This window comes from Lepisma saccharinum, chromosome 1 (assembly GCF_977018435.1).
Source record: "Lepisma saccharinum chromosome 1, izLepSacc3.1, whole genome shotgun sequence".
Lineage (NCBI taxonomy): Eukaryota > Metazoa > Arthropoda > Insecta > Zygentoma > Lepismatidae > Lepisma > Lepisma saccharinum.
In genome coordinates, this window is record NC_139229.1 from 180,467,579 (window position 1) to 180,611,757 (window position 144,179).

General features: G+C 37.9%; 2 protein-coding genes across 2 annotated transcripts in view; both read right to left on the minus strand.

Moving 5' to 3' along the window:
• Window positions 1-8,906: 8,906 nt before the first annotated feature.
• On the minus strand, window positions 8,907-85,901 carry LOC145990439 (vascular endothelial growth factor receptor 1-like). The gene is made up of 25 exons (XM_083126133.1): window positions 85,849-85,901; window positions 74,180-74,355; window positions 73,244-73,409; window positions 72,552-72,682; window positions 65,482-65,635; window positions 64,569-64,714; window positions 55,513-55,702; window positions 53,274-53,576; window positions 47,987-48,147; window positions 46,835-46,964; window positions 43,990-44,154; window positions 41,000-41,161; window positions 40,434-40,561; window positions 38,736-38,907; window positions 31,665-31,777; window positions 30,334-30,484; window positions 27,069-27,293; window positions 26,695-26,845; window positions 26,102-26,217; window positions 21,059-21,219; window positions 19,609-19,731; window positions 18,092-18,221; window positions 14,306-14,387; window positions 12,553-12,658; window positions 8,907-9,404 (listed from the first exon to the last, which is right to left on the minus strand). Exons 1-25 carry the CDS (start codon window positions 85,883-85,885, stop codon window positions 9,147-9,149), a joined length of 3,837 nt encoding a protein of 1,278 aa, XP_082982259.1. The 5' UTR covers window positions 85,886-85,901; the 3' UTR covers window positions 8,907-9,146.
• A 25,299-nt stretch (window positions 85,902-111,200) lies between these two features.
• The window catches only part of fid (class I SAM-dependent methyltransferase fire dancer), a 102,466-nt gene continuing 69,487 nt past the window's right edge, over window positions 111,201-144,179 (minus strand). The window contains exons 4-8 of the mRNA XM_083143687.1: window positions 130,634-130,825; window positions 126,802-126,974; window positions 125,284-125,422; window positions 121,476-123,420; window positions 111,201-117,842 (exon numbers count right to left, since the gene is read on the minus strand). Coding sequence (XP_082999813.1) covers window positions 113,659-117,842; window positions 121,476-123,420; window positions 125,284-125,422; window positions 126,802-126,974; window positions 130,634-130,825 — 6,633 coding nt within the window. The 3' untranslated portion in view covers window positions 111,201-113,658. The remainder of the gene's footprint in view (window positions 117,843-121,475; window positions 123,421-125,283; window positions 125,423-126,801; window positions 126,975-130,633; window positions 130,826-144,179) is intronic.

Below are 144,179 nucleotides of genomic sequence, written 5' to 3' on the forward strand. Positions count from 1 at the left end.
TAGTATAGGAAGTTCTGTGATTATTTACATTTTTGCTTATATTTCGTATATTTCATAATTCGAAGAAGAGAGTGAATGAACATGATTCTGGACAATTTGCTGCATTGCCTTCAGCTGTATTTCATTTAAACTAATTTTACAGGCACACTACGTAAGAGGTAGTATAAAAATACGGGAATGTGCGCGTATCTAAGACTTGAATGAAAACAAGAAGAAAAAAGGGTACTAATTTACTATTCCACAAACAGATTTCTTCATTTTTGCACAAGAAACTACGGTAACAGTTTCATACATCGGAGACACATTTCTTCAATTTTACACAAGAAACTATGGTACTACTTTCGTATAGGTGAAACACCTAGAAATCATTTATTTCGCACTTTTTATATTGCTAACGTACTATTCTACATTGTGGAACATTTCTTTAGGTGTAATAATAAATTTATAACGAAAATAATGTATTTTTCTTACATTTCGGAGTACTTACGATAGCGTACTGGTTCATCGCGTGTTGTGCCAGTGTTTTGACAATTTGGAGTCTGCATGCAGTGTTGCAACCTTGTTCACCGAAAAATACCTACTTTCGTGCCTGGATTTGAAATTATGCTAATACCTCGCAAACCATTGACGTTAGCCCCACAAACCATTTCCCGTGTTAGGTTAGGTTAGGCAAGCATAGTTTGAAAAAAAAATATACTCGACACATCATGTTATAGTGAAAACACGACGAAGTTTGAAACACTTACTGAGGGTTACGTCATGTAACACACGGAACATTGTGCTCATGTGCAGAAAGCAAATGGCGGCAGCAGCAATAACGTGTTGGAGAGATAATTTTGCAGATAAACACATGATTTCGCATTAAAATTGATCAAAACTACATTCCCGAACTTGAACAACGCTAAAGAAAATGATTTGCTTAAGTACTTTCTTATGTAAAATGTAAGAAATCCGTTTCCGCCATACAAAAGTGTTATCTTTGACCGGCAAATCATGTATTTTTCAAGAGAATTATCTCACCGACGCACAATTGCCATTGCTTTCATTTGCGTGCCCTACGACAACCGGATGCTGCGTATGTTTGATGATGTAAGCCCCTGTCAGTGTTTCAAACCCCTTTGTTTTTTTTACTATGCTTGCGTAACGTATATGGAAGCGAAAGAAGGAGTCAAAGAAATTACTCTCTCTGTGAATTTTTTTTTTTTTTTTTTTTTGTGTGTAAAAAGCATAATGGCATCTTGAACTATGTTCCGCAATACACATTTGGTAAGTACGAACCATGCAAAACACAAAATATCCGATTTTAATGTGTCTCCGATCTATGAAACTGGTACTGAAACTACTTACGGGAATAAGTTCCTGTAGCATTGTCTAACATCTGGAAGGTTTTTTTCTGTCATGTGGGAATGTATCATAGCGGAAATTCATGTTTTTTGTTGAAAATTAATTCTCCAACGGACAATAGCCTTAGGCACGTATACCTTCCTAGATCATCACGAATTGTGCTTGTGTTTTGTTGATGTTCATTGGGATGCAGTGTTTCCAACATTCTGTGTTTCCAACAAAAAATACGAACATGACGTGTTGTGGATGCGTAGTGAAATTCATACCAGGAGCTCTACAAACCATTGATGGTTAGCCCTAAAAAACATTCACAGGTAGCCCGACCAACCATTTCTGGCAAGGTTAGGTTAGGTAAGCATAGTTAAAATTTTGTTCGTAAAACAATGGGAAGAAGGAAAAAAAAATACATCTTTCTTCGCGAGTGTTTTGTGGGTTACAAAGGTTGGAAACACTGGATAACGAATGAAAATCGACAAAACACAAGCACGACACGTGATTATCTACGAAGGTGTACACGCCCACCATACTGTGTCATACGCAAGCGAGAAGCAGATAGGTAAGTACGAATGTTAAAAGTGATGAAACAAAGAAGTTACAGGTGTTTGTGAAATAGTAAATTTTTACCCTCCCTTAACTACAGTTCTTACCAACAAGATATTGTGCCTTGTAATTACAACAACCCACATTTTAACATATATTTCTAGGAAACCTCCAGTTTTGCCAAATCAGATCCGCATAAAAGAGCCAAGTTGAACCGCACCCTAAGTGGAGCTAAAAATTTATTTGAAGTAGGTAGATTTTCGATGGCATGATAAACTGCCTCCTAGGGAAATTTTAGGTATCAAATGAGGAGGCTGCTATTACCAATAACTTTAAAGTGATGATAATTTATTTTTAGTTTTCGCCACCTAGATATTATTGTTTATTTTGACAATTGAGAAAAACAACAAGTCAATGTCGAGTAATCCCACTACAAGAATTCAAGTAACACTGCTGAACTGAGCAATGAACAGCTTATATTTCCCAACCAGACTGTCTGTACTTTACACTAAAGAAATGGATGCAGGTTAATGGTCCAATGATAGAAATGCTCATAATAAACAATGCCAGAACTGTAGTTCACACGCTTCACTCATTAGTGCCAGAATTTGCTTCTTTATGCATTTTCACCAAAGGTACAGTTCAACAGACATTATTTCATTATTTTTAAGTAAAATTTCTCTTACTTGGTGTAATTAGTTTTTCATTCTTGCAAGTGATTCTTTATCTAATTTACAGAACATGAGGGCAACAAACTTGTGCTGCTTTAAATACACTTCATTTCTCGTGAAATTCTAGCCTGATTTGATATATCACATCACCCTCTTTCCTTTGAAATCTTTGCGTTGAATTCAAAATGGCGGTCAACAATATGCCGGACCTGTGATTGACACATACGGCTAGGGATCTCCCTGTGCCTAACCTATTTCTTTCATGACCAATTATACCCAGGATAACTTCTTTACATTTTGTAGGGGGTGTTAAGGGACATTTGACTCGTCATAATTCATATAATGGGGCTTTTATCAGTCACATAGTTACACATATTATTTTGTATCTTCTGATCCCATGGCAGTCCCAGAATGATTTTTTGATATGTTTTAGAGTATGGCATGAGGCACCAAATATATTTTTTTCACGATTTTTGGTGATGACTAGTTTTGAGATATTGAAGGTCCAAGATCAAGGTCACGTGACAAAATTATATTTTTATCCAAAGGTAGGCTTGTTATATATCACTGGAAAGCTCGTTCAATTCCCTGTACAATAAGCTTTATTTGAGCTTCCTAGGTAAAATAGGGGCGGAGTTACAACAGATTTAGTATAGCTAAGCGGGCTCAAAAAGGGCAATTTATGCTAACTTTGACCTTGAATAATTTAGCAATTACAAGGCGCACGAAACTAAAAATTTTCATAGTTACTAAGTTCCATTCATAGTTTCAACTCCCCAAATTTCATGAAAATCGGAGATGGTCAGGTTGGAAATTGCACATATCTGTGTTGATTTGGCATGGAATGACTCAGATGTCCCATGACATTCAGAGTATCATTACGAGCTAAGGTTCCGTCCCAGGGCTGGTTCCTGGAGCCACAATAGGAGGTGTTAAAACCTTAGCTGTACCGGATTTCACCCTCTGTATTGGAGGGTAGGACCCATTGATCAATGGGCGACGAGTAAGGTAGAGTAGTTAAAATTAAGAAACACAACTAAATGGCTAACTGACAGGTTTTATTGTTTCAATAACAGCACTCCAGTTGACTAAAAGGGAGAAGTTAGGGGCGGAAGGAATAGCACCATAAAAGGGCAGGTACTTATCTCGATCCTGGAGCCAGCCCCCATGACAGAGTGGTTACCACATCATGCTAGGATGCCAGAGGTCCCGGGTTCGAATCCCAGCTTGGGCATGGATGTTTCTGAGTGTCCGTTCATCAATTTCATCATATCATCACTCATTCACCTGAAGATTAGTCAAAAGTGGCACAAAAGAGATGTAAAATGAAACAAATTATTCGGTCCTGGATGCTGGAATGGTTGGCTGCTTGGCGTTGATCCCACTGGGTGGCCTGAAGGGTCTCGCCTCTCTGCGGCCGGCAGCAGTCACTCCTCTTGCGACTCGACTTTGATCCCTGACCTGCTTGGCAGCCTCCTAGTGGTCTCCTTGGCTTCTCCCGAAGCAAGTTGTGTACCCTTTTATAGTGTTGTTGGTTAGGTAATACTTGAGAAAGGTTTTCCAGGTATGGCAGGTAACTGTATGCTTTTTGTGCATCAAACTCTGAAATTTGGGCATAAATTATGCACAAACTCACATTAGTGTAAGCCTTGATATGTGTAGGAGACAGTTTGGATAACAGTAATATTAGTTGAAAATGCAATTTGGTTCAGATTATGTAATAAATTTTTAGAAGTTATGAATGCATTTAGAATACTGGAATTAAGACTTATAGTTTTTCTTGTATGTACGCATTGCTTGCATTATATAATTATTTTCCTGTAGTTTACGGTTATTACAAGCATTTTCTGAAACGTCACAAAGAAAAACTGTTTTCTTATGCTTGTAATAACCGTAAACTACAGGAAAATAATGGAATTAAGACTTGTCCAAAAAGCAGGCTTGAAATATGGTCTTGTTGAAAGTGACATTACCTAGTGCAGCTCGAAAGTGCCAATTGAACAAACAATAGAGCTTGCAGCATACAGTAAGCTTCAGTGCACAATTGTTTACTATACTTGTTCGAAATTGTGGAAGTTGAAAGTCAGTTCTTGGTTGTAATTCTTCTATTGTGTTGAAATGTAAGTATAAGAACTTTTTAAAATGCTGTGTGATTTGTATGCTGATAAATAAGTGTTTATAACACAGGGAAAACAATGTGTTCTTAGTTTTATCAACTGATCATATTAGGTGTCCCAGCCGAAATGTAATTCGAAAGATTTTCGCTTCCAGTCCAAAGCTTCAAGACTGAACTGCGAGACCATTCTCGAAGTATGGTCGCTTCTTCAAGTACGGTCTTGCACTTTTCGGGCACAGCCTAAGTTTGAAGTTGAGAGATACTAAGGAGTGAATGCAGAATATAGAGAATGTCTCCAATATCGTTAAAATTTGGCTTTCTAATCACAAATCCGTTGTTAAAATGCAGGGGTCATGTGTGAAAATAAGGTAAAAAGGCGATAAAAGTTGATTATTTTTTTTAGAGCTGTATCGCATTGTTTTATGAACAAAATTTCAACTAAACTTGCCTAACCTTACCAGAAATGGTTTGTGGGGCTATCTGTGAAGGGTTTGTGGGGCTAACCATGCATGGTTTGTGAGGCTACTTCTGCATAATGTTAAAATTTCTATACGTGACCCCCGCATTTTAACAACAGATTTGTGATTAGAAGGCCAAATTTAGTTAGTATACCAAATATTAACGGAATTGGAGACATTCTCTATATTGTGCAATCATACCGATACTACTTTTTTCATTTCAGTCACAGAAAGTATTTGTGGTGTTATAAAAAGTAGATTGTTCAAGTGACAATTCTCATAAGTCACTGCCGTCTGATGTGTTCTTTTGCTTTAAAAATGTGTACATGTGCAAGAGATGATGTAAAGTGCTGATATATTAAGGCAATCAAACTTAGTATCACAACCTGCTAAAAGAGTGAAAATAGTAATACTGAAGCACATGAGGGTTTATTTGTAATGATAAGAACACCAGAAATAACCTGCATAATCAGTTGTGTAGTGAAGTTTTCTGTGCACCCTGTCCCCCTTCAAGTAAAATATTTGGGGCTCCTTAGTGAAAAATATTATTGAGAATATTATAACGTATATACCATTGATGATGCCAGATGGGTATGAACGTACAATAGTTAGCTAGCCTCCCCATCCCCCCTCCTCCAGTTGTACAAAAATTTAACTTTTACCCAAAACTCTGCCTTCTCACAATTTGTGTTATTGACTTACATATCAGTGTAGTAGCTTGTGGAAAATAAATCAGAATGGTCTGAATCTCTGATAATTAACTGGAAGAAGAAATTGGAAATATTTTCTTTTACTTCAACATAGTGGCACAGGTAGAATTCTTTGATGGAGGATGGGGGAGACTAAATATTTTGTTCATGATCCTTTGTATTTTTCACTTGATACATTTTTTTTGTTAAAGATGGTTACATATAATACGCATATATTACAGAGATATTGATGGAATTGGTTAGAGGATAGTAAACACTCCTCTTTTGGAATTGAAAGTGAGTGAAAGTGAATTTATCTCAGTCCCAAATTTGAACCCCTGGCTCAGCCAGGCCAAGAATCAATGCAAGACTTGCACACATTTGCCTTCTAATACTACTAGTGAGTAATATATATTCAAGCAAACTTACCATTCCACGTTTGGGCATTGAACTTGACTTCTAGATTGTCAGTGATGGGACTCTATTCACTGAAAAAGGGTCACTCAATAAAAATCCAATCGGAAGGACTTGACACCCAAATGTTGTTGCCATACAGACACGATGTTTAATATTATTGTTAGTGGACCTCGATATTATTAATTATAATTTTAATAGTGCCATTTCTTTTCGATAAGCCATTTCTTTGACTTTTACTTGAAGACCCATTTTATAAATTGATTATCAGTTTGGGGGGACACAGGGGAATGCTAACCTCCAGTTAAGAAAATATTCACGAAGCATCCCCTCCAACTAGAATAATTTGCATAAGCATTGCACCACTCACTTTATTGCATCCATGCTGAAAAGAATTGATTAGACAGAAATGTCCACAAATTTCAATGTGGGAGAAAAGTGAACTTCACAAAATCACCCAAAACAGTGATGACTGTGCACCCTGTGTGACAGAAGAGGAGGTACACATTGTCACTCGAAATGATTGGTGAGTTGTTTATCACACAAGTTATTAATCTCTATATATGAGGATCCTTGATTCAAATTCCCATCATTCCCTTCATTGATGTAGTTCTCGTATAAGGAGTACACTTTGAAATAAGGTTGTTTCATTTGTCCAGTAGCAAGGAAATGCATCATGAAGTTACTTGAAATATTGAATTCTGTTAAAATTGAGTTAAAATGCACCTTATCATTTTCAGGTGGAATTTAAATTGTATTTGATTAATTTCTAAAAGGGCATGTGGAGATTTTCTTAAACCCGATGTTCTGCATAGTATGCAGTATTTATATCTAAAAGGTGCTTGGAGAGAATGATACTTTGTTCTGGGTATTGATGGTGTGATGCTTGTCTGCTTGAGTTGGGTATTCTCATGATTTTGTTGGAGATTTGGCTTTATCAGTGTGAAAAGCAAATAGAATGAAATTATTTAATTTCATTTTCATCGTTGCACCTTGGTCTTGTTTGGAGGGCATATTCCAGCTTGTGGAAGTGGGTTCACATGCATCGCAGTGCAATGAACAGTGAATGTATGAAGGAATCTTTTTTTTTATGCTACATCATTGATTCAGCTTCCCATCATTCCTTTCATTGATATAGTTCTGCATGCAGTGCATGGTGAAATAAGGCAGTTAGGAATTAATAATGTACCCACTAAAGGGTAAATTGTTTCATTTAATTATTTAAAAATTAAATTCTAGCTTTAGCCATACTTCCATAACATTGGCAATATATGTTATGGAATGTGGATCCCAATTTTGTGATACTCTGTGTAGTGCTGGGCCTGTTGTATATACATATTACTAAGAGTGCTTAAAGCATTATTTTGTATCATGTATCAATGCTGTAGTCCTCTGGGTGTGGAGAATTCCCTTGATTGTGCTGGAAATTTCATTCTGCTGAAAATGTGAATTAGGGTGAAATTCCTTCGTTCCATCTTTCACTAGAGGATCTCTTTAAAATATGCTTGGTTCAACTTCTCATCAGATTGTGTCATTCAATTTTATTCATGTGAAAAACTGCACGAAATCAAAGAATTTTCCTGGCATCAATGCAGTGATATCGTATTCTTGGGTTACAAATTCTGTGCTTGTGCACTGTCAGTGCCTTATTGCGGTCGCCTGTAAAATCATTGAGGTTATCGCATGTCACAGGAGAATCTTGTAAATGCTATTGCATTATTTTATTGAAGCAAGGAATTGTATTATGAAGTTACTTAAAATATTGATTTCTGCCTTGTCCTAGTTTGGAGATAAAAATTTAATAAAAATTTACCATGTTATTTCAATGAGGAATTTATTGAAAGTATAATTTATTTTAAACATGTCTAGGAGGGTAGGTGGAGATTATATAAATTCTCTTTGTATTGCATGGTGTGTAGTATATATTACAAAGCAAATTTGATTGTTCTATTTTGTATCAGGCATTTTGTGACTTGTCTGTTTGGAGGGGAAAAAATCATCATTGTGCTGAAACTTGCACTTTGTCAATGTCCAGTAAGAGTTGAAATTGTTTTGTTCTGCCTCCACTACAGGATCTGGGGCTAATCCCTGATTCAACTTCTTATCATTCCATTCTCATTCGCCTGCTCAAGTACATGGTAAAATAGGATGCTTTTTTAAATTTCTAAGGTGTATTGACTTAACCAACTCAATAATTTTTTGAATGTGTTTAATAATCAAATTGTTTACATTTCTTTCAACAGCACACACTTTAGTCACGCTGTTAAAAAATTACATGTGCATTGCTATGTAGTAGCCTTGGCAATCCTACAGTGTGCAAGTGGTTCAGTGGTTTGTACACACACCATATTGAAGAAATGGAAACTTAAATGAATTTTATGGAGTTTGTAGTTTTTCTTTGGACATGTGAATATAGTGGAACCTTGATATTTTTTTGGGGACCAAGTTGAAAACTTAAAATGTGGGAAAATGTAAAATTGGGGTTCCACTGTACATAATTATAGATACATTAAATATTAGGAATATTAAATTTTATTTCCATTTCTTCACATGAATCACCAAATCACCATCTTGTATAAAAGCTAACACAAGTATGATTATCACAGATTTTGGCCTTTAATATTTACGTATTATGGTTCATGGTATCGACATGTAATGAATTAGCTAAGAACACTTCACTGTACAATTTTTATTTCATTATATACAAAATTAAGGTAATATATAACACATAGGTTCAAATGTCACATGCATTGCTATTTTGCTCTCTTGCCAAATCCCTTTGGTTTTTTAAACTTTGAAAAAATTACAACGTTCTGTATTTAGCAGCAAGTTAGAATTCTCTGATACTTCAGATAAGGAAAACTTTTGTTTCTTGTTCTCTATCATATGTGCTTGATGGGTGATCTAGTTTGTGTTACAAGAACATGCTTCGAGAGTGAGTTTGCCGTGGTGATGAAGAGGGCTTCATCATCAAATATCCAGAGTTATTTTCTATTGCATCATCAAGTTCCAAGTTCTTCCTAGCTTCTGTGGTCCCTTTCATTTTTATGTACCCATTAAATGGTGATGCCTTCTTTTCTGCCGATTCTTGAGGAAAGTTCATGTAATGTAACTGCGTCTCATAAAACTTGTTGTTCATAATAACGTAGGGACTGTTGAGCTCCAAATACAACTGTAAAAAAGAAAATTAAATAATATAGTTATGAATTAGGATATATTAACCAAAAGGTAAAGCCATCTCCCATTTATTGCACATGGAGGTATGTGGATATCGGTCCCCAAAGCATTATCGATCTGGTCTGGAGTGGAGGTGGTGTGATTAGCACCATCTTCCATCTGCCTTTACCCTCTCCCTTAGATTTGCTCCCGGTTACCACTGATTATAGGCTGGGTGAGCATTACAGCTGTTACAAAAATTTTTGCTTGGCAATCAATCCCAGATCTCCTACGTGGTAGTCAGGTGATCCTACTGGCTGGACCACCATGATATACTATTATGTGGGGGAAGGGGGATAGTAACTTTAAGGAATTACTACTTTAATATGAATGCAGAAACTGCTATGATGTTAAAAGACTAATTAAAAATAAAAGTAAAGTGCTCCCCTGTGCTTTGCACCACGCCATTAAGGTGTATAGGGGGGTGTGGAGTTAGGGCCCCACATTCCTTGATCACAGCCGAAGGTTGGGGTGATGTGATCAGCAGCATGCCCCTGGTCGCCTTTACCCCCCAGAGTTTCTTCCAGGTACCCACTTTATACGACACTGGATGGGCACCAGAGCTGCTTGAAAAGGTGGAAAGAATCCTGGTTCTCCCCTGATGGGGATCGAACCTGGGTCTCTCGCATGGTAGTCATATGCCCTAATGACTGAGTTACCACGGCTACACGTTAAAAGACTAATTACAATTAACTACAGAGGTTAGTTACACTCAAACATATGCAGTCATGAATATTTTAATAATACTGACTCTCTGCTATCAACATACAACTAGAAAGGTGCCAAAGTATGAAATATTCTTTGATGAGTACAGTTGAAACCTGATTTTAGTTTCTCACATTATACATTCAATATTGATGGTCCCAAGATAGCAACATTTTACAAAATTTTCCTCGATTTTATATTTTCTCTCATTTTAATTTTTTTTCAGCTTGTTGCCCTGAAAAACGTAACATCAAGGTTCCACTGTATACTCATAAATTTTATGCTCGACATTTAATTTTGTTATCGTTGAGCTGATACCGATACCAATGCAGTGGCATCAGCCTCAAAGTATTTGTTCAAATATTAATCACTGATACTAGCCGATATTCTTCTGGAGCCTGAGTGTATTTCAAAGTCTGTAAAATACTATATGACACAATCCCACACAGGTAAAATAGCAACATCGAAAAATCAGGTGACACTAGGGCTGGCTTATAGCTCAGTTGGTAGAGCAATGGCACAATATGCCAAAGACCCGGTTTGCCAAGCCAGCATTTTTAAGTTAAAATTTCTACATGCTTTCATTGAGCCTAATAATCCTGGAAATTGTGCAAAATTCATAATTTACATTTAAATTGCAACAGTATTTGTAACAGTGAACAAATTGATTTTGTTATTAAATTGCAGCTATTTTAACATTGTGATATCTTATAGTGAACTAATGTGTATATTGAAGTAAAACTCTTGTTATGTTACAGATCAAGTATAATATTTATGTATTGGCATTTATAAATATTCTGGAAAAATCTAAATTGTTGCAATGCTCTAGTATTAACATCAGTATCATTGGAACGAGTATCAGCTTTAGTACGCGTATGGTATTGGCTCAGCCCTATGTTTAATAGTTTGAAATTTCTGTGCTTGAATATATTTGTGGTCAATAAATCTTAACATTCAGTATCCACGTGGCTACATACCTGCATCAGGGTAATCTAAAAGATGTTTGGCATGGGTTCTCAATCTGAAAGCACATATCTTTGAGGTACGGTAACTACTAACAGTTGGGCTGAAAAGTTCGTAGGCTAACATAGTAAAAAATATTTTTTTGACAAAATTCGATTTTATTATTCAATATAGTTGCCTTTGAGGGTGATACAACGATTATAGCGATCATACAATTTTTCGATGCCATTTTTATAGTACGATTTCTCTTTAGCCTCAAAATAGGCCTCAGTTTCGGCGATTACCTCTTCATCAGTGCTAAATTTCTTTCCAGCGAGCATTCTTTTAAGGTCTGCAAACAGGAAAAAGTCACTGGGGGCCAGATCTGGAGAATATGGTGGATGGGGAAGCAATTCGTAGTCTAATTCATATAATTTTGCCATCGTTTTCATTGATTTGTGACACGGTGCATTGTCTTGATGAAACAGCACTTTTTTCTTCTTCAAATGGGGCCGTTTTTTTCGTGATTTCATCCTTTAAACGCTCCAACAACGCTATGTAATAATCTCAGCTATCTCGATCAACTTCACTTTACGATCATTTAAAATTATTTTGTGGACTTTTTTGATGTTTTCGTCGGTAACAGCCTCTTTGGGGCGTCCACTGCGTGCATCGTCTTCGATGCTCATTTCGCCTCGTTTAAATTTAGCAAACCACTTCTCAACGGTTGATTTTCCTGGTGCAGAGTCCGAATAATGTTTATCAAGCCAAGCCTTGGCTTCAACAGTATTTTTTTTCGCCAAAAAGCAATGCTTTATTAACACACGAAATTCTTTTTTATCCATTTTTCACAATAACAAAAGCTGCTTCACTCACAATGCTATATCTCACGAACTAATTATCCGGCAGCTGTGAAATTTATACACGTATCTTTTGAAGGTTAGTACTAAGTAAAAATCACATGGATTTAATTCTAGTAACGCCATCTATGAGTCAGCCTACGAACTTTTCAGCCCAACTGTTATATTGAAAACACACATACACAAACCGAAAATTTGTAGCAATTAGAAACAATTGTTTTCTTCAGCCTCCTCTTTTTTCCTTTTATTCTGCCCTTAATATGACACTGCTTATGAATCTCCATGTAAGAAATTTTCTAAGGTTTTGTGAACTTCAAAAAGTTTTAACAATTATACTCAGTGCTCGAAGTAATGGAGGATGGCATCCCCCCTCCACAGCTAGTAAATGTTTGCAAAGCTTTCTCATTGTCACCATGTTAAACCATCGGAGCATCTCCCAGCTAACCTTAAGCCTCAATCAAACATCACCTCAGCTAACAATTTCCACTTCAAGCACCAATGATACTGTTTTACTTTTTTTTATCATTGGGTCTAATGAATATACTGCCATATATATATATATATCTGCACATTATATTTTAACATTGAATAGCTTACATTCTTCACATTTTCATCCAACACTTCACCAATCAATTGCACAAGCTCGGAAAATATTGGTCTGTCTTCTGGTTTAGCTTTCCAGCAATTAAGCATCATGTTGTACCTGTGGAATAAAGAAGTTTACGTGAACATATTTATTATATTAGTAACTTGATGGTTTTGCCCTCTTCGAAATCCTGAAGACCACACAACCTCTCATTGCATAGAGAGATGTAAAGGTTGTCCAACAATGCACACATACCTGTACCTACTACAGTGCCAAGGGAAGTCTTGATCAAGGCGTATTATTCTTTGCTGTAGAATTAAGATCAAGAACATCTGTTTTAACATGCTATGTTCATTGTGGTTCTGATGATTATAGAAAAGAACCTATCTTCTTTTCCTGGTTACTCTTTTTTACAGAAATGATGGTTTGCAGAACATGCTATTCTGCTTAACGCCTAACCTATAGGGAAAGCTTTGATGTCAAATTCCTCCTCTTCCTTAATTAAACACACTCACATGTCATTGTTCCAATGCAAAAACCAGGGCAGCCGATTCGCTGTTTCTTTTTCTCAGCAAGAGAGTTCGCTGTGTTACGGACACAAATACATGACTTATTGTGTAGAAATTTTAGCGAAATAATGTGAAAATGTAAAGATATTGTTTATTGTTCATTCTCGAGGTGATTATTGTATATTACTGGGGGTTCACTAATCCTGTGCGCTATAGGGCCAACCGCGCCTGAGGCTGGGTAAACTCCAGAGGTGCTCCATGCAGGGAAACAGCTTCAAAAATTTCCACATGAAATCATCTAGCCCAAGAACAACCGAATCTCCTGCATGGCAATCAGATTCCCTACTGAGTGGACCACTGCTGCTCTATATGTTAACCTCTTGTTTATCACCTATGTTCTAAAAGATACCTTCCTGTAACCCCCAGGGGACAACCTATCTTTTAAAAGATACCTTGTCATGTTTGTAGTTTTTATGTCATAATGTTGCTATTTTTTGCTGGAATTGCGATTTTCTTCTTTTATACTATTATTAACACATATATTGCACCGTAAGGACTCTTGCACGTCTTCTTCCATAAAAAGGTGGGAAAATGGTGGCTTCCTGTAAAGAAAAAAACCATTGTGCCCAACAAAGACTTTCCGGTTCCACTACAATAGTGCAGTTGAACCTCAATTTGGAAATAGTTTGCTGTGATCATTTCCATGTGTATGTTGTGTATTTTGACAATGTCCTGTACTTTGTTTTTCAGGGGCAGAGGGGGGAAGGGGCATATTTCTTCAGGAATTTTGGAATTTTCCAGTTCCTCCCCTACCTGCATCCATATTATACACTCAGTTCCTCCCCTCCATATTATGCACTCAATGTGCATACATTTCATATAGTCTGATTCTATGGTTCATTCCGCGTATAACGGTACTTCATTTGTCTGTCTAGGGCAATTAGCCTCCGATCTACAGTCATCTAAATGAAACTCTGCATTTTGCTTAAAAATTGGTCCGGTCACGGTGGGGGGGGGGTGCTTACTTGGCAAAATGGGCTCGGTAGTCAAAAGGTTACTAATATCTTCAATAAAAAAATGGTACTAAAACATTTAAAAAATCTGATCTGATATTACACAAATATCACATTTATATCTCCAGGAATTAGAAGATATAATAAAATATTTATTTATCCTAAAATCTAATATTTAGTTCAAGGTGCCATTCTTGATATTAATAACAGTACTCTTCAAGATTAAAATATATCAAACTTACAGATTTTCAGTAGAGAACTGTGGCTTTTCCATTCTGTACCCTCCAAGAATTTTTTGCAGAAACACCTCGTCCAAATCCAAACCTAAACAAAATACAGTGATGGTTAATAATGTATCTGATCATTCTGACACAAGATCAAAATTTTATGCAACCAACAAGTTGTATACACATGAAGGTAGAAACTAGGATGAGGGGTGGAGGAGTAATTAACCCAAGAATTGACTGTTACGATGTGATGAAATATGGTCTTCTTTGAGAGCATTGAAACTGTTGCATTTTGTTGTACTCAGATGTGCTATTGTAGATAAGCAGTAAAGAACTCAAACCTGAGTCTTTGACACATATTTAAGGCGTGCGACTTACTCATGATGATATAATAAAAGTACTTAAAAAATACTATAAAATGAACTACTTACAATTTGTAAGTATACGTTTTTTTTTGTTTTTTTTTAAAAAAAAAAGTTTCAAGATACAACCTTCATCAGGTTGAGTCTTTGATTCACCATATCATTACTATACTACTGACAAGACAAGTGCTCATAATTCCTGCTTAATATCATGATGAAAATTGCACAAAGGAAAAAGACCTAGTCAAGAGTAGCACAGGCTTTCAAACCTCTTAACATGTAGGAACTTTTTGCTATGATGCTCGAAATATAGGCCACATGTTGGTGATGTTGCATTCTGAATACGTAACTGGACATTTGTGTAATCAGTATGTGGTATATAGGGTATCCGTGATTTTACCTTTTTTTAGATATGGATCTTGAGTTCATCCATAGAAACTGATGGTTGTGTCACCACCATGCTCTGACTGCCTTGTCTCCAGGGTCTGTTTCCTCTTGATTCAACCCTAAGACCTCTTTCACATTGAAGTGACATGTTGCTTTAGAATGAACCAATCAATTGCAAAATTTTACATGGTAGTGGCTAAGAATGGGAATAAGCCTGCATTTGATTGGTTTGTGTTGAAGCAAGATGTGTTTTGTGTGAAAGTGGCCTGAAAAGCCAACATTTCTTACTATCTGCATCTTATACAGTCAATAGAGAATTGTCGTTGTTATGGGATCATTAAAACACATCCTAACAACTTTGTAACTTACATTCTAAAAGACATGTAATGGTGAAATGTAAGAGGCAAAACAGGATGCAACAGGCGCGGAGCGTCCATGTAAGCCGGGCTTACACTTTATTAGTTCTAGTAAAATGTATGTAATTATATGGTAAAATTCGTAAAAACTTCGATACCAGTCTTCGAGATCCTGTTTGTTAGATTGCAACACTTCAGCACCAGGCGGCACATGGGATCTCCCACCTTCTGCTTGTGGAAAGCTGTAAGCCGTCTGAACATTGCCTTACAAATTTCTGACCGCGAAGGAGCAGTGCCTACCGTATCTGGATGGAGAAGAGCAAGGAATATAAGGAGAAGAGCGGGCCAAATCCTACGTTTGTAAACCTACGGCCACAGGCTTACAGCAGCATTGCAAACCTCATGTTTAGAAAAAGTGTTGTTCATGGACGTCCGCAGTATTTCCACCAGGGAGGATTAAGCAGTTTTTTTTTGTTTTTTTTAGGGGTTGGGGTAAACTAGGTATATTTCCCTTCTTAAAATATACTAATTCAATTTGAAGTTAACATTTTTCTGCAACGCCCTTACAATAATTAACAATTTGATGTGACTGAAATGAAATTGTATGTGTGAAAATGGTTGACATTCATTTTTCAGGAAGTCTCCTTGCCTTGTGCCTTCTGAACATTGATGGTGTCTTTTAAACTCCGAAATTATGCTACATACTACTAAATTGTTCTGTGATTTTCATATTATTAATATTAATTTATAACAAAAACATAAATACAAATTCGAATGGTTCAACCAACGGCATGGGTTCGACCAGGTTCGAAGTTATGCGTGAAAAGTTTGAGAAAATTCAACCACAACGAAAATTGGCCCTCTTGTTTTATTTATATCCCCAACTTACAAACGACTTTTTAAACTTGTGCGAGATTTAGCACCATTATACTTAGGTTGGCTTCACTGAATACGTGCCAGCGAGACACAGGTCCTGCAAGAGGAGGGCTCCAGCGTTGTCGGGTATGAATGGTTGACGGCAAAGGAAATTTGAGCCGGTGGTGCTTCAAGGAGGTTTTTTCCAGGAACAGGGAATTCTGAAGCAAAAATCTAACAGGAAGGGAAAAAAGGAGAAACCTAAAAATGAGCGGGATACGGGAAAACTAGATACACATTGATGTGCTAAATTCTTGTTTCTGTTTTTAGCTTGTAGGAGAGCATAAACATCAGAAATATTAAGATCTCTGTTTTCCGTTTATGTATGAACTCAGCTGGTAATAATTGAGCTAAAAAGTGCAAAAATTAATAAATAAATAAATGTTAATGAAAGCTGAAGATTGAACCAATTTTACAAATCTCATGTCAAATGTGAATCAAATATTATTAATTACGTAGTCCGTGCTTCAAACACTCTTCGAACAGCGTTCGAAAAGCCTGTTTATGTTCTTTTAGGTGCTAGATTTGCTTTTACATTATCCTAAGAAAGCACTTACATGTCCTTTGATAGAAATTTCTGAATATGTCCCTACAATTAGTGAGCATTTCTTTTATAATTAATATTGTATTTTTTAATTTTTTTTACTAAATATAGGGAATTTTAAGGCATGGGAGGGAATTTATTTATATCCGAAAGGGCTATTTCCCTCACAGTCCGAAAGATCACTGCTTTGAGCAATGACCAATTTTGGATCTGGTTTCATTTTGTTTCCCCGTTCTTGTTGTCGAGGTATTGCTTTTGCGAATTCCATCTATTCAAAGTGGACTGTCGGTCCTGTGCTGTTGTGTGTTAGTGAAGTGCATTATGGAATAAAACGAATGTGATTGTGCGGTGGGGTGGAGAACTTGGTGCAGACGCCGTTATCCAGCAAGGATTTACTGCCAAGAAGAAACTTGTGAATGTAGGTAGGCCCACCCCTTCCTTCTCTAGCAGGCATAGTAACAGAAACGAAAAATAAAGTGCGCCGATTTTGTGATTCAGGGTATGAAGCTGATACTTGGTTATGCGGTTGGAAAAAGTATTCTGCACTTTTCTGTTTCCTTCTGTTTTCATTTCTTTATTATTATTATTATTATTATTATTATTATTATTATTCATTTTATGTAACTTTGCATATTTTTTATCGTTACGTTACTCATTGTGATAGGAAAAAGACTGACTTAATTATCAGTTGAAATGTAGGAGATACACAGCCTAGCAAAGAAAACACCAATCCCAGAGATTTATCCAGAATTTTTAGTTTGGTGAAAAATTCTAGGGAAGTGTTCTGAAAAAATGGGTGGGGGGGGGATGTGTGTGTGGATAAATCGTTACGTTACTCATTGTGATAGGAAAAAGACTGACTTAATTATCAGTTGAAATGTAGGAGATACACAGCCTAGCAAAGAAAACACCAATCCCAGAGATTTATCCAGAATTTTTAGTTTGGTGAAAAATTCTAGGGAAGTGTTCTGAAAAAATGGGTGGGGGGGGGATGTGTGTGTGGATAAATCACTAACCATGTCAGCCCAAAAATAAGCACAACGGGAAATAACCTTCATCATGATAGGCTTACACTGTTGGAAACGTCATGCTCCGCCACTGGGATGCAAGGTTGTTTTTCAGGATAGGCTGTAATTTGTAGGATTGCTCTAACAATGACAGTTTACTTCTGATTGTATATAGACGATCACATAAAGTGTGTTATACAAAAACATATATAAAGTACAAGAATGCTTACCTGGATAAGGAACCCTTCCTAAAGAGAAGAATTCCCACAGAACGATACCAAAAGACCAAACATCGGACTGTGTTGAGAAGACACGATCTCTAATAGACTCCACTGACATCCATTTTATAGGTAATGGATCCTAATCAGAAACAAAAAATATGCTTTATTTCACTCTCTCAGAGAGAGAAAGAGAGAGATGCAATAATTTCATGTAACTTTTGTGAAAAAAACTTGAATTTGTTTAGGCTGACAACCTTTCGAAGTTTTATCTATTTGTGTAAAAAGGAAATTTCAACCATATTTGTGCTATGCATTTAAACCGTTTACCTTATATATCAAAATATTGAAGTATTCTTGATTCCTCTTTGATTGTAGGTCCTCTTAATTTATAACAATCATTACATACATGTGTACTGCCCAATGGTAATGCATAACCAAAGCAGTTAAAAAAAGTTAAAGCGCTCCTCTGTGCTTTGCACCACGCCATGAAGTCGTATAGGGGGTGTGGGGTTAGGGCCCCACACTTTCTTGATCTCGGCCAAGCTAGGTGTGATGTGATCAGCACCACACCCCTGGCTGCCTTTACCCCCCAGAGTTTCCTCCAAGTACCCACTTTGTACGACGCTGGGTGTGCACTGGAGCCACTTGAACAGGTTGAAATAGTCCCGTTTCTCCCCCGCCAGGGATCGAACCCCAAACAGTTAGTTAGGCAAAAGAAAATACACTCTCTTCACTTTACCGATACAGTATACTATTTGTCTTACTTCTAGCTGCATGAATGCTGCATAAATTTGTAATTAGGAGGAATTTGAACTACACAATCTCAAGGTAAAAATTCTCAGGTTTGCCAGTACATGTTATGCACATCATCCATATTAATATAGTGAAACCTTAATTTTATATTTTTCACATGATCGAGCTGAAGTGCAGGAAAACATAAAATCCAGGAAACTTTTATAACATTTGGTCTACTGGAAACATGAGGTTAGAATGAATGCAGGAGAATGTAAAATCAGAGTTCCACTGTAGTAGAATATCTTTATTTGAAGGTATATTCCAAAGCGTTTGCAGTGGGTATGAAATTCAAGTATCACCCATAGCACGTGTGAGTTGTACAATCGGTGGCTAAAATATCAGTAGTAAATTTTCCAATGCTTTTTTTGTTCTTTGTATCGAACATCGTATGTCTTAAAGAATGGAATTATGGTGATGCTGCTTATTTGCATTTCTATCTTAATTCATGACCCTCACATTGCAGAAATTGTACTGAATAAATATAAAACATGGCAGTGGATGATTCACCTGCTATTATATTTGCTGTCGGCTGTACTTTTAAAATTAATCAGTACTTCCAGAGTTGTTACATTTGAGCTTTTGATTTATCCAATTAATAGATGAAATATGTGTTAATATGAATGCACTTGCCTTCCTTTAAGACTCTTTTTTACACTCACAATTCCCCAGAGGAAATTAATGTATTGAACCAGTTAGAATTAAATGTTGCTTATCACTACAAATATGCTCACCTCACTTTTCTTCTTGTAGTCCAGATTCTTGTAGAGACTTCTTGCCAATCCAAAGTCACATATTTTAACAACATTTTGATCGGCTAGTAAAATATTCCTTGCAGCCAGATCTCCATGTATAATCTGAAATTTTATGCAATAGGTCTTCAGTATACAAGCTGAAATCTTGACAAGTTACTTTAAAAAATCACCACTTTTCTCAATTTAATATAGCATTTGCTTGAAAAATTTAACAAAAATGTCAGGTTGTCATTATTTTTTTTTTCAAGATGAATAGTATGCATAATAGTTTTGGCTGTATGTATTATTTTCATGTCTTCATTTAAATTTACAATTTTGTAACCCTAATATACATAGCCTAATTGAATTGGACATCTCATGGATTTACTATTTAGCCTACTATGTTTTTTTAACTGTGATACCCAGGTAGCTTAATGATTACACTCTTACTTTCAGTGCAGTCATACCTTAAGCAAATTGCTTGTGAGAGCATTGAAAGCTACTTGAATTTGACGAAGTACAGGCCAAATAAAATCGGCAAGGTGAATATAAAACCTGGTGACATCTTGTTTGTAGGTGGTGGTTTAACATAACTGTTCTTCCTCCTCTGTATGTTAATCATGATAATGGACCTCCCCGATGGCATAGTGGTAACGTCGTCGCCTTGTAATCAAGGGGTCCCAGGTTCAATACCTAGTGGAGGCACATGGCACAGTGATTCATAACCCAGTTTAAACTGTAGGTCCAGTCCTGATTAGCCTTTTTGTGCATAAAGTGGACTTAAAACAACAAATCAAACAAGCACTCATGACGATGATGAATAATAGTGATCAGGTGAAAGGCCAGATACAATGAAACACCCATGCCGTGGCTTTGGATTTGAACCCAGAACCTTGGACAGCTAGTTTCTGGTGATATGTTGAACAACCGGATTGTATGCATTGACCCTTAAAGCATTCTTGGGCCAGAGTTTTCGTAGTACCTGCATGTAATGTTGCACTGAATAGTTTACAAAATTAATCTTAGTAAGTTTCATGCTGCCAGGTTCAAATCCTGGTATGGGTGTTATGTGTGAATGTCCCTTCATCAGTTTTATCATATCACTCATCCTCATCATGACGAATAGCCAGAAGTGGCCGAAACCTTTTGATTCAAATATTTGTTCTTAAGGATGCAACCATTGGAAACATAGTCTTTCAGTGTATGCAGTGTGTACATCATGATTTCAGCACATGGAATTAGAGTGCATTTGAAATTATTGTATTATATATTTTCTGGGTGCTGTTTATAATAGTTATGTCAGTTCAAGATACATTTGTAATCAAGCCCTATCTTTGGACTTCACTGTGTTAGAACCAACCTAATATCAGTGAGTTCATACTTACAACCACAAAAGAAATCAAGTATTAAAATGCAAACTAAATTTATAATATACATAATGAAAACTGACCCTCCTTGATGCTAAGTATTCCATTCCCCTTGCCACCTGATATGACCAACAGATGAGATCTTTTGTGCACAGAGGATTTGTTTTAATTCCCCTATAGTCTCCTTTGTACTTCATATTCCACCTCATCTCGCTGTTGCTATCTGAACTCATGCTGCTTCCACCTGCATGCATAGACACATACAATTAACGATAATCAATTACAAAAATCATTAACAAATTTATTAGGTTGGTGCATATTATAAAACTTTTTAATTAGGAGGTCTTACGTTTATATCATGATGCTAATGTTGTCTATTGCATCATTTTTGGTACATAGGCAAGACTGAGCTGATATATTTTAACTTAAAGCAATACCAATGCTGATAATATCAGAGATTCCTACAGATAACCACATTTAAACATTGTAATTTTTTAACAATAGGTTCAGAGAATTTATAAATATTAATATGTTTAAGTATTTCATTGCAACTATAGCACATTAATTTGTCAGAGTTTTACGGTACTTTAAAATATCCATCTTCATGTGTGAGAAGATCAGAATTTTAAAATAGTTTTACTTAACCATGAATTCCATTTCTGCCAAACATTGTTGGCTAAATTTCATGAAAATTTTGCATTTTTTGCACAATTTCAAGGATATTCAGACTGCAAAAGTGTTGCAATGTTTTGTGTATACCATATACGTATTACTTGAGCTTCGGAAAGTAATAGCAATATAATTCAAAATGATACTTTCTGGTACTAATATGCTAAAATCTGCTGATTCTTTGATATTGGCTCAGCTCAAGTCACATAAAGTCTCATGGGGTCCCGGGTTCGAATCCCAGCCTGGGCATGTGTGTTTGTGAGTGTTCATTCATGAATTTCATCATATCATCACTCATTCCCATCTTCGCAATTAGCCAAAAGTGGCAGAAATGTGAAGTAAAATAAACTAAAATCAATCAATCAATTAACATAAAGTCTCATACACCTTTCCTTTCTTGCACCATTCATCATTAAACCCAACAATTGAATGCTAGGACCAATGAAGGTAGAGACAGGATTGCTAGGTTAAAAAGTAATTTTCCTTATTTGTTTCTTACTTGAGTGTCTGGCATCAATGACTTAAAAGCATGATGTAACACAAAGAACTTTATTATGGACGTGAGCATTTTACTGATCCAGTCAACTTAATGGCACAACCATTGTCAATGTAAATTCCTGGTTCATGTGCTTAACTGTTCCTACAATTCAGCTAGAATTACAATTAAAAATGCAAGGAGATGTTTTTTTAATTTTTTGTCGTGAATGAAGAACAGCAGTTCCGAGCATGGTATCATAGCAGATAATCAGTAACATTGCAATACAAGAATATAATTTTGTTGTTATAGAATAAATAAGAAAAATTTTAACTTATAAGTGATATATACAGGGTGGTGCAAGAGTCACCATACAGCTGATGTTGCCTTTTCTTTTACATTCCTAGGTTTAATTCTGTTTTTTTTTTACTCAATGTGAATAAATGGCATCCCTACAAGATGCAATTGCTCCATCATATGAGTGAAGATGATCCTGATCGCAGACTCCAGTTCTGTGAGTGGGTTGTCGGAATGCAGGCTCTTGACCCGGATTTCACAAGAACCATTCTCTTCTTGGATGAGGCTGTGTTTCATGTTAGCGCAGAGGTCAATAAGCAAGACATGCGATACTGGAGTAAGGATAATCCACATTGGACCATGGACAGCAAGGCAACAGGCGGTGAAAAGGTAATGGTGTGGTGCTGAATTTGGGACATGAGCATCATCGGACCAATATTCATCGACGGAAAACTCAACGCTGAAAGGTACCTGGACATACTGGAAGATTCTGTAACACCCATAATGGCCAACCCTGATGGAACCGCCCCCACCTTCTTCCAGCAGAACGGGACCCCTCCACTCTTTGGGATTGGCGTGCGGCAGTGGCTTGACACAAACTTCCCAGGGCACTGGATCGGGAGACGAGGTCCTATGGAGTGGCCACCGCATTCGCCTTATCTGACACTACTGGATTTTTTCCTGTGGGGTCCCGTGAAAGCCAAGATGTATGAAGAGAAAATCAGGAGCTCGGATCACCTCAAGCAGCACATCGAAGCAGTATGTGATGCTATCAGTTGGAACACCCTTCAAAAAGTGCAGGATGATTGGATGGCCCTTATTCACTTGTGCATGGTGTTTGAAGGGGGACACATCGAGCATGTTCTTTAAAAGCAGACCTATGACCTTTATTATTCATATTCAAGCACTGTAAGTTCTTGTAATACATGTCAGTAAGAAACACATAAATGTATATGTTAGCTGTATGGTGACTTTTGCACCACCCTGTATTAGGCAATACATATTTATAAACTATCTTCAATATAATTAACATAAAAGATATTCGACAAAATGATGATAAAAAACAATAAAATTCATGTGCGAGTGCCACGCTCACCGTACACCAACCGTGCTACACTGGTACATGTACGAGGGCCACTATTTATATTTTGAGCCTTGGCAACACTGATTGAAGTTAGGCGCGATTTGACGTTTGCACGTAATCGTCTGGCATTATTTACCATAACGTACTTCAAATGTTTTGTCAATAGCTTCATTTGTGTTGTTTATGTTGCCTTGGAGATTGCGCGACAACAATAAAATGGAATTAACTCGTGAACATTTTCGTGCGATGATTTTTTACAATTTTCGACGTGGATTATCAAGACAAGAGTGCATCGATCAACTTATTTCCACATTTGGTGATGAAGCCCCATCCTTTGCCACTGTGAAACTCTGGTATAACGAATTTAATCGTGGCCGCCATTCGCTCACCGATGGGATTCGCGAAGGTCATCCAAAATCAGTTGTTGTTCAAGAAAACATTGATGCTGTGCAAAACCTAATACTGCAAGATCGTCATGTGACATACTGTGAGATTGAGGCAACCATAGGCATTAGTTCCACCAGCATATATAAAATATTACATGATCATTTAGCTGTGAGAAAGGTATGTTCTCGTTGGATCCCACACAATTTGACAAAAACTCAAAAAGACGCTCGCGTCAATTGGTGCAAACAAATGCTCAATAAATACAATCGTGGTGCTTCAAAAGACGTATATAAGATTGTAACAGGTGACGAATCATGGATATATGCATATGAGCCGGAACGTAAACAGCAGTCGACTGTATGGGTGTTTCAAGATGAACCCAATCCAACAAAAGTTGTTCGCGCTCGAAGCACATCGAAACAAATGGTTGCCTGTTTTTTTTTCTGGAAAACTGGTCATGTGGCAACTGTGCCTTTAGAGGAACATAGAACGGTCAACTCTGAATGGTACACAACAATTTGTTTGCCAGAGGTCTTCGGTCAAATACGGAAAAGAAACAAACGCCATCGGATCATTCTTCATCAAGACAATGCCAGCTGTCACACATCTCGTCTAACAACCGACTTTATGAACAGTCAAAAAATCGAATTGATGGGTCATCCACCGTACAGTCCTGATTTGGCACCCAGTGACTTCTTCTTGTTCCCGAATGTCAAGAATAAATTGCGTGGACAACGATTTTCGTCGGCGGAAGACGCCGTTGATGCGTTCAAAAACCATATTATGGAGGTGTCTCAAGAAGATTGGAAAAACTGCTTTGACAAATGGTTCGAACGAATGCAAAAGTGTATTGACCATAAAGGAGAATACTTCGAAAAACAATAAAGCAGTTTTCAATGCCAAATTCCTGTTTGTTCATTGTTAGGCTCAAAATATAAATAGTGACCCTCGTATACCAACGGAGGGTTATGGGGAAGGGTCCAGGGAAGAAGATATCAGCTGGTATATGACATTAAATTAAGAAGCTCTTATATTTCTGCGAAGCATGATACAAGACTGGAAACACGGAGGTTGCAGTGAAAAAGCCTGTACGTTGAATGAATGAATAAATGTAGTGTTTCTGCACACAAGTTAACACTGCATTTTTTAGCAGATACTTTAAGGCTACGAGGGACAGTTTCCATGTCCAGCCAGTTGCCATAACCCGGAACTGCTTCTCCCCCACCAACCTTTCTTCGCAGCAAGCTGGAGAAAGAGAGGTTTGTCCGCTGGATGGTTGTAGGAGGGGGAGAAAACTTAGCATTATACTTATGCAGTGGCGGCGATTGGGTTCCAAACCAGGGGGGGAGGGGGGCAAAAACATTATATTTCCCTTTGTAGATAAGGTTTAGCATAGTGTTGAGGCAAAAGTGGGGGGCACTGCCCCCCTGATCGCCACCACTGTGCTTATGGAAGTATTGTTTTACTTCTTCTCTTTGGAATATCAAACTTCCGATCATGCAGAAAAACATGCATGCAAATGGAACATGCTCAATGTTTCATTTGCTGTTGGAAAAGTTAAAATTTAAATCTGATTAGACGTAACTTAAAGTTGAAGTTGCCTCTCCATAAGAAATATATGGGATCCCATAAATGCCTATCCATCATATTTTTCACAGATCGTATCTAGCTTAATAATCAACTTTAAGAAAGCTCTTCCACTTCCAACATTGGGAGAAGTTCATGCTCTCTTTTGCCTTGGTAGTTTTTTTAAATAGAAGTTCACATTTCAACGTTATTGAAATAAATGCTCACCTGGTGCGAAACTCCCTTATAGCCTTAATGTAAATATCTCCTGAAAACTTAAAACCAAAAAAAAGTATTGTTGATAAGTGCATAGAAAACTACATTATTGGAAAATTATTTGACCTATGAAAGCATCCTGGAATAAAAACATTACTTGTTTCACTTATGATTTAGTTTAATTCTAGTGAAGGATATGTAATGTACAATATTAACAAGAGTTCCTGACAAGTTCTGGAATGTAAAATGAAATATAAAATTCACAGCTCATTTCTCCTGATCCTAATCATGCCAACATTTCATCTATCTGATGTTTCATAGTTTTGAATAAGAACACAAAAGAAACCACAATATTATGGAAATGCAGGAAAATCTAAATTCTAGGAATATAAAATTGGAGTTATGCTGTACATAAATTATTATTGAACAAACCTGTGTAGTCTGTAATTTGTACAATGCTGTCATTCTTCATATAGCTAACAGTTGACACATTATTTGATAATGTCACCCTTTTGTCCTCAAATGGTAACTTTGCTTCATTTTCTTCTCTAGAAAATAAATGAATTTTTTGTATCAATTTATGCATTAACAATAGATACTGATGTTCTCTTATTCTTCAACACTTTCTTCATTTAATTAAATTAACAACAGAAACCCATTCACTAGTTATTCTAGGACTCAAGCTATTTTTAATATTAACATGTGTGTACCTTTGACATATAATATATACATTTCACTAGTAACATTAGCTTCAATAGTAGGAAAACTCAAATGTATGTATGTTGCCTCCCCGATGGCATAGTCACCTTGTAATCAAGGGGTCTTGGGTTCGATACCCTGTGGAGGCATATTGCACAGTGGCTCGTATCCCACTTTAAACTGTAGGTCCACTACAAATTAGTCTATCTGTGCATAAAGTGGACTTAAAGTAACAAATCAATTAATCAGATGTATGTTGTAATATAAGTGTGACATCATAAAGATAATTTTGTTTGATTATATAGACGTTACAGAATTATACTTACTCATCAATATATTCGGTATTATCAAAGCCAATGCTGAAATCGATTTCTCCACTAATTGGATGCCTCTGGTCCACAAAGTTCTCTCGATGGCGAAGGAGGTAACTTTGAATATTTCCAAAGCGGCAGTACTCTACTATGACCAGCAGTTCTCCTGAAACAGTACACTGATTAGACATTTTTTACTATTTGTTGTGGACCATCATTATCCACAATGCCACATGCACTTTTAGTAGTAACACTAAAAATAACAATATAAGTTTTTTCTATTATTTCAAAACCTAAGGCTGTGTGGTTTTCAAGGAACAATTAATCTTGCAATAAAAGTTCGTAAAATAAATGTATAGACATTGCCATTTTTTTCTTCCAATACTTACTATTCCTGATATTTGTGGTGCAAGCCCCAAGAAGATTGACTACATTAAGATGCTTTCCGATGTGGATTAGAATCTTAAGCTCTGTCATCAAAGCCTTGAGGTGGGAGATTTCCGCATGAGGTTTCAGCATTTTCACTGCAACTGTGGTTATTCCTTCCCCTAACACAAGTCCTTGCGCTTCACCTTTTACTACTCGGCCATAAGCCCCACTTCCAAGTTGCCTGCCTAGAATTATACAACAACATTATAACTGGGATGTTTGCCCAATTCAGGAAATGTAAAACTGTACTTTCAATCCTTGTCATGTGAATAGAAACAACAGAAGTGAGATTGTGTAGGGATAAATAAAGTAGGGATGTATTGTATAACTGAAAAGAGAAAATGAAATTATATTTTTCTGCATTATCACAGAACTGCTTAATCAATATACTTTCTGTATTAGCTGATGATGGCAAATCATTTTATCAGTAAAATTGCCTATAATTTTACCGATCCTCTATATTTCTACGAGGGGCATACTGAAAGTAATGAGCAACAATTTTTCATGAACTGAGTTTTGGTTTCATTAAAGAAGAACATACTACATCATAATCTACAACTTTTCTTTACTTTTGCACACATTTTCCCCACCTTCCTGGAAGCTTGAAAATACCCTTACGGTAGACCTCCTTTCCATCTGCTCGCAGTCACTGATGCACTGCTTTCTGTATGTCTTCCGTCATCTGGTAGCATTGGCCTTGTAAATGTTCCTTCACAAAACCATACAAATGATAGTCGGAGGGTGCAATATCGGGACTGTAGGGAGGGTGAGGCAGAAGTTTCCTCCCCATTTTCCCAATTTTTTACCTGGTGAACTGAGCAGACTGTGGGCATGCATTATCGTGTTGAAGGATGATTTTCTTTCTAGGGCGTTTATCCTGGAATGCACGATGGAGCTTGTGATGTGTTTGGATACAATGGCGAGAATTTATGGTTATCCCAGGTTCAAGAAATTCAACCAGAATGCACCCCTCTGCGTCCCAGAAGATGGGGCCCATAACTTTGCCAGCAAACGGAATTGTCTTTGCTTTCCTTTCTGCCGGCGACGTGGAATGGTGTCGCTCCATGCTCTGTCGCTTTGTTTCCGGTTAATAATGATCATCACTGGTCACAATACTCAATGAAAAATTCATCGCCTACATTGCGATATCTCTGAAGAAGTTCTCGAGTGGTGTTTTTTTATTTTTTTTTTTTGCTGAACTTTGTGATCTGTCATCAACTGATGTAGGAACCAGCGCAGCGACAACAAATTTTTCGTTAGCCTAACCTTGCAATAATTTCGTGCACTGCTCTGTTTCCTATCTCAAGTATTGCTGCAATTGTCTGTCTTCTTTAATGATGTTGTCAACTTTTTCCATGTTGCATTCCGTGCAGGCAGTGTGTTTTGCGATGATTTACTTCATTTGCGTGTATTGATGGATTCTGATTTTTGAAAAATTGTTGCTCATTACTTTCAATATGTCCTCGTATGAATAACCTGTAACAGTCCAAAATTGTGCCATTATGTTATTATTTTTTTACATTTATTTTTTATATTATCACTCATCCTAATCTTTGCAAATAGCTAAAAGTGGCAGAAAAGCAAAGTGAAATAATCCAAATCAATCAATCATAGTATTCTGTTCAACACATGAAATAATATACTAAAAAAAACACGACAGAACACACAAAAAGTTGTTGCTTTATTCATCTTTGTCATGATGGTAAAATAAAAAGAGAAATAATTGTAAAAAATAAGGTTTGTCCTCAGGACTTATTCCTCTCCTTTTATCTATTTTATTATTGTTATTTTGTCTGGTAGAAAGGTGTTTGATAAAATACAATGACTCCCAGCGCAGCTATGTTTGTTCCAAAATTCTAAACATAGGTTCTGTCTTTTTATAGATATACAGAAATACTCATAATTCAGTAACAATTTAAAAAGTGTACAAATGCAAAAACCAAATCTTAATGTAGTCCTTCAGATATGCGTTCTGAATTTTTTGACATAATATCCAGGATGTAAGGGGTGACCCATTCTCAATACAACCAAATGTGAACCTCACTTCCACATAGTACACCCTGGACTCTGGCATCTCGACTCATGGCCAGTATAATCCTCCATGGGGCTCGTGTTGTGTGCTGTCCTTATGTGTTTGTTGTCCCTTTGTCCATCTCATCTTCTTATCACCATTCATCATCATCTTCCCAATTAGCCAGGAATGGCAGAGGAAGGAAGTAAAATACAAGTTTTGTCTGGTAATAAACCGAACTTTCACATTTGCCCAGCAATGAAACAATGCATTGGTCAACTCATTAGCGCCACATAGAGGGATACTTCAAAAGTACTATGCCGTTGAGTGAACCAGTCTAGATTGTTTGGTTTTCATTCTGTGAGCAGTTAAGTGAAGTCTTGTTGCGTGGCTGCGGCGATTTTCTGATACACAGAAAATGAAGATACTCAAAGAGCAACGTGTGTGCATCAAATTTTGTTTTGAATTGGGCAAGATATTTACAGAAATGCTCAACATCTTGAAAGAAGCATATGGAAAAGCCTGTATGAGACGGACACAATGTTATGAGTGGTTCAATGCAGGGAGAACATCCATTAAAGAAGATTGAAAGCCTGGACGGCCATCAACATCATGTATGTATGTTGTGGTTTGAGGAAATTGTCGGTTGACTGTCCCTGAAATAGCAGAAGAAGTGGGAACAAGCAAAGCATCATGTCATACGATTTTGGTGGAAAAACTCAACATTCATCGGGTTGATACCAAATTTGTTCCACGGTTGCCGACAGATGAACAGAAAGAAGCACGTGTTGACATCAGTAACGATCTTTTGAACCGAGCAAATGAAGACAATAGCTACCTGTAGAATGTCATAACAGCTGGTTTGACACCTTTGAACTTCTTTTTGTTTCTCAGGTTAAAATCAACCCTGAAAGGACACTGCTTCCAGTCCATAGACGATATTAAGGAAAATTCGCTCCTGAACCTGCTGGCTATTTCCAAAAATGCATTCCAGGATGCCTTCCAACAGTGGAAGAAGCGCTGAGAGTGCTGTATTAGCAGCAGAGAACACTGCTTTGAAGATGATAATTCTGAATAAGCTGTGTACAAGGGAAATATATTTATTTTAAAAAATATCTGTTTCTTTTTGGGCAAACCTCTAAACTAAAACAATCAACATAATACCCATTAAAAATTGTTTTTATTAATACTAACTGAAAAGAATATTGCCTTACCCAGCCTAAGTCGTTCTGTAGGAAACTCATATTCTGCATTGTAAGGCAAAAGATCTGCTTGCTCATCAAGGGGTAGCTCAGGGGAAATTGTAGATTTTTCCCCCTCAAGGAAGGCTCTCACATCCTGCTCTGTCAAAGACCTCACCTTTCTCTGCAAAGAGCACAATAGGACTCACATTCAAAAATTGGAGGTTGTTAAAGAAATTCATACTTCTTATGTGGATGTGTGATTTTACATACATATACAGCATGACCCAAAATGATTTTCGAGGTTTCATGTAGTTGGTATATTGCAACAGAAGAAGGTGAATATTTATATTGTACATGTACAATAAAAATTGCTGTGGAAGTTTGCTTTCCTGAGTTTTTATAATTTCTTACCCATCAGTCACAGCGGTGTAGGTGTATTACAAGGCAACTCCCATGCAAAAGTCCTTTTGTGTCATTGAATTTGCAAGGTGTGGTTCTGTTGTTTCAGTTCAGAGAGCTTTTAGACGGCGATTTGGAAGTGATCCTCCATCCAATAACATTCGTCAATGGTTTAATAAGTTTCAAGCAACTGGACGTGTCTGCAAGGAAAGAGTTCTGGACGTCCAACTGTGTCGAACAAAAGAGTCTCGAAGCATTGGACTACCAGATGGATGTGTGCCGTGTCACGAAAGGCTCTCACATTGAACATTTATAAGGTACACTATGTAAACTTGTTGTTGTTGTTTATTCCCATATAAGCTTTGCCTTGTACCCCACGTATAAGGGAAATGAAACGACTATGAAACCCCGATAATCATTTTGGAACATTACTGATAGAGCATATTGATCAGTACTGTATTGGTATACACCAATGTAGACATATTGATGACACATCTATAGTATTTAATTTATTGCAACATTCTGTAATTTTGTTATTTTATTTAATTAACATAGATTTATAATTCATAAGCACATAGTTTTGAAAAGTAAATGTCTAAATATCCATTCTTAAAGCAAACCCATTGCAATTACTTGATTGCATAAGTTAATTACAAGTAGGTTACATATTCATTGAGTTTCCTTATGGAACATTTATAATTTTTGTATCAGATCTATTAGTTATTGATATCAGTAAATTTTTGATACTTTATTGGTATCAACACATATTTCATATCAATCCATCCAATCATGGCTGAGGTGGTTTGATCATGTGAATAGGATAGGTGAAGAATGGATTCCCAAAATATTTGGCAGGCCAGAGCGGATGAAAGGAGATGAAGGAAGTGCAAGGCAGATTTGGAATAGCTGAAGCATGCAAAGGAGACCACATGATAATAAGAATAAAAATATAGGACATTTACCTTTTCCTTCACTACTCTTCTGCTTAAGTAGATCACAGCAGCAATGAGAAGTAGGCAGATGATAACAACTGGAGCTACAATCATTGCTACCATTCTGTTGGAGGTCTTCCTTTCTATGATCAAAAAAAGTTAAGTAAACTTCATTAAATTGCTAATAACTCCTTTTATACAGGGTGGCACATATTGTATCTATCAATTTGAGTTAGCAACCCTGCCAGAATGCATGTGTCCATGTGAGGCATACCCACATCCGTGAAGAGTTGGGAGTCTGCAATTAGTATACCATGGAGCGTTGGCAATTACAGACACAGATTGCGATGGTGGAAACCTTTCTCCAAACAGGCACCGAGCACTGCGGCGAAACAATGAAGATCGCAATGGAACTGTTCCAGAGATACCCAGTATTCTGAGGTGGGCTAGACAGTAGAGAGTCACCAATAAAGTTGTGAACCATCAGTCACCATGAAATACATGCTATTCCACAGGAATGTTGAGACATGCTTCATGAAAGCCTTTCCACATCGCCTTGAATGGTGCATCCAAGCAGAGGGAGGATATTTAGAAAATGTTATTTTCAAGGTTCACTGATGTCTGTATTGTTCATATTATACACTGTATTAAATGCCTAAGTGTATATTTTTATTTCATGACCATATAAAGTTACTACAAGAATCACCGTCTTTCTGTTTCCATTTGAAGTTGGTAGATACAATATGCACAACCCTGTATGTATTTTTATTTAAGATAAAAGAAGAAATTTCAAACTGATTTTGCCAAATGTAATGTTAACTTCAGAAGAGTCTTTGCCATGCATGGGCGGAAGCAGGTAGAAGTGAGCAACTACTGCAAAGTGTGTGCATGTTGTTATAGTTCGAAACATCATAGTGAATGGAAGATAAAGGGTTCCTATTACTGAATTTTCTTGAGATGGAATGGTGAATGTTGACATGCAATATGATAGAGTGACACCGTTGAAAGGGGCCAGAACTTCTGAATTCAAATGTTCTGCTTCTTGATGAAAGAGTGATACTCCACATAGTGGTTCCAACAGCAGTTCTTCGGGTGAAGTTCGGTTGGGCATGACTCAACTCCTATGCCCTCCCCCTCCCTACTCCTTTTAATTTTTAACCTGGTGCTTCATCGACTACACATCTCGGATTTGAAAAAGGTGCTATGTAAACACCACTATAACAGATGGTATGTTAAAACGTGTGCTCACATATTCATTCCTATGTAGAGCATGGACTTCAACAAGAGAGTATTCCCAATATGGTGCACCAGCAGGACAAATGCTTTAGTGTCACCGGGGATTGCATTGAAAAATGAGTCCTATATATAATTCGATTTGTCACTACAAACCTTATTTTTAACCCCCCATATATATGAAATTCTGGAAAAAAATACACATGTACATATGTATACACATACATACATACATACTGTACATAGTTATATATATGAGGGAGAGTCAAATGAAAACCTTAAAAGTCTCACAAAAATTACAGAACAGACTGTAAACAGCTCAAATTTACAGAGTTATCGACTGTTATTTACAAAATGACCTCAAGGCTGCAACATTGATCAAGTGAGCTTCACAACACCATTTTTGTCATACATACACATGCACCAGTGAAGAGCAGTGGTTTCGTGCCCTCTGGAAGTCTAAAACTTGTAGACATTCTACGGCAAATGAAAATTCTATGTCTCTATACATGCTTACCATGCCAGCAAGTTTACAAATAGTTCCACAATGGCCTCAGTCTGCATGCAGAGGGGTGCACCTTTGCAGTGGCTCATAAGTGACTGCGCATAAATACCAAATATTCTTCTTCTTGAGGTATACAGGCAATAAGTCAGACTTGAAAATATATGTGGATGAGCAATGGGCCTATGGTAAAATGGAGTAAACTTGTGCAACTTTACATGCATAAATCTACTAGATAAAAATAAAAAAAAACTGATTAAAGTTTTCATTTGACTGTCCTCCGTGCCAGGGTGCGAAACACTGGGGGTGACAGGGGGGATTTCCCCCCACCACCAACAATCTTGGCCTAAAAAATCCTCCCCACCAAAAATTTCCGGGGGGACAGTTTTTGTTCCAACAAACAAAAGATAAGCAATTACTTTTAATTTCAAGTATACTTTACTAAGAATATTATCGAAAACATACACAAATTATAACACCATTAAGCCTTGTTTCCATGATATGAAAAACTCAAAATGCTGACCAAGGCAGAAATTTATTTTATTTTAAAAAATAAACTAAACATAACGTCTAAAGTACAGACTCTGTACCAAGTACAGTCTGAAGAAGACCTTGACCTTGCTAGAAGGTTGAAACGTTATGTTTAGTTTATTTTTAAATAAAATAAATTTCTCCCTTGGGCAGCATTTTGAGTTTTTCATACACAAATTAGTGCAGTTGTGAGTGTTAAATGCCTTTTCTCCCTCAAGAGATCATTAACAAATCTACATCAATATGCACAATAAAAGTAAAACAAGAATGCAAAGCAACAATAACTATGAAATCTAATTGATTTATATTGGTATAAAGCAAAAATTAAAAGAACTTAACATAATAAAACCATCTTTAACCATAACATCTTTAACCAGTTAGTAAGGGAATTAGTTTGCTACGTTATAATATATCAAAGTAACAAATTATTTTCTTTATGTGTAATTAATAATAATAATAATACTTGTATTTTTAATTTAGTAATTAATTTTTTTTAATAACATTATAAATATGTATATCGTCTAATTTATATATATATGTTTGTGGGGGGAGGGGGTTTGTAGATCAGCCATTCTTTTATAACATACACCTCATAGCGAAAATTGAAAACTGTTTAAAATATCATATAAACTGCATAGCTAAGCAGCAAATAATTTAGAATAACTATTTCAAGCATTTATTTCATATTTAATTTTATTTTTCATCACATTTCCTTACAGTCAAGTTGGAACACTGAGATGTGATCAGTTGTTAGTTAAAATCAGCTGCTTTGTAAACAGCTGAACATAATCAAATCATCCAGTTAGCTGTTCTTCTCAGTTATATGAAGAAATATTGATGTCTGGAGTATTGTTTACACTCAAGGGTTATTGATTTATGTATGTATTAAGCTGTTTATTTGTTTATTAAGAAGGGGAAGAACAAATGCCACGTCCGTTACAAAAAACATGAATAAGTTTATATCACACCAAACCTAATAATGTGATGTAAGTGACTCTTGGTAGAAGTGGGGTTATGTGCATTGTTTATTGATTTCTAGTGTTTTCTGTTTTGTGTAAAATAGCATTTCCTGTGAAAATCCTGTAAGGGACGTGACAAACTTTAGTGTAACGGACGTGACAAAAAAAACAATATTTCTTGCTTGTTTTTCATATTTCCTCTTATTTAATTACTTTTAGAGCAGGGTCCATATTTCTAGCCTGATTTTCATATATCTGTAAGAGTCCAACTAAATTTTCTTTATTTATGTAATTCAAAATTTATTTGTTGTTGGGATATAAGATTCAATTCAGTTTTCAGACCATACAAGATAGGACTAAAATGTCTCATAAAATAGGTAGGCCTACCTAACCTAAAAAATATTTATATATATTAAAATGCAATTATATACTCAAAACTATAAGTTGCTTAATAAATGCATGTATACAAGAACTAATGAGGCTGAATTAACAACACTCAAATATAAACACCATGTGCAACTAATAGCAGAGCTTCAGATTCCATTATGCTACAAAGAAATAAAACTTCCCACATACTTCAAAATTGTATTAAACTGTTAATGAAAAGCGATAGTACCTATTTTTAACATGTTTTGATAATAAAACAACCTTTTATTAGGTTTAAAATCTATTTGAAACAAAACCAGCTGGAGCTGATCAATTTCAACATGTGTTTTTTTCACAATTCTAACAGAAACTTATTAGCAAAGGTCTGACAATAATATAAATGTTCAACATTGCAACAAATGTTTATGTTAAATGTTGCTTTTAGGTTACTTGGCCCTAAATTTACTGTTTTGTTTCAGATTATGGCTCCCACTCCCAACAAGACAAGAATGGCTAAATGTAGAGACGAGAGAAAAAAGAATCAAAGAGCAATGGAAGGCTTATCTGGAGAAAGATAAATTGAAGAAGAGGAAAGTAAGAGAGAAGGAAAAAATGAATTGACCAAAGATAAAAAAATTGTTAGCTGAAAAAAGGCAGAAAGATAAAGAACGACAGCGGTTGCATAGAGCAAAAAAGAAGGTGATTCAAAATGGTGGCCAGAGTGAGCTTGGTTCATACAAAAGTCCAAGAACACTTGGCAAAGCAGTAAAGAGAATAAAAAACGCATTACCGAACAGTCCTACTAAGAAGGTAGCAATAATTAGAAAACTGGTAAGAGAAGACTTAGGTTCAGAATTAAAAAATGATATTGTGAATGCTAAGAAAACTGGACGAAGAAAGATTCAATCAGATTGCCTTAAAAGGGTGAATGAGTTTCTCCAGTCCAATGAAATAAGTCGTCAAGCACCTGGGAAAAGAGACGTGAAAGAACCTGTCACTGTTAAACGCAGTTTATACCAACTGAGACACATGGTAATGGGTATTGGCGAGGCCTATGAAGAATATAAACTGCTGTATCCACATGACCAAATTTCAAAAAGTAAGTTTTATAGCTTACGTCCAAAACATGTGCTCCCGGTTAGTGATATGCTTCACACAGTGTGTTTGCATTAAGCATGCAAATTTTACATTTATGACTGAAACACTGTCTAAGGTAGCAGCCTGTTTTCCAAAAACTAACAAAGAAGTGTTGAATGAAGTATGTTGTGACACAGACAATAAAAAATGCATGCTTAATGTGTGTAATGAATGTACATATGATATCAGAACCCTCTTGCCTGAAGCAGAGGATTTACAGAAACAAATTAAATGGAAGGAGTGGAAGAATGTAGACAACCGAGCACAACTTAGAAAACCGACCACAACTAGTTGAGAATTGCACATCACTGCACAGGCTAATAATATAATTAAATTCACAGTTGCGTGGCTTCAAAACTCATACTTACATAAAACGGGTTCAATCTGCTTATTTTGAATCCTGAAAAAAGAATGTGAAAAGTGTAAAGAACGAAGAGGTAATGCAAGTTGACTTTGCAGAGAATTATTCTTTAATCCAGCAAGATGAGATTCAAAGCGCTCATTGGAGCCACTCTCAAGTGTCAATATTTACTTGCTGTATATGGCACTCTGACAAACTGTACGGCTTTGGTGTTATAAGTGATGACCTGACCCATTCCAAGAATTCTGTTTGGGTTTTTATGAAGGCAATAAAAAGTGAAATGAAACAGATAGCTCCACCAGAGGATCACATCATTGTTTTTTCCGATAACTGCACAGGGCAATTTAAAAGTCGATACACAGTGTCTAGTGTGTGTTTTTCAGAAGGAGATTTTGGAGTTTTGATGCACTGGAATTTGGACATGGGAAGGGGGGCTGTTGATGGTGTCGGAGGCTCAATAAAGAGAAGTGTATGGAGATACGTTCGAGGAAGAAGCAGCTATGTATATTCATCCTATGATTTTTTCAAGTTAGCGGATGAAAAATGCAAAGGCATACATCTTCTCTATGTTCCTCAGTCAGAAGTGGATTCTTACAAAAATCACTTGGACCAAAGATGGCTGAAATAACTGGTATCAATTCAATGCACCATTTCCAGGCATATGACAACAAAAATATCCTCATTGGTAAAACTAGTGGTAACCTGATGACAAAAATGTATATTTTGAAGCCTGATGAGTGTGAAAAAAGTAGTATAAAACTGCCAAACCGTTTAAGATACAGTGATGTATACAGTGACGAATCTGACAGTGAAGAAAGCTTTGGAAATAATGATTTGGACAATGAAATGGAGTATGACTATGAAACTAATCTGAGTGTTTTACATTACAGTGATTCTTTTTCTCATGATAAAATCTTTCCAGGAGTTTATGTGCTGGTCAAACTCGCTAGTCATAAAAAAATGAATGTTGCTATGTGGCCGTTTGCCACAGCAATGTGAAAGATGGTGATGTTAATGTAACTTTCTTAAAAACATATGACAATCGAGGCAAAGTTTTCAAAATCAGTGATGAATGTGACAAAATTATCCTTTTTAAGGATATAATCAAAATACTGATTGAGCCACAAATAAAGATGGTTGAAGACAGAATTCTGTACCAATTTTCAAGCAGAATTAACATTTTAAAAAGTGATAAGTTACGACCTGTGCTGAGAGAAACATAAATAGTCTATAGACCTAATGTCCACAAAGGTGTAATGTATTTTTTGTTACTTAACCTGCTTATTAAATTAGAATTAGTCCATTACTAGCAGAATGTAGCCTAATCTCTTTCCCAGACCTGTTTCTTTTATGTTAGTTAATGTTAATTCACTAGAATTGTAGTATTAAGCTTTTGCAACTATGTATAACTATATTATTATTACGTACAAGGTTGTATTACATAATATTAAAGTTTTTTTTCAAATAAAAACTGTAATTATAAATGATGCACTTTTTTGTCACGTCCGTTACAAAGTTAAACATTTTTCAATAAGAAATCAAAACTTTTAACAGGTCATACTTTATAGTCTTAAAATAGCATATATTAACATTACTATAACATATATTTACCAGTTAATTTGTCTGTCCAATTAACAGAAACTATGGAAAACCCAACCCTATGTTCATTACAGGGTGTTTTAAACGTCACGTTCGTTACACCTCTTTCATATCAGATAAAATCAAATACAGTTAAGTATTTGGCATGACAATTTTTGTGACTTTACATTTCAGTGAGTACAACTTTTCTAAATAATTAAAATGGATACAAATCTTAATTATTGTATTTTTTAATACTTTTACGTTGTGTATGTGTCACGTCCATTACAAAAGCATGGCTGAGATGAAGATCTTTCCCCCCCCCCACAAGTCTTAAATGATTTCGCACCCTGCTTCATACATACATACATACATACATATACATTCGTGTAGATATAGGCATTAATGAAGAGAGCTTTGACATTTCTTCTCACCTTGCTTGACACGCAGATCAAAATTTCTCCTGATTGTAGCTAAATAATTGCTGACAATACAAGTGTAGACACCTTCATCATTCTCTCTGACATCCTGTATGGCTAACACCTGGTATTGCTCCACAAATCGAATTCTAGTTTCATTTTTATTCTCCTGTATCAGCTTACCATTCTGTAATTTACAAAGAAATGGAAAATTTAAGCATCTCCTTTACTGAGAAAATGTCACCTTGTAAATATTTCTGTGGATTTAAATTGTTCTTTAAAACAACAAATAAAACTGAAGGCTCTGTTTATATCAACAATATGTATGTAATATAAGATGAAGCATGGAAAAAAATCTAAATGCAAAAACATACAATTTCATGCAGTATGGGATAAATAAATAGAAAATTGAGATTGGGTGTACGAGGATCACTATTTATATTTTGAGCCTTGGCAACACTGATTGAAGTTAGGTGCGATTTGACGTTTGCATGGAATCGTCTGGCATTATTGACCATAACATACTTCAAATGTTTTGTCAATAGCTTCATTTGTGTTGTTTATGTTGCCTTGGAGATTGCGTGACAACAATAAAATGGAATTAACTCGTGAACATTTTCGTGCGATGATTTTTTACGATTTTCGATGTGGATTATCAAGACAAGAGTGCATCGATCAACTTACTTCCACATTTGGCGATGAAGCCCATCCTTTGCCACTGTGAAACGCTGGTATAACGAATTTAATCGTGGCCGAGATTCGCGAAGGTCGTCCAAAATCAGTTGTTGTTCAAGAAAACATTGATGCTGTGCAAAACCTAATACTGCAAGATCGTCATGTGACATACTATGAGATTGAGGCAACCATAGGCATTAGTTCCACCAGCATATATAAAATATTACATAATCATTTAGCTGTGAGAAAGGTATGTTCTCGTTGGATCCCACACAATTTGACAAAAACTCAAAAAGACGCTCGCGTCAATTGGTGCAAACAAATGCTCAATAAATACAATCGTGGTGCTTCAAAAGACGTATATAAGATTGTAACAGGTGACGAATCATGGATATATGCATATGAGCCGGAACGTAAACAGCAGTCGACTGTATGGGTGTTTCAAGATGAACCCAATCCAACAAAAGTTGTTCGCGCTCGAAGCACATCGAAACAAATGGTCGCCTGTTTTTTCAGGAAAACTGGTCATGTGGCAACTGTGCCTTTAGAGGAACGTAGAACGGTCAACTCTGAATGGTACACAACAATTTGTTTGCCAGAGGTCTTCGGTCAAATACGGAAAAGAAACAAACGCCGTCGGATCATTCTTCATCAAGATAATGCCAGCTGTCACACATCTCGTCTAACAACTGACTTTATGAACAGTCAAAAAATCGAATTGATGGGTCATCCGCCATACAGTCCTGATTTGGCACCCAATGACTTTTTCTTGTTCCCGAATGTCAAGAATAAATTGCGTGGACAACGATTTTCGTCGGCGGAAGATGCCGTTGATGCCTTCAAAAACCATATTATGGAGGTGTCTCAAGAAGATTGGAAAAACTGCTTTGACAAATGGTTCGAACGAATGCAAAAGTGTATTGACCATAAAGGAGAATACTCCGAAAAACAATAAAGCAGTTTTCAATGCCAAATTCCTGTTTTTTCATTGTTAGGCTCAAAATATAAATAGTGACCCTCGTACTATGTAATTCTTACCTTGTACCAAGTGATATTGGGTGGAGGATTCCCATGGAACACACAACTTAACCGAATAAGATTTCCAGCCACAATGTTTAAATCTTCCTTTCTTGGATCAGAAAAATTGAATCCTGGACTCTGGGGGCCTAAAAAATTTAATATACAGTTATAAAATTAATTTGAAATTTAATGCGTTTCATACTTATTTGCAAGATGGTTACACTAATAAAAGAAAGTTTTAATAAAGGATAACATGTTTCCCCTTTCAACATAATGTAAGTACATACTCATTTTTGGAAAATCTAATCCTTATTGAAACTGAAATATCTATTAAACACATTTGCTAGCAAAGCCTTAACTTACTACCACAAATTATAAAAATATTTTTTTCATCATCATCATTATTATTATTATTATTAGAAGTAGTAGTAGTAGTAGTATCTTATCTGACTGTCAGTACCATACTCAAGTGAAATAGATTTTAGGTAAAGCTAATTTACAATCAAGAATAGAAAAAGAAAATTAACATCATAAATATTACTGCAGATTTAAATTAGAATCTTAATACAAAGAAAATCACGTACTTGTAACTTCTATAGTCACGTGATCATATATGGATGGTTTGGATACTGCCCCAATGCATTCAGCTCTACAATTGTATGTTCCTGTATCTTCTTGAGTAACATTGGTGATAGTAAGTTTGCTTACTGTTGAATATTGTGTATGATCCTTCTTTATGGAGATACCTGTGAAAACAAGGATTAAGTTACATAGTTTCTACGAACATTACAAGCTGCACACAGACTTATTATTAAATTCATTCTAATATTAATTAACAATCTGATATGACGAAACACTTTTGTACCATATGCTGGCAACGTAATTTTGTTTGAACACAACACACTGTAGCCTATGTCATGTATCAGTATTGCATAGGTTTCCTCTTCCCCAGGGTTTGAAATGGAAATTTTCACGAAAGGGAGCACTTACTTTTGTTAACATGGTATTGTCTTTTTTGTCTCTGATTATGTGATTAACGACGATCTGTTTTAAAATATTTACATAAATATCAAATAATATAAATACATTGGACAAGAGGCTTCTGGAATTTTGTTTTTAAAATTTGAACAGATGGAAATCGTGAGTGGTGGTCAGCTTGCCCAAAAAGTAACTTCAGTACTTTGTGTTAATAATACTTATTAAAATCAATTTGTGCAAGTGAATGATATTTCAATATTGTTATTTTGCATGTGATCAAGGAGTGGATTTATTGTTTGACTGACTTGAAATTTTACTGTTTGGTTAATTGGGGCAAAAATGAAAAGACGACAGAAAAGCACTGAGAAAGGGAAATTCGGGGAAAAAAGAAAATAACTGCAGTTGGTGTGCTGGTTGAAGTTCCAGTGCTCTGTATTTGTCTCCAACTTAACTAACCAACTAACTCACTAGCCTTCTTAAACCCGAAGGTTCATGGCTGCAGCAACACACGCCTTCCATCTGCCCCTATCTTGAGCAAGATCTATATACTCTTTTCCATCCCTACCGATTTCCTTTAGGTCCATCTCAACATTGTCTCTCCATCTTCCTCTTGGCCTTCCTACAGGTCTCTTACCATCAGGTTTCCCAACAAGAATCCTGTGAACTCCTCTTTCCTCTCCCATTCGTGCCACATGGCCTGCCCACCTAAGTCTTCTTGATTTAATTATTCTAATAACATCTGGACATGAATACAAATTATGTAGTTCTAAATTATGTAACCTTCTCCACTCACCTGTCTCCTCATCCCTTTTAGGTCCAAAGATTTTCCTAAGGATCTTATTTTCAAATACTCTCAATTTATGTTCCTCTTTCAATGTAAGGGACCAAGTTTCACACCCATAATACTACAGGCAAAATTACTGTTTTGTATATTTTAACTTTTAGTTTCTTAGATATTAAAGAAGAAGTCAAAAGTTTATGAAGAGAGAAGTAACATGCATTTCCTGAATTAAGCCTACTTTTTATTTCTTCTTTAATATAATTTTCATTTGATAATATTACTCCTAAGTATTTGAATTTGGAAACTGGTTCAAACGAGTTGTTATCAATAATTAGATTTTGATTATTACCTAACACTTGGTTTCGGCCTGTAAGCATATATTTAGTTTTCTCTTTGTTAACTTCCAAACCTATCTCTTTAGCAGTTTTGAAATTTTTTTTAGCATTATTCTTAATTGTATTCACATCATCCCCCAGTAAGTCTACATCATCTGCATATGCTAACAACTGAGTCACACCACTTAATTGTAGTCCTTCTTTAGTTTCTTTTACCTTCCTAACAGCATATTCTAAGGCAAAATTAAAGAGCAATGGAGATAATGCATCTCCTTCTTTTAACCCATCATGAATTGTAAATTTGTCAGACACATTAATACCCACATGAATTTTACTTTCTGTTTCAGTGGCGCATACTTTTATCATACAAGCTTCTTAGGTATTCCAAAGTCGACTAATATATTATATAATTTATCTCTTTTGACCGAATCATATGCTTTTTTGAAATCAATGAATAGCTGATGGACATTTTGATTATATTCCCACTTTTTTTCAAGTGTCTGTCTGATGTGAAAAATTGTTGATCTGTTACGTTTAAATCCACATTGATAATCACCTATAATTTCATTAGCTTATGGGGTTAGTCTTGTTAAAAGAATGTTAGATAATATTTTATATGTTGTTGAGAGTAGAGAAATTCCACGATAATTATTGCAGTTCATTTTATCACCTTTTTTAAATACAGGAACAATTATAGATTCTTTCCACTGTTGAGGGATTTCTTCTTTATTCCATATTAAACAAATTAATTTATGAATTTGACATATTAATGAATTTCCACCATATTTAATTAACTCAGCTGGTATTAAATCAATGACAGGTGCTTTGTTTTAATAGCATCTTTAACTTCAGTCATGTTAGGTTCTGGAACTAAAGGTTCTGCTGTGTGTACTTCATTTACTTCTGATTTATCTCCTACATGAACATTTAAAAGGTTTTATCTCCAACTTAGGCAACATAAATGACATCATACTCTGCTAAGCCCCTCATGTCAACAACACATTTCCATGTATAGGGGAAGCTTATATGAATCCTATATGTAATGTTAAAGAGTATTAACAATTTAGTTCACATTGAAAGGAAAATGTAGTGAATAAAAAAAATAAAAAAATAAAAAACGCAAGCCATAACGGTCTGTTGCCATTTCTGACCAGACACAACGGGAAGCTTCCTGATATTCATGAACTGGAAAGCTATTCCAGTTCATTTCAAGCCCTACTCCCTCCACTTTTCCTGATAATTGCTCTGGGAAAGTGTATATCTAATGCCAACATCAAATGAAAAATAAAGGCCATGGAAACAAGAAAAATTGGTCAAAATGGTTAAAAACCCAAATACTTTGACAGTAACATGGAATTAAGAAAAATAATGAAGATATGTTTTGAAATGTTAAAAGTCTTATTTTCTTTTTCATCTTATCCTTTCTTCTGTCAGTTTATGCTTATTACAATTTATTATTGAAATATGTAATTTTCCTTACGTTTGTTATCTGTTACAGGTTTCTCTTCACTGGGGCCATCTGCTTTCCAAGTCCATGTAATGTTGCTGGAAAAATTATACACTGATGCAGAACATGTTATTGTAACAGTTTCCCCCCTCGTTGGCTTTGTGTTACGAGCCACAACTTCAAAACCATTTCGTACATCTGGAACGAAAGATACAGTCTGTAAACTTGCTTCAATCATTTTTTCTTCATAGCATAACAAATTACTGACATGATAAATACCTATCCTCATTCATACCAACAGCTATAACAGAACAAGTAACTACAGCTTCCAGGATGGCATCCACTGATATTATCCATCAAAGAATAATGGGAAAGGGCTCATCTCTAGGGTGCTTGTACAGGTACATTCATACATATATTTTTGAAAATACGCACATCCTAGTTCATCTCAGACTTCCTCTCCTGCTACAAACACGTACACAAGTTCACCTCTCATTCTGCCAAAGGGCTGTCAGATGTTCTATGCATGTATAGATTCTGGTCAACACTATTGATCTGACTGCACTGTCTTCCGAGTGTAATCTTGGTGGTGGTGATTGTATGGGGGGAGGGGGTGACCTTTTCTGAAGATACCCAAATGCCAATTACACTGTCGACTGCATTTTTGCAGAATAACGAGCCTCTGGCATCTGGAATCACAGTCAGTATAATCCTCAGTGGAACTTGTGTTTATGATAGTCCTTCCATCCATTTAATCTCATCGTTATTCATCCTAATCTTTGCAATTAGCCAAAAGTGGCAGAAAAGCAAAGTAGAATAAATCAAGTAACATTTTTTGGCCTTGCCCTGTTTTCTCATCAGGATCAGGTACTTACCAACAACACTAACTAACTTAGCAAATTAATTCATTTAACTACACATACAGGATGTAATATATACATGACTAATAGCTTAATTAACAATTTCTGACATTACAACAATAGATAACATATCTACAGGTGGCTCAGTAAGTCACTTAACACCCCCAGTACAAGGCCACTGCAGCGCGCAACATGGAAATGGTGATGACCAATCGTTATCAGGCCAAGGGGGAACCACATTGACGCCACCCACACGGTCGGTGGCCATCTTGATGTCCGCCATCTTGAATTCAACTTCAGAATTTTAAATGAGAAGGGGGTCGTGCGACATATCAAAATGGGCTAGAATTTCACAAGAAATGCAATGGTGAAGGTCTTTTCGACGTATCTTTTACCAGTAAAAAGTTATGACTGAATTCTTGTACCAATTTGCTCCTTTTCGAGGTGTTAGAAAAATGCCTTAAAATTTGTTTAGCGCTTCGGTAATGCATCGAGACCAAAGTGACGTCTATGGAGAGATGTTCACATGCCATTGCACATTATTTTAATCGGATACATCCATGAAGAGCTGTGCATTATGAATGGTTGTCGCGAACAGTTTACAGTGTGACGCTTCCATTGAATTAAAAGTCCTTCACAGTGACAAGGCTAATGTTTATGTTCATAAGGAAGTTTATAAACAGAATATGTGACCCTTGTCATCTGATAACTAACTTTGGACAAAAACTGGTTCATAACGTTCCCATAAGTGTTCTGGTGTTCTTCCCTATTGAAAAAACTCTGTAAAAAGTACCTTCTTCCATAAGCAAGGATGAAAAAAACTGTTTATTTAACAAATCCAAGTAGCCCTAAGCATTTAAGGTTCCGTTGATGGAAAATTGACTAACCAATCGTGTTCCACACAGCACGCCACACCATTAACTTACCAACACTAACCATTCAGCTTTGATCTGTCGAAAATGGGTTATCAGATAAAAATCATCGAATATTCTGTTTATGAACTTCCTTATGAACATAAACATTAGCCTTGTCACTGTGAAGGACTTTTAATTCAATGGAAGCGTCACACTGTAAATTGTTCGCGACAACCACTCATAATGCACAGCTCTTCATGGATGTATCCGATTAAAATAATGTGCAGTGGCATGCGAACGTCTCTCCATAGACGTCACTTTGATCTCGATGCATTACCGAAGCGCTAAACAAATTTTAAGGCATTTTTCTAACACCTCGAAAAGGAGCAAATTGGTACAAGAATTCAGTCATAACTTTTTACTGGTTAAAGATACGTCGAAAAAACCTTCACCATTGCATTTCTCGTGAAATTCTAGCCCATTTTGATATATATCGCACGACCCCCTTCTCATTTAAAATTCTGAAGTTGAATTCAAGATGGCGGACATCAAGATGGCCGCCGACCGTGTGGGTGACGTCAATGTGGTTCCCCCTTGGCCAGATAACGATTGGTCATCGCCAATTTCAAATTCCATGCCGCAGTGGCCTTGTACTGAGGGTGTTAAGTGACTTATTGAGCCACCCTGTATATATTTAGAATGACATAAAATGCATGCTTGTTGAGTAATAGCATTCTTCCATTCTCTTGGCAAGAAAATACATGTGAATGAAAACTGAAATTAAGAAAGATATGAATTTATATTTATATTTTTTCTATTTTACCCTGTTTTTCATCCATTTTTGGCTGATCTTGACAACAAGAATGATTGATGTTTTGGTTAACCTCTGTTTCCAAAATTTTATTATCAATATCTGTCAATTTCCTTGTAACAAGGTTTCCTAATTTTAGCATCACACCCACTCCCCCCATATTCTTCCATGCTCTTTGTTATCAGCAGTTTCCCCTCCCTGCAGTTGTAACTTGGTAAATAACCTATATCGATGCAACCAACAGTAAGCACACAGTTCCATTTATAGTGATTAGAATAAATTATTAAATTAAAGAAATAAATTTTCTAGAAACCTACATATACTGACTTAAAGACACTAAGACAACACCTTACCAACAACAAAGAATGGAGTGGATTCATTGACACATCCATAATCATTGCAAGCTTTACATGTTATGTATCCAGAAGCAACAGTGTCCATTTCAATAGTGGAAACAAAGTCTCGTGTTAGTTCTTCCCTCACCTGAAATAATGAATGTATGTAAAATACAAATATGATTGTACAAATATTGATCACTGCATGAATTTAGAGAACTAGATTAATTTGAATAGTTGGTTGAGCATCAACTCCACCTAGATTTTAATTGGGTACTGCCTGTTAATGTACAAGCTAATATCAAAAGTCTTGATGAAATTTTCCTAGCTTGTGTGCTATAAATATTATCATTTGTAGACATTTTGAGTATAGAACTACTTAAGTTAATTAATGCATTATTAAAAGAAGTCAACTCCATGCTCAACAGAGGGGCCAAGGCCTGCCAGAGCATCAATTCCCATTTCCTCTTCTCTACTTCTTTTCAAGTAGCTCCCCAATTGTCCTACGATGCTGGGTCAACACCGAAATTTTGGGATGTCCCCAGGAATTGAACCTGGAACCGCTCAAACCAAAAGCGAAAGCACTAAGCATTTGTCTGCGTGGAAGCCCTAATTAATATAACAAAAATTTACACCACATCCAAAGCTAAGAATAATTCTAATTAAATCTGTGCGCTCCCCCCCCCCTTCCCCTTCCACACACACACACAACTAAATCCCATGGTGCAAACAGCCTGTTGAGGACCAAGGCCTTGGAAGCAGCTTTTCATTGGTGATGGATGTTCAGTGCATTGTGTCCCATCGCCTCTGTTTTCTGGCTTTCAAGAGTGGAGTCCATTACTATTGCTCCTCAATTGTCCTCACAATGCTGGGTCTGCACTGAAAACCAGAGACTGCTTGCACTTGCACCATAGATGAGAGTGCTAACCATTAGGCTGTGTGAGAGCTTGTGTACTATATACTTTTGTTAAAAAAAACAAATTTGAAAACCACATATGTAATTAAATAGGAAATGTGAAAACTGTTATCTAGTGAAATATTTTTTTAAAGTTATATTGTGGATTTTAATAGGAGCACTCTGTGAAAATGCTCCACTGTAGTAATATTTGGTTTTAGTGTGACTTGAACTTGAAAAGTCCGTTGTTTCTTATTTCACTTGTAGTTTCTTACCTCAAGTGCATGGGGATCATTGCAATTATTATAGGTAAGGCATCTCATGAATTCCCACTCTATGCTTGGAGATGGGTGTCCCCCAGCTTGGCACTTTATTTCATATTTTTCACCATGCAAATAAGAATCTTGGAGTCCTAGAAGCTTTACAGTCGGCTCTCCTGAAAGGATAACATAAATGTGTTTATAGTACTTTCGTAAATATAGTTGAGAATAAAAGAAATATGCATTAACATGTCTTCTTGTGAGAACCAGAGGGACATAACTCCAATTTATCAAATTTACAAGATAGAGAAATAATGTATTCTCAGGAATATGTCTGACTTAAAAAAAGTCAGTAAATTGGAGATACATGACTCCATCTTACTGCTAAGGATTAGAAGTGGAGATACATCGATCTGACTCCAAATAGGACTCTTCAGAGGAGATTATTTAAATAAACTGAGAATGCATTTTTGGAGTTACGTTTCTCTGGTTCTCATAGGATGATGTGTAAAATATGAACTGTGAAAACTAACAAACATTAATTGCAATCATTTAGATATCAGACATATATTGCATTAAACACATGTAGAAACTATTCTTCTTACTGCATTAGTTCAATATCTTATGACTAGACCCCATATTTTGATGTAGTATCAAAGTACATAAATATGTAACAATAATTGATAATTATCAAAAGGATATGTAGCAAAATATGTAGTAACAAAGAATATGTAATATGAATAATAATTGAGTATCCAAGCAATTTCAAGAATTCTGCTAGATATTTATTTTATTTGAACATATTCAACATAATTTTAAGAACGTAAGTTGTTCAAATTTAAATTTGTATTAAATTTATAAACTCAAGAAAAAACAGAAACTTGTACATATTTAAGTAACCAATTTTGTCAACCATTAATTACTTTTCACATTGCAAATTATTGTAGAATATGTAAATATGTAAGAGTGCTCTTTGTAACTTTCAAAACAAATTGTGAAAAAAAAGTGTCTACAGAAAGAACAATCGAATGAAAATACATAGCCTACTTTTGTACAAGGTACAGGAAAGTAGCTTTTTTGTCCGCCGATGCCAAGTTTCTAGGTGCTTTGCCTAAATCTAAAAACGAAACGAATAACCAGAAAGGAAGGGGGAACTTCAGCATCTTTCTATAAATAACAGTTCTACCTTTTTTTTGTCTTTAGCGTGAATTTCGACTTGGCAGTCAATTTTAGGTGACCATAAGCACTATACATCTTATTGATTAGATAATATGATATCACATGAGCTACAAATTTTCTTCATGTTTCAGAGAAGGAAAATATAGGAAAAAGGATCAAGATCGGAAAAAAATACCAAAATATGTTGTTTTATGTAAAGAAGCAAATATGTAATATCCTGGCAATATGTCAAAATATGTAACATAAAACTTATGCAAAATCATGTAAGTTATATAATTCGTTGACATTTTCCTGTTCAAGGTATGTATCTAGAAAAGTATAGAATATGTAATTACATACATATTCGGGCTCTACTTACAACATCAATGATTTCATGGAGACCTGAAATCAAAATCAAGTTAAGGTATGGATCTTTGTGTTTTCCCCCACTCATCTCTTTTATTAAGTCATAATCCAACTTGAGCGTGAGTTTAGTGTTTCAGGTTTAATAAAGAGAGATAATGAAACTTATGTAAAATAATTATAAATCATTAAATTCAGAATTTCTTATTTTGTGACTCGCAAAAAAACGTAATACAATGTTGAAGCATGATGTCGAACAATACAAGACAGCAAAAAATCAGCTTGTACAATAATGGAAAATCACAAGGAAAAATATATGAGCTAATAAATGAAATTGGAATGTGGTGTTTAAGAACTGACAGAGAAGTTGGTGATTAATGGCTGAAAACAATATTTCAAATGAGATGGCTGGGACATGTGGAAAGATGGAAGGATGGAGAAAATTACTGTCTGAAAGATGAGAGGGAAGAGGATCAGGAAGATAGAGGAAGCCGTCACTGGAGCAGGCCAAGTATGATCTGCGGAAGCTGGAAGTGAGAGGATGAAGAAGGAAAGTAAGGGACAGATTCATCTGGAGGCCCATTGCAGAGAATGGCAAGGTCTAACAAGACCCATACAACCACTGAGTAAGAGTGAATTAAGTTCTGAGTTCCAATTTTTATACAGTATATACATGTATGTATACCAATCACACTGTTCAAATAACTAATTTAAAGACAATGAGCCGGACCCTGTGGTCGAGTGATTAGCACATTTTGCTGTGACGCCAAGGGTCCCGGGTTTGAATCCCCATTTCATCACTCATCCCCATCTTCGCAAATTAGCCAAGAGGCACAAAACGCGAAGTAAAATAAACTAAATCAGTCAGTCAATCAATAAAGACAATGATTTTGAATAAACTTCCACAACACTACCACATAAATGCTATATAAATAAGATAGAAACTTAAACTTAGGTTTAAACGGAGCATGGTGGTCTAGTCAGTGGGGCATCATGCAGGATACCTGGGCTTGAATCCTGGAATGTGTAATCTAAGGTTAGAATTTTTCCAGCCTTGTCCCTGTATAGGGCAGCTCTGGGGTTCACCCAGCCTCAAATAAATAAGTGCCTGGGGGTTAAAGGCAGCTGGAGCATAGTGCTGATCATATGACCTCCAAAAATAGCCAAGAAGCCTGACATATACGTACGTGCCTTTCTACACGATATGATGTGCATGCGAAACTTTACTTTTACTTCAGATTCGGGCATTTCATCTGTGAGATTTTTCACAGGTTCCAGATACCACTCGCAGCGGTCAGTGATGTAGCAGTGAAATGGAAATGCGAGGGTGTGATCAAACCACAACTGCAGCCCAGGAAGCCATAAAAATTGACCGGTAGGGATAGGCGAGTGTTCCAACGTGTGGTGAAGTCAAACCGGAAGGCTTCATTGGACACTATGGGAACAGATTTCAAATGGAATTGGAAATTGATGCTAGTACTTGTACCCTCCGGTGAGAGGTAGTGGCACTGGAATTCCATGGAAAACCTGCAGCACATAAGCCAATGATTACTACCTAGAACACAGTACTTCGATTACAGTGGTGCAAAGAACATCGTCAATGATATCTAGAACAATGGAAAAACATCCTGTATAGTGATGAATAGAGCCCGGAAGTTCAGGCATTTATTTTCGTTAAAATAGGCAGGCAAAAAGGCATTTATAATGTGGAAAATAGGCACTAAAAATGAAAAAAAGGCAAAATAAACCGAAAAAAGGCACATTTGGAAGTCGCTTACTTTTATCTATAATTTCTGGCAACATGTAAAAATCTACATTGAGAAGAGCATTTCAATTTTCTCCATCTTGATTGCACATAACTACAAGGTGTTTTTTTTTAACTACTCAACATTCATTGATAGTAGTCTGTCAGAGAGAATGTTTTTCATAATAGAAAATGATATTTGTACTTCAACAGAAGTTATTGGAGCATACATAAAACAAGCTAATGTAGCTGGATGCATTTCGGTAACAGCACTTTCACCTTTTAGAATATCACAGATTGTTTTCAATTGTTTCAAGTCCTCATTTGCACTCACTACCCGCTTGCACTTTTCCGCAACAGCTGACCCCTTTTCTCCTGGCACTTCCATCATCTGCTGCATAGATTCCTCGTACATTTTCATGGATGTTACAAGGTGTTTTTTTAAGTTCTGTAATTTTAATTGTCTCTGGGAATGCACCATAATGTGCAAAAATAAACTTGAATAGCACAGGAGTTTTTTCACTTCACGAATTGAAGCCGCTTCATTTTCTGGAAGAGCATCTATCACCTCACTGATTTTTTGAAGGTTGTTAGCATAATATATAGCTGCTGATATCCAGGTTCCCCATCTGGTCAAGACTGGTTGCGGAGGTAAACTAAGCTCAGATGCAACTTCCTTATTTCGGGTTCGAGAGGGAGATTTCAGAAATATCTTCTTTGTGTTCGAAATCAACCTGTCCACTTCAGCAGTCAATCATACACAAGGAAATGTTAACCGAAAGGCAATATCCTAACTGAGCATGAAATACATTTTTCTCACACTTTTCTCCTTCAGCAATGTTGAAACATGCATGAGTTCAATATTACTTAAATAAGGCGAAAATTATTCACATAATAAACGAAAGAAAAATAAATGCCAACAACGTTTTTTGGGAGAAAAATAATTTATATACACATTTTTTTTAAAAAAATGGTCAAATTTAATTGAAAAAGGCAAAAAAAGGCATTATAATTAAAAATAGGCAGTGGGGTCCCAAATAGGCAAAATAGGCAAAATGAAAAGGCTTCTAAAACATTTGAAACAACATGAGAAACGTATATCCGGAAAAATTTTATCAATATATGCAGTAGATAAAAAGAGGCATTTTGCCAAACTTCCGGGCTCTAGTGATGAATCACACAACATGCTGGGATGATCTGATGGATGTGTGTCAATGTGGTGAATGCCTGGGAAGAGGTTCTTACCGGAGTGTATTGTTCCATTGTAAAATTCGGCTGGGATGGAATTATGTTTTTCATGGTATGGTGCTGGTCCCCTGGTTTCGGTGCCTGGAACCCTGAATGTTGTTACCTATTGTGCAATATTAGACAACTCAGATCTCCCCATCAACAGTTTGGAAGTGGCCCTTTTCAATACCAGCATGACAATGTGCCCTGCCATAAGTGAATGGTTTGACTATATGGGGATGAATGAGCTCAACTAGCCACCTCAGAGCCCTGTTCTCAACTCCATTGAACATCTGTGGGGTGAGTTAGAACACCAGTTATGATTCAGGCCAAACTGCCCAAACACCACCACCACGCTTTTCGCCATTTTACAGGAGGAATGGAAGCGACTACTGGCTGACGTTTACCGTAACCTGGTGAAAAGTTTTCCTTAAAGGGTCGAGGCTGTGATAGTGACGAATGATGGACCTACCCCATACTGACATCAGACCAGTTCCAGTGTCTGGTATTTATTGGCACAATAGTGTATGTTCCACAATAAAACATCAACAAATTCGAACACTTGTGCATCTTAAGTCAAATAAATTCAGTGAGCGAAAATGATTATATAGATGATAATACTCAAGAGACATTGACTGTACTCATATTCGGAAAACATTTCCATCAATTTGAACAGTAAACAACATACACTGTTCAATGATGAAATAAAGTATGAAATTATTTTTTTAAAAATAATTGTTAGCCAACTTGAGTGTTAGTGTTTTTAGAGTTACAACATCTTCAACAATAGCTATGCTCCATTTTACTTACCTAGTACTGTCAATTCCAAGATAAGATCTTCGCTTGCTCTTCCAGCTATTCCTGTCAGAATATAAATTCCTGCATCAGAATACTGTATGTCTTTTATACGTAATATTATTTGACTCTCAGTCTTTTCCAAAAAGAATTTCTTTCCCTCTTGAATTTCTTGTTGATTCCGGGTGGTCCATCTTAACTGAGGGGAGGGGAAAGCCTCATAATCAACCACCCACTTCACTTCTTGGTCTCCAATTTCAGCTGTCAATCTTGTCATGTGCTCTTCTATTCTGAAGGTAATGAATTCTTGATTGTGACCTAAATATAGGCATAAAAAGAAATGACTACATGTAATAGTTAGTTATAGACCAAGACATAAAGATTATTCTCAAACTTGAAGAAAGAGAGAACATTCTACAATTCTAAATTAAATAATTATTTAGGCCATTCAGAATTGATTCAGACTGTGTCCCATATGCTGTAATGGAGAACAGGAGGGTGGTGTGTAAAAGGGATGACCTTGGACTGTACACCGCCTGAGTTTCATTTTTTTAGTTGCAGACGACACCATGTGACAGGCATTTGTTTCTCACAGTGTAGTCGGAGCCATGGTGCTGCCAAGTGGAGGTGTTTGATATCAGCATGAAAGGCAAATACCATGGTCAAAGGTGAGCACATGGTTCCTGTGGAAAGAAGATTTGCTGCAGCTATGATTCATAATCTGATACAAGCAGTGTGGGGTGAATCTGCTCCAAGTCGTGCAACTGTGTTCTGCTGGGTGGCAGATTTCACAGCCTGAAGTGCGAGTGTCAAGAAAGGAACCAGCCATGGATGTCGTTGCTCATCTCAAACCCCTGGCATGATTCAGCAGGTGTCTGACATAGTAATGAAAGACAGGCATATGACTGTGGAGGCTCTACAGCATGCAACCGGTCTAGGAAGGTCAACAATCCATGCCATACTCACAAAGGACCTGAAGATGAAGAAGGTGTGTTTGCAGTGGGTTCCTCATGAACTCACCCAGGAACAAAAAACTGTGCATGTGAACTGTTGCAGGGATCTCTTGGTCCTACATGACGAAAATCCAGATGAATTTTTTGTTCGCTTAGTGACTGAAGATTGGTCATTCTTCAGTTATAAAACACCACAGAAAGTCAGCAATCAATGTAATGGAAACATCAAGGCAGTTCACGTCCGAAAATAGCAGCAGACCATCACTTTCATGTGAGAAGCAGCTAGCGTCTGTGTTTTGGGATGCAGATGGACTCCTGCTTTTGGACTGGCTGCCACAACGTTCTAGGATGAACAGTGGCACATAATGTGAACCGAGTGCGACGCATAATTCAGAAATGATGACCAGGGGAATGGTCGAAAAAAGTGTGTGTCTTACATGGCAATGCGAGACCTCACACTTCTGCCCAAACAACGGCAACACTGCAGGAACTGGAATTCACAGCCACACTTCACGGGAATGGTTCAAACAAGTACTCATGAAACTTCCAGATGATTGGCTGCGATGTATTCAAATAGAGGAAGGATACGTCCAAGAGGCCTGACAAATTCATGATCCCAGCTTGTGTTCTTCCACCAACAATCAGGTCAGTCTTAATCAATTCTGAATCGCCCAAATATTTACGCCAAGTGTTGGGAAACTGCTATCCAACCCTCTTCAAGAATTTTAATACAGTCACTAATTATGAAAAGATTTTATGAAATAACACGAAAATTGAAAAATTAATTAATGCACTTGTAATTCAAATCCAAAAACTGCCAAGAAACCACTTGGGCTTCTTGCATTGTTCTGTGAAGCAATTGATATTGATTTTTGATTGATTGATTAATATTGTTAACCATGATAATAATCCTGCAATAGGATCATTGTTCGTTTCATGCACAAGTAGGCCTGTACATTGATGGTCACATAGCAATAAAGTAATGCGTTTTTACAATTATCAATGTTAGGCCTCTATGTGATGCTTTTCAGACCAAGAAATTTTTACATCTTCCACCACTACAATGCTTAAAAAATACTGAATTTAAAAGAAATGGATATCATAATTTTAAAATGATATACCAAGATAACGGAAAATACATTAGCAATAAACCATATTTTGAATATACAAAAGGTTGCTGCAGTAAAGTTTAAAATAACATCCATCAGATTGTGACGATTTGAAAAGATTAAAATAGAAAGTTTTCTTTACGTTCTTAATACAAAATACCCACAATTACAGAATTGATTACATGTACTTACTAGTAACACTGAGGTCAATATAACTGCTTTTCGAGCTGTATCTTCCTTGAATGTAGCATGTATATGTGCCACTATCTTCTTTCTGTGCATTGTGAAGTTCCAAAATAGAATGCATCTCCTTGTACAATGCTCTGCTCGATTCTCTGGATGTCTGTGGAGTATTCACTGACTTGATGTCTATTCTTCTTTTCTGCATTAGGGGTAAGATATTTGTTAGAAACATACACTGAAGTTCAAGACTTCGTAATCCAATTTTCATGTGGTGAAAGGTGCCCATCATTCATACACAAAAACTTAGGGTTAATGTCTCATTCATTAAAATAAATAAATAAATAAATAAAGCTATCTTGTGCCATGGAGGCCCTTAAAGGATGTTTGGGTAAACACATTCTCAATATTGGCCACATTAGAAGCGATGTGATTATGTGATATGGACATTGTCAGAAATAATCCTATCTGAGATCACCCACCCTGGAATTGTCCTATCAACTGGACTCTGCTGATCCCTTGTATATGAAGCAATTGCTATGTACTAGGGGTGGGACAGATCAATCAGTACTTTAATTAATATATCCGTGTATTGGGTTATCTACAAACTCACATAATTTTATCAATACAATAGTATAAACATATAAACCCGGTATCCCATCTTGGGCATTGGTGTTCTCTGTGAGTGTCCCTTCATCAATTTCATCATTGTTGCGATTAGCAAAAGGTGGTAGAAAAGCAATGCTAAAAAACAAAAAACATTTTTTTTTCCAAGGTGAAAACCCGTTGCAGTGACTTGGTTATTTGCTTACATTAATTAAGGAAGTGAATAAACTATTCGGGTACTTCATGGCACTGGCGGTGTCAGGATTCGTGAACAAGGGGTATGATATGCAAAATAGCGCTCCCCCTGTACTTATACAGAATGAAAATTGATTACACAGTTTCACACCGTCTTTTATATATTACAATACCTTTACCAATTGACGTGACTAATGTACAATTTACTTCAAAAGCAAAGCAAGTGCAAAAGCAAACCTATTTTTGTTCACATTGAATTTCAATAAATTGAAAATTTCCTGCTTTTTCGTTGATCCATTGATAATTTTGTACAATAAAATTTGCTTGTGGATTTCTCTTCTAGTAGAATACTAAATTTTTTCTAGCAATTTTATATGTAGTATCTGTATGACGATTTTTTTATAAGTGCAATAATACAGTATAATTAACGTAAGAACTTATTGGAATATACAGCACTAGTAAAAAGGATCCCATATTATACAGGCATATATCTATAGGCTTCTAACGAAACTATAACATTTAATTATTAATATTTAATAATTAAATAATATATTTAATGCCTCTATATTGTTAATGTCTTTTGTATTTGTTATAATAAAACCTAGTATGATATGAGGTATTACATACAATATTTTTTCAATATGTGTTCCGAAAGATGAAAGTTAACTTATGATCGATCATTGTCTGTCCTCCTTTCCAAAATATTACCATCCACCTTCCATTCTAAGCAAACGAAATCTACCTTTCTCTTGTGGCGCCGGTGCCATAAAGTTTGTTTAATTTTCCTCTATTTGTACTGAAATGTTTGTGCATGTTAAAAATACCAAGGTTAACAGTTGAGTTTACAAAAGGAGCCTACAAGGGCCATACAATCTGAATCTATCAATGCAATGCGAAATGTTAACATTTCTGTACAAGTTTTGTTCAACGAACATCATCAACAATTCCTTGAGTTGATCTTGTGTCATGGTGGTTCTTATTTTTTATTTCACCAAAGTCAACTTCGAGAAACTTCTCTCTACGCTGGCTGTCGAAATTGGTATGCACAAAAATGATCTAATGATTGACTTTACTGTTGGGTAAAGAACATTGGTCGCTGCAGATCTCAAACACTCCACCATTAAGGGAATGGTCCTAGCTTCAGAAAACTGTGCATCGTTTCTCAACAAGGCAATTTCACTTTCCAGAAGAGAATAGTCTACATCGCAAAACTCAGTCACCTCTCTGATCTTCTCCTCAGACGGCGGGCGATTCCTGCATCAATACTTCTTGGAAGGCCTGTAGACGAGAACAGCATCTTTGGGAGAAGCACTCCTTCATACCAACGAGGACTTGGTCCAGCACAGCAAAGTATGCTGCTCGTGATTCCTCTTCCCTTGTACTGATATTTTCTGTTGAGGGGTTGTAATCATAGCGTACATTGACCTGGCATTTGCATTTTGAAGGAAGAATTCCATTTTTTTTTTTTTCGCATTCAGCCATGAAACGTTCATATATTATCTTGAAGTGATCAACTGATCTAAGGTTTTGGATGGTGTTTTCCAGATCTTCAACACCTCCTAGAGCACTGTTCATATCCGTGTCAAGTTGTTGGAACAAGACATTAAGTGTATTGATGGCATTCAGGAAGGGTCTCAAAAGACGAATCCACAGAATGAAGTCAAATGACTGGATGGTGAAGAGCAGTCCTTTAGCCTGAGCAGAAACCTTGGCATCTTCTGAGTTGTCCTGAAGATCCTTAAGAGCTTGAATCACCAGAGGAAATTTTTCTGTTATGATGTTCACCGCTTCTGACTGACAGGACCATCTTGTATCGCTGAGTTTTTTTAGATTCCTTAACTTCAAGTCGACTGAATTCTGAATCTTCAAATACCGCATGTCTTTGAGCTGAGCATTCAATGAAGACATACAAAGCCTCCAGGGTACCAAACAGTGAAAAGACCTCGCGTGCACACTTCATTCTATCTACTAATACGAGATTTAGACAGTGTGCATAGCAATGAACGGTGAGAACATCTCTTCCACAGAAATCACTCCCTTTCGCCTGTAACCCGTTCCAACAGCCATGCATATTTGCTGCTCCATCGTAAAACTGCGCTAAGACTTTTCCATTTGACAACTCCATCACTTCCAATGACATCCACAAGAGATCCAGTAAGAGCTCTGCTTTGTCGACTTCGCTCTTTTCAGCACAATCAGGTTTTCATGAACTTGTAAGTCCTACTGACACCAGCGTATGAATATTGCTACCTGTTCATGTTTCGGATGGTCCGTTGTTTCATCCATCATCACAGAAACATGTTTAGTTTCTTTGAACGATGCACGCATTTTGTCGGTCATAACTTCGTGGATTGATTTGATGATGTTATTTTGGATGGTTTTCGAGGTGTACTTTGTGTTATCAGCATCTTCTTCCCTATGCCGCTCCAACACAGAATCAAAGTCTGCAATCAAGGTGTAAAGTTCCTTGAACAATCCACAATATGTACGACCCTCTCCTTCACTGTGGCAATGCAACGGAGCACCAGTTATAGCCAAGGTGAACGATCCAGATTAAATGAACCATGACTTTCCTGTTTTGTAGCCGCTCTGCTTCTCTTCTGTGAAGCTGTTCCATTTTCGCTTCAGATAGTATTGAATCAATCCTTCTTTTTCTCAGGAAAAAATTGGTCTACGTTCTGCTTTCATGTCGCCCCAGCATCCATGAAACAACAGGGGGTATGGCCGTACCATCGTACTCCCCCTCCCCTGGAGCCGCCGGTACTTCATGGAACATTTGCAACTTTATATGAGATCAATAGAATATTAGTTTGAGTATTCCTAAATTCAGGGTGGCTACTCACTGGGAATTCCAGTAATTCTGCATGAATTATTGGGTCCGGGAATTCTGCGTGAATTCTACGTGAAATTTTCTCCGTAGACATGAAAAATTGCAACTTTTATTAATCGAAGTCCCATTGAATTTATACATATTCATAAATGTCCTGATGCAAGTTTTTCACAGTATTGGTTTTATTTTTATCAAGGAAGGAAACAAAAGCTGTGTGGAAAATAAAACAGAATTCTCTCAATCCGTTTTTTTTTTTTTTGTTTTTTTTTTAGTGTCTTTTGCAGAACAGTTTATCTGACAGTCGAAAGATTCTTGCAAGATAAGATATCCTAAAGTTGAATAGTTGCTATCCCCAGGCTAAGAAAAGTTATAAAACACCCCCCCCTTCCCTTCCCAGCTAGGAAAATTTGCATATTCATTCTCCTCCACCTACTCCATTGTCTTCACATTGATCCACATAAGGATCCGGATCCTTCCTTTTATCCCCTAATTCAAATAAGCAAATTCGCAGCTTGCACTTCGAGCACTGTATATGCTGTATACACTGCGTGGCAGAATAAAGGCTACTGGACCTAAAGGCAAAGGGATAATTGCCCCTGGGCTCCACCTCTTGAGTTTTTGGGACCCTTTGAAGTAGAACGTAACAGGCATAGACAATGTGGGAAATTTTTCTCAGATCTTTATTTCAATTTCATATTTTGGCTTAAAAAAATTTGGTGGGAAGTTACATTTTAAATATCACATGTAAAACTTATATTACTGGTAAGAAAAAGGTCATGAATTATCAAGTTTGTTTGTTTAGGTATTGTGTAACAATAAGGCATCGACTGGTTGAGCAACTGAATCTTTCTACTGGATTCATAACTGAAGTACACTACACTTGACTTGTGTAACTATAAAGGTATGAGATGAGAAAATTTCCTATCGATTGTAATTGCAATTAAGTTAATTTTGCATATCGGAGGAGACCCATAAATATCAGGTAATGCACTGGCCCCTCTGGCTGAGATAATACATCACTAGTTATTATCGCAGACATCAGTGGCGCAGGAACGTTTTTCATTTGGGGGGGTACAAAATTCAGCCTCCCATATATATACACACACACACACACACACACACACCATCACACACACACACACACACACACACACACACACACACACACACACACATACTACTGCACCTAGAAATACATATCGGGGGTCCAACCAAGTGTTGCAAAATAATAAATAATTACAATTATAATAATTGTATTTAATTAAATTAAAATATTAATTAAATATGTAAGTTAATTAATATTGTATTGTTATTACATGAATAGGTAAAAGATAGTAAAAGAATATAGATATAAAAGCATATATTCATTATCTAACTGTTAGCTTACGTGTAGTTAAGATCGCCAAGATTTGCATAAAAACAACTGCCCTGGCAAGGAATTTAACGTTAAATAGAAAAAGAATTGAATATTTATTGAACAACAAACAAGGAGTTAGATCCAATTAACGAAAAGTAAAGTTTCTGATTAATATTTTATGGATATTATCATAGTTGTGCTCATAAATATTTTGAAACCCTTCAAAGCCGTATGAGCCAAATTCCTTGCCTTCCAATAAGTTCAGCGGAAATAACCATCGATATAAGAAATGCTAAACAATTATATTTTGATTATTTACTTTTACTTCTTGGTAAGTCTTTCGGAGGAGTGTCCGGACCCCCTCCTAAATACGTCTTTGATACTTGTGAATAATGTGAAGGCATGGGAAATATTCTATTTTAGAACAGCACACACGAATGTCCTGTTATTTAATGCAAAATTTGCGTAACTAATTTTTCTTTGTTTTTCTTAGAATTTATGTTTCTTTTAAACAGATTTTAAAACCAGATAACAATTCTGAAACATATAAAGCTCCGGACTTCGTTCTAGTCTTATTTGAATTTAACGGAACAGAAAATCAGGAGTTCGAAATGTGAAAATTGCGAAAAAAGACACATCTATTCATTTTAATGCAGGTTGAGATTAAAGGGGGTGAGGAGGATCTTGAGCCACCCCAACCAGGAATAATCATCTCTCCCCACTGAATATAGAAACCACATTATGAATATATCATACTTATAGAGTTCCACTTCAGTTCAGTTGATTCTAATTTTAAATTCCCATAGCTACGCATAAAAATATCTTTAAACAATTTATGGCAGATGTGTACCACATCCAATGTCATTTAGAAGCCATGTATTTGGTATTTACTCAGACATCTGTAGGGCGTTGTATTAAAAAAGAAAAAAACTGAGTTGAGATGGTTCCCGACCAAGTCGTAAGAAGTCTAACTTTGAAATATTTGTGAAACATTTGACAAAGCATTTATTTGTTATATAATTAGCTGTACCTAATGACACTGTTCAAGCACTGAAAGTACTATCATTACATATACAAAACCAAAATCCTTCAGATGTCAGACGAAGCAAGGAAAGGCATACGCTCAAAATGTTTTGTTTTTTTTCGTTTCAATCTTTGGTGGACAATATGAAGACCCACCCAAGGTTTCTTTCGTATGTATGGTATTAAATGCAGATACAAGCATGTGTTTTATGGTGACAAGTCAATTTCTCGTTTATGTGAAAAGGCAAACTTTAATGTAGGCAAAATCATGTGCACGTCACAGTTAAAGATTTTCGCCTCTACAAAGAAAATCCAAAACACATTCCCACCTAGCCGGCTGGCATAGCGCGCTTTGACGCCAGAGGTCCCAGTTTGGGCATGTGAGTGTTCATCAATTTCATGATATCATCGCCCATCCTCATCTTTGCGATTAGCCAAAAGTGGCAGAAATGCGAAGTAAAATAAACCAAATAAATCAATCAAACATTCTCATCTCACTCAAAGACCTTGCGAATCCAATCCAAAATCTACCAATATAACCTGCAGTGAGTTTCATTTATTCATCTGACTAATGTAATTTTCGTACAGATTGACTTTAGGGTTTAACTTAAAATGGCGTTGTGTTTGTGTTGCATTCGATACCAAAATTAGATTTTAAGCAATTAATGTCCAATTATAAGTATATCTAATACATAGGTAAAAATAATCCCCCCCACCCCCTCTGATAATATCGCAAATTGCACCTTCTTTAAATGTGTAGGAAAAATTTCATTTCACCTAGGAATGATATCGCGATGCGATGAGTCGAAAATTGTCACAGCCTCATCTCGTCTCCTGTGTGGCAAGGTCCTTCTCGTTCTTGTTTGTGTTAATTTTTGTTTCGGTTTCCACTCGGAAGTCATTAAAACTTATTCTAGATTCACTTCATGCTCAGATAGGCTAATCTGGACTCTATTTTCAAAATCTCTTAATATATAGGTTTAAGTATAGTTTTCCGAACACCCCCTTACAAAGTTATGAAAAATATGGGTGAGATACAGCAGTACATTGTAACCCCCAAAGTTGGTGTGTAGTATCTTGTCTCGTTCGTGTAAGTATTTCGTTTTGGAAAATACCATTTTAAATATTCAAAAGGAAATGGGATCAGTCATATACCCTTCTGATGAAGATTTGTATCTTATCTTCGAATCGAAGCCACCATTTCTTTAGAAAAGTGTACCCCCCCCCCCCTTACGCAAAGGAGCATTTGTCTGCAGCGTGATTTTCTGAGAGCAAATTTGATTCCATCGTTCCACACACATTTTAAACAATGTTCATCTCCTTAAAGAGGTTTCCAAGAACTTAGGTCAATGAACTAACTAGTAGCAACGACAATGTATAATGGAACCACAAGCAAAACAACCTGCGCACACCCGCGACTGCTGTGCACCGTACTCCCGCGAGGATGGCAGGGGGAGAGTGGACCATGCTTCCTTATGGTCCGAGCTGAACAGAAGAATGGAAAGGGGACTTTTCGTCCAAGGTTTTTTCCTTGTGGTCGCTCAATAGTAGAATAATTTTAGAATGGTTTGAATTTCTGTGGTAAGGAAGATAATGTTTATAAGTTATAAACAATGTACACTTTTTTTTATTGAGCGAACTGAAAATAGGTCCTTTTAACAGTAGCACCTTGTGTCTGCTGTCAAATTACCAAAGGGGGGTACAGGGGGTACAATTCGATTTACGGATTTAGGGGGTACAGTACCCCCTTCAAAAATTTAGGGGGGTACAATGTACCCCTGTACCCCCCCCCCGTTCCTGCGCCACTGGCAGACATCATCATATGTGGTATGTTCCTGGGAACCAGATTTCTGTTTCATAATTCCATTTTTTAAGTAAGCGACATTACCTGTTGAATTTCTGGGATTATATAAAATTTCAGGAGCATAGAGAGAGAACATAGCGGGGCTCTTAAACCTCGCGGCCCCCTGCATTGCGGGGATTGCGGGGGCGGCCGCTATGCCACTGTTGAAGAGCATGAAAGGTATGGTGCATAGAAAAAATACAAGTGAGCAAAAGCATAAATTTACCCATGGTTAGTGCTGAAGAAACTGGAAAAAGAGCAGTTCCGGATCCATTGTATTTCCTTCATAGTATTTCTCCTTTTAATTTTTGGGATCCTATGGTTCAAATATCGATTTCAGAAAAATATTCTTGCTTTACGAAACACAAAGTACTTCCTGTTGTTTTGTGTTTGCTATGCTTACAAACAAGACTAGAACCTTTTTCCTAGCACATCTTACCTTCATACTAGGGATGGCCAAAAATATCAGGATTCCAGAAAATTTAAAATCTCGATTCGGAAATTTTACTACCTGGATTTCGGAGGAATTACAAATTTCGGTGAGAGAGGTTTTGCAATTGTTCCTTTTTTCGGGATACCTGAAATTTTGTATTATCAATAGGATTTGCTTTCCCAATTTTTCGGAATTTCTCATCGGACGGAAATGTATGGTAAACTAGCTCAAAATTTTTCATTCTCTTGAGATTGTGTGGACATGCGCTTACAGCACCGTGAGATATTATTATCACTCTGATACTAGAATATGATTGCACAACATAACTCATGACCTTGATGCTTACTCTGGAGAAATATTGCCCCACCCCCGGGTGAAAGATTATCCCTGACATTTGGCAAGGCTTGACTACGTAAAAATGTCACATTTCACCACTGGTTAACACTCATCACAATTAAAACTAGACACATTATTATGATTTATTCCATTGGCCATTATACAGTGGTTTGTCTTCCACAGATGTTATGGAACATGTCAATACAATGTATTACAATTATAAATTATCTCCCAAGTATTCTAGAAGGATACATTTATGAAAAGAATTAGAACTTACAGATACAACAGTTGACTGACTATATGAAAGAATCTACATATGTACTTTCTATAGTTTTACTATTATGTGTTACAAAAAATATTCACATCCATACACACACACACACATATATATATATTCAGTAATTCTTACAGTTCATTAATTGTCCTGAAAATGAAAGTTACTTACAGCTGATGGGTTGGGGAATGTCCACGTGAGACTGTATGGTTCTGGTCCACTTATAGTTGTGGTACAGTTGAGTTGAATGGAATCTCCTACAGCAATTGTCCTTTGCTTTTTGCCAGTTATCATGGGAGGCTGAATTGCAGATTCCACTGTAGAGAATAAATATAGGCAAATCAACATTTGTTAAACTATTACTGAAATTCTTAGTACTTTCCTAAATACCAGAAGCTAAATCAAAATTGTTAGATTTGAAGATGAGAAAATTCTTTGCTACTTTTTCTCAGATTTTTTAAAGTAAATGTTCATTTGACAAAATCTAACTTTTTGAGTTGGCCAGATGGTTTGAACCAGTACACAGGATGTTGAGAAATCAATTTGCAAGTTATACAAGAAAATGCACTTTAGAAGGTCACGAAATTGTATACTATTGTGCATCAAGTATATTAAAACAATTCATCTTGACTTGAAGTAGGTAAAAAACATTTACATTGAGTTGAAATGTTGAATGAAGCAGTTGAAAGAAATGGAACAAAAGTATATAAAAGCAAGCAGTCTATTTACTTTTTATGTGGGTCTCCTTTTATTTTGTAAAAAAGAACTAAAAAATTCAGATGTTAAGGTTGCAAAATGCCCTAAGTACTGGAAATGTTCTCGCTTTACATTGCAGTTAGGTGTAAATAGATAATTATAGTGAAATAGTTAATATTGACTTGCCATATTTTAGTCAGACTGCTAGTAAAGTTTGTTTTAGGTACACTCGTTGTTCAAGTGAACTAATTAGGACTGCACCTTCAGTTTAAATTAGTATCTGAACCACTGCACTGTGCCCCCATTCAGAATTTAATATGGTTGGAAGTACTTTACTATTCTATCAGGAAGATATTTACACTCTGGTAATTACACCTAATATACTTACCATTGACTGAAACTCTGTGATACTGTATTTGTGAGTTTGTACAGTTTCCTAGGGTAGCTTCACATTCAAATATTCCTTGGTGATTGAGTGTTACATTTCTAACTTGGAGACCAACGCGAGGATCATAATCAGAGTTATTGTAAGTTGTACCATCCTGAAACAGCACATAAAGTATAGAGTGACGTCCTGTACAAAGTTTCTTTCACATCATCCCTGCATAAAATATTATATATTTATCATACAGTAGACCAGGAGTAGTTGGCAGTTGTCTAGTGTATTTTACAGAAGTACCATATTCCTATTTTTGTTTCCTTTTTCAAATATTTTTGTGCATCATGTTACTGAAGCAACTTTTGCAAAGCTAACTTGCAGACACGTATTAACTAGCTTCTAACAGAGTAGGATACCTTCTTACACAAATCAACAGTGATCAGAACGCTACATTTTAAAAGTAGCTTTGCTACAGCTACAACTACTCTTCCAAAATGTAGCTTCGCTACAGCTACAGCTACATTTATCATAAGTAAACAGTTTTTAGATGTTTTTTAAAAGAATTTTTTAAGGAATATTTTAGAAAACATTATTCAGTTTACAGCTACATTTACCAAAAAGTAGTTCGCTACGCTACTCCTTCCTGTTCGCTACTCACTACTTTGCTACTTTTGCACTACTTCTGCATAAAACACTTAATACAACCATATAAATATTCAAAAGAAACCCCTATAGTATGATAGCTGTACTTACTGTACTTACTGGAAAATAGATTCTCTTATTTATTATCATGATTCTCGTCATTCGATAATTTTTGTAGCAGTGTTACTTCAGTTACTTATTTTTACTGTAATGTTTGAGAATAATGTACCTATGTAAGTGGCATATCAATTCAAATTTGATATATGAGTATTGCAATTAGGGTGTTACCCAAATTAATGATTGCACTGTAAACAAATGAAATTTGGTAGGATTATTTATATTTATATACAGGGTGTTGCAAAATACCTGTTACAACGCTTGGGAGGTGGTTCGACAAGTAAAAACGAGGAAAAAATGTCATGTGAAAAAATGTCGAAATCGGCACCGTTTGCGAGTGACAGGCATGCGAAAATCGCCTCACACCATGCGTAAAGTACAATAACTCAAGAAGGAAGAAAGATATCAATGTCGGAATAAAAGAATACAAACAAAATCGTGCCTGACGAATACAATGGTGCAGCAATTGAGGCCCAGTGTAAATTGCGCAAGGTGACTCTCAAAGAAAGTGGGGAATCCCGATGGAAAATATAGGAAATTTACTACTATTTTCTACATAATGTTGAGATCGGAATGTAGGCAGTAAAAAATGACGACGTATGTCCACATGTCCCACTACTGCTGGGACACCGTCCCACACTCGGGAAATAGGAAATTCACTCGAAAATGACGCTATGCCGTCAAATTACGCTCAGATTGATTTCAGCTAATTGGTACAGAAAGCTCCACTAGAGGCGCTGTGAGTGTAGGTCACCTGTTACGTATTAGTGTTGGTGGATACTACGTAGAGACTGTAGTCGACCGTTGTTTTTCCTGTCTTGTTCTGCGTCTCGCAGCGTGGAGTTTAGTCTGGCGTGTGTGTATGGTTGAATTGCGCTAAGGAATACTGTCCGTAGAGTACGTATTCCCGTGTTCTTTCTCGGTTTGCAACAACTGCGTGGACACCTGTGTGACATTACGTGGGTGCTAATCACGGTAGTTGTGATCCGTCACTCGGAGGGAAAGTGCCCCTGTTTCTGGGCAGTTCTCGAACAAGACAATGGTGGAGTACTCTACCCACGAGCTTGCTGATATGCATCTCGTTTATGGAGAGGCAAACCGAAACAGCCGTGAAGCACGTCGTTTGTATCACGAACGTTTTCCCAATAGGCGATTACCAGCACATGCACTCTTTCAAAGACTTGATGCTCGACTGCGTGAAACTGGATCTCTACTACCCCGTAGGTGGGATTGTGGAAGACCCCGCACTGTGCGCACTGTGCAATTTGAAGAGGACGTGTTGGACGCGATACGAGACCGTCCTGACACCAGCACACGTGTCATTGCTCGTACTCAACAAACCCACCATAGCAATGTGTTCCGCATTCTTCGAGAGGAGGGATTGCACCCATACAAATTGCATAAGGTGCACCACATACTGCCCACGGACTTTCCCCTACGCATGGATTTCTGCCAATGGTACGTGCAACAAACTCTTTCCATTCCAGAGTTCCCAACAATAGTTTTGTGGACCGATGAGGCAATGTTCACCAGGGACGGCATGTTCAATAGCCACAACAGCCACGTCTGGGATATGGACAATCCGCATGCAATCATTGTGCGCCATCATCAACATAGGTTCGCAGTGAATGTGTGGTGTGGCGTAGTAGGTGACCACTTGATAGGCCCGTACATTTTGCCATCTACTTTGTGTGGTGGGAATTATCGGGTGTTTCTACATGACGTATTACCTGAACTTTTGGAAAACGTGCCACTGGCAGGTAGACAACGTATCTGGTTTCAACACGACGGCGCCCCCGCACATTTCGACCGGGGAGCCAGAGCCTTACTCAACGATATTTTCGGCGATCGTTGGATTGGCAGGGGTGGACCTTTACCGTGGCCACCTCGTTCCCCCGACCTCACACCACTGGATTTCTTTGTGTGGGGAGAAATGAAAAGGCTCGTGTATGAAACCCCTGTGGAAAGTGCTGAGGATCTCGTTGCTCGTGTTAGTGCCGCTGCTGGGACAATTGGTGACATGCCAGAGGTATTTGCACGTACCAGACAATCAGTGCTTCGCCGATGCCATCTTTGTCTTGAAGTCAATGGCGGACATTTTCAACAACGTCTCTGAGTATACCGGTGTTTGTGTGAGCCCCTATCAGCACCACATAGTGTCCTTTAGTGAAAGGTACGAGTGAAGATGCTGGATATCGCTGTACTTCATACCGTCGATCTGCATGTGCGGAGGTTGTGCGCTTCTCAGTGGAATCCCTTCCAGATGTGCTGTGCCTGGAAATGTTACATGCCATTGTGTGCGTTTTCTCGCCATTCTCCGTCTTCATTCCTTCGAGGATTACCCACTTTCTTTGGGGAGCTCTCTTGTAGTATATGTACAGCCTAACGACATGTGGCCATTGTTTAACTTTTGTTTTTCGTACTGCAAAGTAGTGTGTCAACATTAAGGGATTGAAAACTTTTTTTTATGATTTTCCAGTATTTTTTTCCATTTGGGATGGTGTCCCAGCAGTAGTGAGACATGCGACAAATTGGTTTCTTTTCTTCGAACCGCAATGTGAACCGTGTACAAGAGGAGATTTGCAGTTATTTTCCTATTTCCCGGGTGTGGGACGGTGTCCCAGCAGTAGTGGGACATGTGGACATACGTCGCCATTTTTTACTGGCTACATTCCGATCTCAACATTATGTAGAAGATAGTAGTAAATTTCTTGTATTTTCCATCAGGGGATTCCCCACTTTCTTTGAGAGTCCCCTTGCGCAATTTACACTGGGCCTCAATTGATGCACCATTGTATTCACCAGGTACGATTTTGTTTGTATTATTTTATTCCGACATTGATATATTTCTTCCTTCTTGAGTTATTGTACTTTACACATGGTGTGAGGCGATTTTCGCACGCCTGTCACTCGAAAACGGTGCCGATTTCGACATTTTTTCACATGACATTTTTTCCTTGTTTTTACTTGTAGAATCACCTCCCAAGCGTTGTAACAGGTATTTTGCAACACCCTGTATATATCAACATATATAGACTGATATATAGGCAGCATTTTGAATGAAAAATATATCTCACTGACTCTTTCATGGATGATAATTGTCGTGAACCTAATGGATAACCATATTTTCTGAACATATACATAATTATGACTGATACCATTGTTAAGATAAAATAATTCTTCTATAACTGATATTTCCACTGAAAGATTGTGTACAACAATTTTAAAAACTACACAATAAATATATGACCCCTGCCTGCGTGTTCTCACATTTGTACGTTTATGGTAAAAAAAAAGACAAGACATCCAAAGTTGCGAGGCCAGTGGGCCACTCAAAACAAGATCCACCATGTTGATATGTCAGTAGTTGCTGGTTGTTTCATCGTCTGCTCTTCGACAGTCCATTTTACTATGTGTACGGAGAGACAACGTGTGGGGGCAGATTTAAATAATGGAAGAATGAGCAATAATTGGAGGGTAACCTATGCTTTGAAATTATCATTTATCTTATTAAATATTCCTGCTGCCTATGTGGAAGACTAGTGCAATGAGGTCTTACACGTGTGTGTGTTCTCATTAAGTCACATCAAAAATATATATCTCACTGACTACTTTTTAGAAATTAATTGGAACTTATCATATGTATCGAAATTAACAATAACGTGTTGTGCAAAAGGAGAATAACATAAAAAAGTGATATTTATCAATTTTATCTTCTTAGCCGTTAAACAGAATGTTAATTGGATGGGGGGCCTCCCCCATGGTGCAGTGGTAGCGTCATTGCCTTGTAATCAAGGGGTCCCGGGTTCGATACCCGGTGGAGGCACAAGTGGTTCGGATCCCACTTTAAACTGTAGGTCCAGTCCCGATTAGCCTTACTGTGCATAAAGTGGACTTAAAACAGCAAATCAAATCATATCCATTAATTGGAGGGGGGGGGATATTTGCTCGAACCCTGGGAATATTTGGGGGATGCTACTATGTTATAAATTAGAAACAGGTGGAGCGATGCTTTATGTAAGTTTTCCTGTTGGGAATGCTTCCCTGAAGACACAGTGGAAATTTGTCACCTTGTAGTCAAGGGTCCCCAGGTTCGATACACGGCAGATGCACGTAGTGGTTCGGATCCAGTCTTGATTAGCTTATCTGTGCATAAAATGAACACAAAACAAAAACTAGAAAAGATGCCAAGTTGGGAGGATTGAACCCTCCTGCTCCTTCATTCTCCACACTGCTCATCATCATTCATTGTTCTTCCTCAATCTCTCAATTAACCAAAAGTGGCAGAAAGCGACTGTAGATAAAAGAATTACGAAATAAACTATTCATCCTCATTTTCATGATTAGCGAAAGTTACAGAAAAGTGACGTGAAATAGGGAAAATACATACATTTGGAAACTATGTCTATATTAACTAATTTTTTATATTAACATTTATATACTTATTATGATGAAGTCTATTTCAATTATGTTGTCTAATGACCAATAAAGTATTCTATTCTATTCTAATAATATCTAAATGGTGAGATCCTATATACTGACAATGATCAATGCTCTTAACGTATTGAGTCATTGATTCCTAGCGCTCACTATTGCTTTGTCATGGTAGTGGAAAATCGATCGCTCCTTTTTGTACTGCAAGTTGTGATTTACACAATAATTAATGACATTTTGCTGTGTCTTACACCATAGATATCCACATGATATGTCCCGGTGGTGGCACAAACGAGGCATTTTTCCAGGGGTGCCACATATTAGAATTATAATAATTAAGATACTAGAATTAGATATTAGAATTATTCAGATATCAAGATATTTATCATGTAGATTATCCGTATTTCCATGTAAGAGACTTTGTCTCTATGAACCTCCTGCAAAGTAAGCATTATTGTCAATTTCCTTTTACGCTGTTGACACATTCAAAATTTACCTCAAAATGCTGAAAAGAAATGTAGCTGTAGCGAAGTTATCGCTACAACTACAGAAATGTTGTAGCTTCGCTACAGCTACAGCTACAATTTTAAAAATATAGCGCTGCTACAGTTACAGCTACAAATTTTGTAGCTAGCTACAGTAGCTCCAATACAAGTAGCTCACTACTTTCGACCACTGCAAATCGATAGTCACTGGGTCTTGTTACTGTAGTTCCCAGGTTCAAGCCTGGTCCTAGACATGGGTGTTCTTTGTGAGTGTCCCTTCACCAATTTCTTCTAATCATCCTGATCATCATGATTAGCCAAAAACTACAGCAAAGTGAATTCAAGTAATGAAATACAAACAAGAAAATTCACCGCAATCAAGGAGCAAGTATTAACAGTACTCACTTTCTTAAACTCAGTTATAATGCATGGTCATGTAGAATATATGATGCCCCCCACCTCATCAGATGGGGAAATTCAATTTTTCCATGCCTCCCAATCTAATGAGAAATGTTCATGTAATGTCATCAGTACTTTGCCAACTTGAAACTGCAGCAGAAAATTTTCCAACACAGCAATTCCCTCTTGGGAAGAATCTTTACTGCCTGTGATACTGTCAGAACGACTCCAGGGATGTTAGAGTGGATGTGACAGAACTTCTTGTAACACTGTCATGGATTCATGTGGCTGCTGGGGTCTGCCATTTTGAACATCTACTGTAACATTTTCATCGTAGAAAGCTATGGTACACTGTAGTAATGTCCGTATTAAATATACAAGCTGCATTTTGGCTTATAACTTTTTAATGATGCATTTCCGGACCGAGTTCTTATTTTGTATTGGTACTTGGGTCAGTCTCCATCCACCCTGCCAGTTTGATTCAAAGTCACAGAAACACCCTGTATATAATTACATTTGTTCATTTATTTTAAGTCTACTTTACGTTCAGGTATCTGGATCTACATTCTCAACTAGCCTGTGTGTGCTTCCGTGCCTCCACCAGGGATCTAACCTGGGATCCCTTGATTACAAGGAGACAGAGTTAACACTATGACACTGGGGATTGCCCTTACTACAGTTCACTAAACTATTGCTGGATGGATTGCTCACTAGTGGTGGCTTTAATAATATTCCATACTTGCTGACCAGTATTATGTACATATTTCAATGGAAATTGATCAAAAATGTCAAGAAGGAACAAGAACACAGTTCTGTTTAAGTAATTCATTTTTGCCTTAATAAGAAGTCGAGTAACATCCGTATCACTACTGAAGCTGCAATGCTTCAGATTAATATCTAATAAGTACAATTATTACACCATAACAATAGTCTACATAAATAGAACACTGTGTTATGGAATTCTACATGCCAATTATTATTATTAAAGGAAAATAATCTCACCAGTAGGTTCTTTAAATGAACCTGAACATCTGGATGTGTAGCTCTGCAAGGGATTATTGCATCTTCTCCAACTGACACCTGAATATTGGTGTTTGGCATAGGAGTAAGAAGAATACAATTCTCAGAATTGGCTACAAAACAAAAACAAAAAAATTAATGTCATTGCAGTCACATACATATTAGTGTCAATCTGTTTTTGATCAATAAGTCGATACTGTCTGATGCTAGTTTTGGCATTCACACGTTCCTTAATCAATAGAAATATGTATTTTCAAAAGCACTGAAAATGATATGTATATACCTAGGTATACAGAAATAATTGTGTGTAAGTACAGATAGAATAGAAATAATAAGAGCCAGTAAATGTCAAATTTTGTTGGTGGCTGTGTGTATTGATAATGGTTGACTCATGACCTCACTATCAATGACTCTGGGTTTGTATTTGGATGTTCCTTTTTGAGTGTTCAATTTCATCCAGTCATCATTTTCATCATCCTTATTGTCATGATTAGCATAAAGAAGCAGAAAAGCAATAAAAGATAAGGAAAAATATAAATATTTAATTACATTCAAGTGCAAAATATGAGATTAGTAGGTCAGATCATACATGTCAATTTATCACAATTTAATCAATAATGAAGATTAAATAATTCCAAAGCAAATGATTTTCTTCCAATACAAGATATGCATACCATTAAAATGCACATACACGTAGACATTGTCCTCATCTTCCCCACTGACGCATCGATATTCGCCTGTGTCATTGACGTCAGCACTGTTTACAAACAGGGTGGATTTGTATGGAAATCTTGCATTGCCATCCACAACTGAAGCAACACCAGTTCGTGATTCAAAGTCCTTTACAGAAAGATAATAAATACTTGAGAAAACACAAAATAATTAGAGCAATCATTGAAAACTGAAAAGTATGTATGAGTGAGAGAGTGTTCATCAGTTTTATTTAATCACCAATCATTCATGATTAGCACAAAGAGAGACAAAAACAAAATGCAATTTTGTTTTTAAAGTAGCTGTATCTGGATTGTGACAAAAGTCTTTATAGAGAAACAAAATAGCTTTACTCAATTGCTTGACGATATATTTAGTAATAATCAGATAAATGTTTTACTTGGTCTTACTGTGTTTTTGTGGATATCACATGAACATATTGGGCATGTAAGCGGTGTTATGACAGGGCACCCAAAAATCAACCTCACTTCCATGTAGTATACCCATGTTGCTGGCTCTGGCACTTGGGCCTACAGCCAGTGTAATCCTCTGTAGCAAGGATGTGGGGAGTTTTGTACCATAGTCATTAAAGAACTTTTGTTAAGTAAAGAGCAGGGGCAGCTGCTTATAAGGACAATAGGGATACCACCCTATCGCCATAGTTGCCATGTGCAATTACAAGTGAACAAACATTACACTAACATCTACGTTGTACTTTGTCGTAATTATAAATATTTACTGGCTTACAGATGTCAGTTAGTTAGTTAGTTCCTGTTGGTGTTAAATTAATTAATGTGGTTCTTTATGTGCTGGAAAATGTACTTGTTGAGTCTTCAGGGGGCTCTAAAGCTATTATTGCCACCATTGCATTTACTATGGATACAAAGGAAAACATTCACCTGTCGTGAGGGTCCTGAGAATTCCCATCGAACCGGCACGCTTCCTTCGCACGTAAGAGTGAAATTGCTTCCTTTGTAAAATAATTTGTATCTGGTGCCATCACTGTTGGTTCCTGTGCCATTAGACTGTCCAAGCTGAATATGAACCGAGCCCACATTTGTAATAACAAAGCAACCTGTAATAGCAACTCAAAAAATCAGAATATGATTAGATTTTTATTACCTGATAAAGAAATAAATGGTTCGTTCAAGTTAGATAAAAATTAAAATGCTTTGAGGACAGCAATAAATTCCCCTATTTCATTCCCACCTAGAACAGAATCCTAAATTTGCCAAAAAGAAAATGTTGATTTAAGGCAGCTTTCAGACCGAAGCGACAAGCAACATGGAAGGTTTACACTGAAGTGACAAGCGATACAGGCCCCTTTTGTCGATAAGAATCTTTGTGCTTGTGCTGCCAACAGACCGAGGCTACACGATGTACAATGTTGAGAAAACGGCCCAGTCCGAGCTTGTCGCGAGAAGCTTTGTGTGCAGTGCTACGATGCCAGGGGTCCAGAGTTCTAATCCCTACCCGGGCATGGGTGTTCTTTGTGAGTGTCCTTTCATCAATTTAATCGTATCATCACTCATCTTCATTTTCACGATTAACCAAAGGTGGCAGAAAATAGAAGTAAAATAAACAAATCAAACAAACAAGAAGCGACAGGTGTCACTTTGGTCTAAAAATTCCCCATATAGAGCTTTCAGACCAATAGGACAGGCAAGCGACACGTGTCACTTGGAAATGAATCTTTGGAGATAAATGCAACCTTTCGCACTGAAGTGACACGTCAAACTGCACATCTAGCTTGTCGTTTCGGTCTGCTGTTTGCTTATGCATGGTTAATGCTTTCTTAAAACCTGAAGGGATCCTTGTCGCCTGTCGCTTGAGGATTTCACCAATCGAGAGCAGGTTTGTGCAGCCTGTCATGCCGCTATGCAGCTGTTGATTGACTTGTTACCAAGCGACATGTGCACGCCATTGAGGCAGCTTTTCGTGTCGCTTTGGTTCGAAAGGTTGCATTGATTACTGACGCACGTCGCTTCGGTCTGATAGCTCTCTAAAAGAAAATGCTTCCCCGAGAAGTTATTTTTAGTTTCGTACGTTTACGAAAGATTTTATATCGAAGCGACACGTGTCAGTAATCAATGCAACCTTTCAAACCGAAGGGAGACACGACAAGCTTCACGTGTTGCATGTCGCTCGGACTGGGCCGTATTCTCAACGGCATGGATCCTGTCGCCTCGGTCTGTTGTTCGCGCATGCGCGGTGAAGGCTTGTTTATAGACTGAAGGAACCCCTGTCGCTTGTCTCTTGCCTCTTTAGTGTGAAATCCCCTTGTCGCTTCGGTCTGAAATCTCCCTAAGTACAAATAGGCTGTACGCGTTTGGAAAATGCCCACTACTGAAATAACTTTCAATCGTACCCATCAAATTAGCATAAGCCTTTCGGGGCAACGAATGTCCGTTGTGTTAATTGCGTATAGGTGGATTTCATGTGACGTCAGGATGCACATAGCCGCCATGTTTGCGGCCAATTTTATTTGTCGTTTGCAAGGAAATATCAACCACGCATGTAGCGTTCGTTACATCTGTACGTTTGTTTTAAATCACGAATGCCTGTGTTAGTATCTCCCGCCTGCCCGCTTGAATTCCGAATACTTACAAGAACTGGCCATCACCAATTAAAAAAATAAAAGATAATAGGATTAAAACCAAGCTAACCTCATATGAGATAGTCTGAGCAACTGCTCGAAGACCAAGCCACAATTCAACAGTTTGTGACGTAGGTGAAACACGCCTATTTTTTTCTATTCTAGTAACTTGCGTTGCATGAACATAAAACTTGCTTGGTTATAAAGCAACATGAGGTATTAGAATCATAATAGTGAATAATTTACCCTTTTGGCACAGCATTACTAAAATAATGTCAAGTTGTAGAAAATATGGCAAAATATAACTGACTTATAAAATAGAATACGATATTCCTTTTTAAAGTCATATCCCTCCCTTTCGAAAATCCTCTGCACGCCACTGGGCTCAAGACAAGACTCCTACACTCAGAAGGGAGACTGCCTACATTCCACATTTTAACAGGCAAAATTAAACTTCGTAATTAAAGTTCGTTCCTCGACACACAACAAAACTTTAGAATTAAAGGAACTTTCATCACAAATGAGCATATTTCATGGTCTGTTTAGGAGCATCGGTAAAGGTAAAAAAAGGTAAAGTGCTCCCCTGTGCTTGGCACCACGCCATGAAGGCGTATAGGAGGTGTGGGGGTAACGCCCCACACTTTCTTGATCCGGTCGTGAGTGGGGTGATGTGATCAGCATCACGCCCCTGACCGCCTTTACCCCCCAGGGTTTCCCCCTGGTACCCATGTCATTCGACGCTGGGTGGGCGCCGGAGCCGCTTCCAACCCAAACAAAATCTTCTACTTACTCTACCATTCTCTCAAAGCTAGTATTTTCATTTTGTCATCAATGGATTTGTTGTACAGTCAACGGCAAAGGTGATAGTAGCCAGCTTGCACATTGCGTTTTTCATTCATTTTTATTCTATACCCTGTGCTATTTATGCAATAAAATTCTGTTGATGCGAAGGAGACGTTGTGCTCTGCTTTTAGATGTTTTTATTTACATACGTGATCATCAACTTTTGGACAACAGACCAGCGGTCGAATTGGAAATAAATTACTGTCGGTAAGCTTGTCTTTTGATATAATCCTTTTTTTGTGTGATTTCTTAAATTACGTGGATTCTCATTCTCTCTTATTTATCGCCACTAAGAAAGAGATAAGCGAGTACATTGTTGGCCTTTGAGTAGCTGCTTATGCTGTCAGATCCAATAAATAAGTGCCAATTAAAAAATTTACTGCCGGTATGCTTTTGGCATCTTAATTTACTACCGGTATACCATACCGGCCCAATTCGATCACTGCAACAGACCGAATAAAAATAGTGATGGACAATTTGCCTACTATTACTTTTGCTGTTGGTTGTACACGGTGTACGAAGTGATTACATTCGATTTTAAAAGGCAGAATCCGGATTTGCCTTCCATCCACCAAATGGATCTGTTAGACAAAAACACACGCAAAAAAACTTGAGGGGAAAACTACTCCATCCATAGATTTTGCTTACACCAAGAATAACTAACACTACAAGTGTATAATATCTGTGAACGTTACGTAAACGGAAGGCAAACTTAATCTATGTCAATTGTTTCGTCAATTACTTTCATAACGACCTTTTGTGGGAATGAACACTGAAAAAAACAATGCATAAAAAAATTCTCGGACATTGAAGTGACTACGAATCTTAATTCCAGAATATCCTGGAAAAATCTCTCGTGTATGTTCTACTTATCCAGTACCCTACAATCCATGGATCCTTTAAACCGTTATTTCGGTGCCAGCCTGTGACAGAATAATTACAGTTGACAAAGCGCAGGGAATGAAACTAAGTTGAAATGTAAATTCATATTATAATGAGGTTTCCCATGCTTTTGTGTAGATCAAGCCTGGTTCACACGCTGGGAAAGGATGGTTTCTTCACTCAATATTGTGCTCAGTTTGTTTGCCATGTGTTGTGTATGCCGGGATATATACTTGTAGTTGTAATGTTAATATGGTCAATATAATATACTCTATGTGATTGTGTTGCTAAAGAGTTTGTAGTGCTGGCTTTTCTAATGGACACGAACTGACTGCGGAAGTGCCAACTCGAATATAATTTAGCCATTTGCTTCAAGGAAATTGTAAGTAGAGAATAATTTTACTATTAACCTTCACATTGCCTTTATATTTGCATAATATTTCTTTATAACCATTGCTGCCAGTATGCTTCTCAAGATTCAATATAGAAAGGTTAGATGCTGGTCACTACAATTTAACCATTTATTTCACATTAGTTTTGGTTAAAGGATGACTGTAGGCCCGTAACCACTCTTTTAAAAGAGAAAAATCCCCAATCTTATGTACAGTGGGATCCATGAGTATTGCCTTGCAAATTGTCCATCACCATGTTCGTGCACTTTATTTGACCCAATAACAGCTTCAAGAATTAAAAGAAAACTCAAAACAATCTGTTGACACCTTCTTCACCAGCATACATAAAAATCCATCGCTTAAAAACACAGGATGTAAGAGAAAAATTAATTAAAATAGTCATGGACAATTTGCACGGTAATACTCATGGATCCCACTGTACCAGGTTGGATAACAATTGACTGCAGTGCAGTTGCCCCCAACAATTTTTGCCACTATGCTAAACAATATGTATCAAGGAAAAGAAAACTGTTCTTGCCCTCCCCCCGCAGTTTTAGAGCCCAGTCGCCGCCACTGTATATATATATATATATATATATATATATATATATATATATATATATATATATATATATTAGAGCTGAGCTGATTCCGTAGGCGATGTATCGGTATCGGAAAGTATCGCTTGGAATTATTTTACTGATATCTTTTCGGCATTTTGATATTTCACGGGCTCCGCAAAAAAGCCTCTCGACGCTTTTGTGGAGTCTAATTATCCTGGAAATTATGCAAAATTCGAAATTTCTCCTTATTTTGCAGCAGGTTTGCGTGAAAAAAACTTAATCTTGTGATGAAATAGCATGTAATTTAATATTCTAATGTAATTTTTGTTTATTTTTAAAGCAAAAATCTTCGTCAATTGATGCATATAATTAGAGTGGAATACTTACACACTATTGTTAATGGATATTTTGAATATCTTTTAATTATTACAATTTTAAAGTACAATAAAACCTCGTTCATCCGGACTAATGGGGGGGGGATAAGTTGAGCGGTTTAACGAAAGTCCGGATTAACTGAAATAACCTAAAAGAACAGTAGAGAGTGCATTAAAACTCCGTTTATAGCAACAAAACAAGTTTATTATGGTGTATTTAAAGGGCATAGGACTAAATACACTATACAGTACAAAGTCTGCGGGAAACAGAATTTCATCAGTTGTTGACTACCTTTTCTTTGGCAAGTTCTCTTATTTTTTTTAATTTTTTGTCCCTTTTGCCTGTCTGGATTAAGCGAAGTCCGGCTTATCGCGGTCCGGATTAACGAGGTTTTACTGTATCTGTATAGGTGGAAAACGGTGAGGATATCGGCATCGGTGTCGGTTCAAAGTGGTATCGGCTCAGCCCTAATATATATTAAATTAGTCATTTTGGGGGGGAAATTATTACTTTCTCGCAAGCACCTAATATTTTTAAGCTAATAGTAAGAGTGTTTAGACGTGTTACATCACTCACACTGAATCAGCGCGACGGTGCCTCAATTTTTATGTATTCCCCACCTGCTGCTAATTATTTAGAGATTAAACCTGCCTAGCCAACTTCATTGTTGGCGCAAGCCAGTTTTAAACGCTATGTGATGTTCCTAAATAAATGGAAAGCAGCCTGGGGTGCTTAGATTTGCGTCTTTTCTGCTCGTTCAGCTTATCATAGAGTAATTTTGTATGCGGAAGTGATCGCTTCCGCACTATTAAGTTTCCGTTGTAAACTTGTTTATATATTAGATGCAAGGAAAATAAGAAGTTCGTATAGAGCAATAGACGTCTCTTCTAAGGGTGCCTCCACCCAACGTACACATCACATAAACCCCTAATATTGCAACGATTAAAATTGTGTTGTATTACTCTTAATTGTTCCTTTCGCAGACTATACCCTGTGTTTACATAAGTTTCAGAAGTAATTAGGTAGCTTTTATTTAGGCAAAATTTGTATACGTTTCCATTTTCCAAAGTCACGAAAGATAGGCTTGTCACCTAATATGGCCTACCGAGTCGCATTTTGGAACATTCTATACGTCATTAGCAGAGGGTTCGTTCATATCGTGTGTTGGGAAATGATAGTATAGGCAACTTCCGGACTTCTGCCTTGATGAGTTACATTTTTTTTTTTTACTTTTTCTGTATGATTTGGTATGGAATAACCCACACGAAATTTTTAATGTCTGTATACTTAAAATTTATCTTGTATTTACGTACAGGTAATTACGAGTCAACATTGAACTTATACTTACGTCCCTTGAAGACTTCTCCTAGAGATGACACAAAAGGCATTTCAAGTTCTTTATGGCAAATGTTATTACATTAAAATTAAATTTATGAATGCACTCTGTCAACTCCACGTAAGAGGAGCGAAGAAAAAAAGAGCACATGACATGCGGGAAGTATTTGCTTCCCAATTGGTTATGTCCATGGCATAGATACATTCACTGTAGATATATTCTTCACAAAATAATGTCCCAGGTTATCTATCACTCAGTTGAGAGCCATGACTTGACTATACGCGGTATATTCTTATGTGGAAGATTTCTACAGAGCAGCTACCATTGAAATTAACCAAAATGATATTTGACAAGTAACATGCGTTTGTTTACATTGACTACGTTCTTGTAGAGAATAGACGTTGGTAGAATTTCTGTCAGACAGAGGTGCAAGATTATTTCAAAGTGAAATTCAGCCTACAGAATGGCCAATACAGCACTTCCTCGACATAAGATGCTAACATATTAGCTGCTTAAATAACATAGTTACATATAATATAAGTAGCCTTTGGAATACGAAAGTACATTTTCTACCCCAGTATATCATTTGTATTTTTCAGTCCTAAGGTCCATTATTTCTGAGATTTTTTATATGACACATATGATAAATAATAAGATGTAAACTTTGTCCTAATTCCTTTCTTATGTAAAAAAGTTTTATGTCTCTGGGATCGTAATGTGCACATTGGTATTCCCAGGATAAATATACCTATTTGCAATATTTCATACGATATATACGTTGTGCGTCAGCACCAATTAAGCTTTATTCAATCTATGCTTATTAGTTATTATATATGAATGAAACTGAAAATTACATAATACATTGTAAAACAACTGCAAAATCGAAATGTACCCCATTTGTATTGCGAATAAGTTTTTTTTTCTCTTCGAATTTCGAGGCTTAAATCATTGCACCAGGAATATTATATAAGTATACGTATATATGTAATACACAACGCAGTTATGTGTATTAGGACAAACCAATGATATTCATTTTATTCATTTATTTATTGAGTTGGTGTTTTAAGTCCACTTTTTGCACAGTAAGGCTAATCGGGACTGGACCTACAGTTTAAAGTGGGATCCAAACCGCTATGTGCCTCCACCGGGTATCGAACCCGGGACCCCTTCAATACAAGGCGACGACGATATTCATTTGAATACATTACTCGATTATACATTAATTTATACCAACTGTTCATTAAGACCATATTAAACATTTCCAACAATAATAATAATACATAATTCTCGTCTCACGTGCAACTAAACCTCGAAGGTGATGGTCGCGTAGAAATAAAAATTAAAAATATTGATTACATTGTAAAAAAATATGAACATGCGGCTCCCAAGACAGGCCCGTTGGCCAGTAACAGCACTGGAATAAAATGATGGGGGGCGGGGGGGGGCGTGCAGAGAAGGAATGATTTCTGGGCTGGATCGATCGCAATTAACATATCTATAAATACAATTCAAAATACATATTTTTGCTAAGAGAGTTTATTAATGTAACCTTATTATTTGCTGTGAAACGGAGGGGGGTGGACGACCCTGCCCTTCTATGGGGTCGTCACGTATTTGGGGCTGTTTCCTTATCGTTATAAGAGGGAGAAAGCAAGACGGCAGGAAAGAAGAGAGAGAAACGGAAAATCGGAGGGAAACACACAGAGAGAAGATGATATAGATAAGCAGAGACACGATGCAGAGAAGAGAGAAAGATAAGGACAGGAAAAGGAGGCAGACAGACACGAAAGCGGATATAAACGGGAGAGAGAGGGAAAGAAAGAGAGAGAGTCGTGGGAGATAGATTTGTTGAAAATTGAGACGTGTGATTTTCCGAGGGGTGCATTGTCCACTACTTTATTCAATGGGCACCAGGAAATGGTTTCTTACACGAAAAAAAAGTCATAGAATATAAACAATAATAACATGAGTTGATAAATTCTATTTCTCGAAAAGCCAACCAACTTTTTATTCTGTTTAGACTAGTGAGACGCCAGAGCGCAGGGATACGGACCCTTCAACAAACAAAATAAAAGTAATTAGATAAGTAAATGAATGCTCTTTTAGCCCAAATATGTTTTTTTTTTGTTTTGTTGTTGTGGTTGAGTATTTTGGGGTATTTTAAATGTGACTGTTAGCCTGAAAATATTCCCCTTCTTCTGCCTCTCCAGTCATCTATTTCTGGAGTTTTCACAGGCTTACAATATCTCTGTTCCACCAATCGCTTCTCAACTGACCAAAGCTATTTTCTTGCAATATCTTGCAAGGTTCCAGGTTCAATTCTCGATAATGTTTGAATCTCATTTGAAGCAGTAGGACCAATCTCGGTTAACTCTGTGCGCATAAAGTGAACTCAAACACAATGCAACTTCAAAACATTGTTGCAGTACCACTGTGACTAAGATGCGGTTGGGGACAGGCTCAGGATTTGTTTGGCCACATTTATAGATAGGTTGTGGAAATGCGTGTAGTTGAAGTTCTTTACACATTGGGGTCTCACGACGGGCATAGCCCGCAGTGCACTTAAAATCAATGTGGACGAACGACGGGCATAGCGTCCTGCGGTATGCAATCGCTTTGCCGGTTGAACTACGGGCTATATTCGTACTTCGTCTCATGTGCGTGTTCATTCAAGCCTCTTCGTTGAAATTCCGACCGCTAGGTGACTCATGTGCTATTTTTATCTCGCACCTGGTACTGTTTGTCGTCGGGTTGATGTACGTTGCATTGTTTAGAATGGCGTCGTTAGATCCAGACCGCATAGCGGAAATTCTGCATGAGGATTCCGCCTCAGAGTTTGAAGTTAGCGACGATTTTGATGATGCAGATGAATTTGAAGATTTGGAAGGTAGGTTATATTCGTAATAATTAATTGTTGACAATTTAAACAGTGTTGCAAACTCTAGTATTTTATGAATGAAGTGAGAAGAGGTAATTTTTTTGGGTCTATTCATTTTGCCTCTTGCTTGATTCTCCTACATGCACTGATTATTTCTAGTTTTTCCATTTATTATTTTGTATAGTGTATGTCAAATGAAAATTTATTTAATTTATTTAGTTTATATATTTATTTGTTTATTTTTTACAGATGACGCAGAACCAACTGATACATCATCTGGTCCTGTCCTGCAGCCAAATCCAAGTATACCAGAGAGGCCATTCCAGTTGAGGAATATAGAGTGGTCCAATATTCGTTTAGAAGATCCCCCGCAAAGACCTGTTTTTCAAGAGGATGCAAGAGTGACTGCTCCTGTAGATTGCAACAGTTCTCCAATGGATTGTTTCTCAATTTTCTTTGATGAAAATATGGTGAAGCACATCAAGACAGAAACGAACAGGTATGCTAATAGTAGTATTTCGAAACTCAAGATAACTAATAAATTGAAGAAAAACAGTTTGTGGTGGAAATGGAAGTCTGTGGTTATCAATGAAATTTACAAATTTTTTGCTATAATATTACATATGTGTGTGCTGCAGAAAAGTAGCATCAAGAAATACTGGAGCCAAAGGGCTTTTCTTCATTCAACATTTGCTGCTAAAGTTATGTCCAGGGATAGATTTTGCTCTATTTTGGCTATGTTACACCTAAATAACAATGATTATTATATTCCGTACAAAGAGCCAAACCATGATCCATTATTCAAATTGAGGCCGTATGTTGATTTTCTGTCAGAAACTTTCAAAGGCTCACTTTCTCCTACAGAAAATCTGACCATTGATGAAGGTATTTGTCCATTTAGAGGTAGAATACGATTTCGGGTCTACATGAAAAGCAAACCGGAAAAATATGGAATGAAAATGTATATTCTGACTGAGTCTCACTCTGGTTACGTGTTGGGGTTCGAAACTTACACTGGCAAAGGAGACTTGGATAATTCAATAATTGCACTCTTTGACCGCCTTCTTGCTCCTTACTATGGCAAGGGTCACACAGTATACATGGATAGCTATTATTCAAGTCCATTAGTACATTCATATCTTTGGGAAAAGGAGACTCTTGCTGTGGGAACGATAAAAGGAAACAGAAAACATTTGCCCAAAAAACTGAAGGAAATCAAGCTAGAAAAGGGAGAAATGATTTTCTATCACAGTAATGAACTCATGTTCTGCCAATGGAGGGACACTCGTGATGTATTGATACTTAGCACAAAACATGGAGCTACTGTTTCAGATGTGTCGGTAAAATGTAAGGGAGGTCGAGAGCAGATAATGAAGCCAGATGCTGTATTGGATTATAATCAGAATAAGACTGGAGTTGATCGGAATGATCAACTTGTGAGCTACTATCCTTTCAAACGAAAATCATTGAAATGGTGGAAAAAAATGTTTTTCCATTTGTTCATTAGGTCAGTGGTGAATGCGTATGTAATTTATAAGAAAGTAAACAGGGAAAATCATAATATGTCTCTGGAAGAGTACATCATCCAAGTAGGGGAAGCGCTACTGATCAAAGCGGGCGAAGATATTCAAGGTCAAACATCAATGTCAACTACAGCAGATAGGCTAACAGGCCGCCATTTTCCAAGGAAAATCCCCCCCACAGAGAAAAAGTCAAGGCCCTGTAGGTCATGTAAAGTTTGTGGAGACCGGCACAAAAAAGAAACTGGCAAGTGGGCAAGAAAAGACACAACATTTTACTGCCCCAGCTGTGACGTTGCTCTCTGCGTTCCTGAATGTTTCGAACATTTTCATACAAAAGCTAATTACCTGTAATTTGTAATAATTTTTTTTGTTATTTGCACATAAGAAGTATTCTTATGCAAGATTCAAAAGATGTATTGATAGTTTATGTAGTTTTTGCATTGTTAATTATATAAATTTCCAGATTACGAACTTAAAATATCTCTATATTAACATTTGTTACAATGTTGTACTTTTTTTCTCACAAAACATTGCTGAAAAAATATTAAAAAATGTCTGAAAATTAAAAGAAAATTTAACAAATTTTTGTTCATTGAAAAGAGGAAGTTTTGTAGATTCAATAAATGTGTGGTAAATAAAAACAAATTAAAAATATTTTTTTCTATGATTTTTTGAAAAACAACCAAAAACCGCAGACCAGAGGTAAAAATGCTGTATTATGAGGGCAGACCCGAATGTGTTTTTAAAAAGTTGTTAGTTCTCATTTATAAGTATTTTGTAACATTACTGTGTGGAATTTGCCCGAGATTCGTCACGATACCGAGACTTTCTATTCGAGTCTGAGACGAGATCGAGGCATGTTTCGGCCCCCTCCGGTGGCTGCCGTGGTGTATCTTTTGCCTTGTAATCAAGGGGTCCCGGGTTCGATCCCCGGTGGAGACACATTGCATGGCGGTTCGAATCCCATTTTAAAATGTAGCTCCAGTCCAAATTAGCCCATCCAAGTATAAAGTGGAATTAAACAAACAGAACACAAACGAGACCCGTTCATTATGCTGACGTTCAGTATTTTGAAGCAAAATCCAATTGAATCATATACTTTCGCAGAAGAATATGCATAACGTAGATTTCTAAGTGTATGTCCAGTAAAATGTTAGTGCAATAATACAATTTGACTTACCTACAAGCAGCAAGCGTGTGTAGAGGGAGAGGCGCATCCTTACACTACAAACTAGCTACTGAAAGACAAAACCACACGCTTCCTTTCAGATAACCGAAACTTCGGTGTATTTCCTGAGTTCTTGACCACGAAAAACTTCACACGTAATTATAGGAGAAATGTACTTACGTATTTAGATACGCATTATTGATTCCTTTGCAGATACGCTTGTTTGCTTCCTGCAAATAACGATTACTTTAGATGCTATGGAGAAAGGCTATGGAAATTAATTTTATGCATTCGTCTAGAGGCGAACGGGAAAATTTCTAAAACTAGCTCAAACTTACTTTTATCTTTCCTGGAAGGTTTAGTAGCCTATGAATCTACAGGAAATGACGATGACATGTGGTACTTTACCCATTGTTGCCTGATTGTGTGATAAATATGCTCATAGTATCTAGTTGAAAATAAACTGTTTACTGTTCATCAAGTAACCAATTGAATATCGCCTGTTCGCATAAAATCCTGGTGTGTTTTCTGGAATTTTGGGCATTTTTTTGCCCAGTGATGTCAAACTTCCCACTTTTCTAATACTATGCCATGAGTCACCAGGGAAGGTGTCGTCGTTTCATGACGTCAACTCCATTCAAGAAATTTCCTTGGCGTTGGGCGACAGTCTCCATGAATTACTCTCTTGATGTTGCGAAATGAATTTCCGTTGCTATGGATGCAACGCTTCTTCGTACCGAACATAAATAGGAGTCCTAGATATTTCAGTGTTATTTTCACCCCAAAATCGGAGTTATTTTTGCCAAATTTGGTGTTTTCATTTTATCACATTTTGCTTCCAAATACACCCGAAATTATGCCCTCAGTGTGATTCCAAACTCTCCTGACAAATGCAGAATTGTATCAACATGATCCAGTCATTCGAAATAGTTTGAGTCATACAAAAATAAATTTAAAAACCTAGGTCCTGACTTGAAAAACAAGAGCTCTTCCACAGCAGACAGTGGCGCAGTAGAGCTGGAGCAGGTTGGGTCGGCGCCCAACATTTTTAAACATGAAAATTCAAGATTTATATGATAAAGAAAGTTGTTAGTTACACGAAAAACAAAGTTCCTGATTATGCATTAAATTTTGTGCACGCTGTCAGCACAAAACTCATTGATCCCAGTCGAATTATTACCTTCCAAGTGGTTAGCACAACGTGGTACGACGCCAGGGGTCTCGGGTTTGAATTCATGCCTGAGCATAGGCGTTCTTTGTGAGTGTCCCTTCATGAGTTTCATCATATCATTACTAGAGGCACATATTTTTGGTAAATAAAATAGCAAAATTTCGGTACAAAAACAGAGTCTATTTCGGCTTCAAAAGCGGTAAATAAAATAAAATTTCGGTTTTATAGCGGTGAATAATCACATCAAAAGTGCTATCAAAAGTGCTATATAAAATGACATTTTGGATTTAAAATTGTGAATATAATCCTAAATTTGATTTAAAAACTGCACTTATTACACAAAATAAACTTCTAATAGCACATTTATGTAGTTACCAGAGTATTAAGTTTATTCCTGTGTAAAGGGGTCCATTTTTGCTTCTCAAATATTTACAGCAGAATTAATCAATTTTCCGTGAATTGCATAACTCGCAGGATACTTCAGACTTCAGAAAGTGTCGCGTCGGTATATAAACGGTGAATTTCGTGTTTAAGAGTCAATTTCGCATTTTGCAGTTCATTTCGCATTATTTCGTGACAAAACAGGGTAGAAAAATGCACCTCAGACCTTTCAGAAACGTGACAAATGAACATTAGAGCATTAGGGCGTGTCATTTAAGGACGGAAAATTTTCTTTTGCGAATTTGCTCAATGAGGGGTTCTGAAAATATGTTATTGGACATGAGGAATCCAAATCTGCAATTATTTTTATGATTGGTTGATGATTAGCTTGGTAAATTGAGGTTTGTTTGAAATGCACTAAAAAAAGCCAAAAACTCGCATTTTGAAAGAAAGTTGAAGTTTTTAATCATTTTATAGAAGCGGAAATATAAAAAAAATGTTTCCAGCTGTAACAACATATCATTACTTTATCTTATAACGTCCTATTATAGTAAAAAAAGAATAACATTAATTAGAATTAATAACAAGTTTCATCAAGTCCTGTTTTGATTAATTTCTTGACAAAAGCCGACATCCTGCTTCTTGGCCTCTGATGTAGCCCTCCCTTTTTTCCTGTGTATACACTTTTCCTGCAGCCTCCGTGACTTGTTTCACACATCTTTCAATCCCTTGACCATGACAAGGCCACTGAGGAACTTGCATAGGCTTGTCAATAAATTCCTTTATTTCTGTCAAGGTCATTTTGCATGTCAATGGAGGTTCATAAACTCCATCAAACCAGTCTATCAACTCCAATAAGTTTGAAACAGAGGTGTTTATAGAAGGTGTCTTCCTTGGACATACTGAAAGGTCTCCAAATGTATCATCATTGCCACCTCTCAAATCGATGATCTTTTGAATTCCAGCTCTCCTTTCTTCCTTATTATGTGAGCGCAGCAGTGTCTGAATCAACATTTTACTAATGCATACTACGCTGAACGCTTAACAGTGGGCAAAACAGCATTTACTACAGCCTTGTTTTGCAGTCTAAGCTGCTGTTGCAATTGAAACAACAAATGACGTGGGCCTTCTATCCACAAATGATTTACTTTGATATTGAACCAGCACGGATAGTACACACCAACGATGTATTCCACAATCAGCCTTAAATTCTCGAGGTTTTTGCCTTTTAGGTCATGTTTGGAAACCCACAAGCGACAAAGTCTGTTTGCTGTTGTAAGCCACCTTGAATGGCTCACTGGTCCAATTTCAAGAAGTGCCAGATTATTGGGAAGTTTACCTGCTCTTATGGCCTGTGTAATTCTATATCCATACGCTTGATCGGTTGACATATCCTTCACAATACTGTCACCGAGTTCAATAACAGGTACTCCAATTGAATTTTTTGGAAATTTAGGATTAATATTAAGCTCTTTAGCTGCATCTAAGATTTTACCAATGTCACCTGTCCGCTTGTTGTTTGACAAAGTCTTCCCATCAAGGGCTGTGATTAAATGGCGAGAAGGTAACTCGTTGGTGTGAAGAGCACAAACTAGCCAGTTAAGTTTGCGGCCTAGTTTGACTTCTACCCAGTGCATGGTGCCACCTTCCCAGCCGGTATTAATATTTGTTGAATCACCTCCAATTGCTTGTATTGTTTTATCAATACCTTTCTCTTTCATGAAATTCAGTAAATTGTCAGCAATTATTTCACCTGGTTTCTCATTATTTGAGCTTTTCTCTGGTGTAAAGTGATAAAGGTATCTCCCCTGGCTCACTACAAACTGAATAATGTTGTTCTTTCATACTACTGGGAAACTGCTGCTCTGAATTTTCAGCCTTCAGCATAACTTTAGTTGAATCTTCCCGACCATCGAAAAAATATGCAATCAATTTAACCCTTCTTACAAATTTCTTCAAATTCATTGTCTAATGATATCAATTTCTCCTGCACTCTCTTTACTTTATTGTGGTCAACAACAAGTTTCGTGTTTTCTTAAGTGATCAAGCCGATATCAATAAATGCAGCGGTGGTTGCAGCTGTGGCACGAAGAACAACACCGTATCTGATGATCTGCAAAGCAACATTAGGTATATCTAATGTATTGTACTGTTTCTCTCCATTAGAAGTTGAAGAAGCTGCTAAATCATAATTTGATTCACTTCCATCTTCTGTATAAGATTCTTTTTCCTCATTTCCAACCCCAGAGGAACTTTCTTCATGTGATGGAAGTGAAGAAGTCTGCAATCATTCCTTTTTACATTCATCAAGTCTTGTTCTCTCAACTTCTCCTCGCTTTTGCTTCTTTATCAGTCTGTTATGTTCTGGAAAATGTGGCAAACCAATTTGGTGTGGTCCAATAGAACGAATCTTGTTTCTCTGGCCTTTAATGAAAGCAAGTTCTTTCACTGAGATCTTCTTGTCTTTAGAGCATGTACAATTAATGTGAGCTTCTTTTGTGCAGCTAATACTGTAACTCTTGAATTCACAACAGGGAAAACAAAAGAACAGTTTGCTCGTTCTCATTTTTCAAGTACTTTAGGATATATGTATTTTGCAACACTGGCAGCTGGATAGTTTCTCATAGCCTCACTACTTTGTTCTCTCAGCAACAGTCCATATCTTAACACGTCTCGCAAAGTTGGTAATTCGGAAGGCAACATGTCTCTTCCACTTCCAATAAGGTTGCTCATATGTGTGAATGTTCCCTGTCTTGTCCTCTTCTTTGTAGTCATAGTGAAGCAGTTATCACTGGTTGCAGAAAGCAAGAAAGATATCGCATAGCGCATCTGCCACGACACAGCCACACTGTCATGGACACAGTTGACACCGATTGCAACTCTCAAAATGGAAATTATTCAGTCTCTGTTGGAAAAAAGAAAGGAGTACAATATTAATATTAATAGTACAAAATATAACATAATAATAGTAAAATATTAATAGTGCAGATAACTACAATACATATATAAGAGAACTACAATAATTTGCAATCAATTTTAGGCACATTTCAACATCTGCTTTCATGAAAATTTGGGAATAACCCATACGTTTAAACGACAGAAAAATTTAAAAAATGTTAAAAAGTAGGAACTTTTCACATAGATATTTACCAAGCAAGACCTAAATATTTACAAATAACCAAAATATATTTCAAATTACCTAATCATACCACAACTTTTTAACACCCCTCAAATCAGGATTTTTAAAGATGAAAAATTCAACACGCCCTATTAGAGCATGTTATTTCATATTTCGGGTTTTCGTCAAAAACGAAATTTGCATGCCTCTAATCATTACTCATTGTCGCGATTGGCCAAAAGTGGCAGAAAAGCGATGTTAAATAATAAAAAAAATTAATCAAATCAATTCAAGTGAGGATGGTGGAAATAAATGAACATCACCTTATAAAATAAACCACGTACAAATATTTTGCTACTTTAATTTTTGAGACATTGGCAACTGGGTCTGAACCTTCTGAATCCTCTCCAATACACGTCATTCGGGCTCCGTATAGAGTGACTGCAAAAAACACATGAATGCTAACATGTTACACAATGGGGAAAAAAGACGGATATTTCGAGTTGCATGTGGATCTTTCACAGAGTATGTTATGTACGTGACGCAAACGAAAGATTTGAGACAATCGCAACTGGCTGGATGGTTCTCATTTGCGCGATTGCGTCAAAAAATAAACAAAAATGAGTGATGCTTGACGAGACTTTCTCACGTCTCCGAACTTTGTACCATCAGTATGTAAATATATGGATTCAGTTCTTGACGCAATTGTAGCTTCTGAACGTGATGTAGAGATGTTACATTTCATGACCTATTGTTTTCAAAGGATGACGCGAGTCGCCCAGTTGCTGTATGTATAACTTGAATTAAGTTAGTTAATTTCCTGCCTGGTTGATACGAATCAGAAACAATCACGGCAAGTAATTTCCGTCGAACACTCGCGGAGATAAGGTCCCTACAGAACCAACGCTGTGTGTGTGTTGGGGGAGTTAAATTTACTTCCTTAACCCTAGCTCACCCGAGAGGGGGCAGGGGGGCTGTCAGGCCCACCAACCTCTATTTTTTCGATAATTCAAGTCTGAAATTTGAAAAAAAAAAGTTGAAAATAAATTACATTGTTCCATAGGGTGCTTTCAATATTTCTGTATTTTTTTGTTCATAGAAACATAAATGTAATGCAATGCAAAATGTACTTGGTAGGTCTATCAGGCACCATCTTTGAATATACCTGTCATGCTAGACACTCATGCCAGTGACAGTGTACAATTAGCTGGTAATTATGATAATTCTTGTAATTATTATAATTAATAAACAACTGCATCTCTATAAACAAGAAGCATTAATAAAAAATATTATGGTTTTGTGAGTTTTAGTGTATGCTAAAATATGTGTATGACACTCATGCAATAATTGATGATAATTTTTTATTAATGATGGCAGTTTTTGTAATTATTATAATTAATAAATAACTGCACATATATGATCAACAAAGGATGCAATGATTCAATAACAAAATGGTTTCCTGAATTTTAGTGATAAAAAAAGTGTGGGCCTGTGAGTCCCCTTCCCTCAGGTAAGCAAATACGGACGGGAAAGCAAGGGTTAAACGCTTGGTTTCATACCACTGTCATTAATAAGGAACGGATTTTTAGGTGCTACAAAAGATGAATTTAGGACTTTATAAACTCTATTTTACGACTTTTAGGTGCTTCTAATAAATTAATAGATGAAATCACTAGTTTTAGACGCAATTTGTATACAACAGTTACTATTTCTAGTGCAATGAATAGTATTCTTTGATTATAAAAAATAAACAATTTGTCCAATATAAAAACTTTATCATATTTTGGAGTACTGTGCCACCATATGCTTTTCAATATTCTCCATGGTAAAGTTCTTCCAGTCGTTCGTGAGTGGGCGCTTGTACAGTCACTGACACTCCTGGGTTGTAACAATCCCATTAACTGTCAATGTGATCGTTACAGATCAGAAGTGTCCATGCACAACCTTCTCTCTACGCCGCAGGAAGTTATTGGTTCAAACTTCATAAATGCAACTGCTCCCGATTCCCAAGGCAGGTTTGGTTCTCACCGAGGCGTAGCGGTAATGTTGTCGCCTTGTAACCAAGAGGTTGTAGGTTCGATATCCGTTGGACGCCCATAGTGTTCGGATCCTACTTTAAACGGTAGGTCAAGTCCCGATTAGTCTATCTGTGCATAAAGTGTGCCCAAAAAACTCAACCTCAAGACTTAAACCGCAGGCAGGTTCGCAGTGGTCTTCTCTCCTTGTTGAACAGTCTCTATTTATTTATTTATTTATTTATTTATTTGTCTCTTATTTATTTGTGGCGGAGGTTAAGGCTCATGCCTTTTCTTACACTCAACCACATACAAAAGTTCATAATATAGAACATAGTCATAAATTGATTCATATATAAACATTGAAAATAACTCGTATCATACATATATAACTTGACAAGTTTAAAAACAAGACGCTGCAATCCATTGTTTGCGCACCTCACATCACATTTCCCCACTCCATTGTCTGCGGCGACTTTGGTTCGCAGTGTTCCAGCCTGGAGGGAGCGGAATTGTCTGAGAATTTTCAACGAAATTTGAATGTGAAAGGAATGAATTAGAATCCCCTCACCTACGCTACCTATTGATTACGCTAAATTCTAAACACATTTTGATATTTTCTCTTTAAACCTTAAATGAATTAAGTTATATTAATGATATTTCTTACCAGCATAAGAAATGTATGAAATAAAACGATAGAAAAATGAAAAATATATAAACGATAGAACTGAGCTCATCTTCTAAACGTTTTCCAGTTCTCCTTCTTCAGTTTCACTCTCCCACTCATCCGAGTCTGTGTCTACCGATGAATCTGTGTCAGTGTCTGAATCGGATTCACCAAGTCTAATTATCAGTTCATCTACACGCTCGTCCATAAGTCAATCTCTTTCAAAGTAAGAATCTTGCAGCCAAGAGTAAAGAGCATAAACATTTCAATGCTTTAGAAAAGAACACAGGCAAGCGTGTTATCAGATTGCGTTCTCGTAGTGATTGTTGTACGATAAACAAACGAACTACCACCCCACTCGGTCGGTTTAAAAAAACAACAAAAAAACAGGCCACTGCTCGATGTCGCATTCAGAAAATGAAGTCATTCGCCCTGTAGTTTCTCTTCGTTATAAAACTTAACGCACGTGCGTAATACTACAGTTTACGACCGACGCACCGCACGCATTTTCAAAGGTCGGATTAAATAAAATGAACCACTGATATAATAGGAGCCTACATGCACCGTCACGCTAAACAGTGAAAATCGTTTGTCATATTTATTTTAGCTTAATTTTGCTGAGTTGGCACCACTGGTACTCTCAACGCCAGACCAGTGAGTAGAAGAGTGGTGGGGAGGATGACGTAATAGGAAGTGCTCCGCAGCGATCTGCGCATATCGGGACTTAACTTGTCAGGCTATACCTTTCATGTCAAACCAACCGCGGTAAAAATATGTAATTCTAAGAAATACATATAACATATATATACATGTACAGACACTCATACATACGTTTATATACATAACAGGTCACTACAAATATTTATTAAACATGTATTAATTACTTGACAAAAACAAAAAAAATCACTCCATAAAACTTTCTCTTAATCTTCTTTTGAAGATATACCTATGGAAGTTGATTTTCTCATTTCATGTGAAAATGCATTCCAGTCCCTAACCACTGATGCAGTAAAAGAGTTACTAAAAAATTCAGTTTTGTGAGTTTTAATTGCTAGAAGGTTGGAACTTTGGGATCTTGTGTATGATAACTCCGGGTTTCCTAACGGAAGCAATCTGTCGGTGAGATATGAAGGCCTTCCTGTATAAAGTAACTTATATAGCAACACTAGTTTTCTGTACCTCCGTCTTTCTTTCATTTTAATCCAGCCTAATTTATTATAATATTAAGTTAAGTGGTCATACTTCTTAATTCTGAATTTTTTGAATTCTCATTGCCAGCATTTCATTACAATCAGCATATACACTATCGCAATAGTCAAGATGTGAGAGGACCAAAGCTTGTACAAGCCGTTCTTTAATAACAGGTGGAATATTTTTTTTTATTTGTATAATAGATGTAAGGAGGCATAGGCTTTCTTACATATATTATTAATGTGTTCAGACAAGGTCAGGTTTGTATCTATAATCACCCCTAGATTATTTACAGATTTAGAAAATGGTATGCATGCACCGTTTAGTTGTACAGTTGGCATATTAGCCGAATTTATACGTGCTAAAAGCTGACGTGATCCAATTAATATGCATTGTGATTTATTGGAATTTATATATAACACATGACGGCCGCCCAATTATTAATATTTGACAGTTCCATGTTCATCAGCTCAATTCCACGTGATAAATTCGACAATGAACTTGATATATAACACTGAAAATCATCAGCATACATATGATGTGTAAGATTTCTTATGGTTCTTGTTATATCGTTTACATACGTTGAAAATAACAATGGACCCAATACACTACCCTGAGGAACACCAGAATCTAAAGATTTCCAGTCAAATTTCCCAGACGATGATGCAACGCATTGACTTCTACCAGATAAGTACGATTTAACCCAATCAACTGCACCCACAGAAAAATTAAAGTACGCGTAGTATCCAAGTTATACTCAAAAGTATATCATGATCCACAGTCTGAAAGGCTTTACTAAAATCCAGTAACACTAATATAGTTATTTGGCGGTTATCCATCGCTTCAAGGATATCATCTGTCACATTTACGAGGGCTGTACAAGTACTATGGTTAGTTCTAAAGCCTGATTGGAAAGGATTTAACGTATTATTTATCACAAGATGTTTGGTTATTTGGCTATGGACTACATACTCTAGGGTTTTCGATAAGGCAGGTAGAATACTAATTGGTCTATAATCCGAAGCATTAACCGGAGATGATATTTTAGGAAGTGCTCGCACATATGCTAATTTCTATAATGATGGGAAAGTACTAGAGGTGAGCGAAGACTTGATAATGTCAGTGACATATTCAAGTATGACGAATAATTTTTAACCATGGTAATAGAAATGTCATCGGTTCCTTGTGTGCTACTTTTTACTTTATTGATTGCAATTTCTACCTCATGCTTCTGGACCAAACATAGAGAGAATTTTGGACCAGAATGAGGTACTCGCGAGGAATTTATATCTTCAATTGTATTTGTTTTAGTTGCATGGCAAAATATCGGTAATGTACAAAAGTGATCATTAAGTTGATTTTCTGAAATATCAAGATTCGTGTTATCTGATTGTTTCCGGTTTACTCCGAACACATTCAACCTCTTTCACAATTCTTTGGGATTTAATTGTGCATTATGTAGACTAAAAGCATACTTTAGCTTAGCCTTCCGAACTTCTTGCTTACAGTGGTTACGCAACCTTCGATAGGCCTCAAATGCTAAATCAGTTGTTTCCGAGGATTTCCGTAGCGCCCTTTTATATTTTACGTGTTGCATATTCCGTAGTGACATAAGCTTTAATATATCCGATGTCATCCATGGAGATGGGGGATTTTTAACCCTCCTCCTCTTCACGGGTGAAATTTTATCATAAAATTTTAGAATCAATACATACAAAATTCTTATGTTTTCATCTACAGACGGCAAATGTAGTATTTCAGGAAAAGGCAACGAGGCTGCCTCCTTTGCTAGATCTGCTTCACTCACGTTTTTTAAATCTCCATATGCTATTATTTTTGGACGATATTTCGGCACCTTCAATGAATACGAAATAAAAATAATATCATGTCTGGGCGATATACCAGGAGCACTAACTTGGTCATGAATAAGTACGCGTTTCTCATTATTTGTTAAAATAACGTCAAGCCATGATTTCGTATTTCCACTATGGTAAGTTGAATTAAATGGTAAAATTTTCAAGTTGAGGTTTGTCATGAGGTCCCGAAATTTATTTGTATCTACTTTATCTGTGAGCAAATTATAATTTGTATCCCCCAAAAGCAAAACATTATCGTATTGTGGAAGAAATTGAATGAAATCGTCCTCAAAATTCTCAAAATTACAGTCGGGCGGTCGATATACCGTTGTTAATAAAATATTTTGTCGGTTCATGCATAACTCTAAAATTATATATTCAGTTTGTGCCATATATTGCGGAGGAGACATTGATAAGATCTTGACCTTCAGACCGTTACGAACATATATAATTATTCCCCCACCACGTTTTCCCACTCTATCATTTTTATATAAATTATAATTTGGTAAGTCAATCACATTATTCGCTATCGAGTTAACTAACAAAGTCTCACATAAACAAATCACATGTACATGTAACTCCAAAAAAGTGTCATAGAATTCGTGAAAAATTTTCATGGGCGACTCACAGTTTAAGTACGCTACTTTCAATGACCTTGGGAAAGGTGTGAAATTCTATCCTGTCCGAGTCTACTGACGCAGATGAACCAAACGTAGAATTCACCGAAGGGGGAGGTTCATACACCGTATCCAATCCTGAAGACGGGTCAATACTCCCCTCCTCCTCTTCTTCCGGCGGCCACCTACCTCATTGAACTTTTCCTCTTGCCCAGCGGGGTTCTGGCGACGTACGTCCCTCGCGTAGACGTGGGTCCCTCTCGGAAGCGCCCCGTGGGGGTCCCTCCTGGCGAGATGTCCCCGCTGCTGCGACGTTCCTTTCTTCACCAGGCGTCGTTTCTACATTTCCGTCCTTGGTTCTACTCTCCTCGTTCCTTTGTAGCTCCTCCAACGTCCACGGTCTGTCATTGACGTAGAGGGTCCTGAATTTCAGTTGCACTCTGCATCCTTCTTCTCTGGCCTGGGACACGTATGTTCTCAGTTTCCGTCTGTACTGGCGGGTTTCATAAGAAAAATCTTCCGCCATACTTACTCCTGCCTCATGAAGAACCTTCACCCTACGCAGCACTGCAGATCTGTCTTTGTAATGAGCGAACCTTGCGATTAATGGCCGCGGCTTAGTTTTGTCCCTTGTCGTACCCAGCCTGTGCACCCGTTCGAATATCCTGTCTCCTGCGGCCGTTTCTACTTTGTCACCCAATACTCTCTTCAGTGCTGCTTCAGAGTCCTCCCAGGTTTCATGTTCACTTACCGGCACGTTGTAAAACACTAGGTTTGATCTTCTCGTCTGGTTCTCCAGATCGTCTACTTTCGCTTCTAGTTCATGCACTTTGTCGAATAAGCACTCTATTTGCCTATTTGCCACCTCTAACGACTCCTCAAGCTTCCTATTTTTGTTCATGAGAATTTGCATATTTTCTCCCAGTTTCTGAATCTCTCCCTTGAGACTCTCCTGTCCTGTTTCCACCAAAACATAAAGGTCATCCAGCGATCTTCCAGGTCCTGGGTTGGGTTCTACCCCTGCTCGTAGGAGTAGCACCAACACCACCACACCGTATGCGAAGAAGCCGTTCATCTCGGGTTACTTTTCTTTCAGCCTGCTCTTCCCTCCGCCAAAGCCGCACCTCCCGATTCACACCCGCCATGTGACGAGATCTACCCCCATCGGCAAATAGGCGACTTGATTGGTCACTTAGAGCGTTGTCTTTCCTACTCGTTACAGAAGATACTCGAAACAGACAATCAGACGGCGACTTGGAATCTTCCCGCGTTCTTATACTGTTGGAGGCCGCAAAGCAGCATTTTTGTTTGTACACCTACGGTCCCTTTAATTGCTTGGGAAGTACAGCGTTTAACAACGGAGAACGCCTCATTCAGTCAGTTCGTTCCACTTTTTCCAATTTCGTGATGCAAGCTGGAAGATGCAGGAAATTTGTACAGACGTTGACACCCCTTGCTGTTACATTGCTTCTTTTGCTGCTCGGATACGTTCAAGGGTTTCAAACCTTTGTGGTGGAAATTAAGGGTCGTTCTTAATAAAAGTTATTCTTAAAGTTAAGCAAATTTTTTAATGGAGGTTTTTCAAGTCAAAATAGGGCTTTTAGGCATTTACAGGAATTTATAGTTCATTTAAGCGTTTATAGGAATTTATAGTTCATTTAGGCATTTTAGGTCCCATAGAATTTCAGTGGAGGGGTGCTGTTTACATGAAACGCAAAGATCTGTAAATAGTATACATCTAGGACGTTGCAAAAAATAGGTAAGGATCTAGATATCCGTTCCCTAGTCATTAAGGGACCTTTGTTAACATCATTGGTAAATTTGTATGTTTATACGAAATGAACGTCTCAAATGATAGAGTTGAAAAGAGTGACGATACTTTCCCATATCCAGGACCGTATCAAGGTTTGTGGAGGCCCCTGGGCAAAATGTTTTGTGCCCCCCCCCCATTTTTTAATTATTTTCTACTATGAGCTTTATTAGCTCAATATGTTAACCACCAATTTCCAGCAGTTGAAATGTTAGACCTGATTTTAGAATCAGTAGTCATTCACAATCGAACATATCGCAGATAGGTTTGCAGGGAGAATAGCGCAGTAAAGTAAAGTTACAGGACGAAAATTGTAGCGCTATAGCAGCAGTAAAATTCTGCATCTAAATGTCTACAGTCTTTTATGGAAGAGTGCCACTACATACGTATGCACGGTCCATCTCATCTACTGGACAATTACCGACAGGTTCATTGTGGAAATTGTAGTAACTACACTTTCTTCAAGAAAATTTTAAAAAGACATACTTTTTTTTTTGCCTCTTTCGCCGAAAATTCATTTGCTATATCATCGAAGTCCAATTCACAAAGAAGTTCATGTTCAATGCTTAATAAACAAAGATTGGATAAGCGATCCTGTCCCATGGCAGCACCAAACCTGTTTTTCACTAATTTTCATTTTTGATGATATTAACGAAAGAAAGTTATGTACTTTGTAGGATTATTTATTATCTTAATCGTATCTGAGAATTGATTGTTTGAATAAGTGTGCCTTATTTCCACACCACAGCCAAATCAATCCATGGTATAAAGTATACTGAGCTTCAGATATCTACAAACAGATCGAGTGAGAGCTGTGCTACAATTGGATCCAGAAGAGTGTAGACGTACGACAATATTGAAGTTTTCTTGATTTTTAAAATACAACTTCTTATGTAATTTTTCACAAGCATAGCCAGCTAGTTAAAATATTTTTTTGGTGGAGGCCCTTCACAGCTTCCTTTTGGTGGGGACCCCGGGGCAATTGCCCCAGTTGCCCATAGGTTCATCCGGCCCTGCCCATATCCCTAAATAAGGAGCAACGCATTCCTATTCAGAATGCAAAATTCCCAGCTTGAAACTCGTTTCTGTTCGTGCGAAGAACAAAAATTAACATTAAACCAGGAGCATCTCCCGAGATCCTCACTGATCCAAGCAAAGACTTCACAGTATCGAGACAAATCTCCAGTTTTTATTCATACTTCCGTCATTTTTTTTGTTTGTTTCTACTGCCTTCCAACAATATATGTTCCTACGTGGCACGGTCCCTCTCTCTCTACCGCTCATCTCAGCTTGAAAGATTATACCGTTTACGAGCTAGTAAAAAGACCCTTGCGGATGCCGGTGTCGATTGTTGCAAGCATCTCGTGTAAGAGATTGTAAGGGGTGTACAAAGAGATCTGATCAAAGTAATCGAGGCACCGGTGAAAGAGGCCAGCGTGTTCTCGAGTTACGACGAAGGTGAAGAAAGGAGAGATTTTGTTAGGGTTCTGTTTTTTTTTTTTTTTGAGACATAATATGTAATATTTCAATTCTTGCTTTATGTTTTTAAAAAGAGTGCTTTAACTTTGTTATTAACTTTGTTAATCACCTCAACCCCTAATCTCCACTGAATCGCCCTCTCCGAAATTAACCTCTTGGCGCGCCCCAGTATCAAATGTCGTTGACATTGTAACTGAAGAAATCTTTCATTAAGCAAGGGTTTTTATTTTGTTCGCTGAGTTTTATAATTTTACTTTTAACCAATTAAAGAATAACACAATACTATTGCGAGATGATCCACATGCGGAAACTTGATTGTTTTGTTTTACAATATTGAAAACACTGGTAGGCTATTTTTATTTATTATTTACTGTTTCCATAGTGCATAACAGTGCATGTGATGAATAGGTAACGGATTTCTAGGTCCATACCTATTTCTTTTGCTACGTCCTAGACATATGCTATTTAGAGATCTTTGCATTTCATGTACACAGCACCCCTCTACTGAAATTATACGAGCATAGGACCTAAAAATGCCTTAATGAACTATACATTTCTAAAATTGCCTAAATGAACTATAAATTCCTATAAATGCCTAAACACCCTATTTTGACTTGAAAAACGCCTTTTAACCATTCGCTTAACATTAAAAATATATGTTATTAAGAACTACCCTTAATTTCCACCACAAATGTTTGAGACCCTTGAAATTTGAGACCTTGAACGAATCCGAGCCGCAAAAGAAGCAGTGCAACAGCAAGGGGTGTCAACGTATTTGAAAATTTCCTCCATCTTCCAGCTTGCATCACGAATTTGAAAAGAAGTGGAGCGAACTGGCTGGATGAGGCATCCTCTGAGCTGTACTTCCCAGGCAATTAAAGGGACCGTAGGTGTAGGATACCAAAGAAAATGTGGGCTGTTTTGGGACGGAATCCTAGCTACAAAATCATCCATTTGTATTACAGGGCCGGCATTATTCTCGACCTCAAACAAGGACCTCACCGATGGTGCAGTGGTAGCGTCGTCGCCTTGTAATGAAAGGGCTCCGGGTTCGATTCCCGATGGAAGCACATAGTGGTTCGGATCCCACTTTAAACTGTAGGTCCAGTCCTGATTAGTCTTACTGTGCATAAAGTGGACTTAAAGCACCAACTCAATCAATCAATCGGCTTCGAACAGTGTAAGAGCGCGGGAAGATTCCAAGAATACCTCCGTCTAATTGGCTGTTTCGAGTGTGTGCTGTGACGAGTAGAAAAGGTAAACTTGCAAGTGACCAATCAAGTCGCCTATTTCCCTCACTGACACAACAGTTAGGTGAAAGGGGAGGGTTTGCGCCGGAAACTACAACTGCCCTAGTATAGAGGCTGTTCAACAAGGAGAGAAGACCACTGCAAACCTGCCTGCGGATTGAGTTTTGAGGTTGAGTTTTTTGGGCACAATTTATAAACAGATAGGGTAATCGGGACATGACCAACAGTTTAAAGTGGGATCCGAACAACTATGTGCCTCCAACGGATATCGAACGTACGACCTCTTCGTTACAAGGCGACGACTATAGCACTACGCCTCGGTGAGAACCAAACCTGGCTTGGAATCAGGAGCCAAGGACGTATTTAGGGGGTGAAGTCCCCCCCCCCCGAAAGACTTATCAAGTGCTAAAATTAAATAATGAAAAATATATTCGTTTAGCATTTGTTGTATAATTTCCTCTGAACTTATTGAAAGACAAGGATTATATTGGAAACATGTGGCTTTGAAGGACACGAAGGATATATTTAGGGGGTCCGGAGCCCCTCTCCCACCCGAAAGACTTATAATGTACGAAAATTAAATGAAAATATACTCGTTTAGCATTTTTTATAATTTCATCTGAACTTATTGGAAGACAAGGATTATATTGGAATCACACAGCTTTGGAGGACAGGAAGGACGTATTTAGGGGGTACGGACCCCCCCTCCAACCCGAAAGACTTATTAAGTACGAAAATTACATAATGTAAATATACTCGTTTAGCATTTGTTGTATAATTTTCTATAAACTTATTGGAAGACAAATATTATATTGGGATCATACGCCTTTGACGGACAGGAAATACGTATTTAGGGGGTTCAGGGGTCCGGACCCCCCGAAAGACTTACCAAGTACTAAAGTACTTAAGTAATGAAAATATTAGCATTTGTTGCATAATCGATGATTATTAATTTCCTCTGTACTTTTTAGAAGGCAAGGATTATATTGGGATCATATGGCTTTGAATGACATTACAAAGAAGATTTATGTACACTACTACTCAAAATAATATGCATAAAATATTAATCAGAAACTTACATTTCTCCAAGTACATGTAACATCATTTTTGTTATTCGATAAATATTCAATTCTTCATCTATTTGACATTAATTTCATTGCCAGGGCACTTGTTTTTATGTAAATTATTCCCATCTTAACTGCAGGTAAGCTGTGTAATGATTATGCGCTGTTATATCTCTATTCTTATACAGTCTTTTTACCTATTCGTGTAATAATAATATAATATTAATTTATGTATTGTAATTAGTATTAATTTGATTCAATATAATTATTCTATTTTAAACATTATTATTATTATTCCTGAGACACTAGGTTCGGACCCCCCGAAACATATTTCTAGATAGCCTACGTGCCTGTAAGGAGCAGTTGCATTTATAAAGTTTGCACCAATATGTTCCTGCGGCGTAGAGAGAAGGTTCTCCATGGACACTTATTGGTTGTAACGATGGCATTGAAAGTTAATGGGATTGTTCAGAACTGTCCGTGACTGTAGAAGCGCCCACTCACGAACGACTGGAAGAACTTCACCACGGAGAACATTGAAAAGCATATGGTGGCGCAGTGCTTCAAAATATGATAAAGTTTTTACATTGTGCAAATTGTATATCATTTATAATCAAAGAATAGTATTCATTGCACTAAAAATAGTAACTTTTGTACACAAATTGCATCTATAACCAGTTATTTCATAAAATTATTATTAATTAATAATTATGCCTATTAATTTATTATAAACACCTAAAAGTCCTAAAATTTCTTAAATCACTCTTTTTCTAGCACCTAAAAATCCGTTCCCTATGATTAAACATTATTATTATTATTATTATTTCATTCATACGATTTTTCTTGTTCTGCCATAGTTAAATTCTCGATATGTTCATTAACGTGAAAAATAAATTGGAACTTGTACCTTACTTCCTGGAAACTACAGAGTAAAGTAATGCAACTCGATTTATTCCATATCTAGGACTTCTGCAGGGAAGCTTGAAATGCGGTTTCGTCTCCACCGCATACGAACCTTTGGCGTGAGATCCTATCGGGAATCGAATCAGCATACCCAATTACCAACACACCCGTCAGGTTTCCATATCTCTGTTTTGCCTAAGATCAATCCGCTCTTTTGTGAGTAATGTTTCTCTGAAATAGGTATAGTGCGTCGTGTAGGAGGGACGGGGTGGAATGGGAACAACATAGCGATATTGTGACCGTGATATCTGCAGCAAATTTAGAGCTTTCGAGCAGAAATTCACATATGAACTAAATTACTTTGGTTGACTGATCTGGTATCGCATTTGAGTAAAATCGGACAATCGTTTCAAGATGGCGGACGAATAATTGATTTTCCTATGTGAAATTTCAAATGTATGTGGCCAATGGGGGCTAGAATGGCAGATGGGGGTACACAAATATTCTCAGAAATTGGAAAGTTAATGCAGAATATGATCTCATTATATATATTGAAACTGAAAATGTTTTTCTAAAAACTGGAGGACCGCTCTTTTTGGGGAAAGGCCGAGGCCCACACTGCCCCCCCCCTTTAGCGTTACCACTTCAAGAAAACGAAGTTTTACACATTCAATAATCACTTCGTACATTAGTACTTGAGAAACGATAGAAATTCCGTGGGTCTTACAGTCTTACTGTATAGTATCCTATTGAGACAGTAAAAAGTAGTCAAACTTATTTTACTTATTCGCGTTCCATTCCTAGTAGCTTATCACATTGACCCAAAAAAATCATCTGTTACCCGGAACATTAGCAGAAAACAGCAGGGGCCTAGTTCCAGGAGAATCAATCTCTTTCGTAAGTTGCTGCATTCAATGGCGGAAATGTCTTTCTCTCTGTGTTGCAAATGGCGGACGTGACTAAGGAGATTTGTTAATTGCTTTGTCTTTCAATTGCGGGAAGTTGAATCATGTTGCGTGCAAAATCTGTTCTCGCGTAGACGTTAACAGATTTCCTTAATTGACTGTTGTACTTACTGTCCTGAACTGAAACATCTGATAAGCAAGTGAAAGGGACGTTATCTAGAGTGGGCTGGGGCCACCATCTTAGGCCCCCCTGCCTTCCCCACAAAGCCTACACGATGAAATTTTGAGGAGATTATCTCCCGTGTACTTTGAAGGGTGCAAAATGGCCATATGTGCCGATCACCCAAAAAAAATTGTCATTCATTCAGTTATTGAATCAAAAACAGATAAACGAATAAAGAGAAAAAAGGGGGGATTAGACAAATCGATAGAAACTGACATAGAAATAGAGAAAAAGAAGGAGAGACAGAGAGAAAGGAGGAATCTAGAACGTCGTTAAGAGGGGCCCAGGGAAGGCATTGGCCACCTGAAACTTCACGTTGGATCCCCAAAATTTTCCGTTCCTTAGAGGAAATTTGACATAATTTTTTACTTCCTAATATTTTAGAAGCTTTGCAAGTATATCACAATCGATTCACCTTTTCATTTATTGTACTTTTTGGAATACAGACGAGGTTAAATATAAATGTAATTATTATTATTATTATTTAATAGCTATATATTTAAAAACTACTACTATATATTAATAAAAACTTAATATGGCAGAAATAGAATACATAGAAAACAATTACTTGTATAATTACCTCCCAAACTGATCGGCCTAGCTATGTCCGTGAGAGGAATAAACATGAAAAGAAGAGTTGGAGAAACAAGAAATCAATAGGGAGATACAGAGGAAGGAAAAAAGAAACATGGGAAGACATAAGGGAAAAATGGTAGGGAAACAGTGAAGGAAATGAGTACTGAACGATCAAACAGAGTAGAAAGAAAATACTGATAGAGAAAGAGAAAAAATACAAAATGGGAAATATAAGGTAATAGATTGAAAACATAGGAAGAATGAGAGAGAGAGAGAGAATCTTTGTATTTCGGCCCGGAGTGTCCCTTCGATGCACCTACCCTTCTATCGGCATTTAAATCTCAGTAAGGTTGTCAGGGAAACAGCAGACGAACAGCCTCATCAAATATATTTAGTTGCATGTTAAGTATAATTAAACCAGGGGCTCTTGGTTCCAATCCTGAGTGATGCATGAACGTTTCGTTGTGCTTGCTCCCTGTTCATCATTTATCCTCATCGTCGCGATTAATCTTGAGTGGTAGAAATGCGACGTGCAACAACCAGAAACACTTACAATACAATGAATGCACCACAATACAATTATTTTGCCCTGGTGAAAAATATTTTTGCCCTTTCCTATACATCGCCTTTTTTTCGGTGTGTTATTGGATTTATCTGAATGTTCACACCCGAAGCACTAAAATTATCACCCATGGTGAGGCAACATAATCAATCACCCACAATATCGATCAAAAAAAGTGTCAAAAGGTGGATTTTACGGTTTGCGTTTTCACATTGAAGAGGTTCCCGGTTGGAAAGTCTCTTGGCAAGCAAGCCATCTTGGCCAAGTCATTTTTTAATAAATTTAATTAATTATTTTATTTATTTACATATTTATTTGTGTAAGTTAGAGGAACGGTACAGCAGAAGCCATTTTAAACCGGAAAGAAACTATGCTAAAACAGTACAATAAATAGTGTTAAACAAAACAAGAAAGTACTGAGATTAAACAGAGCTCAGTTCACAATATCATTCCTTTTTAGGTTGTTGATAAAAGATGAAATAGAGTTGGATGTATCTATTTGGTAGCCTATGGAATAAGGAACATTGTATGGGTGGAAGTCTGGGAGTTGCAGAGTGGAAAGTTTGCATCAACCAAACCTGATATCTCACTGGCTTCAGTCAGTCAGTCAGTCATTGGATCTGACAGTTTTATATATGAGTAGAGTTTCAATCTAGAACTATGTCTCTGTATCGTTTTTGTCGTTTGTCATTTCCTCTTCTTCGGTTTTTCATGAGTTGATTGTCGCACCCTACAACTGACGTAGGGATTTGGGTGTGAGCCGGGGGTTATGTATTCAGGTATACTTTTGAATTGTGGGCCGGAGATTGGTGGGTTCTGTGGTCAGGTATACTTTTGAAATTGTGTGTGTTCACTGAAGTCTTGGCATTTTATGTGTATGCTTTGCGGGTTGGACTTGTCCAATAAGGTGGATAGTTGGATTAAAGTGATGCGGCAGCATCGCCAAAACTTTGGTTCTCGTGCGTTGCATGAACTCGAACAGCGTTTCAATGTCTAGATCTACGTGAAGTTGAACATTACTGGTGTATCTGTCAACTCCAGCAATGAATCTGAGCGCCCGGTTTTGTTCGGTTATTAGTCTTCGCAGTGTGCTAGGAGCTGCATGACCCCATACTACGTAAGCATAGGTCAACATGGATCTGATTATTATTTTGTAGATAGACACCCTGGTATGCAGGGGCTGCAATTGGCTTTTGAATAGGCTAAATAGTTGTCCGATGCACTGCGATCCTTTGTTAGCTCTTTCCAAGATGTGTTTTTGAAAGGTTAATCCTTTATCGAGTATAACCCCAAGGTATCTCGTCGGGTTTGCAATAGGGATGGCCAAACGGATCCGGATCCGAAAATTCCGGATCCAAAAGTTACGGATCTGGATCCGGATCCGAAAATTCCGGATCCGAGAGTTTCGGATCCGGATCCGGATCCGCAAGTTCCGGATCCGAGAGTTTCGTATCTCAATCCCATTATAATATTACCGCACCTTAAAAGGTATGCTCTTCGATTACAAAGAAATTTCTCATTAGTTAGTCCTACAATAATTTTTTTCAAGTGTTGTTCCTAAAATACTTGCTACGCATCGGCTAACACACTCGTGCACAAAAATAGTCTTACTTGTTTAACATAAAATATCAGAGTTGATTTTGTAAATGCCATTGAAACGAATATGTATTCATTCGAATGTATTGGAAAAGGAAACACACATAAATGTGACATTCCATTCCAATATGAAACCTTTAACACATAGAACAAGATAGAAATGTTATACAAAAATTATAGAATTTTTCTACAGTTACAGTTTTACAAATTAAAATAAAACATTATAATATATGCAGTGTTATATAATTACAAAGTGTAAGACTAACAAGGGAGGTTATCTAAGTGTCCCCCTCCGATTTCCATGAAACTTGGCAGGTGTATAGTGGGGCCCAATGGAAGAAATAACTGTTTTTTGTTTCAGCTAAAAAACTGTATTAATTAATTACAAATCGCGCACGCGCGCACACACTATATATATGTGTGTGTATGTAAGTATATTATATATATATATATATATGTGTGTGTGTGTGTGTGTGTGTGTGTGTGTGTGTGTGTGTGTGTATATTAGCAGGTAACAATGTGTTATAAACACATTCTTACTTCCCAAAGAAGCGCATGTGGGATGGCAAAACGGATCCGGATCCAAAAATTCCGGATCTGGATCCGAAAGTACTGGATCCGGATCCGAAAGTACCGGATCCGGATCCGAAAGTACAGAATCCAGATCCGAAAGTTTTGGATCGGGATCCGAAAGTACCGGATCCGGATCTGAAAATTCCGGATCCGAAAAATTTTAGGATCCGGATCCGGAACCAACCGGATCCGGATCTGGCCATCCCTAGTTTGCAACGGGATGATTCGCTGGTGCAGCTGCAATTGCGGGTTGAATCGCTATTTCTTCTTGGTGAAGAGGACGGCTGAGCTCTTCTCCGGATTGACTTTGATTTGCCATTTAGTGGTCTACTCTTCATATTGTAGTCGCAGGTACCTTTGCATGTGTGTCTCCGTTAGTTGGCTCTGAGGCTGGAAGGAAATGTCGCGGTGTCATCCGTGTAAACTGCAATCATGACAAAGGGCGATGCTGGCATATCATACGTATACAATGCATATAATAGTGGCGACCATAATGAGCCCTGAACCACCCCTGCGGTGATTGTTGGTGAAGTTGATGTCTCGCCATTGAAGTGGACCACTAGTTGACGTTTGTGAAAAAACGAGTAAATCAGGTGGATGTCTTGTTCCGGGAAACCAAGGTGGTGAAGTTTGTAGAAGAGACCTTCGTGCCAGACCAGGTCAAATGCTTTTTCCACGTCCAGGAAAACCCCAAGTGTGAATGCTTTCTTGTTATAGTTGATGGTGGCGAAGTCGACAACTCCGTTCTGTGCCTCGGTCTGAAGCCGTGCTGGAAATCCGGAAGCAGCTGGTGTTCTACAGTGAATGCTTGCAGTCTGCAAGAGCAGGCGTTGGAAAACCTTTCCAAGGTGACTGAGAAGGCTTATGGGTCTGTAGTTAAAATTCAGGTTATGTTATCACTGGACATGTTGAGCGAGTGGGGGAAGCTGGATACATAAGAAGCCAATAGGAATGTTTCACCTACCTTACAAACTGTTGCATTGTGGCTTCGAGCAGCCGTGATTGAGGCCAGTTCTTGGAAATATACGGAATTCAAGCGGCCGGGGGGGAGATACTAACACAGACATTCGTGATTTAAAACAAACTGCAGTTGGTGTAGATGTTACGAACGCTACGTGATGGGTATTTTCTTGCAAGCGACAAATAAAAATTGGCTGCAAATATGGCGGCTGTGCGCATCCTGGCGTCACATGAAACCCACCTATAGTATCTTAAAAAAAAGTCGATGCCACTAAGCAGATGTGCCTTTAACACTTCCCAAAAGCTACCCTTACTTTAATTTTTATCTTGCATGAGATGCGAATCTATCATTAGAGATTATAATATGGATTGGTAAATATGCAAAAACTGACGTTCACAACCCAAATTATATTTTAATCATAAGAAGTCTGAAGCTGTACATAAAATATGTAATGAGCTAGTGAAAATAGCTCAACATAGTTTGTTTTAAGTCCATTATGGGGAATAGTTTTGTAATCATTATAAAGTCTCCGACCTATATGGTTTTCAATGAACAAAACTTAAATGTCACGTCAAGAAATGTTTAAATATTTTGTAAAACAGTTTTTCGTGGATTTTGAATCAACGACAAGCACTTCTTCTTTCCGTTGAATAGGTGACTGAATATTTCGTTTATTCTACAATAGCTATATGGGATTACTCTCTAAAGCATGTGAATCTTGTAAAGAAAATACATACATTAATGCACTTACGATGAAAATTCTGTTCCCTGGTTATTTGTTAAAGGTATAATTGCGATTCAATCGCTGGGTGATTGGACGTCAGAAGAATACTAATAATCCTAACCTCTAATAACTCAACAGACCTTTTTAGGTCCAGAGCCGTTCGAGTAGTATTTTTTTGGGCGCATCAAGTTCCATAGCCGCTGTTTTCTGCCATTGTTAAAGTTCCAACCAGTGATCAAACCCGGACCGCTCGCACGAAAGGTGAGTGCGCTAACCGTTGGGCTACGCGGGAGATGAAAAGTTTGCCAATAGACACCAAACATAAGACTCCTAAAATAAACTTGTTCTTTCAAACCCCACGCGTGGAAGTTTTATACAGTGATATGCTAAATATTACACATGTCTCGTGTGTTCACATATAAAATAATGAATGTAAAGCTTTCGGTTTCAGCTTTAAGTCCTCTTAAATACAGAAAGCAATAACTGATTGAAGTTAAGGGAACCCTTTTTTTAATATAGTATGCAGCAACACAGATATCAGATTTTTTATTTATGAGGTAAAAAAAATGCAAATAACAGGACACGTTTGGAAAATGTTTTATATATTATTTATTGAACACAACATGTTATACCTAGTTTCCAGTTTCTTTCATTTTTTCAATACTTGCTAGTTTTATGAGTCTATAACCCATCGATTTCCACATGGATCAAAATTCGTTAATTGGAGACATAAATATAAAAATCTTGAATGATGAATCAAGATAGGCACGAAGTCTTTGTTACTAACACAATCTTATATAACAACAAAAAATATGCAGTCCAACAGTTCCACATTTCTTTTCTTTTTTTTTTATCAACAAGCCACTTTGTTTTTTTTTACTATATATATGTACAATAAGACTAACTTTTCTACCAGACACGACGGCACCATTATTATTATAATACTGTTCTCCTTTACACTAAAATATTTGGAAAAATTTGTAACATTAACATCAGAATTGTAACAGTGAATAATCTTGCATATAGGTTTTGTGTGTATTTTTTTTTCCTTTTTGAGAAGCGTTGTGTTACATTTTTCATGCTTGTTATCTTAAGTCACAACTAAACAAATACATTTTATTGGCAATGAACAGGTTCCAAAATGAAGGTTGTATAAATTGGTCTATTTACATAAAAAAGACCAAAAAATGGTAAAATGGTCATTGAATAGTTAGTACCTTATCTTTGGTATATAGATTATCAAGGATAAATGGTTTCTCCTTAACGTATTTTGTGCATTACTTAGAACGTCAATGTTTTTTCAAGTTGCCAAAATTCATTACATAATGATTCATGTTTTGGCACAGAGGTTGTATCTACATAACGCAAAGGAAACTCTACTACAGTGCGAGAAAACAAAGGAAAATCGTACATGGAGTTCTAAGCTACTACAAACTCCCTCAATAGATACTTAGTACCAAAAATAGCTAGAAGAATGATCGAATGTTTTTACAGCTAAATTAAAAATAGTCATGTGCTTACGTGTAATATTAAGTCCTATCAGTACAGTGTTAAAATTTCACAAATTGTCTAAGCATATGTTGTTTTTCTTTATACAACGAACTTTTTTAAATTCATTCCGTTACTAATAAGATATTTATCTAGTTATGGTATTTGTTAAAGAGGAAAACTGGTCCACATTGACAGTGCTTCCTTAAACCCTGTCTGAAGATTTTCTTTAAAAAAAAAAAAATAGAATTCTTAAATGTTTGGAATTCTTTCCATACTAACGGTGTCTGTTTCTTACTATAGATAGTTATAGTAAGAAAAATTACATTACTTTGTCATTGTTTTGAAATTTCATTTTATTTTGACACTTCAGAGAAGAGGGAGAGAGTACAGGTGTTTCTTTGAGACTACATTTAAAAGATTATTGTAAATCTCTTACAGTTATAACACCATTTGTATTTGGTACAGAGTCTGAAGAAGACCTTGCTAGAAAGTTGAAAGGTAACGTTTAGTTTATGTTTCAAAATAAAATAAAATCTGCCTTGGTCAGCATATTGAGTTTTTAATCTCTTACAGTTCTCGGAGCTTAGATTACATTATCACTGGATTAGGAGTCAATGTTTTACTCACTTATTCGTAGCTAAGAATTCTCCATTTCCAATCGTATAGTTTTCAAGAAGTTGATTTGAAACCAATACATCACAAAATTAAACCTAGTCTGTTTCTAAAGCAGGGTGTAGTAGCACTGCTCCCGTATTCAGTTTAGAAGCATCACAAAATGCTACACTCCCTCACATTTACTTGATAATAGGTAACGGAATTACCAAATCAAATTAAGCTTTCCTTCAATTTGTAGTAATGAAAAATAACATAAGAGCACATAGAAATATATAATTCAAAAATGTTTAATGAAGAAGAACACGCACGGGTTCCAAAACAATAACATGTTGCCTATTACAAGACATCAGGATCGTTGTCATTCTTAACCAATTTTAAATTTCTTGTAAAATCATGTTAAAGTTCCAGACAATATCTAAGTTATAATGGTTTGAAACAGGTGGAGCAATAACATTTTTCGTTCTCCAAATTTTGGTAAATTATCCAATCATTTATTCATACCTTGTAAGCTTATTTTCAAAATAGGATTGCCTTATTCGTATGCGAATGCGAAATCCAGTAGATGAAAGGAGTTGCATATGTGGCAAACTCTGGCTTTAGAAGAAGATCTGTGAAAGTTTATTTACTGGCTTGTTAAAATAACTTGAATGAAAAGTGAAGGTTAGCAATTGAAAAAACTGCACAATAATTATTATACACTATATATCCAAAAGTCACCGGACACCCAAGTGAATCTGGGGCTGTGTTTCCTGGTTTGGTATCGGGCCATTAGGTTTGGTCAATGGCAACATGGACAGTGGTGTTTATGAGGACATTTTAGACAACAGCATGCTGTCCACGCTGTGGCAACTTTTTGGAATGGGCTCTTGTCTCTATCAGTCCATAAAGCAGGGTCCAATGCATCGTGATTTGAGGACAATCAGGTGGATGTGCTTAGCTGCCCGCTGAAAGACCCAACTTGAACATCATAGTACAAATTTGGGATGAACTGAAGCGTCGGTTGCGTGCCAGACCGACTCGACCGAAAACCAACCGTGAACTATTCACGAGGCTACAGGACGAATGGGAAAAAATCCACCAGCAATATACCAGAACTTAGTGGAAAGCCTGCCGCGAAATTAAATGCTGTGATAATTGCGAAGGGAGGTCCGACATCTTATTAGTTATCTGCCTGGTTTATTTGGAATGAACAGCACTACGTGTCCGATGACTTTCGGTTATGTAGTGTATATGTAGAATGTAATTCTTAGCAATCATACAACCAAAATAGTAGTCTGAAATAATCAGCTTATTTTACTTTAAGAAATAAAAACTTTGTAAAAATGAAACAAGAATTACCTCTAACGCACGAAATACATCATGGAAGAGTTTTAATCCCGACTTAATCCAATGATTCGGATTTAACCTGCATCGAAATTTATTCATTTTGAAAATATTTGGAGCGTTGAATAACTATGATTTGAACTAAACCAGTGTGCTTGTAGTATGTGTGTTACAATATTTTTTTATAAATTGTGCAAGATGTATTTTGTGGAAGAGGGCGAAAAATCTCAGGAACGTAAAAGAATATAGTTGAACGACATATTCCAGCAATTGAAAAGTATAATCCAGACTAGAAAATTAATTTGCTCTATTCAATTCTTTTTTTGTTATTTGAAAAATAAAAATCTTCAGTCATTGTGAGAATTACTTGCCTTATGTTATTTCATAATTTCAATTCGAACTGCAAAATTTCGTTAATGATGCTTATTATAAAGAAAATTCTTTGTGTATAAAATTACTTGTTGCATGAAGAAAATAGAGAAGAGGCTTGGGGAAGTTTTAAAAAGAAAATATGAAAACATAAACCTGAAAAATTAGGAACCTAGGTCCCGTCTTGTCTGCTTGTTTCTCGATACTTTACAGACTTTTCAAGATTTCAACAATTTATATAAACTTGTAATGTTGGGAAAAGAACGTCAGCGCAGAAACTATTCCCAATAACATCTTATGCATTAGAGTAGGTATTAAATACAAAATGACAAAAAATTCGGAATATTATCAGTTACACAACAATGAATCAACTTACACCAAGTCAGATTGTCCACACTTGAACTTTTTCAGCTATGACGCACCAGTTAGCGTGATCGTAGTACGAAGATATTATATGAAGGTTATCGACGTACCGTTCGATCAGTTGGTCGAGTTCGCCTTCCCGAAAAACGTGATAGTAACGATGGAACGTCAGGGCGCCACCGGTATCAGATTGCAGTGAATCCTGGGATGTTGATCCGCTGAGGGATGTCTCGCAGCTAGCCGTCTTCTGCACTGACTCGATGTCTGCGGGTTGCTGCTCGTCTATTGTCTTGCTCTCGCAGCTGGCACTTCTCGATCCTGAATCTTTGCTACCGAATTTTCGTTCTTTGTTGGTTGCGTTCAACATGGCTTCCTTCGCTAGTTGTTCTACGTGTGCACCGTTCGCTTCTTTTTTGTCCTTCAGCATTTGATCTCCGTGGTTGCATGGCATCGAGCTCTCTAATGATGACGATCTGATGGCTACTTTCTTTGCCGGTAGTTGTAATTGGCTTGTTGACTTTACGCTCTTGGAATCTTTCTCTATGTGCTCCGCGCTGGGCATCTTACGGTCAGCGGCATGAATGCTCTCCATGTCAGAGCGTCTTGAAGGCAAAGCGCTCTCAAGAGACGATGCTCTTATAGCTACTTTCTTGTTCGGCATGGGTAGATGGCATGTTTTAGGCTTCTCGCTTGATTTGCTTTCAGTGTTGTTCTCGTGTTTCGCAGCGTTTTCCATTCTAATGCTGCTCTCGTTCCTTGCTGAAGATCCCTTTATTACAGATGAGTTCAGGCTGTTTGAGGCTGCAGCTTCCTGAACCAACTTTGAATTGGTCTTCTTTGTCTCTACCGACGCCTTCTTGCTATCTGTGCAGGTTTCTTTCACACTTTTGCCTGCTATAGATTCTTCGTTCACTTCTTCCTTCCGGTTTTGCACTGTGTGTTTGGAGGTAGGTCCATTGTTGCATTTCTTTCCAGAGCATTTGTCTTCTTTTTGCACGATGGAAGTGCACGGTGTTTGACAATTTCCAACTTTTTCCTCATTGTACTTACTTGCACTCTCCTCGACTCCCTTACTAACTGACGACTTTGGTTGTACAGAACTACAAGAGGCATGTAAATTAGTTGGACAATTGTCTGAAGAATTAACTGAAGACGTTTCATTTGCTTCCTCTTCAGCTTTTGGTTTATCTTCAGGTAGAACCTTTACTTCAGCTACTGCTACTTTTGATGACGAATCACTTATCACAATTCCTCTTGATACTGAAGCCAACGTAGAACTTTGATCGCAGCTTTTCCTTAAAGTACATTCATTACTATCTACAGAACAAGCAACTTTAGTCGTTTTAGAGGTTGAAGGTTTTTCTTGATCGTCACTAATTTTGGAAACAATTTTTTTGTGTGACTCAGTATTGTCTTTGGAGTCAACGGATACAGGAGAGTCGGCACAGTTTATCGGATCGTACACTGTTTGTGAAAGATCTTCCATTACAGAACTATCACTTACCTTTGTAGATTTTTCCTTCGAGTCAGGTTGCAAAGTGTCCAAGGTTTCTTTACTGATTTCACATTTATTGTCTTCTTTACCCATATCACTTTGGTACTGTTGAGTTTTCATTTTCGATTGTTCGCGAAGCAAACGTCCACTTTGAGCCAATCTCATAGTAACCCTTTCGTAATTTCTATCTTGAACTGGATCTATGTCATCCTCCCTTACAGGGGACATTGTTCTCAGAGGGTCCAATGGTGTACGATCACCATACGCTAACATTCGTCCAAACCTACTTCTATAGTTCTTGTACCCCTTGAAGAAACCCTCTTTGGTCGCCTTCCTCGAAGCGTTGGGTTCCGTAAAGCATTCCTCGTCTTTGGCTGACCAAGACGTAGCAAGATCCCAAAAACTACCTTTTCTCAACGGCCTTGATTTTGGAAAATCTATCAACGTGCGGTCTTTCACGGGAGAGCTTGATTTGCTGCTGTCTAGATACGTTGTTTCACGGATCGGCGACTTCTTTTCCATTGATTCCATGAAGGTCTTTGCTGCTTGAATTGAAGAGTAGAGCTTCATCTTGTCTTCCTTCGAGGGCGATTTGGTTGGTGAAGTTTTGACGTGTTTCTCCTCGCTCACAGGAGACCGAATCTTTAAGTCACTAAAGGTTTTGTCTGACATAGGAGACGGAGTGCGCCGGATTATTCCTACAGCTTCTTCTTCCGCTGAAAATCCGGATTTTCTAGTTTCTAGAAAATTTCCGGTGTTGGCTACCGAACTAGTGCTACCGAATTCCATAGGAATATTATTTTTAGCTAAGAATTTACTACTTAATAAATAAGTTCCATCTACTCTATCTGGCGACTTTGAATCAACGCAGGTATCACCTGTCGGAGATTTGGACATACTTCTTGATCGATAACTTGCTTCTTTTATAGGCGATTTCATGCATTTTTCAAAAGTTATTTCTTCCCCGGGTGACCTGCTGTAATCCATTAGACGCCGCTGCTGCAAAGGAGATTTCCTAATAGATTCCGCAACTGGCGATCTAGGCTTAGCATTGTCCCTGAATGCAGATTCCCTTGATAATAGAAGTTTATCCTCCTGCGCGGAAACAGTATCTCTAGTTGGTGTACCAATTTGTGAAATTTTGGTCTCCCTTCCAGGTGACCTCGATGGTGAAATTAATTGACTAGAATCTAAAAAACTAAAGTCTTTTACTGGCGATTTAGACTTCCAAGCATATAATGCACCATTATCTTTTGTGTCAGGTGATTGCTTGTGACCTAAACGAGAGCTGTCATGTTGTAATGGTAAACTAGAAGTGTACGACTGAAAAAGACCCGTTTCAGTTAACCTGTCTCTACCACAAATACTACTAATTCCTGTTGAAGTACTGCTTTGTACATTTCTTTCACTAACAGGGGATCTGGGCAAATTGAAAGACGTGTATTCATTACCTAAAGATGCAAATCGTGATGAACTGCCACTGTCTTGTGCGATTGTTCTGCTTGAATCACGTTTGACTGCATCACACTCTTTGAGTGATGTCCTAGAAAGTCCAGCACCTATCGGAGAGTGTGTTTCTGACAATTTCTTCTTCCTCTCGAATGTAGGACTGCGATGAGGTATAATTCCTTCTTGATATTCACGAATAGGCGATCTACTCTTGCCGATGTGATCCGGGCTATAGTCACCTTCACTGTGGTAACGATCGGAAATAGGAGACCTCTTTCGTACCGTGCTCGTAACTCTTGACTGCTCGGCAATTTCCCTACCCAGTTCCCGGAAGGGGGCAGACAATAGTGAAGCTTCGGCGGAATGTAAGGAAGTCGGGTAGCTGTAACTCTTGCCAGTGTCGTTCGAGAAGCTGGCGTCGAACGCTCTGCAACTGTGTTCCGACGCGGATTGCTTCAGGTCGTGGACGTCGTGTGCGAACTCGCAAGAGTACTTCCGAACTGTCGATTGCGGCAACGACTTTAGGTTCATATTTCGAATGCTGTTTGAAGCCCCGCAGCTTTCAGAGTAACGGTCTATCTCCTCCAACAAGGCTTCGCTCAGCTTCTCTGCAAATTCCGTCAAATGCTGCCTACAATCCTCGCTGCTACTGCTACTGCTGCTCTTCCTGTAGTCGTCCGCGTCGATCTCTTCCAAGTTCACTCCACAGCACGCCTGCGTGAGCACTTGTTTGGTACCACGAATTAGACCTTCACTGTTCGCTGCGTACTTGGAATCAGACTGGAGGCTCCAGTATCCCAACGCGGTGAGTGGATTCTCTAGAAGCTTCCTCCTCGCTCTTGGACTAGATTGTATAACCGCGTCCACTGCCCCTTCTAGAGAACTCGCCACGCTAGCTGCAGCTTCCAGCAGAGTCGACGACGGGCTCTTCGATTGAGCGGAGCTACTGGAATCGTCCAGTCCTTCGTCTAGCAGAAATAAGTTGTCTTTGTCCTCAAGCTGCAAACTCGATGAAGATGTCGAATTTTCTGCAACTTGGTCCTTGTTGTCAGTTGGGCTTGGGCTCGTCGCCATTGCTGATGCTTCGCTTGGCTCCTGTTTAATTGGAAGACACTGCTGATTGTTAGTTGGGGTTTCAGGAGAACTTTCTTCTTGTGGACCCTCGGATTTACCACCATTGGCATCTGCCAATTCTCCTTCTGATTGAGTTGATTGTGTAGCACTAGCCTCGGGGGCAGCTGTAGGCTCAGCTTGGCTACCTAAACACAAAGATACCAAGAGAAACATTAATACATTGTACTAAATTGGGTTTCTAATTATTTGTAGACGCACAAGAATGTTCATTACTAACACATCAAAACTCTTAATAACTATTGGCTCGCGGAATAAAGAAATAACTCTATAGTCATCATTACGATGTATATAGAATTTTTTTTCATTCATTTATTCATTTTAAATGTTTCATTTCACCTTTTCATTCATACATTGGACAGCCTCTTAAGAGCACATCGCTTTTACGGTAATACTTTAAGTAGTTAGTCTGGTCTCACTACTACACGAGACTGGAAAACGCTATGGAGAGTAGGTTTTTCCACTGGAAAAAATTGGATAATGGAATAGAAAGAATTGCTAAAACCATGTATGTCCTAGCAAAATATTGTATCTGTCGTAATGAAGAAAATCCAGGTTTGAACCCACGACGACATCAATATAGTTCCATTATCTTATTATTTTTGTTGTTTTAAGTCGGTTTTCAGTCACCGTCGCTAATTATCTTATTTAGCCATTTCATAGTTATAATATGGCATGATTGTTTAGTTTTTTTGGGTGCGTGTCTTATGTAATATGAAGAAAAAAATATGAAACTCATTCTTTCACCAACTCAGTTTGTTCACCTTCGACCATCTGCGAGAAACTTGAAGTTATAGTGAAGAGCTAAATTTTGTTGAACGCTGTTCTTTACACTTGAAGACTACATGGGGAAAAGGAGGCAGTTCAGTTTTCCATAATTGTACAGAATAGCAAATATAAAGTTTGAAACCAAATAATCGTTAATCTTATTGATGTATGTTCTTCATTACATGTATTATGAAGCAAGCGTATATTTCTTTGTATGAAAATGAAATATGAAAGAAATTGATTCAAGAAGAGTACAAAAAGTTATGACAAAAACTTTCTTAATGTAACAGTTTACATCATTATGAAGTGGTGCACAAATTCACTTGTTCAGGTTTAGGCAGTGCTGTCCTTAATGTTTATGTCCCTTAGGTCCATGTGGCAGGTTTGTGTAGTAAACCTGAGCCTCTGTTCTGCAGAACACTTTCAATTCCTGAAGATCTTTGAACTTTTCGTCTGATATTTGAAGAAGTCCGTCATAAGGTCTAGCAGGGTGTAGAAATTCGTTAGATTCCAGACGAGGTGCAAGGCTTCTGTTTTTTTTTCTTCCCGCGCACGATTGTGGAAATCCATGCTGCATTGTAGTGTTTCAGATGCATCATCAGACGGTGAAGTTACTTTCGTAAAATTACTTGCCTCCCTTTCCCCTTGTATTCAACTGACTTACCTCCTTCTTCCCCTGTAGGCGAAATCTTCAAGATTTAATTTCTCAGTGACTAACCTCCCTATGTTCTGACATTGAGTCCACATAAACTACATCATTGAAGCTACATGAATCTGCTGTTAACTCATTTCCGACAATTTACTGACTTGCCTCCTTTTCGCCCTGTAGTCTTCACTTGCAAAGATAACTTCAAAATTTATGTGATTACTTCTTGGTGCCTTTCCTTAGGTCCTGCTAAACTACAAAAGTTCTCTTTCTATCCCAGTCTAGAAGGTTGCTTCTCGTGTCTTCTCCTGGCATTATAATAACAGAAAAAGTCTCGTATATATTTAATAGAATTTCATTGAAATGTTGACTATAGGACATAACAATGGCACAACTATTAAATTTTGGTTGCAATCCAAATGGGAAAGTAGCTTTTAAGAAATCCGTAACTAATTTGTCATTTGACGAACACGTTACTGTTTTTTCTTTCTTTGCATGAAATAATGCGCCAGTGATATATGTAAGAAAGTTGCAAATGTAAGTTTAGCACTGAAACCCATCATAAATAAGGTTTTGCTTCCAAGTGTTAATATATGACTCGTGTTAGAGATTTTGCGGGATATTCCTGTTTAGATACATGGTGGCATGATATTTAGTATCTACCTCTGTGAAGTATTACTTACTCGGTTGAAATAATTAACCTATTTGTAACCAGAATAACTTTTGTGTGTGCTCCTTTCTCTGATGAAATCCAATGAACTGGAATTTTGAAAATCTTGCACTAATATCTGCATATGATATATCACATTATTGTTAGATAAGATATTCAGGATGCTTGTAATTTTGACATAGTTGACAAAAAAGAATGGTGAAACAGAATGTTGTGAACACACGTACACACACACCTACACACAGATACATATACGCTGGGTGTATTCACACATATATACTAGGGTGAATAAAAAAGTAAGTTACACCCGACAAGTGTTTCTGTACTAAGAGAGATAAAATAATCACGCTTGGTGGCAACACTGTCTTGAATGTTTTCTTCACACACCAGAAGCAGCAGTGCTTCAGGTGGTTTAGTATGCGATTAGTTACAGTGTGAGTATGGCGCGTCGTATTGAGGTGGCGTCCAACATTGAGGTGTGCTCCGTCGTCAGATTTTTGTGGGCACAAAGGCATAATCGGAGTGAAATCCATCGCCAAATTGTCGAGGTGTATGGTGAGAATGCGATGTCACGCCCCATGATCGCAAAATGGTGCCAGATGTTCGAAGAGGGAAGATCGAACGTGAACGACGAACCGCGTGTCGGACGGCCTGCAACTGTGAACACTATCGACAACGCGGAGCGTGTGAATGCAATCATTGTTGCTAACCGCCGCGTGAAAATTAAAGAGATTGCAAGCGAACTGAACATATCCTACGGTAGTGCGTCTATGCTGATTCGTGATCAGATGGGTTATCGTAAACTGTGCTCTCGCTGGGTGCCGCGCTTGTTAACCGACGAGCACAAACATCAACGTTTTGATGATGCGCTGTCATTTCTTCGGCGTTATTCCACGGATGGTCCGCAGTTTCTGAGCAAAATCATCACAGGAGATGAGTCCTGGGTGCACCAATACGCTCTCGAGACAAAGAGGGAATCCATGGAATGGAGACACAAGGATTCACTACCACCAAGAAAAGCCAAAACCTGTTCAACGGTTCGAAAGGTCATGCTGACGATCTTCTTCGATTCCGAAGGCATTGTTTACAGTGAGTTTGTGCCCCGAGGAACAAATCAATGCCGCAACATACTGTGAGACTTTATTGAAGCTGAGAAGAGCCATTAAAGATCAAAGGCCCGGAAGATTGAGTGATGCGGTTGTTCTTCTTCACGACAACGCTACCCCCATACAGCTGGTGTTACACAGGATATACTACGGAAATTCAAGTGGGAAGTGTGGTCTCACCCTCCCTATAGCCCCGATTTGGCACCCTGTGACTACCACCTTTTCGGTCCTCTCAAACAAGACCTAGGGGGTCAGCGTTTCGCGTCAGATGAGGAAGTGCAGGAAGCAGTCTCAAAGGGGTTCAAAGAAATTGGACGGAATTTTTACACAGAACGAATCGAAAAACTGGTCACACGATACGAAAAGTGCGTGGAACACCTTGGTGACTACGTCGAAAAAAGATAAATGTTCATGCGTTTTCGTCCAATATTTTTTTCTTTCTAATGTGTTTTGTTTGTTTTTTACAGAGGGGTGTAACTTACTTTTTGATTCACATACTGATAGATACATATTGTAAAATTCATAAAATCATAGCGAAATTTGAAAAACATCGTGATTTTTTAATGCTTACTCTCTATGTTGTCCTGTCGGTTCGAAGAGGAACTTGCTTCTGGTGCTGGAAGATCGGACTGGGAAGATTGTTCTGGCCCCTCGTTCATCACACTAATCACACTGCTCACAGAGTCTGGAGAAGACACTCCACTGGAGTCACTATCCAGATCGTCTGTCTCCGGATTGAACAGTTCGAGACTCAACAATTTGGGGATTGTTCGCGCAGGTAGCTGAGTTGGTCTGGCAGATCCCCGTCGCACAAAGGGATACTCTGGCCTAGGAAAAACAATTGGTACGATCGGCGAGACTTCTTTGGGTGACTCTAGAACATCTAGTTGAAGATCTGAGCAATGCTTCCTCACCAACTCCTGAATCTTCACGAACGTGTCTTCAGGTTCATCCTCCAAGGGAGGTGAGTTGTTGACCACCGGTTTCGTTTCTTCCTCTGCTGGAGTCGTCTTTTCCACGGTCACCTGCTTTTCACTCTCCGCTGGGGGCGGATCGGGGATGACCGCTCGAGATCCGTTCGTCTTCAGAGGAGACTTGGGTGGGGGTTCGTCTTCCTGTTCTCCCTTCGGCTCTGGCTTTGGTATGAAGATGACCGAAGCGAAGCTGTCTTCGGAATCGACGCTGGTGTCGCTCTGAAGGCTGCTATCCTTTGAAGAGTCAGAGCCGTCTTCTTTCGACGGTCTCCTCTCTTTCTCTCGTGGTTCCTCGCTCTCGTCGGCGTTCTTCCTCTTCGGAGAACTCGATTCCAGCGAATCCCCACTGTCCCCTTGGCTAGCCCACGCCCGGAGTGCTGCAGGATTCCTTTCCTTTCGATTGAACAACGGCTGAAGGGACTTCTTACCCTTACCGCCCTGTTCATTGAAGGCACTCGAGGAGTCCGACTGCTCCTCACTGTCAGCTTCGGAGGAGGGAACTTTTCCCGCACTGTCGACACTAGTACTTAGGACCCCGACGTCGCTCTTCCAGCTTTGTAGCATCCTGACGAACCCGTTCCTGAAGGAGTACTGTCCCTTCGTGTCCTTTTTCACCTCGCTCTTCGTGATGCTTGTGCTTTTCAACTTGGTCAGCCCGTTCTTGAGCATCTGGAACCTCTTGTTGTTGGCCGAGAACAGGGATTCCCTGATGCTGTCCAGTTTGTCCGACCTTGGCTTGTTGCAGATGAGTTCCTCGTTGAGAGATGCCTGCTTCTGAATGTTCTGGCGTACGCGTTCCTTCTCCCGAAGCCTTTCGGTGGACATGAGCTCCTCGTTCAGGGAACTCTGCTTGAAGATGTTTTTCCTGGACGAGCGAACGGGGGAGTCCCGCACTTTGAACTCTGGGAGCGACTTAACAATGTTCCTCATTTCCGCGAGGGTGTCTCTGTTCTCGGCGCTCTCCTCCTCGCCGTCCGACTCGTGGATAGACTTCTTCTGCTTGACGAGGACAGGCCTCCCGGGACGACCTGTCGAAGTTGTGGTCGACGATGTCGTCGAGCTCATGACGATGGTAGTCGTTGTCGAAGTTGTCGTGATGGTTATGCTGGTGACAGCAGTCGACACAGACGAGGTTCCAGCCTCGCACTCCCCGAGTGGTGCCAGGCTGGAGAAGCTGGAACGGGACCTCACCAGGTTGGTCACTTCCCCGTTAGGTTTCCGTGGACGGAGCAAGCCAGTCGATAAGACGCCCAAAATGTCGCTCAGGCTCTTCGATTTCTGATTGAGTGTGACCGTTTCGTGGACAGGCGCTTGGCAAGCGAACGTTTGGCGACGCTGCGTTGTGACTATGGTCGGCTCGTCTTCCTCCAGGCGGCGTAGTTCAATAGGTAGGTCCTCGATGTTGCCCAGGCTGTCCTGCTTGTCTAGTTCGGGGGTGTGAGGAGGCTCTTTTGTGCACGATCCCCAGGGCTTAGACGAGTCCAGAGTCTGCAGGAACCACGGTCTGTGTCCTGAACCCGACCGCTTACCACCAGCCAACTTCTGTAAAACAGAGAAGCGCATAATTAACGGAAAACATATAAGTAACATTGATTATTATACAATGAATGTATTATTGAAAATGTCCAATTAAGATCGTGCAAATCGGGACTCGAAACCAGAACCTTTTGGGTCAAAATTTGAGTCGACTGATCAAGGCTCTCTTTCACTAAGGCAGTTTCGATTGCATCCACCATGTTGGAAGCGATACACTAGTAGCAGTTAAAACATTTTTCTCATGGAATTCACACACATAGTTCGTTTGATCTATACAGTGGACGTGAAAATGACCCCAATACTAGACTACAATATATTCTTAGAATCGACTTCCACAGTGAAATTGACTATAATATATAAAGTAATCTTGAATATACTTTGAAAATTAACTTCATCTGTGGCTAAGTGGTTAATGTTGAATGCTATAAAAATGATTTCCTAGATCTAAGTTCCAGAGAAGTCATAAAATCTTCAGTTCATTTCTTCATCTCATTCACCCATTCCCATCAAAATTTGGTTGAACTACTGCTAGTAGGCAGTGTATATATATATATATATATATATATATATATATATATATATATATATATATATACATGTACTTTTATTTTTGACAAAATAACTCAACTAATAAACAATGGGTTTTAGATTCTGGAATTGATAAAGGGCATAAGCTGTCCTTCACACCTTAATGCTGTGTACTTGAATGAGCGCAGACAACCAAACCAAACAGTATTTTCGTCACTTGGCCTCCCTCCCTCACTGCATGAACTACACTGTGTTTTCTAATAAAACATTTATTTCATATATTCATTCTTCATAAAACTTGTTAACATTCCTTATTCAAGAACTGAACTCATGACGATGGATGAACTTAAAACAACTGTTTATCATCAAAGGCTCTAAGGCGCTATTCGTAATATAACCCTGGAACCCCAAACACTAAAGTGGCAGAGAAATTGAAATCTGTCATGAAGGCACATAGGGGTATCTCGGCAGTGTTCATATTGAACGAAACTGTATACGTAGAAATCTATTCTTCCACATTAAGACACCACACATCTGTTAAATATTTAGACCCATCGAACAGAAGTGAATTCAAGTTTCACCATTACAATAACAATAGAAATGAAGTCTTACATCATTCCATTTTTAAAATATAATTTTCTATAACTTACACTTCCATGATTTTCTCATCCTTTTCACAAAGTTTTGGCATAACATCAATACGTTTATCACTTTCATATCACACTTGGAGCGGAATTTCTATTCCCTCTTACCTTGGCTCCCTCTTCAATTCCATAATTTTTTAGAAGTAGCGTTGCACACTTTCTCTATCTGGTTACTAGTGGAGATAGTGTGATCAATAACAGACTGATCTGTCTACGCAACCCCCCTTTCTCATATTGCGCAAGCGAACAACTACCCCCACAATTCATTGCACCATGTTTAGTGCCAATAGGTCAGATCCTGGGTTGAAAACATGCAGATAAGCATTGTGTGTATAGGGTGTTTGCCGAAGTGATTCAAGGTATGATTATCGTCATCATGAATGTGTATATTTTACCTTTTTAAAAGGCCCCTTGAAGGGCCTTAGGTGTGTTGCCTAACTACGGCGATAAGTGTATTTTAATAACAAATTTTCAAAGGCGACTGCTACCACCTCCGGCGAATTTTCAAAGGCAATTTCTACCATCGAAATGCACCGCCTTGGAGTTAGGCAAAACACATAACGCCCTACAGGGAAGCGAGTATTTCAGGATCTAAGTGTCCCATTTTTATTGCAGGTGACTGTACATGTTGAGTGATGCAGCCCCTATGATTGTGAATGCGTAGTTAGTTTTTTTGTGAGCATCGAAGTGTGATTACCTGCAGGGCCCGCCTAACGAAGCTGTAGCACGTTTCGTTGGGGCTGGAGAGGTCGGAGCTACTCTGGGAACTACTGGGGCGGGAGGGGTCGATGGAGCGCCCTTTGTGCCGGCTCCTGCCGCGCTTCCTCTGGCCGGTCCTGCAACGAGAAACAATCAAAGTTAGGAACAGGAGCGTGGGAAACTTTCATTTCTGCACCTGCAGGTTCTTGTCTAGTGAAATTAAGTTCAGAAACTAATGCAACTTATTTTGCAGTCGTCCTTCCCTACATGTCATGAATTGGCTACTTTTGTACAACAAGTAAGCAACTAATATAGAAGTGAACTGAGTTTTGCTGCCTCCCCCACACAAACGTATGAGTGAAATGAGCACAATAAATAAACTTGGAAGAAATTGCTGCATGCAATTTATAGCAATATGTATATGCTGTATAAAAAGAATATAAATACTCTCGAATCAATCATGTAATAATGTGATAAGAACTGTCCGGAAGGCTGAAGATTGGGAACATGGAATCTCAAGCACTCTTGCAGACGGGGTACTTGGAAAACTTGAAACGGAAATGAGGTAATATAAGAACAGATGTAGGAACAAAATTGTGAATTGGTAAGTGTAGAATTCAAAATATTTTATTCTGGAGGATAACGCAAAGGAAATCACGATGCTGTGTGCTGTCATACTACTTGAACCCCATAAAGTGACATCGTTGCTTTATGTGAGTGTCAGGTTTATAGTGGTGAGATTGTAAGGAAAGAAAAATGATTGACTGGTTGCTCAAGTTTAAGTGCCTCATAGCGGAAAGAAGTGGAACTACGAAAAGAGAACAGAAGACTACTAAGAAGCCATGGAATATGTTGCAGATGGAAAGAAGAAAATGGAAGAATATAAATACTGAAGAAGGACGACACAACTACAGGAAACAAAATAGCCAACGAAGAATAGAAACTGGTAAGGCAAAATAAAAATTTTTCAAACATAAATGTGAAGAACATCAGAAACTAGAAAATGGAAGAAACTATAATATGATGTATCGTGAAGGAAAATGTATGGGCTTTGCAAAGAAGAAATGGTAAACAATGAGGATGATAGAAGATGAGAAAGGTTGCGGAATCACAGACAAACTGCTGCAGTCATAGGAAATGAGGTAGAAGAGATAGGGCAAGAGGAATCTTTAGTTCTGGGCCTCATCGATAGCGTAGTGGTATTGTCATCGCCTTGTAATCAAGGGGCACAATGTTCGATACCCGGTGGAGGCACATAGTGCTTTGGATCTCACTTTAACCCTATTGATTAGTCAATCCAGTCCGGATTAGTCAATCTGTGCATAAAATGTACTTAAAAAACAACTCAAACTCAACAGTTCTATTAGTTCGAGGAAATTCGGGGCCACTAAAGTACAATACCCCCTTCTCCAGATTAACTACACCATTGAAAGTATCTATTAAATATGTCTTAACAGTAAGTAATCTCGATTGGTTTCTAAAGTAAAATAAAGTTGGTAGGGTAGTAAAAGGTTACCGTGGAGATCGACAGGAGTCGCTGTCGGATGTCTGCGTGTAGGCGTTGTAAGGGTGGCCATCCTCCTCTGACGTGGTGGTGGATGTGAGGTCCCTCTCCACCGACGGCGTCTTGTCATCGCTGCTGAAGTGCTGCGGTTTGTGCCACGGAACCAGGACATCTTGAGACTCGAACTGTAAAGGCAAATACGTTAGTGCAATATGCGGTTGTAATCCCTGTCCTAACAAACTAAATCGGAGATTAATGTAAGACACTGCAAACTACTCCCCTCACATCCCGGTACTTAATTTTCCAACTGTAGGCCCGTAGTGTTGTGTAGTGTAATGCCAGAGATTTAACCCAGGATAAGGCATGGATTAGATCTCTAAATAGTGACGGTGCCAGAAAAGTACTAGTAGTATTGCAGAAGGCGGCTGGTATAATTTCTGTCCGGCGGTTCCACTTACTATACCCTAAATATCATACAAAAATACATATTTGGGCTAAAATAGCTTGTTTACTGGGTGGCCGAACTGGTTGACCGGAGGGCGTTAGTACCCCTGGCTTGTCACGTGCTATCACTGCCTCTAAAACACATGTGCTTGCATAGTTCCTTCCAAGTTCCATAAATACGCACCAGCATGGTTATGTCTTTATTTTCAAGTTCGTAATATATGCTAAGCCATTTTTTATTCCGCAATATGAGTTAAATTCTTCATTCAAAAGTTATCCAAGAATTGATATGTTATTGTGTTACAAATAAACAGAGACAGAGGAACACTTTAAATGCAGAATATACGGATGAAACGTTCTTTACTTTCCGAATGACCCTCGTACATAGCGCTATACAAGGATGGGAGAATCTACAGTCTGTGGAGCAACGTCAGCCACGCATAACGGTAGAGAAGAGGAGACAGCGAGTGGGAAAGCAAAGCGGTGCAAATTGCTGGTAGCTGCAGTCGCGTTGCAGCCTCCATGCAATCGCTTTTCACTCTCACGTGTTCATTCGTCGAGGCCCCTCGAGTCATTAGTTAAGCAGATGACTCTTTTGTTTTGCTTGGTCCAGAAATTGCCGGGACATAGTATAGGTGTCTGATTTTTAATGTTGGTAACATTGTACCGTACAGTACAATGGACAATTTACGTATAATTACACTTGACCCCGGCTGTACGAGAAGTTGCTGAAACTATTTCCCGCCAAAAAGAAGTCATTTTTACGATTGCAAAATCTCTCCCCCTCCTCCTCCTGCTGTGCCAACCAACAAGAAGCACGATATTCAAGTGCAACCACGCATAGATCATAAATCATAGGGAAGCGGCGCACTTCGTAACCACAGTCCAGCAACGGGGTTTTTCAGCAACAGCCGCTGCGGGTTGCCTATTTTCAGCCTCAGCGTAGCTTCGGGGACACGAAATATTAATGTGACATGATCAGTCCTGTCAGACCCTAAGACTGTTTTGCAGTTCCGCTGCGAGCGAAGACAGGGCTCATATTCTGCTAATTTGCCTCCGTGTTTTCCTCGCTACCTTCATTTCGAGTATATTTCTTGGATGATCGCCCGTGAAACCAATTACTGTCTTAACTTTTTGTTCTTACAGAATCAGCATGCCGTGGTCTCTGTTTTGAAACTTTTAATCTAGTGGCGTTGCTAGCTCGGACTTATATATTCCCTAGCGAGAACAGAAGAAAATCTCTCTTTTTGACCTGAAAATTTTCTCTATCACCATGTGAGGATGCTGATATTAGAAGATAGAAAATGCACGAAAGTTCATTATCATACTTATATTTTAATGATATATTTATACATATTTATATTCTAATGACACTTTATTTTCACTTTAGCTGGTCACATTGTGGAAAAAATAACCGCCTTTACAGTGAATGAATGAAACATTATACAACTTATATCTCAAAATAAAGTAGGGCATCCAAAATAAAGGTAAAAGGTAATGGTAACTGAGAGTTTATTTTCAAAATTAGCGACTGCAACAAAGTTAGTTATTTAGTGAGGGAATTGACTGAAATTGTTATTTTCAAAAAGTAACAAAGAAAACTGTTATTCAGGGTGGGTCCAAAATTATATAAATAATTATATTATATCAAATTAAAATTATAACATTAATTAAATATGTAAATTAATTATTATTAAATGAATAGGTAAAAAGACAGTATAAGACAGACCGTATTAATTTTATAGCATAGGCTCGACAAAATTTGTATAAAAACAACTGCTAGGAAATTAATGTAAAATCTATAATTGAATATTCAATGATAAAATGTTACATCCAGTAGACGAAAAGTATAGTTCTTAATATTTTATACATATTATTATAAGGCCCGACCCTGTGGCCGAGTGGTTAGCACATCGCGCTGCGACGCCAAGGGTCCCGGGTTCGAATCCCGGTCGGGCTTGGTTGTTTGTGAATGTCCATTCATCAATTTCATCATTTCATCACTCATCCCCATCTTCGCAAATTAGCCAAGAGGCACAAAACGCGAAGTAAAATAAACTAAATCGATACGATACGATATTATTATAAGTTGTAATATGCATAAATGATACATGATACTGCACTTCAAAACCGTATGCGTCGTCGCCTTATAAACAAGAGGTCCCGGGTTTGATACCTGGTGGAGTGGTTTGGATCCCACTTTAAACAGTAGGTCCAGTCCCAATTAGCCTTAATATGCTTAAAAGTGGACTTAAAACACCAATTAGAAAAACCATAATCCCAATATAATCATTGGCTTCCAATAATATCGACGGAAATAAATATTCATCGATTATACAACAAATTCTAAAAAAGAGTATTCTTCATTATTTAATTTTACTACTTAGTAAATTTTTCGATGGGTCCGGACCCCCTCCCCCTCTAAATACATGCTTGGTTTTTACCTCGTACTAATCCTTGATTGGGAACCCTATGTTTAACTTTTTGGCCGTTGAAGCATGACATCATTTTTATTTAATAGGTTTCCCGCCCTTTTCCATAAATTATACCTTGAGAAATCCACACATGCTAACACAACTTATATATATATATATATATATATATATATATATATATATATATATATATATATACATACAAGGTGTTTAGAAACACTTTTACAAACTTTGAGGGCTGGCTCCTGAAACCAAAAAAAGAAAAAAAAGTTCATGTAAACATATGTCCCAAAATCCTTAGTCTCTCAGTTATTAATGAAAGAACATAATGACATATCTGTTAGACATTGTCAGCTTATTAGCAAATGTTGAAACTGTCATCAACTCAGAAACTCATAATACATGTTCCAAATGTCCTCCTCTTGCTTCCACACACGCATGCACGCGTCGGATCATGGACCGGCGCACCCTTTCACATACTCCCACACGGTGTCGAACTGTTTCGCAGGCTTCCATGACACGTTGATGAAGTGTTTCTGCATTAGGAATGCTAACTGCATAAACCAATAGTTTTAGGTGGCCCCATAGATAGAAATCCAAAGGATTGAGGTCGGGGGAACATGCAGGCCATGGAACTGCTCCTCCCCTACATATCCATTTGTCATGGTAGATATATCAGCCAGTACATCTCGAACAATGCGACTGATATATGCTGGAGCCCCATCATGCATAAACCACATGCTTCTTCTTATTTGCAAAGGCAAATGGTGGATTGTACCTTGAAATGCGTTGAACGTGAACTTTCATTAATTACTGAGAAACTAAGGATTTTCGGATATATGTTTATATGAACTTATTTTCTTGTTTCGGTTTGAGGAACCAGACCTCAAAGTTTGTAAAAGTATTTTTAAAACACCCTGTGTACTCCATTAAATGATGCAAGATATGAGCACAGATGAGCTTACCTTCCTGTGTCGCTGCTCCATGGCCCAAACGGTAATTATCAAACGGCCGCCAATACGAAGCACTCGTGCCAGCTCTCGCAGCGCGTGGACGCGGCGCTCCGTGGTGGCGAAATGATGAACTACGGCGATGGACAGAACTGCGTCGAAGCTCTCGTCCCGAAAGGGTAGTGCAAGATTGTCGCATATCAGCACCTGCAACGGAAAACACACGCAATTATTTAGCAGCGTGAATTAACAATGTGCCCTGAACGGGATTTCGGCTTGGTGGAGATTAATGCGAAATCGGGAAGGTGTTTGTGACGTGGGCGAGGAAGTCCAAGAGAGGGGAGGAGGGTGATAATATTAATTGTGAACGGGGCGCTAACGATTTTAATTCTCTCAAAAGTACACGCTGAAAGTTCATTGAAGAGGAAGTGTTTTCCAGCGTTTTAGAACAGTGTTTCCACATGAAGGGGAATAATTTCCTTTCTTGCAGGGATATTCGAACCGAATTTTAACCCAAAGGGAACGATGGGAAATACCAAAATTTCAGGAAATTTAAAGACAGCATTGCTAACACTAGAATTAGGTTCTTGTTTCGTATTCTCTGGTATTAGTAAACCCTGGATTTCCCTCCAAAAAGGAAGACATGTTTTTCTGCAAATTGAACAATTTCAAGACTCCCTCTTCTGAGCTATTCATTTCATGATTTAAAATGTGTATTTAATATGAAAAAGTTAGAAAATATGTACATATCTGTACTTTCGGAGCAAAATATGTAAATATATGTACTTTGAAATGCAAGTTTTTATGCTCCATTTGGCATGAAACGCCAACATTTCACTGATTTGATCTGTAAATGTTTACAGATTATTATTATTATGTATTTATTATAGTTATTGTTATTATTATAATTATTATTTATGATGGGACGAAATGCTCCAAAAAGGGAAATTTTGTCCATTGAGAAGCGAAATCGTGCCTTCAGATTGTGGCAACACTGTTTTAGGATCAACTTCCGCAGAGAAAAGGTCAAAGCACGTTACGGAGCCAAAAGTGTTTCGATTTCGGTGTAAATGAAGAATTGGTGATTCTGTTTGTTTCTTCATCTATTTTATCTCATCGCCGCGCTAACCTAGCAGGAGCGTCTGTTCACCCAAATATCCTCTATGTTTTTTCGAAAACAAATACCAGTAATCACTTTAACACGTATATTGTTTATAGTAGAGGAAGGTTTCTGTTGATTTAATTTACGTCGCTTTTCTGCCACTTTTGGCTAATCACGACGATGAGGATGAATTGAGATAAGATGAGATGAAGAGGCAATCACAAACACATATGACTGACATACTACAGGCCCTACAGAGGATTATTCTGACTGTACGTCCAGGCGTCAGAGCCTCGTCAGCCTGTAAAAAACACAGCCCTGCTTGTACTACTACCTGGAAGAGAGATTGACATTTGAGTCTTCTGAAAAGGTCACCCTTTTCACCCCTAGAGAAAGAGAGAGTACGTAGAATGAGAGAGAGAGAGAGAGAGAGAGAGAGAGAGAGATGCCGACTGATATTAGGAGAGATAAAGAGAAATAACGAGAAAGTGATAAGGAAGAAGAGAGAGAGGTAGAGACAGAAAGAGACGTAAAAGAAGAGAGAGCGGAAGAAGATAAGACAGGGAGAGATATGAAAGGAAGGAAAAGAACAGAGAGAAAATTGAAAGAAAGGCAAAAAAGATAGAGAGAGGGAGAGAGAGAAAGAATAAAGGAACGGAAGAAAATGGAGAGAAAGAGAGAGAGACAGACCATGGAGGCAGAGGCCACCGTCCGTCCTTTGCACACATTAAAAACTCTGTGGCAGTAGAATAATGACAAAATAGCCATATACATAGATAGATAGACCTTGCGTTCGGCAGGCACGTAGCCAGGGGGAGGGCTAAGGGGGTTGAAGCCCCGCTCCCCGAAATCATACAATTATCTCATTTAAATAGTGTACAGTGGTAATTAATTTTACTTCCTTAGCAGGAATAAACATTAGACCGAAAAAAGTTTAGTGCATAATAGAGGAACCAAGTTATATTTTTATTTTCTAACATTTAATCCAAAGAATAAATGGGTCCACAGCTCTCAAAATGTATACTTTTCTTTGTGAGAGGTCACACAATATAAACTTTATGAGTAATATTTGGCCCTAACTTTTAAAGCCTTTTGTTTTTACGGAATGTGTAAAAGTTAATAACAAAATACAATAACTATGAATTTCAGTACACTAACTGTACATTTTTTAAAAAAATAATTAACAACAGTGTTGGGTATTCACTCATACGGTGGATCGAGTAGCAACGTCTCTCCATTTATATAACTAGCTGCTTACCCGGCGTTGCCCGGGTGTTTAATCGTTCTAACTATAGCGTAAAATGTAACTAATTTTATTTACAGGTATTTTAAAGTATAATAGCCGTATGCAAATTATGAAGTAATATATTTTACAATTTCGCTATAATATAAATTTAACAACAATTTATGAACAACATTTTCAGTTCCACATCCAGGAGCAAGAATAAATCAATTGAACAGCATTGCGAGTGCCACTATTCATCTTAGCAACCCCGAAAACTATGGATTCCACACTAATATCGTTCGTTTTACATGTCACCCTCTTCCCACCCCCTCTCATAGGGGTGCCAGGGGTGTTTTGGAGTTGAACGGCATTGGGAGTGTCACTATTCATCTTAGCAACCTCGAAAACTATGTATTCCACACCAATATCGGTCGTTTTACATGTCACTCCCTTTCCACCCCCACGTCCATGGGATGCCAGGGGTGTTTTCGAGTTGAACGGCATTGGGGGTGTCACTATTCCTCTTAGCGACCCCGAAAACTATGGATTCCACACTAATATTGATCGTTTTCGATTATTTTTACATGTTACCCCCTTCCCACCCCCACCCCTAAGGGTGGCATGGGTGTCTTAGAGTTAAATGGCATTGGAAGTGTCACTATTCATCTTAGCCACCCCGAAAACTATGGATTCCACACTAATATCGGTCGTTTTACATGTCACCCCTTCCCACCCACACCTCTAGGGGTGCCAGGGGTGTCTTAGAGTTGAACGGCATTGGGAGTGTCCCTATTTATCTTAGCGACCAAGACAACTATGGATTCCACACAAGTATCGGTTGTTTTCGATTATTTTTACATGTCACCCTCTTCCCACCCCCAGCCCTACGGGTCTTACCCCCACAGTATTTCTTTCCACATTGTAAGTCACATGTATACCAAGTTTGGTCATCGTGAATGTCACCAATTAGCTTAGCGACTCCAAAAACTATGGATTCGACACTAATCTTGGTCATTTTTGACATTTTAATTTTCACCCCCTCTCACCTCCCATCCCGATAGGTGAACTTGGGAGTGGAACGGCATTACGAATGTCACTGTTCATCTTATCGACCCCGAAAACTATTAATTCCACACTAATATCGGTCGTTTTCGATTATTTTTACATGTCACCCCTCCCACCCCCACCCCCACCCCCAGGGGTGCCAGGGGTGTCTCATACCACAGTATTTCCTTCCAGATTGCAAGTGATACGTGTTCCAAGTTTGGTTGAAATTGCTCCAGGCGTTCGAGAGTTATGCTGGAACAAACATACATACACACAAAACACATACATCCATTTTTATATATTAAGATAACAATAAATTTGGAATCAAAGTTGGTTTGACAATTATAACCGTGGTAATAATTATTATTTCTACTAATCAAGTTTTATCATTGGCCTGCCCCCTCTACAAATATTTCTGAAGACGCCTGTGCTGATAAGGGATGAGCCCCCACCCCCCTGAAATAAAATTCTGGCTACGGAGCTGGCGTTCGGGATAGCACAGTCTGTTATCGTGTAGAGAATGGGGACGCTTGTTTCGTTCTTCTCGTCTCGTCGGCTAAACCCCAGTCTCAATATCGCCTTCAAAGGGTATGTCAGAATAAGTCACATAAAAGATTTTTTTGGATAGAGTTGAAGTTTTCATATATACGAGCACCTTACATTCTCGTTTACTAAAATATGGAACAAGGCGAGACATCCAACTAGTAAATTTCATTCTCGTATCAATTAAAGAAAACATGTTGTCTCTAAAATAACGGGTAACATGGAGACACATTAATTTAAGATTTAGAATTGCAGCGATATATGATTCTTCATAATGTTATGATGGTGAATATCCCTACCTTCATTTATACCCCTCCCCACAATCCCGCAGCCCACACATAGTTGTTTTTCATTCACTTTATCGTTAAGGGGTCTTCTTCCTCTACGGTCTTCCTGCTGCTTCCCTATTACTCGTCTGGCCTCCTCGATGACGTAGTGTTATCAAGGGGTCCAGGGTTCAATCTCCGGTGCATAGCGGTTCACTCCCGATTAGCTCTCTGAGCATAAAGTGGACTTACACAACTTTGTCCACATCTTTCTTTCTGCGTATTTTCTTCCTTTCTCCATCTCTGACTTTCTTTGCTATATCTTTCTATCTGCTTATCTAACTTCCTACTTCTATCTCTCCCGTTCTCTTTCTCTGGCCTTTGCTGCTCCATATCTGTCTCTCCTTCCATCATTGCTTCATTCTTTTGTTTTATCTCGCTGTGCCCCTTACCTGATTCTTCCGTCCTCACTTTCATCCTGTTCCTCTCATATTTGCTTCTATCTGTCTTTCTTTCTTTGTGTTTTCCTGCTTACTCTATTTCTCCCTTTTTATATTGCTCTCTCTTTACCCTCTCCTATTCTCTCAATTTTCTCTCTCCGTTTCTTTCGCTTCCCCATCTCTCTCATACTCGTGAGCGCAGCCAGAATTTTTTATAGAGGTCAGGACATTGATAAAAGTTGAATGGTCGAAATATTAACAATGATAATAATAATTATCATGTTTATGTACTGAAATGTATAGCTATTCTAATTTCTTACTAGCATTTAAACACAAGAGTTATAGAAATATTTTAGTCATAAAATTTATGTTGTTATGAAGAACTCTTCTAATTTTTGGGATTTTGAAAACTGTGCAGCTGTGTATTGTTTGAAATAAATCATGGGCGGAGTTTGAGCTTTTGCTTTTGGGGGGGGGCAGACTCTGGGAGAAGCATATGATGTACACTCAAAATCGAATGAAACGCCCCCCCTTACGGTTATGCAACCCGGAATTTTATATCATCTAGTTTCGCCTGGTAGAGTAGTTCCCGAGAGGAGCAGTGTTTCCAAACCTATAACCGTAGTGTTTCCAACCCTGTATTGGTTGGTTGGTTGTTGATTTGGTGTTTTTAAGTCCACAATGCACAGTATGACTAATCGGAACTGGACCTACAGTTTAAAGTGGGATCCGAACCACTTTGTGCCTCCACCGGAACCCCTTGATTACAAGGCGATGACGCTACCACTGCGCCATCCAAGCCTGTATTGCTTCGTAGAAGACGAAACCTTAACGTAAACTTCTTCATTCGTGAGTTACATTTGGTTTACAGACTCACATTACAGGACACTCTTTTCCTGTATTGCATGTTTTCTCGAGTATTTATTTTTCCTTCTGCGGAGAAAATTCTGTTATTATTTTACATCTTATTTTTCGCAGCTTCTCTACCATTTATTGGCTAATCGCAACAATGAGGATGAATGATGACTCGATGAAATTGATAAAAGGACAGTCATAAAGGAACCATGGGGGGCTAGATTTATATTATTATTATTACTAATATCTTTATTTTTTTTACTTTACTTTTGGCTAATCGCAACGATGAGGATTAGTGTATGATAAAATTCATGAAGGAACACTCATAAACAATCATACCCAGGCCGGGACTCGAACCCGGGAATTTCGGCAGCGAGATCAAAAGCCGACGGCTTACCACGCTCGGGCAAAGCGGCGGCCAATTATTATTAGTGCATACAATCATGAAACGGATGAAAATTAAAATGTTAAAATAGTTGCCTACTTTCTTTTTTTAAGCTTGCAATATAAACCCATACTGCACGAAGCCAAATTGTGGGAATACGAAACAGAACCAACTTAACATATCTTGACCGTGGAAAGTGTTAATACAAAATCTAGAAAAGAGCCATGTAATAGTTGCCTGATTGCTTTTCCATTTGTTGTATGGGAAGAATTGTCTGAAATGTGTGTGTAGTGGCAGGCAAAAGAGAATACAAAGATCGAATAGAGAGGCAACACTGTCACTGTTCTGCACTGCACAGACAACGCGTCTCGTCGAGTGGGCGGGGCACTGTGGGTGCGAGCGAGCTGCTGTTGCTTCTGCAAAAAGAACACTCACAAACAACTGAATGACGCTCCGCATAAAATCTTTTCAATCGAGAAAGGATTTGTTGAGGAAGTGAATTGAAATATAAACGCCAGAATTTGGTCTAAGCCTATAATGGTTACTCGCCATAAGATTTGATCAATTTTTACATTTGGTTTTTGGTTTGAGTTGGTGTTTTAAGTCCACTTTGTGCACAGTAAGGCTAATCGGGACTGGACCTACAGTTTAAAGTGGAATCCGAACCACTATGTGCCCCCTCCACCGGGTATCGAACCCGGGACCACAATTTTTACATGTGGAATTCTGTAATGAAAGAGGCAACATGCCGCACTCCACACCTTTAGCCTGGTAACACTAATAAATCATCTCATTATATGCTTTCGGTTATGCTGATAGTCATGTTTAATTTTACGCTTTACTTTCATGAAGATATTGTAGCAATATAATCATTCCGCTCCATTTTCGTATTCTCAATTGAACTCGCACTATTTTTTTCCAGAAGTTGAGCCCCACCTCCTTTCTCCCACCTTAAAAATTCTTGGGTAAGAGGCTACAAACTATACTAAAACTGAATTACAGACAATACTTTACGACTCAAAGTGACGTGACCTAGAACGTAGTGAAAAATCACTGGTGCAAATTTCAACGTAATGATGATAAAATGAAGGTAGGAAAATGGATGTGCTACAAAGTTTTACATACATACACACACATAGTTAGTTCCGTGTAGAAGATATTTCTTCACATTTTTCTCACCTTGGCTTCCTTGAATTCACGAAACTGTAAAGCCATGAACGCGTTAACCCCCTATAATCACGGAGTCCCAGGTTCGATTCCTGGTGGAGACACAACTGCCTAGTGGTTCAGATCCAACTTTCAACTGTAGGTCCCACTTCGGGTAGCCTTTCTGAGCATGAAATGGAATTAAATCAAAATTGGAACACGATAACCCATCACAACACACGCGCAGAGGGCGTTGAACTTAATGACTGACAACTATTATATACATCGAACTTTCAGCGAAGCTGGAATAAGGTCTATTTGCCATGCCAAATAGTGTGAATTTTCAGTCTCGTGGTGCCTTCTATACGAAGTGAACGCAAGTTATCTAAAAAAAAAATCAAATATGAGGGTGAGTCGAGCTATGTTTCATTCAATAAGACTCTTCACTTCAAACTTATTTTGCTCTATAGCTCTCGATTTCGAATGGGCATCTAAGACTGGTTGCTTAGCGGACCGGATTTGGAAAAAATCACGGACTGTCATAGTTCCAATCACACTACAGACATAGCAAACATTGTTCGTCTGAAGATGAGAGAAGAGGTGATATCTTGATATGTCTCGAAATATATAGATAGAATATATAGTCAATCAAAAAGAAAAACAATGGATAATGTCCAATTAAGTCGAAACGCTGTTTGAACCGGTTTTCATTCACAGAGCAGAAGGGTTATTTTGACAAAATCCTGTTTCCCTGCTGGCTGCTTCGGGGAGAAGGGCTTTGTAAAGTTGCCGCTTCTTGCCCAAGAGGTAGGCCTAATTCGTTGTTTGGCCACGAGTTCCTTCGTAGGTAAACGCGGCAACAGATGATCACTGCCATAAAGGTGGTTCCCGCGCCGGCTGAAAGAGCGACGGGAAATTAAAGAACCATTGTCACTAACTTCAGACAGACATCTAATCATTTCCTTAGGTTTCGAAGCTGATCCGAAGGGACAACAAATACCAAAAAAACGACATGAATTAAATGATCGATTGGTCCGTCATTCTGTTGATGGATGGCAATTCATATTAACAATAATAATCGTAAGCTTATCATTAAAGAATCAACAATCAAAGCTAATACGCATCTATTGATCAGAAATTACTAGAGTGTTAAAGTTGTTTTTGTACCTTTTGTTATGTTAAGTCGCTCTTCTGCCACTTTCGGCTAATGAGGATGAGTGACGATTAGATTAAATTGACACCATGATACCAATACTGAAGCCGTGGCTCGAACCCGGAAATTTCGTGGTATCGGAAGTGGACCATTTAACGCGCTTGGCCACCAAAGAGAACCGGCTCTGCGGCCAAGCGAGGTTAGTGATGGACTAACGATCCAGACACCGAATGTGCCGGGTTCGAGTCCCGCCCGGACCTTTGTCAATTTCTAAATCGTCAGAAATCCCTTCGCAATCTAAGACATAACACTTTATCAAAACTTCATTCCCCTCCCCTCGACCTCAAATTTAATACTCAATCTTCCCAACAAAACTCCCATGCCAATTTTAGACTTCCTGTTGATATTGCTCCCTCCAAAAAAGCAATCTAAGACGTAATAGTAATACACAAGAGTTGGGATTCCCTGCCCCCCAAAATAATTATCAATCCCGCAACCTGAAAATACCACTAACTTCATTAATCGCCCACCATAATTTCCCTATCAATCTAAGGCCTAATATATAAGAGTTGGATATCGCCCCCCACCAATATTACTTATTATCCGTAACAATTCCCCTGACAATCTACAAATTACTATTTGTATAACAGCAATGGCTAATTGATAACGTAATTCAATTTGTGCCCTGTTTACTCAGTCAAATTTCCATCACAGTCTGCGCCTCCCCCTGGGCACCACTGATCTAGAACTGTGACAACGTGATAGGTGTAATGTAACTAACAGTTAAGTGTTAGGAATGGGTGCATGTGTGCTGCGCATTTGAATTTCATGTGAATCAAATCTGTCAATAATGTGAATATTAATATTATAGAATATAATATAATGGTGCAAGTGTGTGAAAAAGTAACCATGAGCACCAAGGTATCAATAAGAAAGATTTGGAAACATAAGTTGCATATGGAGATGTGTGTAATTAGTTTTGTTCTGTGATGTAACAAAGAACATCGGTTAAACCGTGCGGGGTTTCAATACTGTGTCCACCCGCCGTTGGATTCAAGCACTGCATCTAGTCGACGAGGCAAGGATTCCACGAGCAGATGTTTGGTCATCTCCTTAAACTCTCCCAAACATCAAAGACGTGAGCCAGTACAGCTTCCATTGTTCTCAGCTGTCTAGGTTCCCACTATCTCACCATCAACGCCCAAATGTTTTCGATTGGGAGACTTCGCTGGCCAATCTACTCTTGAAATTCCTGAGTGCTGATTAAACCAGGTGGTGTTCGCTTTCGATGTATGAACGCTACTGTTGTCTTGATCGAAACTCACGTGCGGAATCTCATCTTCAAGGTGTCTCTCTCTCACGCTTTAAGCATGTGGTTTTCCAGAACTGCGACGTATTCCTGCGAATTCATTCTCGAGGACACTTCCACCAATCCATCTACTCCAGACGAACTGATCCATCCCCACACCGCCACGGATATCCTGCCACTCCTAGCATGGGTAGAAATGTTCTCGGGGTCGTAGCGAGTGTTGTCGCGCCTCCAAACATAAACCTGACCATTTTCGTCAGACGAAAATACTTTCTCGTCGCTCAAAATTACGTTCTGCCAAAATTCTTGAGGAGCTGGTAAATATTGTAAAGCAAAACTGATCCGTGTTTCTTGATGCAAATGCATCATTGCTTCTTTCTTTGCCGCTCGACGGTGCCGAACTGTTGCAGCATGTCACTCCAGTTTCAACTCTTGGCGAATCTTCCTTGCAGCCATGAAGGGATTGCCCTCGCTCATCTCAATGATGCCTGCATCTTCATCCCTGGTTGTCTTCCTCGGCCGGCCTTTGTTGGGTCTTCACTTCATTCCTTGGTCCCCTTCTTCCTCGTAACACCGAATCCAAAGCCTGACGCATGAATCGCCCACACCAAGAGTCGTAGCAATCTGAAGTGCAGGAGATCCGCCGCACAAAAAAATGCGGACTATATTCTCTCTTGTAAATTCCGAAGTGTAAGGCATGATGAAATGATATCGTAAAGGAACATTCGGACCGAAGGAACATGCTGCACTTTGCACGTGCCTCTTGAAAACAACTTATCATTGGTGCATGTAGAGTTTCACGCCCATTCCGGTGCAGAAAGTTTCATTTTATTGGTTCCGTTGCAAGTGACATGCTCAAGGCATAGATACGAGTAAAACTGCTGCAGGATCTCGAACGAAGCACCTACCGGGGCTCGAATTAAAGCCAAAGCGTGGTGGCAAAAGGCAACCGCGAAGTTACTGCATCTGATGTTTACGTCAAGCAGGGCCTGCGTGGTGTGTGCAAAGAAACTCACGCTTGCTTTAGGAAATAAGGATACTAATGAATCAATGCAATATAAAAGAGTGTATACAGTAAAATATACATTATTATTGACTCATGCATTCCCTGAAAAAAATGCAATGTTTTCTCTCACATTTCTTCCCGCAATGAATATAAATGTATAATCTATTTAATTAAGCAGGTGCATGCAGATTTAAAAATATTGATAAGATGATTCAATTGAATTGAATTGTTGTTTTTTAAGTCCACTTTGTGCACAGAAAGGCTAATTGGGACTGGACCTACAGTTTATAGTGGGTTCCGAACCACTATGTTCCTCCACCAGGTATCGAACCCGGGACCCCTTGATTAAAAGGTAACGACTCTACGACTGCGCCATCGGGGAGGCCCTAGTCCTCTTACGGAGATAATTCGTTCAGAGCAATAGAAATGCCCTATCAAAACAATTGTGGAATATTATTTTCAATGTGGATATTCTTCGGAAAATATGTTTCTAACAACAGTTTACCTAAATAGAAGAGAGAGAGAGAGGGAAAGCACACAATTTTCTGTTCAGTGCAAACCTTTGGGATTGCTTTTTCCAACCGCACCAAAAACACAATACGTATAACCCAAATACAACCCAAACCTTCAATGGCGAAATTGTGAGTCAATCACTCAACTGGAATAAAAAGTAAGTATTTAAATCTAGGAGGCCAGAAGATAGTTATTGCGCTACCATGTGCCAAAAAAAATCCACTTTGCCCGCGAGAATTGTCATGCCTGAGTGACATGTAGTTTACGTTAATTGTGAGAGTTGCTTCAATTCCATTGCCTGCCAAGAATAATGATAGCGCTGAAAGTATAAAATACGGAAATGTGCATGTTTGGCGAGCTATGAGAAAAGTAGATCCTTGTGTTTTCTTTTCGAAATTTACTCATTTTATGTCAAGTTTTACATATAGCCAATGGCGACAGAGGATGAATGATGCTTCAGGGAAATTGATGAAGATTGAAGAAACAACGAAAAGGCTAGGACCCAAGAACCCTGGCTACGCAGCATGTTATGATATTTAAGTATATCACGGATTGCTGCTAAATCCTTTCCTAGATATTTGTAATGAATGAACCCCCGCCCCCGCTACGAGAAAAAGAAAGATTACAAGATGTGAAACATTCACAATGTAATTGCATTGCCTTACATCGCTCTTGGCTGTATTCCAAATGTAGTAAGAGTAGTAGTTTTTTTTTTGTTTGTTTTTTTGCCAAGGTATAAGTGTATTTGAGCGCAAGGGCTACCTATTTCATCATTTATAAAGAGTTAACTTCATCGTTGCACTAGCACCAGGCACAAATGGATCAATTTCTATTTCGGTTATTTTACATCACTCTTCTGCCTCTTGAGTTAATCGCGATAATACGGATGGAATATCAATTTATAAAATTGTGACGGGACAAACTCAGTGATACATTCATGCCTGACCAGAGTTCGATTCTGGAACATATGACCTCGCTTCGCTAAAAAGGCTGGCAGAAATGTATCGGAAAAGTATAGGAGCACCAAGAACCGGTTTCACCCAGCACAGACGATGAAATCATTTACAGCGACTCGCTGTGGCAGTGTTGCTCTTCACCCCCTCCCCCTCGCTCGCAGATAGCCTAGCCTTCTCAGCACCCCACCTGCTGATGGAAGAGTGGAACCACAAGCAAAACAACCTGCGCAGACCCACGATTCCTGTTCACCGTACTCCCGCGAGGAGGGGCGGGGGAGAGTGGACCATGCTTCCTTATGGTCCGAGCTGAAGGGAAGAAGGGAAATCTGCGCGGGGACTTTTCGTCCCAAGGATTTTCTCCCTTCTGGTCGATCTATACTTTTAGTTTCAGGCATATTCCGTCTGGAAGGTTTCTGGCACCCCTCAGCCCCCCCCCCTTCCCATCATGGTTAATAAATGAGACCCTTGCACTTTCAAAACCCTTATCCCACGAAAAAGCTGGCATCAATTTTACACCACCATACAATAAGATTTACACGGGAAACATTTCCTAAGATATTTTCTTGATTCGAACTAAGGGCAAATTAAATAGTCAAAGGAATTATACACAAGAGAATTAAATTACTGAAAATATGGAAAAGCACGATACCGAAATCTGTAATGAGTGCGAAGGGAAAATCGAGAAAAGGAAAAAAAAAGTATAAAAGTATTCGAATAACCAGATTAACAGAGAAAGTTATCACGGCTCGAACAATGCAAATGAAAAAAAAACGGGAAAAGAACTAATACGAATTGAAATATACGACAATCGGAAGTAGGCTGAAGGAAGCAAATTTTAATAAACGTGGAAAGAAAACATAATCAAAGGAGCGCTGGTTCGATTCGCGACGGAAGCTCATATTTGTTGTTCGAATCCCACTCTACACTGTATGTCCAGATGCATTTACATTTAAAACAAACTTCGTGGAACTTTTTCCAAATCAGATGTCGCCAAAAATTTAAAAACAAAAGGAATAACTGAAGGAAAAATGCCGAAAGCGTTATTGCAAAATGAAAAAAAAAAATCTTCACATATTCGTTCGGAAGTGGTAAAAGAATAATAAAAAACTCAAGCAGAAAAGTTAATAACACTTGATATTATTACAAGAGACATTCTCAAAATAAACTTGTTGTCCTTTGAAATCAAATCAAGAGGAAAGCAAGATCTCCACCCATTCGCGTGAATCTGTAGCTATTCAAGAGTTGGAAACACTACGCTTCTCGCGAGCTGCTCTTCCTGGCGAAACTAGATGATATAAAATTCCGGGTTGCATAACCGTAAGGGGGGGCGTTTCATTCGATTTTGTGTGTACCTGAGGGTTATTGAATATCCCCTAGTTTATAAGGAGTACGGAGGCCTTCCCCCGGAAATTAAAAATAAATAAATAAAAAAAAACACTGTAAAAACACTGGGTTTTAGGCCTTTTAGATTTGAAAATGTTAAAGAAATATTAATTAGTATATTGGTTGTCAGTTTTAAAAGAAGCAAAACAGTACGATTATTGCATTTTGCATTTCGTTATTTTTTATTGATACAATACTCGTATTACTTTAAAAAGTTACTGTACAATAGTAA

Bases quoted from the DNA above. Each gene is read 5' to 3' on its own strand.
- LOC145990439 (XM_083126133.1), bottom strand. From the start codon at position 85,885: ATGCGCCTCTCCCTCTACACACGCTTGCTGCTTGTAG. The intron at 72,683-73,243 runs GTATGCATATCT...TTTGTTTTGTAG, and splicing joins CGTGTATGTGCATTTTAATG to CCAATTCTGAGAATTGTATT. The intron at 19,732-21,058 runs GTCAGTTTTCAT...ATAAAATTTCAG, and splicing joins AATACTTAGCATCAAGGAGG to ATTATACATGGAGATCTGGC.